This window comes from Chenopodium quinoa, unplaced genomic scaffold, assembly GCF_001683475.1.
Source record: "Chenopodium quinoa cultivar QQ74 unplaced genomic scaffold, ASM168347v1, whole genome shotgun sequence".
Lineage (NCBI taxonomy): Eukaryota > Viridiplantae > Streptophyta > Magnoliopsida > Caryophyllales > Amaranthaceae > Chenopodium > Chenopodium quinoa.
Window position 1 is genome coordinate 750256 of NW_018742810.1, and position 138627 is coordinate 888882.

The 138627-nt window shown below is 36.9% G+C and overlaps 15 protein-coding genes, 1 long non-coding RNA gene and 1 other non-coding gene across 19 annotated transcripts; 5 read left to right on the forward strand and 12 right to left on the reverse strand.

Annotated features, from left to right (window-relative positions):
- Positions 1–2189: 2189 nt before the first annotated feature.
- On the reverse strand, positions 2190–4219 carry LOC110725189 (NDR1/HIN1-like protein 6). Its single transcript, XM_021904670.1, has 2 exons — positions 3195–4219; positions 2190–2541 (listed from the first exon to the last, which is right to left on the reverse strand). Exons 1-2 carry the CDS (start codon positions 3899–3901, stop codon positions 2523–2525), a joined length of 726 nt encoding a protein of 241 aa, XP_021760362.1. The 5' UTR covers positions 3902–4219; the 3' UTR covers positions 2190–2522.
- A 3043-nt stretch (positions 4220–7262) lies between these two features.
- Positions 7263–11080, reverse strand: LOC110725068. The gene is made up of 3 exons (XM_021904540.1): positions 9855–11080; positions 9517–9766; positions 7263–7353 (listed from the first exon to the last, which is right to left on the reverse strand). The coding sequence occupies exons 1-3, from the start codon at positions 11050–11052 to the stop codon at positions 7263–7265; spliced, it is 1539 nt and encodes a 512-aa protein (XP_021760232.1). The 5' UTR covers positions 11053–11080.
- A 2071-nt stretch (positions 11081–13151) lies between these two features.
- LOC110725190 (exosome complex component RRP41 homolog) lies at positions 13152–16827 on the forward strand. Its single transcript, XM_021904672.1, has 10 exons — positions 13152–13501; positions 13581–13641; positions 14009–14047; positions 14136–14203; positions 15017–15095; positions 15190–15226; positions 15758–15874; positions 15963–16048; positions 16335–16424; positions 16562–16827. Exons 1-10 carry the CDS (start codon positions 13401–13403, stop codon positions 16607–16609), a joined length of 726 nt encoding a protein of 241 aa, XP_021760364.1. The 5' UTR covers positions 13152–13400; the 3' UTR covers positions 16610–16827.
- A 577-nt stretch (positions 16828–17404) lies between these two features.
- Positions 17405–17476, forward strand: TRNAM-CAU. Its single transcript has one exon. It is a non-coding gene; the product is annotated as a tRNA-Met (tRNA).
- An 85-nt stretch (positions 17477–17561) lies between these two features.
- LOC110725191 (putative glucose-6-phosphate 1-epimerase) lies at positions 17562–21835 on the reverse strand. The gene is made up of 8 exons (XM_021904673.1): positions 20569–21835; positions 20071–20145; positions 19324–19380; positions 19076–19239; positions 18695–18829; positions 18420–18522; positions 18124–18223; positions 17562–18005 (listed from the first exon to the last, which is right to left on the reverse strand). The coding sequence occupies exons 1-8, from the start codon at positions 20677–20679 to the stop codon at positions 17797–17799; spliced, it is 954 nt and encodes a 317-aa protein (XP_021760365.1). The 5' UTR covers positions 20680–21835; the 3' UTR covers positions 17562–17796.
- A 22051-nt stretch (positions 21836–43886) lies between these two features.
- On the reverse strand, positions 43887–46046 carry LOC110725192 (xyloglucan endotransglucosylase/hydrolase protein 22-like). The gene is made up of 3 exons (XM_021904674.1): positions 45723–46046; positions 45193–45386; positions 43887–44976 (listed from the first exon to the last, which is right to left on the reverse strand). Exons 1-3 carry the CDS (start codon positions 46008–46010, stop codon positions 44574–44576), a joined length of 885 nt encoding a protein of 294 aa, XP_021760366.1. The 5' UTR covers positions 46011–46046; the 3' UTR covers positions 43887–44573.
- A 2543-nt stretch (positions 46047–48589) lies between these two features.
- On the reverse strand, positions 48590–53590 carry LOC110725193 (common plant regulatory factor 1-like). The gene is made up of 13 exons (XM_021904675.1): positions 53242–53590; positions 51682–51796; positions 51414–51458; positions 51187–51282; positions 51001–51084; positions 50790–50843; positions 50540–50700; positions 50382–50430; positions 50231–50282; positions 49798–50051; positions 49559–49636; positions 49333–49458; positions 48590–49241 (listed from the first exon to the last, which is right to left on the reverse strand). Exons 2-13 carry the CDS (start codon positions 51739–51741, stop codon positions 48999–49001), a joined length of 1302 nt encoding a protein of 433 aa, XP_021760367.1. The 5' UTR covers positions 51742–51796; positions 53242–53590; the 3' UTR covers positions 48590–48998.
- Positions 53591–56123: 2533 nt separating this feature from the next.
- Positions 56124–59065, reverse strand: LOC110725194. Its single transcript, XR_002512139.1, has 2 exons — positions 57188–59065; positions 56124–56463 (listed from the first exon to the last, which is right to left on the reverse strand). It is a non-coding gene; the product is annotated as an uncharacterized LOC110725194 (long non-coding RNA).
- Positions 59066–70987: 11922 nt separating this feature from the next.
- Positions 70988–74518, forward strand: LOC110725196 (GDSL esterase/lipase At4g01130-like). The gene is made up of 7 exons (XM_021904678.1): positions 70988–71135; positions 71245–71377; positions 71689–71925; positions 72106–72327; positions 72618–72775; positions 72914–73184; positions 73928–74518. The coding sequence occupies exons 3-7, from the start codon at positions 71697–71699 to the stop codon at positions 74194–74196; spliced, it is 1149 nt and encodes a 382-aa protein (XP_021760370.1). The 5' UTR covers positions 70988–71135; positions 71245–71377; positions 71689–71696; the 3' UTR covers positions 74197–74518.
- A 323-nt stretch (positions 74519–74841) lies between these two features.
- Positions 74842–75888, reverse strand: LOC110725069. Its single transcript, XM_021904541.1, has one exon. It carries the CDS (start codon positions 75886–75888, stop codon positions 74842–74844), a length of 1047 nt encoding a protein of 348 aa, XP_021760233.1.
- Positions 75889–79854: 3966 nt separating this feature from the next.
- Positions 79855–83840, forward strand: LOC110725199 (protein CURVATURE THYLAKOID 1A, chloroplastic-like). The gene is made up of 5 exons (XM_021904681.1): positions 79855–80195; positions 82225–82319; positions 82401–82508; positions 83006–83077; positions 83570–83840. Exons 1-5 carry the CDS (start codon positions 80027–80029, stop codon positions 83633–83635), a joined length of 510 nt encoding a protein of 169 aa, XP_021760373.1. The 5' UTR covers positions 79855–80026; the 3' UTR covers positions 83636–83840.
- A 442-nt stretch (positions 83841–84282) lies between these two features.
- On the forward strand, positions 84283–88937 carry LOC110725198. 2 transcript variants are annotated; one of them, XM_021904680.1, is made up of 3 exons: positions 84283–84570; positions 84779–85615; positions 88566–88937. In XM_021904680.1, the coding sequence occupies exon 2, from the start codon at positions 84855–84857 to the stop codon at positions 85602–85604; it is 750 nt and encodes a 249-aa protein (XP_021760372.1). In that variant the 5' UTR covers positions 84283–84570; positions 84779–84854; the 3' UTR covers positions 85605–85615; positions 88566–88937. The 2 variants fall into 2 exon arrangements, with proteins under 2 accessions (XP_021760372.1, XP_021760371.1); XM_021904679.1 differs by having other exon boundaries at positions 84295–84570; positions 88581–88937.
- Positions 88938–89519: 582 nt separating this feature from the next.
- On the reverse strand, positions 89520–91283 carry LOC110725200 (eukaryotic translation initiation factor 1A). The gene is made up of 2 exons (XM_021904683.1): positions 90830–91283; positions 89520–89972 (listed from the first exon to the last, which is right to left on the reverse strand). The coding sequence occupies exons 1-2, from the start codon at positions 91082–91084 to the stop codon at positions 89790–89792; spliced, it is 438 nt and encodes a 145-aa protein (XP_021760375.1). The 5' UTR covers positions 91085–91283; the 3' UTR covers positions 89520–89789.
- Positions 91284–92217: 934 nt separating this feature from the next.
- Positions 92218–96338, reverse strand: LOC110725195 (BTB/POZ domain-containing protein POB1-like). Of its 2 annotated transcripts, none has more exons than XM_021904676.1 (6): positions 96071–96338; positions 95053–95172; positions 94197–94318; positions 94032–94095; positions 93574–93853; positions 92218–93376 (listed from the first exon to the last, which is right to left on the reverse strand). In XM_021904676.1, exons 1-6 carry the CDS (start codon positions 96336–96338, stop codon positions 92563–92565), a joined length of 1668 nt encoding a protein of 555 aa, XP_021760368.1. In that variant the 3' UTR covers positions 92218–92562. The 2 variants fall into 2 exon arrangements, with proteins under 2 accessions (XP_021760368.1, XP_021760369.1); XM_021904677.1 differs by having other exon boundaries at positions 92563–93376; positions 95053–95166.
- Positions 96339–103275: 6937 nt separating this feature from the next.
- On the reverse strand, positions 103276–105790 carry LOC110725203. Its single transcript, XM_021904686.1, has 3 exons — positions 105546–105790; positions 104372–104504; positions 103276–103705 (listed from the first exon to the last, which is right to left on the reverse strand). Exons 1-3 carry the CDS (start codon positions 105707–105709, stop codon positions 103649–103651), a joined length of 354 nt encoding a protein of 117 aa, XP_021760378.1. The 5' UTR covers positions 105710–105790; the 3' UTR covers positions 103276–103648.
- A 188-nt stretch (positions 105791–105978) lies between these two features.
- On the reverse strand, positions 105979–108237 carry LOC110725202 (probable mannitol dehydrogenase). The gene is made up of 5 exons (XM_021904685.1): positions 107736–108237; positions 107513–107626; positions 106728–107241; positions 106488–106641; positions 105979–106408 (listed from the first exon to the last, which is right to left on the reverse strand). The coding sequence occupies exons 1-5, from the start codon at positions 107840–107842 to the stop codon at positions 106200–106202; spliced, it is 1098 nt and encodes a 365-aa protein (XP_021760377.1). The 5' UTR covers positions 107843–108237; the 3' UTR covers positions 105979–106199.
- Positions 108238–108338: 101 nt separating this feature from the next.
- On the reverse strand, positions 108339–113524 carry LOC110725201 (uncharacterized protein At5g41620-like). The gene is made up of 3 exons (XM_021904684.1): positions 112605–113524; positions 111214–111339; positions 108339–110449 (listed from the first exon to the last, which is right to left on the reverse strand). The coding sequence occupies exons 1-3, from the start codon at positions 113037–113039 to the stop codon at positions 108959–108961; spliced, it is 2052 nt and encodes a 683-aa protein (XP_021760376.1). The 5' UTR covers positions 113040–113524; the 3' UTR covers positions 108339–108958.
- Between the last annotated feature and the right edge of the window lie 25103 nt (positions 113525–138627).

A 138627-nucleotide genomic window follows, 5' to 3' on the forward strand; every position in this document is an offset into this window, starting at 1 on the left:
AGGCGAAGGGTCACTCCCAAATTCAAAATTTGGGCGGGAGAACCTCTCAGCCTTTCACCGAGTGACACCTGTAGCAGGTCGTCGCCTGTTACGGTGTGACACCTGTCACAGGTCACACGTGACCAGTCACGTGCCACCTGTGAGGGGCAAATGATTAGGGGATTTTTATCCACCAATCACCATCTGACAAGTGGACCAGTCAGGTACCGCCATGTGTCCGGCACATGGGCCAATAGGAGCCTGCCACGTGTCAACCATATATTCGTCCTTCGTGGACCAATTGCGACACGACACGTGTCCATTCATGCCAAAAAGATAAATCAGCCAACAAGGCCCAATCTTTGGGAAGCCCAGTCAGCCTTAGGTTTAACCTAAACCTAGTATTGGCACGCATCCCAAGGAATATAAATATGCCCATTAATCCTCATTAAGGGGGAATTTTTTACGCACATTTAACACTCTCACCTAGAGAGACTAAATTACATTTCCGCATTAATTACTCTTTAATCAAGTACTAACTTGACCGTTGGAGGCGGATCTCCAATCATCCGGAGCATCCGTTTGTTTTGCAGGTACAGGCGTCCGGTTCCAGTCTCGAAATTGTAACTCTCCCGCAGGACATCAGGAAACCCCGAAACACCAAGTGTCGCTATCTCGTGGCTTGGCTGCAAGACCGGCTTTATTTATTAGTGATATGATATTAGATTTATAATGTACTAGATGGAAGCCCGTGCGATGCACGGTTTTTTCTTCTAAGATTTTTAATTATTTGATTTATTGTATTTAATAATTTCAGACAAAATTACAAGAGTTTAATATATTTTTTTTTTACTATAATTTATAATGAATTTGTTAAATATAAATAAATTGTAAATATGATATTTTTTCAGTTATATAAAATCTTTAATGTGAAATGATAAATTTTTAATAATTTAAATTGTTTTACCATATCTTTTATTTCGATAGAATCACCAACCTCGTCCACAACCAACCTACTACATCAATTGATAAACTGAACCGTGAAATGTTAGCCAAACTGAAATTGATATAAATTAAATCTTTACATTTATATAAATAAATCAATATATTTACCAATAAATGAAAAATTATTTCGATATAAAATCAAATCTATGCATTGGAATTTTTTCATCATCTCCAAAAATAACCAAAGCCATCCATATATTAAGTATACAACATCTAATTGTATGTCATTACATAAATAAATAATCGTTAAGTATCCTAAATAAATACAATGTAACTAATAATTACAAATATAAATTTTAAAATTTTAAATATATCAAATCTAATTCGTTACTTTTATCTAGGTGGCGGCATGATTATTTAATTCAAAAATAAAATACAAATCTTTCTTCTTATTGGTCGAAATAAGTATATTTCTCACGTGGCGCTCCGAATGCTCTCCAAAAATGCCTATTTTATTTATATATATTAGATTAGATTAGATTAGATTAGATTTAATTTGAAAAAATACAAACAAAAGTCTTAAAAAAGGGAAAAAGTAATAGGGTAATAGTTTTATCTGCATTATTTTTAGGACAAATTGGACGTACATACATAGGACAAATTAGACGTACATACATATTAATGTCAATTGATTTCATAAATAAAGTTTTAAAAAGGCGTTAAGGACTTATACTGTATACCTGTAATCAATATTCATACATATAAATCAACACGAGTACTCTCAGAATATTTTTATAGCAAATTTTAGAAACACTTTATATTCCATGTACTACCTTGTGAATGTTGTAATCTTATTTATTTTCAATAATACGTGCGGTGATATACTACATTATTATACAAGTTTTTTTTCAGCATAATTATTAATTCTATTTCAAGAAGTACCCACTTGATGACAAGGAATCCCACATTATTCTGTAACTCTTGGTGTACATATCTAATGTACGTACTGTACTAATTCAAGCATACCAACACTTTGTTAAATTATGGTGACACGTTGGGAATGTCACATTTACTGATTTATGGCTTTGCCTAAATCTCATAGATGGGAAAAGATAAAGCACAAAGCAAAATAGCAAATAGCCTTTTCCCAAAATCTTGATCTATGTAATTTTATGCAGGAAATAGATAAATCGATTAATATCATATCACATCTAAGTATAGCTAGGAAACGTAAAAAAGGGATCAAAATTGGCTCATTTTGATTTGATATGTTACACGGTGAGCTGTCCAAATATTACTTCGTATTAATATGAAAATGATAATAATATTATTTTGACAGCATAAGTATTTGACTAATAATTGTAGCAAGACCAATCTCATACATTGATTTTCAAAGGATAGATCAATATCATCTCTTAACAAAGTAATAAATCACAAATAATTATGAAAAAATGCTAACCTTTTATGACATATATTAACCAAAAAAAAAAAAAAGATTTAAAAATTTGATCTTGTCAGACGCTATTAATTTGTGTGGATCCAACAATACGAATAATATTTGGGTTTGTGCTATAAAATGTTGTTGAAAAATTGCTACTTTATGACTTTATGTTGATCCTGCAATAATAAAACCAAATCAATGAGTTAGTTGTCTATTTGTATAAGTTCATTCACAATTTCACATGACATATTGAAGGGTGTAAAATTGATCGATATTTTAGAGTTTTTTTTCCTCCTTGTACTTTTTATTTGGTAATACGGAGTATTGGTCTAAGTTCTCCAACATATCATGTCGCAATTAGTACTAATCCATGTTATAAATTTCCAAAAATTCATGACCAAACAAGTTGAGATTTGTCATTTTCTCCTTTTCATATTGCAAGTTCCGAAAAAAGTATATTTAAACCATTGACTTCTAGCTCATGACACAGAATTTTAAAGAGTAATTAGCATTTGATAAAACATAACGAGTTTTATTTGACGTCGGGAAAAAAAATTTAAAATCAACCCGAATTGTAAATGTGCTAAAGACGTTTCATATAAAACATATGCGGAGCATTTTTTTATATTTGCATTCTACGTGACCTTTAATTTCTATTAATTTTTTTGTCAGAATTTTTTTTTCTATTAATTTAATTCTACAATCTCAAATTATTATTAATCCTTGATAAAATGATGATTGTGATTATTTAAATCTATTCAATAATACATACTTATTTATTTAAAAAAAAAAAAACACATTTGCAAAAATAAAATGAATTTATCTTTACCATCTCAAGGTATTGAAAGAACATGTAGGAGAAGTTTTGCCATCATTGAGTTGCTTCAAAGAAACATCACCACAATTAACATTCACCGGAAGCATCCCAATTTTAGTCTTAAACACTCCAATACCAACCTTAGTTTTTACCGCGGCATTTACCACCACCTGCTCACTTTTCACCCTATCTTTCAACTTCTTCCCCGTCGTCGAATCCACCACCCCTTTCGCCACCACCGCGGTGAATTTCAACAACGTAACATTATTCGCAGGCTGTTTAAACGCACCCACGGTCGCAGACCCCAACTCGGTCTCTTGATCAGCCGTCAAACTCACCTCAGTTTCACCATAGTAAATTTTCATTTTACTATTAGGGTTTTTAACCTCAACACGGATAATAATCCGGGAGTCCAACACCGCGGTTCCGTCCGGTTTAACCGATACGTTAAACCGGTCAAATTCAATGGGACGGAACCGGAAGACCGGGAGTTTGGGTTGGTACCACGCGTAAAAGATACCGAAAAAAGCGACGAGGATGAAGAGGACGAGGAGGAGGATGCAAAGGAAGCAACAAAAGCAACGACAACAACAGTTACTTCGTTTTCTCTTAGGTTGGTAGTATGATGGAACGGGAGGTTTTCTTGGAGGAGCGACTCTCGGAGGCGGTGTTGATGAGTCTTTGAATCCAGGTGGTTTCTTTAATGGTACATCTGCCATTTATTGTTTGAATTATTGTAATCAATAATATGTTGTAGATAATTAAGATTAAAATGGATGATGAATTATTGGTTTGTAATTAAGAATGGATGAAGAATGTAGGAAGGAAGAGAGAAAATGGGAATAGAAGGATGTAGGGAGAATAATGAGAAAAAGAGGGGGAACAAAAGAGCGAGGATATCGTAGGGGGATTATAAATTTGAGGGGAATGGAAATCTGTTACTAGCTGGACGAGTTGGCGAGCATGCAATATTTCATTTCAATTTTTTTTTTTTTACAAAATATTTGATTTCATTTTTATGTCAAATATACTTGTAATAATCTTATTTCTGTTTTTATTTTTATTTTTATTTTTATTTTTATTATTTTTATTTATTTTTTTATGCCTTTTGGGATTTTTTTTTATTATGTATAAATATAAATACGTGAATTGGAATATAAATACGTAACTTTTCTTAGGAAAAAAAAAAAAAATTCTCTTTTACCATGAATTGGCTTGTATAATTTTTTTGTTTATTTTACCTAAACTTATCAAAGCTTATTGTAATTTATTTTAGTTGTAAATTGAAGTTAGACAACTTTAACCATCAACTCTTAACCGAACTTATACTTTTGCACCTACTTTACTTGAAATTATTTTTCTTGAAATAAGTGAAAGTAAGGTGAACAAATCAAACCTGTCTTTATTATACATTTATTAATCAACAATAATTGGTGGTATTGAATTAAGCTTAGGCTCTGTTCACTTCACCTTAAATAAATAATATTAAGTAAAAATTATTTCAGTTCAGCAAAAATAATTTAAATTCGGTAAATATAATTTAAATTCAGTAAAAATAAGTTCAGTAAAAATAATTTCAGTTCAGCAAAAATAATTTCAGTTTAGTAAAAATAATTTCAGTTCAGCAAAAATAATATCAGCAAAATTAATTTAAGTTCATGTACATTGATGCTTTTTTTTTTACTAGGATTTTTTTATGTAAATTATTTTTTCATAAATTGCAAAATATTGTCGTACAAGATTTTTTTTTATACTTCACATATATTTTTTTATGCATCACTTTTGTTTACACTTTTATCACATATTGTATCGTTATAAAATAAAATATCTTTTTTTTTTGTTTTTGTCAAGTATAAAATATTATGTCTTATTGATAATATTGTAGTCGGTTATATTTGGTAAATACAACTACTACATTTTATAAAAGGGTAACAAAATTCATCGTGATAGGATACCTAACCATTTACGATAAATTCAATAAGATATTGAAATATGATATTCATATATGATTATATTTACATCAACATGAACCATACAATACTACCAATATGTTGTTATATTTCTTTTGCTTAAACATCATATGCCTTTATATGATCAATCAAACTACCAATATTTGCTATAATTATTTGTAAATTCCACACAGCTAACCAACGTATACGTAGTAAAAAATTGACTGACAATTCAAACCAAAAAATTTAATTAACTAGATTTTTTTCATGCATGTCATAAATTGTGCTAAAGTCTTTGGGTTTGAGATCGTTAACTCCAACTCGCTGCTTTCAAAACTATTTTAACGATCAACTATTTGTAACAAGGTCTATATATTTTAATAGTCATATGCATGCATGTCAAAGTTGATATACTAGTATTTAATTTGACAATCATATACATTATCGTTATAGGCCAACCATTTTTTATATATGATAATTCTTTGCAAAACTCTTAAATTGTCCATATACATTATCGTTATGGGCCAACCATTTTTACATACAATATTATATATGTAAATTTATATGGTTGGCATAATATATTATCGTTATATATGCCAACTATATAAATTACAAAAATAGATTATTTTACCTTATACACACACACACATATATATAGTTCAGTAGAAATAATATTTAAATTAGTAAAAATAAGTTTTGTTCAATTAAAATAAGTTCAATAAAAATAATTTCAATTCGACAAAATTAAGGTAAAGTGAACGGGGCCTTACATATAACTTTGTGAATTAAGTACATAATTATTATTGTCTGTGATAACTGAATGCAATAATTGGAGTATTATTTAAAATGCAAGGGATACATTATTCTTATTTCAAGTTTATTTGAATCTAATGTTATTATATGTTGCGCACATTTGAAAGTTCATTTTAGACTTTTAGTATTGAGTGTTTTTTTTTTTTTTTTTTTTTTTTTTGAATACCAATTTATGGAAAAAGACTAGTGACATTGGTAGCTTCCTTTGAATACGAAATCATACATACTCCAATCAAAATCTCAACCCAATAAATCATGATGTTTCAAATTAAAAAGTACTACATACATCTAATATTATTCAATGAAATCGAAGTTAATCGTTAGTAAAAGAGTACTTTTAAGTTGTAATTCAGTAAAATTAGCAGAACGAAGAGCCTTGAACTGTTGGACATGTCGGTAGGTGACACTTCAACATATGACCAGAGGTGAGTCTACAAATGTTAATAATGAAAATGGCCTGATGTAATTTTGTTAAATTGGGCTCTAAAATCATTTCTTTAAGGAAAAATATTTTATTAAATAATTAACTTTATGATAAAATTGAAGAATAGTTTTTTTTTTTTTTTTTTTTTTTTTTGGTGTTTTGAGAGCCACAAGGGCGGGGGTGAGAATCGATCCTAAGTTCTCCTGGAATCGGGAAGGAAGTTCTAACCAATTGAGTTATCTCTCACTCTCTCTGAAGAATAGATTATTGATTAACAAGTTTTCCCTTTACTTTGTATAAGTAAATTTTAAAAATTTGGGCCTTTTTATATTAGTTTCACTTAAAGGCCCTGTGCGATTGACCACCCCATACATGCTCAGAACCGAAGTAATAAGCGGGCCTCCAAATTAATTAATTATAATTAATCACACGTTATATTCAACTAAATAGCTTATTTTATAGTGTGCTTCTTCCAATAACTCTAAATTAACAAAGCGTATAAAATATGAACGAAAGTAAGAGAATTATTTCAATACGTGGTTAGCATATTTTTGCAGGCTACATTGTAACATATTTATTTACTCCGAAAATAAATTTACATTATTATTTCTTCTAAGTTAATGGAGGCCACATTTTAGATCATCAATCATCGATCATTATCATGAAGGTGATTATTTTATAAGATTATGTGATATTCATATAATGTACTATGTTTATTGAATTAGAACCCGTCAAAAAATTAATAAAGGTGATTGTTAAATTAATTATTATTAAGATATGTTCATAAGGTTATCCTTTCTAGATCAATGGTAAATATTCTTGATATTATGACATTGATTTTTGCAACTTTAATTGTGAATTAAGTAATTGTAGATGGTTGCCGACAAGGTTGGATCAATTGTACTTGTAATTTGGTTTGGATGAAAGCTTCTTCCCATCTTGGGTATTATGATTATTATCTATCTTAAGTCGTTCTAGTCTCCAGCTGAATATTACAGTACTTGACAAAGTAAAATTGAAAAAAAAATGAATGTGTATCCTTTTAATTTAGATATGTATCAATTTTAGATAGATGATAGCAGTGACAAATCCTAAAGCTACGTACCCAATTTCCCGTGAAAGGAAAAAAAAAACTAAAAAAAATAAATAAGAAAATGATATTTTATAATTTGTGAATGTACCCATGCATGGACTCTAATCCTTGATTTTTTAATACGAAGTATGTTTTTTACTAAAAGTATTTTACTAGCCGTCGAATTCCTTATCCCTCTATTATACTCAGTTGCTAATCATCGCCCGCGAATCTCCACATAAAGCCCACAAAATTAGAGTGAATTGTCACTTTTGCCCTCAAAGTAAAAAACACAATTTCTTCTCTCAATTCTCTACTTCCACTTTCTCTCTCTAAAAAACTTTCCGAGCGATGTCGAGGCGGCCCGGCAAGGAAGTGGCGGCACATGCGGCGGGTGGACAGCGGTTTTCCGGCGAGAAGGTATTTTTTATTAATTTTGTGTTTAAAAATTAAAAAAAAAAAAGGTCGGAGGCGGTGGCGGCGCCTAGGCCAGACGCCACCACCACGGCGGCGGCGTCTAGCCCAGACGCCACTACCACGGCGGCGGCGCCTAGGCCAGACGCCGTGACGGTGGCGGTGGCGTCTGGCCCAGGCGCCAGAACCACGGCATCGACGTCTGGCCTAGGCGCCGCCGCCGTGGTAGTGGCGTCTGGGCTAGACGCCGCCGCCACCGTCACGGCGTCTGGCCTAGGCGCCGCCGCCTTTTTATTTTTTTTATTTAATTTTTTTTTGGTTTTAAATTTGAAATTTAATTTTCGAAAATAATTATTTTTTTTTTGATTTTTTTTTAAATTTGTTTTTCTTTTTTTTAATTTTATGTTCTTGTTTATTGTTCTTGTTTTTTTTTTTTTTGAATTAGTTTTTTTACTTAAAAAAAATTTTATGTTCCCTTTTTTTTGTTATAAATTTTTTTTAAAATTTTGATGTTCTTCTTTTTTTAAGTTTTTATAATTTTATATTTTTCACTTTGTTTTTTCCAATTTGTTTTTTTTGGGTAATTTTTTTTTTTGCTTTGTTTTTTCCAATTTTTTATTTATTTATTTATTAGGTTATTAATTTTTTTATTTTTAGGTTGTTAATATTTTGTAATGTTTTTAATTTATTTTCCATCATATGTATATTGTTTTATTTATTTATTTTAATTACTTTTTTTATGTTTATATTACATGTTTATATTGCATATTACATGTGTTGTTATTTTGTGTTAGGCATCGTATTTTCGTTCTGGGGCTGGGAAGAGTATGGACATTATGAGAAGTACGATGAACTCAATGGAGAGCTCGGGGCCCAGACACGTTAGATCCCGTGGTATTTCGGCCTCGGCTCGTAGAGAACGGGTGCACTATTCTGAGGATGATGAAGATGATGATGGTGATGAGGAGGAGGAGGAGGAGGATGCAGATGAGGATGTGGACGATCAGAGTGGACCATATGATGATTACGGTCCATTCAGTCAGAGGCTTGATGATGTGTATGAGACGCGTAGGGTAGACGTGCGTAAGGGTAGAGATGGTAGATTTGTTAGTAGATCTGGCACATCATCTGCGTCCACTGTGTCTGCGGTTAGCAGAAAACGGTCGAGGGCCGTTAATGATTCTTGGGTGGTGAGGGGCGAGGTGGCTGGGGGACCTATAGACGGGAGTGTGATTCCTAGCTTTCTAGGACACATCGCTACCCGTATTTGGGAGGACCAAGAGCGGGCTTTGGATAGCGGCATTTTGAAATGCCAAACCCGGGAGAGGACTTGTAACTTCTTGTGTAGTTGGGCTGAGGCTTGGCCGGAGGAGAGCGAGATGGTCGGCCGATTGAGGGCCACTAGAGTGAGCCACCTTCCTGCCACCATGCATGAGAGGATTGACTCGACGCTGATCACGGCTTTCGTTGAGCGATGGCAGCCGGACACGAACTCTTTCCACCTTCCGTTCGGTGAGATGACGATCATGTTGCATGACGTCGAGGCCATCCTTGGGATTCCCGTAGAGGGAAACCGAGCATCTGTTGTCACAGATGCGGATCAGGCAGATTTATTGGCGGAGCTGTTGGCGGTGGATAGGGCTGCGCTGTACACAGCGGCACTTGGTACACTGCAGAGACCTATCCAAGTCCTGTCCGTACACGTGGCGATAAACAGCTCGGTTTGAGGCGATTTCACTGTACATCAACTGACGCACTAAACCGTAGTTGTCTTCACCCATCTGAAACACATCAGCCACAACCCGAAATCCACAGTTACCATCTGCAACCACATCATTCCACCCGTCCAGGAACGGCATCATGATGTTAGGGATCCTGTCTTTATATGGAAAATGTTCAATGTCCATTCTGCCTGTTGCACACATCAAAAAACACAATTAACAAGTTAGCAGAAAACTAAACAAACACTCTAAAAAGTAAATTAAACTAAAGTACCGTACCGGTGCCGGGCATATTCACCGACGAAGATGTTTGACTACCACTTGATGACGATGTACGACCACGGCCACGACCACGACCACGACCACGAATGTACTCAAACGCACTCCTTTCCCGCCGTGGTTGTCGGCCCCGTGGTCGCTCGACCCCCTCAGGTTCCTCATGATCCAAGCACGACGAGTTGAACATGTCATGAAGTACGTGGGTAGCACTACGAATGACTGAAGGGTGGCTGGAGGACACTTGGTCAAACATCGAACGAAACTGCTCCAACTCCTCCTGTTCACGGTTGACTGTCTGTGGAACAGCATGCTCTCCGATAACGAGCGTCCGCCAGAATGGATGAACCTGATCAACATGTAACGACGCCCTATCTTGCGTAATTACGCGGTGAATGGTGCATGCACAAGGTAGTCCATGAGTCACCGATATAGCACATCCGCACCGAATAGCCACTTCATCACCCAACTCCCTCATCCTGGTGTGCTCGCTCAGAATCAACCCCAAGCAGTAGTGTGACACACGACCATGGAGAATCTTAAATATGAAATGGCTATACATCGTGCCATGTCGCCGTCTGGAGTCCTCGAGAGAGTTCTTGATGCCGTTCCTCTGAGTATCAATAGCCTTGTTTATTCTCTCGAACAGTGTATCCAGAGCAGAGGTGGAAGAATCAATCCAGTCCTTCAGAGCTCTATGAGCGCTCTCAACTCTACATGTAGTAGTGTTTCCAAAATGAAGAACTTGGTTTGTCCAATATTTGACAAACTTTTCCCTCTGAGGCACCCACTGCTGCATCACATAGTCTACGATTGCCGGGCACCATTGGTATGCATCCTTGAAGTTATCCAAGGCTCGGTCGTACTCTGCCTCCGTGGTAGCTTGCAGGATCTTCCGCCACTTACCATTTACCAATCTCTCTGCTGAATCTAAGTTCTTGTTGAAAAGGTTGTAGGCTTTGACTTTCACGCATTTGTTGATGTGCCATGTGCACAGTAAATGGCTCGACTCCGGAAACAGCTCCGCTATAGGGGCAAAGAGACCTCCCTCACAATCGCTGACGATGGCCGATGGCTGAACACTTGGGCCGATGTAATTTCTCAACTTCTCCAACACCCAACGGTAACTCGCAACCGTCTCATCCTTCATAACTGCATAACCAATCAAAAAGTTCTGGTTCGTTGGAGTCATCCCAACCATCTCAACCAGTGGAAACTTATACTTGTTTGTCTTGTACGTTGAATCGATCAGAATCACAGATGGCCAAGACGAAATCATATCAGCACAATCAGGATGCACAAGGAACAAATGAGTCACCTCCGATGTGTCTTCATCAGATTCAAACCAGTACAGGTAACCACGTGCTTGTGCCTGGTGTAGAAGCTGCTGTATAGGGTTCCTTCCCTCTGACCGTTCAAACCTCAATTTATGTCTGACGTTGTAGATGTGTCTTCGGTTTGGCTGGTCTTCAGGAAATTTCTCCAACACAGATGCTAATATTTTAGCAGGCTTCACTTGAGCATCACTCATTTCTTTTACAATTAGTTTCGCAGCAGGACTTAGGCCACTTAACTGTCGATGACCCACTTCATATGCGATCATCTCATGGTTGTGATACCCCCATTTACCGTAACTCTTCACTTCCCAACCGTCACCCCTTTGCTGTTGTCGAACCTTTACTCTGAACTGACACCCACAACCTTTCCGCTTTGTATCAAACCGAATCGCTTGACTGAAATCTCGTTCCTCCCTTTTGCGATAACGGTCGCATCTCAAAATGCGATCCATTCTACCATCCCGTTGAGATTTATGAGTTGCTACTACTAAACAAAAACCTGATCTAATTGCAACCTGTTTCGCCCAATCAACCGCTTGTTGAGCATCTTCGAACAGACCATCGTGTACAAAAATCCCACTATAATCATTTCCGTCTCCACCATAATCCTGCAACAATAACATATAAATATAATCACATAAGAGTAGATTAAATTAATACATTTGACACAACATTAGCACAAAAGCAAAAACAATAATAAATTATAAACAACAAACAAAGAAATAAACAAAAAGTATTCAAAAAAAAAAAAAAAAACAAAACACAAAAATAAAAAACATAAACAAAACTTTAGATTAAATAAATAAAAATAAACCAAAAAAAAAAAACAAAAAAAAAACATAAAACGAAAAAAATTGTAAAAAAAAAAATAAAAAATAAATAAATTAAAAACAAAAACAAATTAAAACAATTAAAAACAAAACAAAAAAAAAAAGAAAAAAAAAAGAAAAAAATTGTAACACAAAAAAAAAAAAATAAACAAATTTTAAATTAAATTAAAAAAAAAAAAAAAAAAATAGTGGTGGCGCCTAGCCAGGACGCCGCCACCGTGGCGGTGGCGTCTAGCCAGGACGCCGCCACCGTGGCGGTGGCGCCTGGCCAGGACGCCGCCACCGTGGCGGCGGCTTCTTGGCCAGACGCCACGGCCACGGTGGCGGCGTCCTGGCCAGGCGCCAGAGTTACGGTGGCGGCGTCCTGGCTAGGCGCCACCACTACGGTCACGGCGTCCCGGCAGGACGCCAGCCGCCAATTCGTGGTTTTAGATGGCATCGTACCTCCTTTTCCGGCGTCAACGGCGTCTCTCCGGTGCATCTACCCGACGTTGAGGGCTCTTCGGTTTCACTCGGCGATCCAGTCCTGCTCCACATTTTTTATGAGTGAAAAATTTTATTTTCGGTAAAAATTAAAACAAGGGCAATAATGTCAACATTTTTAAAAAATGTGGGCTTTATGTAGAAAAACGCGGGCGATGTTTAACAAATCCCCTATTATATAGACATGAGTACATTCACGTCATCCAAATTCCAAATCATTGAGTATAAGAATATTGTCTTTGGTGGGTGTTTCTTTGAGGGTTATTAGTCGATTACAGAACTTTTAGCTTGAGTCAGGTCATATTCTATTATTTTACTCATAAGTTTATTCAGATGAAATAAACGAGTCATATTTTATTATTATATATATTTATTCTAATTTCTAAGGTTAGAGGGGGTTGTATTGAGTACTTGAGTTAAGTCAACTTCAAGTTATGTGATTTGAATAGTGTTCGCGTTTCAATCTGGATCTTTAGGTAAAGTAATTAGGTATAGAAATATATCAGAGGTGTCAAAAAGTGATCCAACCCAACCCGACTCGACCTGATTTGACTTGATCTGAAATTAACTCGAAATTTCGACTTGTACATACACAACATGACAACAATTTAGCATCACTCAAAGGTAAACTAAACTCGAATTGACTTAATCGGACCCAACTGGCCAACCAAGTCATCTAAATTGAGAGTTAGAGATGTGTTCGGCGGTGAAGTAATGGGGACATTGGTGGGCTAATTGGGCCAGTGATGAGTAATTAAGCAAAATTGTTGAACCCTTGCCTTAATTTTCCTTCAATTTTTTTTAGTTCTCTCTCCTCTCTAGTTGAGTAGAGTCTGCAACAGCCAAACAATAATAGTGTAGTACTACTCCTTAGAAAAAAGAGAAGAGTAGCAGCAAAAATGGAGTTCATCAGCCCAGAAGGTCTCCGCTTAGACGGTCGTCGTCCTTTGGAGATGAGGCAACTTCGAGCTCAGATTGGCGTTGTGTCTAAAGCTGACGGGTAATTTTTTTATTTTTACAATTGATTTTTTGGAATTGCTGAAATTTAATGAAATTGTTGAACTTGTAATTGAATTTAGTTCAGCTGTTTTCGAAATGGGCAACACCAAAGTCATTGCTGCCGTTTATGGTCCTAGAGAGGTACTCTTCTCTCCTTTTTTCAAGTTAATTGAATTATAATGTATGTGTTAATTGCAATTTGTATTTCTAGGTATTCAATTTATGATAATTCTCTGCTTAATTATAATTTTTCTTGTTACTCTAAAATTAATTTCGGAAAAATTAAGTTATGATTAGGGTTACCAAGTTGTTGTAGTTGATTTCAATTTTAACCGTAGTTGTTAGCTGATTTTTGAAAGTAATATACATGTTATGGGATCATTTAGCTGCTGTTAGTTTATTGTATTCGTGTTTTTGTGAGTGATTGTGTTATTGATCATTGGAGGTTGGAAGATTGCTGAATTTTGGCCTAATTTATGGATGTTTAATGTAAGTTGATCTCTTTTAGGTTGAAAATAGAGCGCAGCAGATGAATGACCAGGCATTGGTAATAATCTCTTCACACACTTCATCATTGTGTTTATGTTGAATTTGCTGGATTCGAGTGTTTTACTTTTGTTTTATGATATATTCAGGTTCGATGTGAGTACACCATGGCCAATTTCAGTACCGGAGATCGTGTGAGAAAACCAAAGGGAGACAGGTTTGTCTTTTCCTTGCTTCATATTTAGGTGAATCTCGTACATATTGAAAGATACTATTCTTAGATGCATGAGCTTGTGAACTCTATTGTAACTGCAAGTTCCTAGAAACTATACATAGCCATACTAGGATATCCTTGCTTTTTGTTGAAGTTTCAGCATAATTTGTTTTTGAATTTTTTTTCGTTGTTCTTTGTTGTTAAATCCTACTGCAGTCTGCAGATCAATAATCTATTTATTACATATCCCTCTGTCATCTTCCCCTATCTTTTAACATTTTCCGAGGCTTTCAAAGGTAATTGAAAGAGTGGGGGACTCAGAGGAGCTGGACACGATTCTGGCTGACTACTATTACTTTCTGTTCTTAATTCAATTGTCTGAATTAGAATGACTGTCCTTACACAGTTACACTCTTTCAGTATTTCTTAACATTATCCTGTGCTAGTTTTATTTATCTCTTACTCCGTGTTAAATCTTATCGTCCTTCATTTCATTCACTTAAGTTCTTCGGTTCTTGTGCTTCCATGCAAGAAGTAGAATGTGAGCTATTGAATCCAACAAAACTAACTAATACTACGGTTACTTCCCAATCTGACCACAATACAAGTCTTTATAGTGAGCTTTTTGAAATTGTAATTGATAACCACCCTTCGGCGTTACATGAAGTGATTAAATTATGATTTCGGCGATTCGAATCTATCTCTTATACAATCATCAAGAGTGCTATACCATTCTCTTGTAGACACCCATGAATCCTTTTAACGACAATTGCTATTAGTTTTAAAAATGCTTATTTAATATTTACTACTTGTTAGGCGGTCAACTGAAATATCGATGGTTATTCGGCAAACTATGGAGGCTTGCATAATGACAAACCTAATGCCTCGTTCCCAGGTAGCAAATGACTAACAAGCTTATATGAACTTGGTACTGCCTTATATTTTTTCATTTATTGACCTTTTACAATGACCAATTTAAATCGTTGCAGATTGACATTTTTGTCCAAGTTCTCCAAGCTGATGGAGGTAACTATGGTTCCAGCATTTATATAGTTTCTGGATTTCTATTTCTCGCCAACAAAGTGCAAAAGTCATTAGAATGTAAATGTAAAAATAAATTTTAATGGATTGCTTTCCATCTGCTCCTCATTCTCTCCTTTGTCTATCTTGATCCCAAAAAACTCGGTTAAGTATTCAACTCTTTCAAGGACATGATTGTTGAAATCCAATAACATATGCTTCGTGATTGTGAACTCTCTTTGTAAGAAGTATCCAAAAGATGCTACATTATAGTAACTGAACTACAAATGCCCTTACGTTCAGATGTTTTCACTCCCCCCACCCCCCTCTCCAACTAGGAAAAAGGGGGACTTTCTGTAGTCTGTAGCTGATTACCATGAAAGTTAAAATGTTGATAACAGATATGATTTTTTGTGCCCTTGCAATTTCATATTTGCTGAGGTTATGATGCTAATGTGATTTTATGTGAGGATTTGATGTATTCTGATTTCTGTCTGTGAGAATGTATAAACAAGTTTTGAACTTTTTGCTCTGCAGGAACTAGATCTGCATGCATTAATGCAGCTACATTGGCTCTAGCTGATGCTGGCATTCCAATGCGTGATCTGGTTACATCATGCAGTGCTGGGTATCTTAATACAACATCGCTCCTTGGTACTTTCTACCTCTAATATAATATCAAAATGAATCTGCACTCACGTTCGCTTGCGATTATGTTAACTATGAAAGTTTCTGATGGCAGATCTAAATTATGTAGAAGATAGTGCTGGAGGTCCTGATGTTACTGTAGGGTTTCTTCCTAAATTGGACAAAGTTACACTTCTTCAGGTTCTTACCCACATCTTTTGTTTGCTATCAAGATTAATTTCACAGGAGGGGCAGGATTATTCTTGGCCTCTTTGAAGCTACTGTTTTTCATGTGTAGATTATCGTATGATTTCCATATGAACACTTCTGATCTAGACGATGTCTGTGAGCTTTGGGGATTTTTTTTTTTTTCTTTACACCATATGGACCCTATAGCATTTTGGTCTCAGAGAGCTTTTAGTTGTTTAAATGATGTGCTGTTCAAATTCTTAAACATTGTGTTCTGCCTCTTGCTTAATTGATGCAGATGGACTCAAAGTTGCCCTTGGATACATTTGAAACTGTAATGCAGCTTGCGACAGAAGGTTGCAAGGCAGTTGCCAATTACATCCGTGAAGTAAGAACATTACTAGCTTTATTGCCTTATTCAAATATAAACATGGTCATATACAGCTATTCAGCTAATGCTAGGAATAGTTGCTTGTGTATACATGTTATATACCCAGCTAAGCATCATTTGTATTTGGTTGACAGATATTGCTTGAGAACACTAAGCAACTTCAGTATCGACGAGGTTCATAGCTTAAGAGCGGCAAGAACTGAACCACTGGAGATAGTTGAGGCTTGGAGATATGGGTTGGGCTTTTAGTGTAATTCCTAGGCAATTAGAAAGGTGTGAATTCAAAGAACTGCACAGTATTGTTTCAATTGTTCTCCATTGGTTTAATACTTTTAATGATTCATGTGAGTTTTTACTAGTTTTTAAAATTATTCTTAAATCCTCGTATTATTTTGTTTAACAAACTGATAAACTCCACTTGTTCTGAAAAGTTGGTAAACAAATATTATTCCCCAAAAAACTGGGTGAGGTCACCAAAAAAGTACGCCCGCATGCTTATGGTGTACTTAATCTTTAAGGTTTTGAAATAAAACGAGATTATATAAGTTTTTATCAGATGGAGGGTACCATCACGCACAGGCAGATCAACTCGAAAGCGATAACCTGCTGGCTGCTGGTTTTAGGAAGTAGGATTACAATTGTCACATTGAAAACTACTCGTATTTGCTTGCTTTGCTCTTCAGTATCAAAGGCTTGATGAACCCGTTATGTTACGTTGGGATATAAAATCCCATTCCCTCCCCCTTAATCTCACATACCAAACGCCCGTAAGATTATGTTGTACGTTTTTATAAAGTTTAAATGAATAATCTATATATATAGTGTGTTGTTATTTGTTAAATATTCTCAACATAATTAGCTCCGTAATCATGAGATTTGAGCCTAATAAACAATTATATCAGATCTTGATTTGACTTTTCTTTCCAAAAAACAAAGAAAGACTGGTTAAATATTTTAATTTGACAAAACACAACCACATCAGAGTGGCGCAGCGGAAGCGTGGTGGGCCCATAACCCACAGGTCCCAAGATCGAACCTTGGCTCTAATAAAAATTAGAGAAGGCTTCCTGCCAAAATAACAGGATATATTAATATAGTTTTCTGCAGTAATATAAAATTAAGTAAGATATAATATTATAGTAAATCTCAAAGTCATCCTATTTTTTCATACATTTTCTGCTGGAAGTAAAAAATGATTCCAGCATTTTACTATTCTTCTATCTATTTTGTTGCTGACATCAAAATTCCTTACATTATAAACTGAAATACTTCGGTATTAAACTACTACTGTAAACTAGGAATAACTATATTGAGCTGCATCGATTTGCACTTCGGAACTGCCTTATTTATGTATAGGAATTCAACTTTCTTAAAAACGCACTTTATGCAGATCAAGATGATCACTGCAGAAGCTTGAAGGCACCACTACAATCTCTAGCCGGCCTGTCCATTCTTCTCCAGGCTTCAGCGTGATGGGATGCTCGACCACTGCCCCGTCAACACAAAGCATGTGCTTGTACTCTTCGTCCCCAAAATCAGTCATTGCCTTTGATTTTTTATCCCATGGATTCCATACAACTGTGCAAAATTCAGAAAGAAAAAACATTACAAAACAATGATAATAATTCAATCTCAAGTGTTTTTTTCTATGCAAAATATACAACATAATGTAAGCTCTTCTGCCAGTGCATCCTACCAACATCTGGTAAGCCATCCTTTCGGATCACAAACGTCCTCTTTTTTGCATGATCAATGACAGCAATAGCGTTTGGACAACTCAGATATACACGATCCACCTAAAAAGCCACAAGCGGGTATGAAAGGAGTGAGCAAAATATCATCGCAAGAGTGCCATGCAGTCATGTGTTCACAATATAATCTTCGGCAGCACAAGGACTAGTCAAGAAGAGTAGACAGTTTCCCAAGATTTTATCAATAGAGATCTGGGTAAAGAAGCTAGCATATGATTAATGAAATAAGCGCATATAGTACCTCAGATTCAAATGTCAAAGCATCTCCTTGCTCAGTACAGCGTTCTCTGTGAAAGAGGTTGTCAAGGTAGTCTAGTGTTTCCAATCCTTCTATCCTGACCTCACTACAGAGAAAAGTAAGACAGGATAACTGAATAAGAGATCATATGGCAAGTTAAGAAACCAACAGGGCCTAGGAAAGTAATGAGGCAAACAAAAGATGTCACAATTCTGTAAAGAACACAAGACAATTAAGAACGTGTCAGAATATCAATACAAGCAACAAAGTTTCGATACCTGATATCAGAAACTGACATATATGTGTGGTAGGCGAATGAGAAAGTAAATGGCTTTCCATTCACGTTTCTTATGCGAGATATCAATGACAAACGTCCGTCAGCCCCAAGAGCAACCCTCAAACGATACTCAAAACTGCAATAAGCAAATTAATTTAATTATCAATAAGTGGCATAAAAAAAGTCCTGAGAGGCTGAGACACGTGACGGATAATGACAACTAAGATACAGAAAGCAGATCAGTAAAATAAGGAAAAAACGGATTAGTAACCATCTAAAGCTCAATAACTCGTGACACAAAAACGGGTTGCATATGAGCATTATGAGGTCCAACAAGTATAGGAAGAAAAATAAGGCACGTTTCGTGAAAATGTCATGGTACCTGTGTGGCCAGCATTTGAGATCCTCTGCAGATGGTTTCAGAATCAAATCAACAAAGGATTTCCCATTGGAATCATTCGGTGGCAGAGGAGGGGGATTGTTATCGATGGCCCAGACTTTGTTCCTGGCAAATCCATGTTGCTCAAGAGATCCACAATTCCCAAACTTCATTGACATTCAAATTTAAATCAGAAACTGACTCAACACACTAAAAACTTATAAATAATCATGGATGAAATACCAATGTACCTGAGGGAAACAAAGCGGAATTCCTCCTCTCATGGCTTTTGGTGGCTTAAAGACGGCCTATTTATCACCAGAAAGTGAAGTGAGTCAATTATTGACTAGAGAGGGCTCACAGTTGAAAACTTGGAACTTTCATTACCCATGTGAAGGATACACATGAAGTGTGATTCAGAATTTACTCAACTTTCAATTGAAGTTCATAAATATAGTTTTTACAGCCATTTTTTCACCGTTTAATTTTATTAAAAAAGACAGTAGGAATGTAGATGTTTTTTTTTTTTAAAAAAAAGAAAAAAAAAGTATCAAAAAAATGTTAAGACTTGGACAAGTTCAGATTTTTACGGATTGATGCAGGGTGAGATAGTGATTTAATTTACTTCAAATCACAAATGGGGGACAATAAGAGAGACAGAAACTCAGTAAAAATTTTATTGTATAAATCCATTAGTTTACACCAAAACTCTGGCCAAAAATTCGATAGATAAATGATGTTCAAGATCAAAACATGGAACGATAAAAAAATTGATTTATAATCAAATTCATGCTGGATTATATAGTGAAGTAAATCAATTCCACCACTTTCAGATCAAAAATTCACAATCACAAATTAGATGCATAAATTAATATCGTTGATTATATAATTATACGAGTTACATCGAATTGTTTGCACCAAAAGTCCTCAGCAATAAACACTTACAGAAATCATACTGAAGAACAAAGCATCAAATAATTCAAATGTTATTCATTCACCTTACTGCTGGTAAATAAGAGTTCTTCCCCATGTTCATTTTTCCATGACATAACTTGTCCCCCATGCAAACTGATCTGTAAAATTGAAAACCAAACCAATCAATAACCCATTTTATTTTTATTTTTACACTATAAATAAAAAAAATGGAGGTAAAGAAAAAGATGAAACAGAATCGTTTTCAATAGAACAAACAAAAACTAAGATTTTCCTTAAAGCTAAAACAACTCTTGATTTGATTTTAAAATTAGTTTGAACTTGTGTCTTGTGAATGTAAGAATCAATATTATAAAATAATATCCAACAAGAATTTTTGTACTAAAACATCACCATCAACCAAGATTACAAAAATGAATTCCATCAATAAATAAAAAACAAAAAAATGGCACAAATGAAATTCATTCTATCAAAATCAATATCAAAAAACAAATTAATCCAAATTAAAATATAATTAAATTACAAAAATAAAGTAGAAAAATTAAAAAAGATGAAATTTTTACCCTTGCAGAAGCACCTTGAGGATTTCTGAGAATAACATAAGGATTTCCATTCCAGTCAGAAGTGAGTTCATGAGCAGGCCTGTAATCCCAAACTGCAGCAGAGTGTCCCATTTTCTCTCTCTAAACTTTCTCTTTCTAAAAATAATTTAACTTCTATCTATTTTTTCTCTCCAATTTCTCCCCTTTTAAAGACCTAAAAATTGGATTGTGCAAACAACCCAATTGGTCAGGACTCTAAGCACCTTTCTTGTGACTATAACTTATGAATTCTGTGACTTCTAATTCAAAAAATTAAAAAAAATGAATACAATTACTCACAAAAATCCCAACTACCAATCCCTACTTTACTCGACTTTAATTAATAATCTTCAGCAATAAATTAACCCAGATCCAGAAAATAATAACCTCAAAATTTGCTAAAATAATGAATTTTTATTTTCAAAGGTACTCAAAATTATGAACCAAGAAAAATTAATTAAAACCCATAAAAACACAACAAAAACCCAGAAAATAATTTACAGCACTTCTTCGAATTTCTGGTATTAATTTGCCAGATGTTGGCAAAATTGCATACTCCACAACAAGACAATCAAAATTTAATTTTTATTTCATAGGGAATAAAAAATAATATATATTTGATCAATAATGTAACAAAAATTGTACTATCATCTCATTAAATGTGCTAACTCTAACTTTTAATTTACCACTACTAGTATATGAAACTTCCACGCCACATTAATTTAATTTACCCTATTCTTTTTGTTTTCTGCAATTAGCTTAAAAGATTCTTTAAAACTCAGTTGCCAATTTGGATCTTATCTCCCAAAATTAGTAAAATTATACTGAAGAAGAAAAAGAACTAGCAACAAAACTTCCAACAACCCACTACTATAAATGGGAATCCAGAAAAACTAACCTTTCGCCAAATTTGTGCGTCAAAGTAGGAAAAAAAATATAATGTGTATATTATTAAAATTAAATCTATATTTTAAAAACCCAGAAAATTAGTCCCGAAAACTAAGTACAATGCACCAAAAGATAGTAGATGTATAAATCAAGCAACAAACGCAATTCAAGGTGCTAAAACTTGAAGCTGCATTAATGATTAAGTAAGAGGGATTACTGTAATTAACTCCTTAATTATTCACAAATGCAGCTGGATTAAGCGTATTGGAAGAGAGATGAAAGATGTACGTTTTTTTTATTAAAAATGAAATTTTAAATAATATGTGTGTTTATTTATTTATTTGATGTGCTTGAAAAATGAGGAAGTTGTATGAACTAAATATTGAACAAAAACGGTCAAAAATATAAATCTGGATTAAGATGTAATCGGGCCCATATTGTCTTCTTCAGCCTAGATTCACTTTGAACGGTGTCGTTTGTGTACAATTTTAAAAGAATAAGCTCATGGAATATTCATATTTTTTGAGTTTTTTTTATAGTATGAATGGGTGAGATCCATTTATATTATTGATATATAATTTTGTTTGAAGTATGTTTCTCTTGGAGTTTTATGAGTTTGATTGTACTTCTACGTAGTACTGCATATAAGTTTGTAGGTTTGTTTTCGATTAGGGGCAAATTTATGATGTTAGTTTCAAAATAGGGACAATTATTCTTGTTGTAATAAAATTAGTATAGTAGAATTAGGTTTTGTAAATTTAAATTATAGAATGTGGGTGAATGGTTAATTTGAAAGAGTGAGTCTATAAGACGGTATTAGGTAAAACTACTTAAAAAATATTTTATTATTTTAAATATCCACAAACTAAACTATTAACCATTTATCAACTATACTATTGAGTATTTAACATTATTATTTTTTTTAATTTTTTTTATTTTTTTTTGTAATTTATGTAATTTGATGATTGATTCATGGACAAAATAATTAAGAGAAAAAATGAGTTGGAAAGCGGTTGAGGTTTTAATAAAATACAATTTTTAAGGTGTAGATGAGACAAAATATTATGAAATTAGTAAATTTATAATGCTTTCTTTGGAGTAAAATTTGGATTCGAATGGTACTCGTAGCAAAGTCATGTTTATAAGTTTTTTTTCTTGGTAATTTAAAACTAAAAAATTAATACAAAATACAAATATTTGTTTTAACTTGTTTTTAAACTCTTTTTCAATACCTAAGAAAATAAGTTATTGGAATGTGGAGTTAGGCCATGGAGGCCGAGCCTCTACTATATTACTAGTATAAATCTCATGAAAGGATAATTTACTTGATCTAGAATACAACTATGATACACCTATCATTATGGTTTTAAAAAAAGAAAAAAAAAATCGTATTCTCGATGGAACAATAACCTAGCTAAAATCTTATGTTAATTGTTATAGTTTGATCTTAAAAATCAAAAACTTATAAATCCTTTGAAAAGGGGGTATCTTATGTTAATTGTTATAGTTTGATCTTAAAGATCACAAATTTATAAATCCTTTGAAAAGGGGGTAATGACGTAATGTATCAATAGATTATAATGAAACGACAAGCCTCATTAAAAAAACTTTTTTGATTCTCTCTCTAAAAGAGAGCTTCTCTCTCTAGGTTCCTAGAGCCACGCTTCCAGTTTCTTTAATAGCCACGCACTTCAATTCTCACCGCCTAATATTACCAGGACGCCATAGCCACCGCCTTCTTTCAATTCATATCGACGCTGAAGTGATGTCATCAGCACTAGTTGACGAAAGCACCTTTATTTTCAATCAAAAATCCCAGCCTCCATTTAATTTATCAATTATTTAGTGGTAGGGAAATTTGTTGATGTGTTCGCAAGTTTTTCCAGAATCCAAAATTGGGTCTCCGATCATTGGTCAACTTTTGGTACTATTTCTGTTGTTAAGGTTGACGATTGTTTTCTCTTTAACTGTAGGGATGAGAGAGATAAAGTAGCCTTAATTTCCCAAGGCACTGCCTATCAAGCCGCCCTCATCGTTTTCAAGCCGTGGAGATCAGACAACTCACTTAAGGACATCAAGTTCGATCAAGCAAGCTTATGGGTTTGTTTGGATGATTTACCCTTAGACCTCTATGAGGTGAGTCCTGTCAAAATAGCTCTTGAGAAATTAGGAAGGGTTGTATGCTTTGAAGTGACTTCCCCTTTTGCTAGCACAATTTGTTCAGTTAAAGCAAAGCTGATTGATTAGGGGATTTTTCCCTCCAAGTGGACCAATCAGGTTCCGTCACGTGTCCTTTACATGGGCAAATAGGAGTCTGCCACGTGTCAGTCAATGATTCGTCCACCATGGACCAATTGCGACACAACACGTGTCCTCCCCATGACACATGGGATAATCGGCCACCTAGGCCCAATCCTTGGGAAAAGCCCAGTCAGCCTTAGGTTTAACCCAAACCTAGAAATTGGCACGCTTCCTAAGGTTATAAATACCTTCATTAATCCTCATTTAGGGGGATTACGCACATTAACACTCTCACTTAGAGAGACACATTTACATTCTTCCGCATTAATTACTCCTTACACAAGTACTAACTTGACTGTTGGAGGCGGAACTCCAATCACTCGGAGTCTCCGTTTGTTTTGCAGGTACAGGCGTCCGATTCTAGTCTCAGAATTGTAACTCTCCCGCAGGACATCAAAAAACCTCGAAACATTTTGGCGTCGTCTGTGGGGAGAGTACTTTTGAGATGGCATCCACGTCTGTACCGACTTCAGAAGAGAGGCGTCCCCTGGACGACCCTCAAGTTCAGTCGGATCATGATACCGAAGATGAGGTTGAAGTTGAAGCACATACAGCCTCATAAAGGACCCTAAGGGCCCGACGTACCCGTCACACCGAAAGGAGAGAACGGGAAGATCCTCAAACTGGACTCAGTGATCCAGTCGGCACACTGCCTGATCAGCATCAGGTGGCTGAAGGATCTGCTCCCATTACAAGAAACGAACTCATGACCTTCATGAGGGGCTTCAAGGGAGAGATTCACGAACCGATCATCAAAAAGACGCCTGCTCTAATCAAGGAATAGTCGGCTAACAAACCTTCCTCTTCAGGGAAGAGGAAGCCTGTTCAAGGACGAGAGGCGACCCCTCATCCTAACTCTAGGAAGTGGGAGCCGCTTGTGCTTGATTTCACAAAGTACCGCTTTCCTACTCCAGGAAAGAGGAAGCCCGTTCGTCATATACAGGTGGATGGGTCGAAGAAAACATACACAGACGCTCGGCTATTGTTAGAACAGGAGAAGAACGACGGACTGTCAGAGTCGGCCTCTACTTTAGATTTTCAAGATAGTTTGCGCAATACCTCTATGAGGTATACTCAGACAAATCATGAGAGTCAGACAGACGGTACCTCCCGTCGGTCTTGTTTTCATAACGGCCAGGCGGTACCAAACTTACCATTTGTACCGCAACAACAATATTTTCTGCAGCCACCTCTGTTTGGAGGACAGGCGGCAAAAAATGTCCAACCTTTGGACTGACAGCTACGGTTGCTTAGACTTGGAGAACAGCCGTCGGCTTTCTCCAAGGCAATAACTGAAGCCGCTCAGCCGGCCAAAGTTAAAAATGTGTTAGTAGGCGCCTATGACGGTACTACTAACCCTGAAGACCATTTGATGGCATTCACCAACCTAATGTACCTTCAAGGGTTGGATGATCCCACTTGGTGCAAGTGTTTCCCAGCGACTCTTAAAGGAATCGCACAACAATGGTTCGGCAACCTGCCGACTGGTTGTGTGAACAACTTCAGGACGCTTGCTTACTTATTTACCTCCAATTTTTCTATGAACATACCTGCAAAGAAGACGACCCTTGATTTAGGGACGATTCAACAGGGCGAGAAGGAGGGGCTTCGTTCTTACATCATGCGGTTCAACCTGATGAGGATACAGATTCAAGGGCTACCGGATGAGGCGGCCTATACTGACTTTTTCAGAGGTCTCAAGGACGGGTCGACCTTCAAATTTGACTTGGTTCGAAAGAGGGTGGCGACTCTTCAAGAAGCCTTGATCGAAGTAGAAGCCTATATACAGGCGACTAATCTCTGTAGTACTGGAAAGCAGTCGGACGGACGGAGGTCCGACAAAAAAGAAGGGCGACAAAAGCAGTCGTCCAACAAAGATGATAAGAAGAGAAAAGAGGGGGCGGCTGATTCCTCTAAACAGCCGGCCCAGAAGAAGAAGAAATAGTTCAAACCATACTCCCCAAAGTATGCGTTCAACAAGGATAGTCAGGCTATCCTAAAAGAAATCAAGGGACGGATCTCAATTGAGAAGCCGGCCCCCATGAAGGGTTCTGCGAGCAACCAAAACCAAGATAAGTTTTGCCATTATCATGAAGATGTTGGTCATGAAACCAACGAATGTATCAGTCTCATGCGGTACCTAGACCGCCTGGCTGAACAAGGCGATCTTGACTCCTATGTCAAGAAATCTAAGGGGAATACTTCCTCAAAGAATAAGCAGTCGGCCAAAAAGAACCAACAGGCCAACAGTTCTGATACAGATGATGCAGTCGTCTACACAATTGCAGGCGGCTTCTTAGGAGGCGGCCCCACTATTAGGGGCAATAAAAACAATATCAGGCGGCTAGACGTCAATTCTGTTCACGAAGAACGGCCCTCCAAAAATTCATTTCCTGACATTGTCATCACATAAGAAGATTTAGGAGTGGTGAGGGGGCCGCATGACGACCTCATTGTTATTGAATGCAAAGGGGCCAACCAAAGAGTTGGCCGCATCCTCATAGATAACGGTAGTTCCTCCGACCTTATCAGTAGCAAATGTCTGTCAAAGCTCAAATACTAGACTGATTGCATACACCCGGTATCCCACCCTCTAGTAGGGTTTGGAAGAGGAGTCGTCCACCCTGTAGGACGAGTGGATTTACCCATTCGCCTGGGTGAAAAGGGGGAAGGTCGCCACATGGTGGTCCGGCTCCTGGTAGTTGAGGAATTCTCGGCCTACAACATGATTCTGGGACGACCAACCCTGAATAATTCAAAAGTTTTCATAATCCCGTCTCTTATGTTTCTCAAATTTGATAGGGATGATGGAACAGTCGGCTCCCTAAGGGGAGATCAGAATATGGCCCGAGAGTGCTACCTCTCGGATATCAAACCCACTGTCATGGCCGCTGGATCAAGTGGTGAAAAATCAGACCTTGACGTTGTTAAGGAGAATGCGCCTGCTCAGGTAGCAGGCGTCAAGAAAAGAAAGGCTGCCCAGTTGGGGGCCGCAAGAAAAGAGAAAAGATAGCAATCATTGGCAGAGGAGCGGTCAGACGAATTCCGCCCTCAGCCGGCTGGTGAGCATACTGATAGGCCGTCGTCGAGCCTACCAAAGTTAATAAGTCCTATCTTTGTCTCACTAACAATAGTAAGGGTAAGAAAGGGTGGAACCCAAGAGAGGCGTTGAATCAACCACCGAGTACTACCGTTTAAATAAGCTAAATGAATTCTAAATTGGGTTGGTTTTGAGTAACTTCTTCTAATTCAACTCAACTAAAGCTAAGAGGAGATTAACAATATTAAGAGGAATCTAGGGCTCGGGTTATACCACTCAACTTCGTCACAAATCACAATTAGCATGCCACAATCAAGGTAAATTAATGGGACAAATTAGGGGAAGTCATCTAAAGCACCCAACTACTCTCTCAAGCTAGAGGGATTACTTAAATCGTGAATACAACCTACTCTCGTGGTTACATAGCATAAAACAAGTGTTAAAGCATAATCACGATGACATAAACATTCCCTTGACCGGTAATCCCTATTCTCATGGCATTTCGGGTCAATTAAGCATAAGGGAGATAACTCAAGTTCATCTCTCGATCCTTCGTTGAGAAAGCTTGGATAAATAGTTCTAGAAATGGCCATATACTTCCCAAGAAAAGCTCTAGTCACCTCATCCCAAGTACTCAACGATCCCTCTTCAACCGTTCTCAACCAATGCTTTGCTTTGTCTCGAAGGGAGAATTGAAACATGTGCATCCAAATAAACTCTTCCGAAATGTTGTTTTGCTTGATAGTTGTACACAATTCAAGACAGTTGTCCAAATGAGCAAAAGGACACTCATAAGGACTACCCCCAAATTGATCGCTTTGAATCATGCGGATGAGTTGAGGTGAAAGCTCAAAGTTGTTTGCATTCGTGGTGGGAAGACGTATGCCACTCCGAAGTTGGAATGCGTTGGGGTGGTCATAGTCTCTTAAAAATGGTTGAGGAGGATTCTCTCCCATGTTATCTTCTTCGTTAGCTCCAAAAACCTCTTCCGGATCGGAATCCGAATATACAATGGAAAACTCGGGTGTGCCTTGCAAGAGTCTCCTCACGTTTCTCAAAGTGTTATTTAGCTCTGGATCAACGGGAATAAGCGGTGATTGCTTACTCTTTCGTGTCATGCAAAGTCAAACAAAGCTAAGAAAAACGTTAGCAATGACTATCGCAAGTTAAACACACATAAACAAAAATTAAGGTAAGAAAACTACTATACATATACACACATCTAGTCTCATTCAACAATAATACATTCAATGTGACTTTGCCTCCCCGGCAACGGCGCCAAAATTTGATAGGCCGTCGTCGATCCTACCAAAGATAATAACTCCTATCTTGGTCTCACTAACAATAGTAAGGGTAAGAAAGGGTCGAACCCAAGAGAGGCGTTGAATCAACCACCGAGTACTACCGTTTAAATAAGCTAAATGAATTCTAAATTGGGTTGGTTTTGAGTAACTTCTTCTAATTCAACTCAACTAAAGCTAAGAGGAGATTAACAATATTAAGAGGAATCTAGGGCTCGGGTTATACCACTCAACTTCATCACAAATCACAATTAGCATGCTACAATTAAGGTAAATTAATGGGACAAATTAGGGGAAGTCATCTAAAGCACCCAACTACTCTCTCAAGCTAGAGGGATTACTTGAATCGTGAATACAACCTACTCTCGTGGTTACATAGCATAAAACAAGTGTTAAAGCATAATCACGATGACATAAACATTCCCTTGACCGGTAATCCCTATTCTCATGGCATTTCGGGTCAATTAAGCATAAGGGAGCTAACTCAAGTTCATCTCTCGATCCTTCGTTGAGAAAGCTTGGATAAATAGTTCTAGCAATGGCCATATACAAGAACTAAGCAATTAAACCACTTAAGCTCAACTAATCACCATCCCACAACAACCAAATTAGCACATGCAACAAGTAATTAGTGACTACATTGAGGGTTTTACCCAAACCCTAGAATTTAGACTACTCACAATCCATGGAGGTTAAAGCAATTAGAGGTTTCAAGCAATTCATGAACAAGTTCAAACTAAGGATTAAGCTAATTAACAATCTAAGCATGCAAGAATTAAGCAAGTAATCAACAACAAAGTAAAGAGAAGTAGAAAAGATGAGTAAGAAATGGTTACTATGAAGCTTTAAAGTGAGCAACAATGGTGGATTTTGTCTTCTACAATGATTGAATTTGAATGCTTCCAAGCTAAAAATTAAGAACTAACTAATGATTTGAGAATTTAATGTTCTAAGACTACAAACTAAGAGGAAAGCTCTAAAAAACTGCATCCCTGTACAAATGAGCTCTAAAGGGGTATTTATATGAGCCCCAAATAAAAAGGACGAAGAAAACAAGGAAGGAGTTCGACTGCAGGTCTGCACGGACGTGCCAGATTTGGCACGAACGTGCAAGGCTAAGCACGGCCGTGCCAAGTTTGGCACGGACGTGCAGGAGGGCCACTGCCAAGGTCTGCACGGACGTGCAGCTTTTGGCACGGACGTGCAGACTTGCACGGACGTGCTATCATCTTGCACGTCCGTGCAGGATGCCCTGCCTAGACTGCTTAACTTTGGGAAGCTGTAACTTCTACGTTTCTTGTCGGAAATGGATTTGTGACCAGTCGTTGGAAAGATCTTGAGACGAACTTTAATCTCCAATTTGAATCGCTTCAAAAGGTAGATAAGATCAAAAGTTATGGTTGGTTGAAGTTGACGCTTACGCAAACGACCTTTCAAGGTTCTCCAAAAGCTTTTCATTTCCCTTTAAGGCATTCCTCCTTCTTCCTCCATGGCTCTATCAACCAAGCTTGCCCTTATCCTTGCTCACTCATGCTTGATCATGTCCATAGTGCTAAAAATAGCTACATTACATTAAAAACACAAACAACCGGTGAAGCATGGATGGTACAAAATTTGCATAAAAATAGGATAAAAAATGAACTTTGATGTCGATTAATAACGAAAACAAGGTTCAAAAGTACCCTAAAATCATGCCAAATAACAAGTTATCACATACCGACCTGATCCTAGACGACTCGCGCCCTGACCGAACAGTCAAGGTTGGACGATTGCTCTGAGAGTTCTAGGTGAAGATTTCCACCAACTTTTGAAAGAATACAAAGACATTTTTGCATTCGAAGTCCATGAAATGCCAGGCATCAGTCTTGACCTGGCGGTACATAAACTGGTCGTGGATTCAAAAAAGAAGCCGGTAAGGCAGAAGAAGCGGAACCATGGCGAAGAGAGAAGTCAGGCGGCAGCCGCCGAAGTTAAGAAACTACTTGATGCAGGGTTCATTTGGCAATGTTACTTACCAGACTGGGTTGCAAATGTTGTGCTTGTTAAAAAGCCGAATGGTACCTGGAAAATGTGTATAGACTACACAGATCTAAACAAGGCGTGCCCCAAGGACAGTTACCCTCTGCCCAAAATTGATAATCTGGTCGACTCAATAGCCGGCCATGCTTTGATGAGCTTTATGGACGCCTACTCTGGCTTCCATCAAATCCCTTTTTCGAAGAGAGATCAGGAGAAGACGACCTTCGTCACTGATCAAGGGTTATACTGCTACACGGTCATACCGTTTGGTCTGAAGAATGCCCCGGCCACCTTCCAAAGAATGATAAATACTGTATTCTTTGACCAGATTGGGAGGAACGTCGAGGCATACATTGATGATATGATTTTTAAGTCTAAACTTCAGATAGATCATCTGTCGGACCTCCGAGAAACTTTCGCCACACTCAGGCGGCACCATGTCATGCTCAATCCCAAGAAATGTGTATTTGGGGTTGAGTCTGGGAAATTTCTCGGATTCCTCATCAATCAGAGAGGAATAGAGGCGAACCCAGAGAAAGTGCAGGCGGTCATCGACATGCAGTCGCCTCGTACCGTCCGAGAGGTTTAGAAGCTAACAGGTTGTCTGACGGCTTTGGGAATATTTCTAAGTCGATCAGGCGACAAGTGTCTTTACTTTTTCCAGGCCATAAAGAAGAAGGCAAGGTTTGAATGGGGGCTGGATGCTGAGGCGGCCTTCCAAAAATTGAAAGTTCACTTACACTCCTTGCCGAGGCTGGTCAGTCCTTTGCCCAAAGAAGTGCTTTACATGTACCTGGCCGTCTCTGATCATGCTTTAAGCGTTGTCCTTCTTGCTGAAAGAGACGGCTGCCAGCTCCCGGTCTACTTTGTCAGTCATGTACTGAAAAATGCCGAGTTAAGATATCCTTTAGTGGAAAAGTTCGGTCTTGCTCTCTTCATGGCCGTCAAAAAATTGAAGCCCTATTTCTTGGCACATGCAGTTGTTGTATATACAGATCAACCTATCAAGCGGCCACTAACAACCATGGAGTCGTCAGGTCGGATGATCAAATGGGCAATAGAAATTCAGAGCCTCGAAGTCACATTCGAGCCCAGAAAAGCAGTGAAGGGGCAAGCCTTTGCTGATTTTATTGTAGAGTTGACTCGTCCCCCTAATTCTCAAATTCCAGACCAAGTCTGGAAGGTATATGTGGACGGGAGCTCCACCTCTAATGGTTGTGGAGCAGGCGTCATATGTCAGTCGCCAGAGGGCGACAGGTACGAGTATACTCTACGCTTCAATTTTCAAGCTTCGAACAACGAGGCAAAATATGAAGATTTACTAGCCGGAATCCGCATGTGCATGGCGGCTGGGGCAAGAAAGATAGACGCCTGCTCTGATTCACAATTGATAGTGAGTCAGTAAAATGGCGAATACGAAGCAACCCATCCGGCAATGATCAAGTATTTACAGGCGGTACGATAAGCAGTCGGATCCCTTGAAGACTTTCATCTGATTCAAGTACCAAGATCTGAAAACAACCAGGCGGATGCTCTTTCAAAGTTAGCATCCTCGGCCTCTTGTGATACTCCACGAACCGTTTTCTGGGAGGTTATGGAGAAAAGAAGCATTGAGGAAGACCCTATTGGAATTTTAGACAGAAGCTCAACCTGGATGGATCCAATCAGGGCCTATCTAACAGACGGTATTCTGCCGGATGATCATCACCAGGCGGCCACACTGAAAAAACGAGCGTCCAGTTTTGAAATGATAAGGGGAGAGCTTCACAAAAGAGGGTACCTCCAACCCTTCTTGAAGTGTGTTACTCCAAAAAAAGGACGAGAGATCCTAGAAGATCTTCACTCTGGTTACTGCGCTTCCCATGTAGGCGGCAGGGTTATTTTTGGCCTACTTTAGAAGTAGATGCAATGGAGATGGTGAAAAAATGTGACAAGTGTCAAAAGTTTGGCAAGCTAATTCACCGTCCGGCTACTGATCTCACTGTTATCCATAGCCCACTGCCGTTTGCTAAGTGGGGCTTGGATATTCTGGGTCCCTATGCGCCCGCTACAGGCGGCAGGAGTTACATACTTGTGGCAGTCGATTACTTTACTAAGTGGGTAGAGGCAGAGGCTGTCAAGGGAATCAAGACGAAGGATGTGATTTCATTCATCTGGAAAAATATCATCACTCGGTTTGGGGTTCCCATGTCTATGATTTTTGACAATGGTCCCCAATTTGAGACGCCTGTTCTCAAAGGCTGGTTGGGGGACCAAGGTATTTCACATTACTTCGCATCAGTCGACCGTCCACAAACAAACAGCCAAGTAGAAGCTTTCAATAAGACCATCTCAGACGATCTCAAAAAGAAGATTGAACGATCAGGCGGCCTATGGGCAGATGAACTACCACATGTTCTCTGGGCCATTAGGACGACTGAAAAAGGGTCAACGGGAGAGACTCCATTTCTCCTAACCTATGGTGCGGAAGCTGTTCTCCCAATTGAACACTACGAGCCGACTCTTCGAGTAATGTTATACGACGAAGAGGCGAACTGGGAGTCCATGCGTCTGGCTCTGGACTCACTCCCAGAAAAGAGGGCAATGCAGCCTTGCGCCATGAAGTTTACCGCCTGAGAATGACCAGATCATATAACAAAAAAGTACACAGGCGTCCACTCAAAGTGGGGGACTTTGTACTCAGAAAGATGGAAGCAGTCGGTAGGGCTAATGAGTCCGGCAAATTAACTCCCAATTGGGAAGGACCCTACCGAATCTATGACGAAGTCCCGGACGGCACCTACCGTCTGGAAACACCAGACGGGCAGCCCTTGCCTCGAACCTGGAATGTAGATAATCTCAAAAAGTATTATTTTTGAATAATGTAAATAGCCGAGAATTACCTAATAAAAGTTCATTAGTTCACTTCATTTATTTTGTACAAAGAGGGGCATGCCTACTGGTAAAACAGTCGGCTATTCTCCAAGTTTTTATTTACAAGTTTAATTAAGAGGGGCATGCCGCCTGTTCTATACAACCGGCTACTCTCCCATACATAGTTCACCAAGAACTATTTAAGGCCTATGGCCAAAATGATCAGACCAGGCGCCAGGCCAGCTGATCCAACTTTAAAACCAATTCGACCTGTCCCAACATCATAGCAGGCGTCCGGCGGCATCCATCTGGATGAAATTCGTCGCAGAGAGCAGCTCCCTTTTGGGTGGAACATTGTTCTATAAATTAATTACATGACACCTATACGACTGACTAACTAAGACAGCCACGTAGCCGTTTCTAAGACAAGGATAACTCTCACTGGTCCATCAAGTGTTTGCAGATAGCATCTGTGTCAGATAACCGACTGTACTACCTGGGATAAGAACAGCCGGTACCCTTTGAGTTAATAGCCAACTGTTTATTGGCGAATAAAGGGGTCCAATCGGCTTCCGCCGCCTGTACCTCTACTACTCAAACAATAGTGGCAGCGACTAAGTAACATTCATGATACTTATAGTCACTCCTTAAAACTTGGTTTGAAACTAAGAAAGGTGTTCATATATCGCCTGTTCTTACTAAGTTAGCACACTAAAGTTAAAACCCAACAAAATTGGGTTAGGGGACCAGCCGGCCTACGCCGCTTAGTGCCTCTTCTACTTAAACAATAACCGCCTGTCTAAAGGTGAACCAGTCATCAAAATACGTTATAAACTGATTGGATAAATGGCCGACTGATTGCCTAGCCTGGAAATAGCCAATCAGTCGTCCAAGGGGACAGGCAGCTCCTACATTGTACCTGTACCTGTCTACAACTATCGGCCATGCAAAACAGTTGGTATGACATGCAAGCGAATATCAGAGTTTCGACACTTGGCAAAAATAAAATAAGAGCACAATTCGAAATTTGGCAGAAAAAGGCGACCTAAAAAGATGGTCGCCGAAATTCTATTAACAGCCGCCCATAAAGACCGGCACAAATATTCAAGACCCCGGCCCCCTGGCCGGGTAAAGACACAAAAATAAGCCGGCCATAAAAGACCGGAAAAATATTCAGACCCCGGCCCCTTGGTCGGGTAAAACAGAAACAGACGGCACGCAGGCCGAAGAAAAAAGAAGACAAGCTTAAGATGGGGGCAGATCTTCAACAACAACTGCCGCCTGATCATCAAGAGACGCCTGCTTCTGAGAAGCATTCTTGCTGGTCTCGGCATTAGTCGCACCCCTCTTCGGCACCAGGGCCACTACCGGCTCCTCCTCCTCCTCTAGCGCCTCCTCCTCAGTAGCCGCTAGGACTTCTTGGTTGTACGTTTCAGAGCATCGGCGAAATTGTTTTTCCCAAGAAGCAAAGTCGGCGTTTGGAAAGAGGCGAGTCCAGGTTATGCGCTGGATTTGGGCCGAGTCCTCCATCATTTCTCGAACCAAATCATTCTTCTCTTGCTCAGCTTTGGCCGTGAGCTCTTCAGTGAGGCTCTTCTCCTGGGTTACCAGGCGCTCCTTCACACGCTCCAAGGATTTCTCCAAGGTGTCGTAGTGGAGCATCTTTTGCTTAAGAGGCTTCAGCTCGGCTTTGAGGTTCTGGATGGTTGCCTCCAACTCATTATTTCTCTTCTGAGCCGCCTCCAACTGGGTCCTGATAGCAGAAGTGGCCTGCGCCTGATAATAAAGAATATCAGTTGTCAAAATTTCATTTTGGGCAATTTGAAACATTGCCTTATCACAATCAGAGGCGGCCATGGCCTTAGCAGCCTTTACCTCTTTATTCTTCGCACTAATGGGTTTGCGAAGGCCGTTTACTCGAAGCAGGGACTGAATAAAAGAAAACAGGCGTCAGATTTCAAATGAAAAGCAGGCGTCCTGGAATTAAACAACGAAAATATGCCAAGTATACCTCAGCAAGGAGCCCTGCAATGCCATCTAGGTCAAGGGTGCCGACACCCCTGACCGCGTCTCTCTCTGCTGGAGGGATGGCTTTTATCATGGACTTGGCCACTTTGACCAGGTTCGGTTCTTGAGGGCCGGCTGCATCAAGAGTGAACAAGAATTTTAGACAAGTCGAAAGAAAAGTAGGTCAAAGTCTAGAAGAGCATTTTCATACTTCTAGGCGGCCTGCTAAGAGTTTGAGAAGGAGTGGCCGACTGTTTTTCCGCAGCCGCCTGCTTCCTGGAAGAACCAGGCGTACTTGCCACAGTCGTCTTCCGGGCCTTGGAGTCCGGCTGTTGGGAGGAGGAAGTTCTTGGTGTGCCCGTCTAAAAAAAAATCACAAATGGTTAGTATGTGTACAAACACAACTTTTAACAAAAAATGGAAAGGCGAAAGCTGGGAGCTTACTAAGGGCGTCTCCTTGTTGGGAGAGTCAGCTTGAGAGTGTTGTTGCATGATGGATGCACGCAACATAGCAGCCGCTGTCTTGGAGGCGGTAATCTTGCTCATGGCTTCCGCTGCATAAATAAATGCGAAAGTTAGGAAAGTTCATAAAAATAATTTCCACAAAGGCGCGTATTCGACAGGCCGGCTACCTCTTGAGCACCGACTGCTAAGGCCACAAGCGGCCAGTTTGTACTCGTCATAGAGCCATTTAAAGCTCAAGACGCAGTGCATGGGTACTTGCTCTCGTACCCCTGTAGTAGAGTCGGCCCTGTTTTCTACTTTAAAGAGTCCTCGGTCTAGGATCTCTTTTTTAGCTTTTGGGGGAACAGGCGGCATGCTGCGACCGCCTGCAAGAAGAGGCGGGTCTCGGTTCCACCTGTTAAAGCGTTGGTTCAGCTCCTTGTCTGAACTCTCAATGATGAGGAAGGTGCTTCTCCAATCCTTCCATTTGTTTTCTTTACCTCTCGTCATGAGGTAGCCTCTGTGGCTCGTCAATTGGTACCAGCCGGTACTGCCTGCCTTAGGGGTCCGGCTGAGATAGTTCATATGGGCGAAAGCCTCGAAATTTGGCTCAACCCCGTACATTTCGCACCCGGATACATAGCCGAGAACGTTGAACCAGGATCCCCAACTCATAAGCCCAACTCATAAGCGTCCAGGATCCGCTGAACAGCCAGATGTAGGGGGAAGCGCAGCCCAGCTCTGATGGCTGCCTCATAGCAGCCGAAGCAGGCGCTATCGTAACTGGTCCCAACCGGCCAGACGACTGTGTCTTCCGGATCCGGCACAAAAACTAAAAAGCCAGGGCCCATTATATGGTTCGCAATAAAGCTCCCCACTTTCTCTTGCATGGCCTTGATCCGGCCTTTTGGAACCGTGCAGTAGTAAGGGGTGCTTTGCTCTCTATAGGTGGCGGATGGCTCCGCCCAATTGTCCCCTTTCTCTACTGCATGAGAGAGTCTCGCCTCTTGCAGGCGGTTGTGTCCCTCCTCTATGTCTATAGAATGATGGTCGGATGAACTAGAGTCGAACTCGTCCTCTGAAGAGTCCGAAGAGGACGACTCCTCCCCTCTCCTAGAGGGGCCCGCCTCCTCTCCTTCAACAGGAGGGGGAGAATATGTAGACATATCTATGGTAAAATGGGAAGGGACCACCTTGACCCCTCCCTCAGAGCTGTCGGCGGTCAAGCCGCCTTGGTCCACTTCAACATCTGGCGCCTGGTCAGATGTCTCACTAATCGGCACCTGGTAGGAGGAGCCGTCTGAATTTGTGATCCTAGCAGTTCTTTTTGTTCTGGCCATTATGTTCTGCATAGACACAGAGACAGTCGGACTTTGTATAAAGGGCAAAGATTGGTTCGAAAAGGGGCAGGCGGCACTCCTAGCCCTAGACTCAGCCGTCCCCGGTGACCGGCTGATCACTAACCTAGGTCGTGTCGTGTGCTTCCGTGGTGCCATTTCAAAAAGAAAAAATAAAAAGAAAAATAATGAGAGAACAGACGGTTACCTGAACAAGAGAGAAGTTGAAGAAGATCTGAAAAGTAATCTGAGTACCAGTCGACTTGTCAGAGCAGGCGGTAGGCTGGAAATGTCCGAAATGTCAGAGCAGGTTCAGGGGTCCGAGTGTTCTCTTATAAAAGTTCTCAAGTGTGAAAATATCTGAAGTCAACACGCCCTTATATAGGCAAAATGAGAAGATGAAGGGTCACTTCCAAATTCAAAATTTGAGCGGGAAAGACTCTCAGCCTTTCACCAAATGACACATGTAGCAGGCTGTTGCCTGTTACGATCCAACACCTATCACAGGTGACATGTGACCAGTCACGTGCCACCTGTGAGGGGCAAATGATTAGGGGATTTTTCCCTCCAATCACTATATGAAAAGTGGACCAATTAGGTTCCGTCACGTGTCCTTTACATGGGCAAATAGGAGCCTGCCACGTGTCAGTCAATGATTCGTCCACCATGGACCAATTGCGACACAACACGTGTCCTCCCCATGACACATGGGATAATCGGCCACCTAGGCCCAATCCTTGGAAAAGCCCAGTCAGCCTTAGGTTTAACCTAAACCTAGAAATTGGCACGCTTCCCAAGGTTATAAATACCTTCATTAATCCTCATTTAGGGGGATTACGCACATTAACACTCTCACCTAGAGAGACATATTTACATTCTTCCGCATTAATTACTCCTTACACAAGTACTAACTTGACCGTTGGAGGCGAAACTCCAATCACTCGGAGTCTCTGTTTGTTTTGCAGGTACAGGCATCCGGTTCCAGTCTCAGAATTGTAACTCTCCCGCAGGACATCAGAAAACCCCGAAACACTGATTATTCCGATTTCGAAGTCCTTGCCTCCTGGTGTATGTTACGTACTATGCATGCAAGAATTTTTTTTATGAATTATTATAAAACAGAGTTAATAATTGTTAAAGAATTATTATAAAACAGAGTTAATAATTGTTTTGAATTAAAACAAAGTTTAATGGTTTGGTAATTCATGCACAAATAAGAGTAGTATGGTCTTGTTGATTGTTTATTTTGTTAACCTTATATTAATTAAGGTTATTTTAATTGTGTAGGAGGATTCCCCTGATCGTGGTCAAGTGTAGTAGTCGTACCTTAATTGTCATCGCGATCAAGGTACGTATAGGTGGCTAGGTCCCTGATACAAAGTATTGAATGCGTGTTTTATTTCAGTAATTGTTAAATATTACAATGAGTTAAAAAAATATAGTTTTTATGACTTAAAGGTTTGATCTTTAAAAGTGTTTTTTAATTTAATAAAAGTTGTTTATAAACCACTTGATTACATGTTATTGAATTAAAGGAATTTATTTAAAATTTGCAGCTCATTATGGGCCTAAGTATTTAATATTTATTGTCCCTCTACCCGGGACTGGTTAAGTAAGACCATGAGCTTTGTATGATCTGGTCTTTCCTCGAGTACAGTTTAACTTGATTGGGGGGTGTGCACACTTAGGTGAGGAAAGTTGATTTTGGAAACTCGTCTAAAATTGGAATTCTATTGGTTGAGAAAGTTTCTATTAATAGACGTTACCACTTTCGGAAGATTTAAATTTGGAAAGTCTAATTTTGGAAAGTGACTTTTGGCAAGTTTGAATTGGAATAATTCATTCGAAAGCATGTTTGTCTAATAAAAGCATTTACATGCCTTGCACTTATATGTACTATTGTACTTAGCGTTTTTGCTAACCCGTTTTCCTTTTTGTTTTGGTTCGCCCTGTTTACCACTATTGGTAAGCAGTCTTGATTTCAGGTCTGAATTGAAGTTGATCGTGCGCATGCTTGAGTCGGGATTGGGATCACTTAGTTAAGAGTTTGTTCATTCACGAGTCAGACATGTATTATTTGGAGTATTATTTCTTTTTCAAACTATATAATGTAGTTATTACATTATGAATAAAGTCAGTTATTTTTTTTTAAAAGTGCTTCCACCATGAATTTGAAGTAGGATGGCTAACAATAACCTCCATCGAATGTCTGACCAGCAGAGCGTAAGTTGACTTAGAAGAGAACTGTCCATCACGCGTGAACTTCCAGTAAACAAAATCGTCCATTGGTTGCAAAGGGCGTTCCGCCGACAGAATACGAAACGATGTAGGATCATCAATATACTTATGAACCAACGAAGGTTCCCACGCGTAAGAATGCGGATTAAGGATAGAAGAAACATGAGTTGGGATTTCCGACTGTAACACCCCCAAATCTCCCTCTACGTAAATACTATATTTATAGTATAAAATACCGTAGAAATAGACTTGGGCGTATTACCGCCCCGTGAAAATGTAAGGCTTTTTAACTACTAATTGGGGTCTACCTATTCTTCCGAAGTTAAAGATCTTTTGCTGGAAAATTCTTCATAACGCTCTACCTCTTTCAGCCACTCTTTGCATGCGTGGTATTCCGGTTAATCCGGTTTGTGTCTTCTGTCGAATATATTCTGAGATGGCGTCTCACCTTTTTCGAGATTGTGCCTTTATTCGCAATCTTTTTACCTGCAAGTTTCCGGCTTGGGGAAGTGCTTCCTTTTACGGAAGGTCTTTTGAGTTGTGGTTTACTGATGTGGTTTCTAAGTTCAGACTTCTTAAGAATTGGAAGGGTTTACGTTCTTTCCTGTGTCTTTTATGGGCTATTTGGTTGACTCGTAATCACATTATTTTTAGATAGGCCTTGTATTCTCCTACTACAATTTTTTAATCTTGTAGATGAGTGGATCTCTCGTGGTGATCAAGCTGGGTTGTTTTCTCTTCAGTATTCCTCTAGGCAACAGGTTCGGGCTTCACGCGTCGTGTTTCCTTCAGTCAGTTGTCTTCGTGGTGTTCTAGGCGATTCTTTGGATGTATGTCTTGTTTTGGACGGTGCTTGGAATGTTCATGACAATTCTGCGGGTGCGGGATGGATTTTCCGTAGGATTGATTCAGTTGAGGTATTTGGTGGCGGTTCCAAAGCTTGTAGGACAATGTCTGCTCTCCAAGCAGAACTTCGGGATTGCTTATGGGGTCTTCAAGCAGCTATCTGTAGCGGGTTTTGTCGCCTTCTGATATTTACAGACTGTGCTACCTTGGTGTCTTTCCTTCGTCGTGATTGTTTGGAGGATATTTCTTGCTTGTGGTTGATGAGCGACATTAGGCATACTCTTTTAGGTGTTTCTGCATGCAGGGTTACTATAGTCCTTCGTGGTTGGGTGACTTCAGCGCACTGGTTGGCTAGGAAAGCTAGACAGCACGACCTTTTGTTTTGGTCCTTTTGAATTGTTGTTGTTATTTTTTTTATTAGTCACTCTTGTCAAAAAAATAAATAAATAAATAAATAAAATAAATAAATAATAAATAAATTATATTGAAACGATATTGTAGCAATTGAGCAACATCATAATTCTTTAAAGGCTCCCAAAGTGAATGTGTTGTACATTATTGGAAACTAAGAAGAAAGAATAACCACGTTACAAATTATCATTATCAGGTCAGACTTAATAAGGCAACCAAAATCATGCAGCAAAAAATAAAAAGAATTGGCATGTAAAGAGATACGAAGTATTTCTAAAGTTTGCCGAGGCAAAAGAAAACAAGCAACAAAAAAAATGCAGTGATTTATGAACATATATAGCTAGAGCCATTTAGAGGCATGTGTATAGCAATTATGCACATCGCTTGTTCCACGGTGCTACCCTCCATATGTACAAAGGGTACTTCCTACTTGTACTTAGCTCAACAAAGCGAGATTTCGTTTTATAGATATACATTACTTTTTATTTTCTTTTATATTAGCTAGTTTAGTATTATACTAAGTATCATTTAAGATATGAGATTAAATTTCATTTACATCCTTATTTGTCATTTGTAACGCTTTGTAAATAAATAAATATAATGAAGTACCACAGACAAATGATCAAAAGAAATTTGATTCCAAGTGTTACAATTGTCTTTTGTACAATTAATAAGCTATGCTGTTACACTCTTAACAATCCTGTTATTAAAATCTAAAGATCTCATATTTTTATAGCATCATGTTTATCTCATTTCGGTTATTAATAAGGAAAATGAAATATTAGTTTCCTCAACTAATGCCGGTTTGTTAATCACAGATTCACAATAGAATTCTAAGCACATATGTAGCCTAATCATATTTGAGTCATACTTCTTGATTGGTCCCGATATGTGTTATCAATTTCCATTATTTTTTAAAAAGTCCCTAAAAGCAAATTTTATTTACTTAATAGGACTTATAGGAAAATTCTCAACGGTAACCCCCAACTTCTGCTACGCACCAATGGTGACCTCCTTTTTTTTTATTATACAAAATGATCTTAATTAAAAATTTCATCCCACTCATAACTTTATTTCATTAAATATTAACTATGGTTATATTAATATTTTTTTTAAAAAAGAAAAATTAAAAAAATTAATCCCAACCACCACCGGCCGAGCCACCATCTCCCTTCCGGCGACACTACCCAGGTTCCTCCGATCGTCGACGACACTACCCAGCCTCCCCTGAGCGCTGGTGACCCTGCGCCAACTCCACCTCGACCACCGCCAAGCCCTAGATTCCCAAATCCCCGCCCACAACCCTCCCTCCCTCTCCTCCTTCTAACCGTCACCGCCACTAGATCGTCGAACTCGGAAACCCCGACCACCCCCAGACCACCGAACCCAAACCACGACCAACCCTAGACCACCAAACCACCTCTCTCTCTCTCTCTCTCTTTCTTCTCCGCCCTCTCCTTCACCCTCTCTCGATCTCTTTATCTTCTTCGATCTCCGCCCAGAAATCAAAACCTCAAACCCTAAACCCACCACCCCTCCTCGAGACCGAGACCAAAACCTACCCACGGCGAGGCGGCGAGAACTGAAGGTTAGAGGAGAGAGAGTTGTGTGGTTAGGGTTCGGGTCTAGGCAGAGGAAAGGATGGAGGGATGGTTCGACGGTTTAGATGGGAGGTGTCGACGTTTCAGATGAGGGGGTTTGGTGGCTCCGGTGAGGGTGGAGGTGGTACTGGTTAGATCTGGTGGGGATACGGGTAGAGGTGGTGGTTGGGTTGGTGGTTTTTCTTTTTAGTTTTTTTTTTTTCTTCTTTCAAAGCTAACCATAGTTAGTTTTTTTTTTTAATTAATTAACTCTTACTAATGTCATAAGTGAGATAAATTTTTTAATTGGAGTCATTTTGTATAATAAAAAAAAGGAGAGGTCATTGTTGGTGCGTAGCAAAATTAAGGGGTCACTGTTAAGGATTTCCCTCTCATTATCTTAATATACCAATAGCAACATGTGCTCCAATTATTCAACCTTTTTTTAACCAACTCTAGTCAACCAAATATTATAAAAGCTGTGTAAATTGTACTTAGAGACTTAGAGTGTACAATTACCCATTTAGGTACAAATGTATTAATGAATTATGTAAACATAAAAGAAGAAAATATATATATATATATATATATATATATATATATATATATATATATATATATATATATATATATATATATATATAATCTACTTCGTTTTCGTATAATATTATGAGCTTCTGACAACCATAAATCATATACTTGTATAAGGTATGATTTAAAATTTAAACATACTTTATACTTCGTATAATTTACTACTCCGTACAATTAGTTAAATCTTCAATTTGATGACATTATATTATTTGAATTTTTTGGACATCTCAATTTAGAATGGGAGGTGTATCTCATTATTATGACATAAAGTTAAGAAGAAGATAGTATAGTGGGCCGCTTTGTTCACGATTATAACGAGGTTTGCCAATTAAAAAAAAAAAAAAAAAAAAAAATTAGTACCACATAAAATAAATCAAAATTTATTATATTTTTTTTCTTAATTTTGGAGTTTTGTAAGAGCTTTTTCTCTCATTGGGTTTGATTTGATAATTTGAATCGCAAGTAGAACGGGCTTTGTCTTTATAAAGTGAGACGACGTGACACCAGTCACACCACCGGCGGGCCCGTTATTAAGAAGAATCTTGTCTCTATTCTTTAAAAGGCCGAGAACATTAGTGGGCCTAACGTTACTCAGATAACTCTTTCTGTTTTCCAACTCACTTTACTCTCTTCATGTCATAATAACAACTATTTAAATAATCATTAATATTTACATAGTATAACTGTGTATTGATAAAAAATATATATATAAATATTGATATTATGAAAATATAAATTAATACAAATACTACTTTAATATTTTATATGATTATATTTGTTCTATATATAAATAATAAACTGCAATCAAAATTTCTGGAGTAGAATCATTTTATACATTTAATGACTTAAATACTTAAATGAGATAAATTGTCTATGGTTCCTGTATCAGCTATCATGACGAGTTTGAAATACGTTAAATATGTGTCATAAAGTTACTTATAAGAGTTTTAACTTTGACAATGAAAATTTTAAATATTTTTCAAGTAAAGAAAGAGAGAGAGAGAGTCGTACATGTAAGACAAGCCCTCCCCATTATGTATTTAATTTCAGAACGATTTGTCAAATTGTTATTCAAAAATAAAGAAATTAATGAAATAGTGTTCACTTAAAAATATTTTTTAAAGTAGGGTCCTTGTAATTTCAGAAAACCCAAGCCTATAATTTTTTATCACTTCATTTTAAAAGTCTAAATAAAAAAAAATTAATAATAATAAATAAATAAATAAACATTTGTACCTGAAGGTTGTTTATCATCTCCATATTCATTAAAAACGGTGCTAAAAAAATTAGTCGTGTTTAGAGATTGAGTTTTTGACTTAGTATGTGTAATACAATATCCAGATTAATATTACTCTGTAGAACTAGATAGTAGGTTTCAAGAACACTATGGTGATTGATAAGTGCCCTTTGATGATTTAAGTTCGACTAAATAATGTATTATGTATCATGTTACATATATGTTATTTGACAAGTTATATCCATATCAAAAATGCTAGAAAATTTTTAAACACGTACATTACTTCGTATTCATAATCCATACTCTGGTTAGTGCTTATTGTATTCATTTTTACTATTAAAATATAGAAGCATTAATGATTAAGACTCAACTACAAGAGGATCAAGACATCGTTAGCATTAAAGATAAAGAATCTGATGGTATCATATTTTTTAGGATTTTATTAGAAAAAAACAAAAAAAAAAAAAACAAAATATCTCTTCAATGATGTTTCTAGCCATTATATTTTAACTCCTAGCTTCGTAATTTCCAAACCTACACGGACACTACTTTAAGAAATATTTTCAAGGAACACTATTTTAGTAATTTATTTATTTTTTATCACCAATTTGGCAATTCATTCTTAATTTCAATTTGAAACATCCAAAGTCTCAATAATTAGAGAGAATATTAGTATTTATTGATGTAAAATATATAGATGTGGACATATTTGTCTTACCATAAAACAACATATCTAGCTAATTATTCCCTTCCTCCCCTCCCTCCCAAAAAAATGTATAATGAATAAAAGATGTTCTTTGACCCTGTTTTTTTGAGCTTCTGAGCAGAGCAAAACGGAACAGAATAAAACAGAGCATATCACATCATCTCAAAAGAACAGGGCCAAATGTTATGTTAAGATAAATTGCACTCAACAGGCAAACCTTTAGGAAACCTATTTTTATCAGTACAATAATTGTAAACCATGTAGTGTCTTTGCACCATTTTCATCCACTTTTTTTCAGAAGAGTTGACTTGTTGATTTTTCCATTCATCTTTTTCTCCATTTGTGTTTGACTTAAGGCAATTTGTTGACTTCGTTGACCGGGCCCACTTACAAGCTGTTATCCTGAAGCCACCATATGAAGCAACAAAAGGGGCTTCTTTCCAATTAGTCTTGACTCTCCCACCCATTGTAGCCCAATCATCTGCATTCCATAAACTTGCATATATCTTCATTGGTTTGCTTATTGGGTATGGTACTCCTATTGATCCCCTATTCTTGAATTCCCTTATGGGTAGTCCATCTATCGAGAATCTGCAACACGTGTTTTCGAAACTGTTACTTCCTTTATTTCACAAGAATTATTTTTTCCAACGACAAATTTCAGACAAAAAATTTATGTATAGATTGTTACAATTAAAAAATAATGAAGGAAGAGTCTATACTTACATGAATAATTATTTTTTCCAACGATAAATTTCACACAGAAAATTTATGCATAGATTGTTACAATTAAAAAATAATACTTACATGATGTTGTGAGGATTCCACGTGATAGAATAAGTGTGAAAATCGGTGGTGGGATCAAACCATAGTTTGAATTGTTGCTCTCTGTTTCCTTTTCCTTGACTAAATACATTGGTGTGAATTGTATAGGGCTCACCCGTTACATTTCCCAAGAACTCAAAATCTATCTCATCATGAACAGGTCCATTTGATGCTAACTGCATGTACAACAATCAATAATCCACAATTAGTTTGTACGAGTCAAGGTACATTATGACATTAGTACTTTTAGTAGGCCAGGTTATTAGTTGTGTAATTTGAACAAAGAGAAGAACCATTATTTAATTAATACCGTTAATCCGAACTTTAATCACATTATTGGTCCTACTCTTCTAGACTAATTCAAGGTAAAACCAAATTTAGGGATCATGTATATTCCTTATTTTCATGATCATAAGAATATGACCTATAAGTTTGCTTTGTTCAACTATGCATGTTATTTACATACATAATTTAAAGAAAGGGAAACGCTAAGGTAAGAAATTTAAGCTTACAAAAAAAAAAGTTGTGACAGTGCCAGCAGAGTTGCGAGGAACAAGTTTGATCTTCATATCAAACTTCCCAAATAGATATCGACTCTTGGATTCGAACCCTGAACCCGAATATTTGTCAAGCGTAAGGGTGAGGAGCTTTCCATCATCAAGCATTCCAACACGGTCATGACCCCATGTAGAATGGAAATTCTTCTTAAAGTTACCAGCATGGGCCACCAAGGGTAGGATCCATAGCATTAGCGTTACGATTAATGCTCTAATACTAGAATTAATACAAAAAAATGCCATAGAGTTAACTAGCTAACCTTAATTAGTGGATAACAATTTTCAGGTGGCTATATTTGTTGATTATTAACTAATGCTTAAAAGGGTATTTATACCCTAAAAAAGCCAGTTAATGAGGAAGGTAAGGGCTTAATTAAGGAAGGTGGAGAGGATGGTTCACATCTTGAGATGTACGTTTACAGTTGGTGCATCAAAATTGCTTGGTTAATGGTGTACTAATAAAGTTTTGGTTTCATTTTGAGTGTATTTGTAGTTTATTTTGGGTATATGGTTGACTTTCTTACTGATAATACCATATAATATGCATCTCAAAATGCATCAATTTATTACACAAATTAGGTTTAGCTAGGGATTAACATTGGGAAATAGAAGAATCTGATATATACCAGCTAATTTAGCTAAACAAAGAAGCAAAGCCATATATGGCCCATGCCCATGCATGCATGCTCAATGAAATTCGATTAACTCCTCAAAGTTACCAATGTACTCCGTATAGTATGATCGATCCTAGCTATGAGGTGCATACATTAAGGGGGGGAAACGGGTTGGTGGATGAGTACGGGGCTAACTTTATAAAGAAAATAGAGTTTTTTTTTTTTTAACCTAATAAATTAGAATATTAATCAACTTAGAATTAAAACTGTCATGAACTTTTGATAGGAAACTTTGAATTGAAACGTACAAAATAAATAGTTAGACGCATTATGACGCAGTAATGTACTCTAACTTAGCAGTACTCCATGTCTCTCTATGTACGTATATTTAATATACGTAAATTATTGGCGTTTAGCAATGGTTACTAATCCCCGTTGTTACTTATATGCAATGGAAAGGTGCGCACGGCTCAACCTATCTATCAAGCAACTTAGCTTCTTGTTACGGCATATATGATCCACCATATACCACCTTCTTACCACAGGCCGGAATATGAGCGAGTGAGGATAATGAGTGGTAGGTGCACACTTGTGTACACTCTTATCTTATATACACAACACGCAAATATGTATGACATACATACATATTGAATTTTTGATAGTACACATGACAAAGATACATGATCTGATTTCTCGTGTTGATAATGCATTTATCATGGGCATTATTTCATATAACATTGACACTTTTGTCATACACTATATATTACCACTATCTAGTTTGTAGTTTAACAGCCACTAATTGATAGAAATAGTCCTAGAAAGTATTCAGCTTGTATTTCAAGTTTTGGTACCCGATAGTTATAACTATAATAAGCTGGCTAGTAATCAATTCAGAAATAGCACATGGAGCATATTACTGCAATTACGTTTAAGATGTTCGTTGTTTTTCCCCTAAATGAAGCCCTCACTAGATAATCCAAGTTCTTAATTTCTTTTATTGCTACAAGTACAGCAAGAACCTTCCCCCTTACCTCCTTGGTTATTATCTAACGTGGAAAAAAAATGTACTTGGTACATAGTACTCGATTACTCGTATAATGATATGTACTCTCGTTTAATACATATTGAACGATATTGATGGTTAAATTTGTGTCTTACGAGACAGAGATATCGTGGCTATGTAACGTACTGACTGCAGCGAGGACTCAAGTGAGTCAAGTCTCACCTCAAAATAGAGAAGAGACGGAGAAATGGGGGTTAACGAAGAATAACAAGGTTTGGGTGTATCAAGTGAGACTTTCTGGTATAGTCAACTACGGAGTAATATTTAGTAATGTTTGCCCTGTATTATTTATGGTCTGTTACAAACCTAGGTGACAGGACATCCTACTTATGTTAACAGCCTAACATACAATTAAAAACTTTTTTTTTAAGTCAAGAAAGATATCTAGATTACAAGCTTACAAAGCTAAAGAAGTCGTATAACTGATGTTCTTATCAAAGCTTTTGAAGATTCCTCCCAATACAAATTAGTATAAAAAACTACCCAAGAATTTTATAATGGGATTGCTTTGTTTACAAATAATGCGAATTATATTCTTGCAAAACCCTCAATCTTAGCTTATCTAGGCTATCTTCTTGTGCATAAAAGAGGATTGATTATTGGCAATCCTGATTAGCAAGGCATGATTGGGCCAGGCCGGCTTAGGGCACACACGACTCAACATGACAAAATCACGACAAGATATGAAAATAGGAAAGGTATGGTACGTTATTGTACTTGTAGGGTTATGCAAGGAGTTCAGATACCACATTATTGCTAGAAGCTTGGAAAAGCACAATAAGACATGACAAAATAAGTGAAATTCGACTAGGCATTTAAGCACCATGGTCTAACACAATTGTCAATGGATACGGACCAAGCGACCTCTCTCTTTGAAAATTGTGGCACAACACGTAGCTATTGAGCTGAGCCTAGACAATATATATATATATATATATATATATTCTGGTTTCAAGTGATCACCGTAAGTTATTATATCTAGTTTCATATTCTGGTTATCCTGCAATATGTAAGGCCATCCTACTAACAGAATGTTGCTGCCATAATCAAGGTAGCTGGAAATAAGAAATATACGGCCACTTCAGAAACAAGAATCATACATTACTTTAGCTGAAAACAAATATGGTATAAGATTGTTAAACAAAAAAAAGAAAAATATGTAATTAAACCAGAGATAAAATGTTGATACACCACTCAAGTAATTCAACATTTCAACTTATACATAAACAAACACAGGTCTATAGGTGTGTATAAGCGTCCAGCCAAATATCCGACCCAACTGGAACCCTCTTCTAAATCTCTAAAACTCTTCAATATACAATTTCTTTAATGGTCAAATCTCGGCACCCTGAATTCTAAATAAAAACACATCAGTTCTGCCATTGAGAAAACCTTCAGCTAACAATTACAGATTTTGTTTTGAAAATTATATCTATCTGCCTAACTCCAACTTATGACATAGTTAGCAGTAATTTTGGGCTTTCAATTAGATGCCAAAATTACATGATCATCCTGTATCTTTACGACTAACAGGTTTCTTGATCTGTCTGCAGCTCAGCCAGCTGCCACAGCGTCAGCCCTTCGGTTATCCAGTAGTTGATGGAACTTGGCACCCGACTTAGCGCTTTTCCCAAACATGTCAGCACCTTCATCTGAGCTTCTACCAACAGAGCCAGAGGCTGAATTATTGACCCTTGATAATAAATTTTCGGTGCTGTCCGATGGGTTACGTTTGGCATCAATAGTAGCCAAGTCATTCTCTTCTCCTTGTGCAGACTGCAAATTTTTTAATTTACCCTGCAAATGCAATGACCAATGACTAAGCAACAATGCAATGACTTGATGGATTGAGGGATGAAGAAGAGTAGTTGATATGATTTAATTTTACCATTAATGCAGCATTTTCAAGACGGAGTTTCTGGGAGTTCTCCACCAGCTGATTGATTTCTGACTTAAGAGCCAAGTTTTCAGCGTTGAGGGATTCAACTCTTCTGGCAAGTTCCTCAGTCTCAGCCTGCAATATAATAAGCAAGGCAATAAGAAAACAAAGTTTATCTCAAGTGATGCTCACGATTGGTTTTATCAAAAACTAGCAACTATAAATATCACATTACCTGTTTCCTCAACCTTGATCTTCTCGCAGATTCTCGATTGGATTGTTTTCTCCTCTCCCGCTTCAACTCCCTCTCGTTCTGTAGAAAAGAAGAACATATATTACAGAGCACATAATTGACAACTCTTGACCCAAAGCATCTGCTCTGATATGCTCACTCCAACAGGTTGATTACTTGGTTGTTGCCCAAAGAGAACTTGGAAAACAAAAAAAGAACTACCAAATTAAAAGGGCAATTACCTGAATGGGTTGTTGTGCCTGTAAGGGCTGTAACCAAGCTTCAGAAGACACAACTCCATTACGAGGAGAAACAGTAGGTGAACTCCCTTTCACACTGACCCCGGGATTCCTCAGCTCCAATGTGGTGGCCACAGCAGGTGAAATAACAGTTCCCACTAATTGTCCTGCTGCTGCGCTTGCAGGAGTGACAGGAACTCCCAGCACCTTATCAGCAGGAGGAAGAACAGCCTTGGTCTCGGTTTTTTCAACTTCAACTGGTAGTACAATATTCAGAGATTGATGTTAGGTTTCAAAACAAAATAGATCATACTTTTATTCCTCTCTTCCTAGACCACTCTTGCACGTCCTAACATACCAACTGATACACTCTTTGACTCTGGTTTGTAAACAAATAAATGCTAAAAAGGTAATGGAATACTTGACTATATCATACCACTAGTCGGGGTTCCTTCACGGCTTCGCTTCTTTTTATTTTTTTGATCATCCTGCATAAGTGTACGAAATCAGAATTCAAGCAATCACAGAAATTCATGCATGTAAACAGCAGGAATAACAACAAGCTAGAATGTGGCTAGGCCCCTTACTTCTTCCGTGTTTCCATCACTTCCATTACTGGAACCCTCAGTCTCAGCACTGTCAATCATCATATATATAAATATTAGTCCAATATGTCCATGTTATAATACCCAAATGAACTCCTGAATTTACATCAATGCAAACAAGAACATTAGCAGTAATGTACCTTTGTGAAAGTTTATTCTCAACATCAGCCTCCGTCTTCTCGGCATTGGCATTCCCAATTGACATTGCAAGACCGTCAAACCCCTTAAATTTTTTTATTAAACTTTTGTCACCATTTTCAGAGGATTTAGCAGGAGTATCCATGCTCAAAGGAGTAGCAACCTGCATCATCCACAAATATTCAAGTTGCTGTCAGAGCCATTTCATTTCGTCACACAGGAATAAGATCTTTGAAACTTAAATTTCCATACCAATGGTTCACCCACAGCAGGGGTCACAACTCCTTGACCATGTGCCTGAGAACCCTACACACAGGAAAAGGCAAGGATACCCTTGTTAAAGCCTTTTTCATCTATGCTAGAGGAGCAACATGAGAATTTGAATATTGGGCCAACCTTCCAGTTACAAAGTACTTGCTAAACCAGAAATGTTATTTTTTCTAAAGGGGGAGGGGACCCTTACAAGAGGGATTGCAGCTGGGTGCGCATAGACTCCTCCTGGTGCATAAATTGCAGCATAAGGTGCTCCATATGGTGGTACCATAGGCTGAAAAATATGAACATTTTGGTCAATAAAAAATACGAAAGTTACAGATAACTGAATTTATCCAAGATGAATAAGATGCATACATATCCTTGTGAAAATTACCTGTGGAGGTCCCCACATATATGGGGGAGGTGGGTGTCCAGGTGCAACAGCTGAGTTGAAATATGGTGGCAAAGCAACTCTGTGGCCATAATATGCCTATAGAATCATCAAACATTATCAATAATTGTTGAACTTTAATATCAATCCACAATCATGAATTATTCAAGATGTGCATGCAGGATATAGTTTAAGAATTGACTTTAACATTCATCCATGAAGCAACTAACCTGCATGGCTGCCCAATCAGGATACATATGAACACTATTCTGTTCCTGTAAAAACACGAGATAGACAAATAAACAAACATGAATCTCAAGTTTCGGTAATTTAAAGAAAGACAAACTGACTGCAACTTTTGCAACACATCAAAAATATTCTTTCTAGTTTATACATCCTTCTATGAATATTTTCAAAACAAGAAATTAAAAAAATAAATAAATAGACAAAAATATACGGTTCATCAGAATATTTATGATCCATGAATTCTCATCTTACAGTTGCAGGTGGAGATGATTTTTCTGGCTTGGAAGACTTCCCATCATCACTGCTTCCCATGATCACTCACGAAAGTCAAATTTCAAGCCTAATATTTGGCACAGCAGCTGATTATCTGGACCAAGTCAATTAATTAGAACTAAAGATGATCCATGAGTGCAAAAATTCCGCAATATAAACATCAGTCACCCCCTCTCTTCGTTCAAAAAATAAAGTAGCTCAAAAGCAAAAATGTTAACAAAGATGTAGATTCAAATCATGACTTGTCAAACATTTTTGTGTGGATAAATCCTTTTAAGACACATGATAGACAAAATCACGTCATTTACTCAGCGCCTCCTCAACGCAAATTAATCACAAGATGAACATACTTCTCTGGTGTTCCATATAAATAGTTTGACTTAAATCCTATTCTTCTAATATATTTAGGCAAAGGGTTAACCAGTTCAATTTACGACTAGAATAAGTTCAGATACGTCAAATTAGGGTGAAAAGAACATCTTCCGAGCTACGATCAAACATCAAACCATAAACTTTTAAATAAAATCCCAAAGCAAAAAGCTTATAATTTCATCATAAATTTTGATTCCCATTCATTGAAAATTCCACTACTGAAAACTCTACAATCATCCAATCAACTTGATGATTTGCATTTCTTGGATTAAAATCTATATACCCCAATTTTCCGTAGCAGGATTAAAATCAATACCAATACCAAGCTTCAAAATTTAGGTACTAAACCTTAAAAAGGAACAATTTTAATCAGTTAATATACAACACATAGAACTTTCCATTATTGGTATTTTCATCATTGAATTTATTTTCCGAATTATATCTCATATCTGTAATAAAGTAACAATCATCCAATTGGAAAAATAAAAATCAAAACTTTACAAAGTAGCCATCTTAAACAGAATCTACCATTAAAATTCCTTTCTGTTTTTTACAATGAAATACAGATCATGATGTCACCATGAATGGGTTAGATCTGCATGCAAACAATTCCTATTATTAAAATCACTATTGATTTAATTCTTGATTTAGCTTAATTAATTAGGATTATATCATACATAATTCCTTTTTTTTTTTTTACCAACAATTAAAAAAAATAATGAAAATAGGATAAAAGCAGAGGGGCAAAATTGTCTATTTAGAAGTAGACCGAACACACAAAAGTAATGGACCCTTGAAAAGCAGGAATGACACGGCAGTTACACCTCCACGTTACAATGACTAAACTACCCTTCTCTTTCCACACCTCATCACTACTTTGTCTTCGTTATTAAACAATTAAAATTTAAAAAAAAAAAAAACACTGCACTACTATGCGCAGGTTGTATCAAAATTCAATTGTAAGATGAACTTAGCTATACCCATAATTCAACTACCTATCAACAACAAATACGACGTCATTTAACTTAAATCACTAAATTATCGAATTCAGAAATAGAAACTTCGAAAAACTCGAATTAAAATTAGAAGCAGAAGAATTTTATTTTTTTATTGGAAAATATAAAATCAATTTAAAAAATAGAAGGAAAAAAAAAAAAAAAAACATACCTTGGAATAGAAATAAAAAATCTAAAATGGTGATGAAGAAGGAGATTGTTTTGTTGAGCGCTTGAAGATTGGCTAAATTGACAGCATTGTGAAATGGATTAAAACGATGAGTTTGGAGGAGAGAGAAAATATAAAGGGAGAGTAGAGAGAGAGAGGAGAAAAGCTGAAGAAGAAAAAATGGGGAAGTTGAGGGGAGAGAGAGAGGGAGATTATGGAGGCGCCAAGCTAACATTCCACGTCATTATACACGTGTTAGTAGGTGTGGGCTCAGTAACGGGCTACTTCCGTATTTTGTTACGCCGTATTCTATGTGTCACTAATCTGTATTCTTTTTTTAAAAAAAATATTTTTTTTAGAGGAAAATTCTGTAGTCACATTTTGTTTACCCTAGTACTGGAATTTGGAATGGAATTGGTTGTAAAACAGACAGCGAATGTGACAATCTCGTGTCTGGTTTACTTAGTAGTGCTGTTTTGTACATGTTTAATTAAACGGATCGGGTTAAATTTTGCTAATTCTGCTCATTGACACTTGTCGAGAAAAAAATCTCGACTTGATTACTAGTTTATAGAATGGGTTGTAACGTTATATCGTGAATTTGTTACCCGTTTTGTTTTTAAAAACTGAGTTGCTCAAATTATTTAATTAACATGTTTATCAAACTTGCTAGAAAAAAAAGGTAACTAATCAAATTGTAACTTGATCGGCCCACTTTATGACTATCTCTACTATGAATTAAAGTTTAAAACTTTTATGGATGAACATGATCGAAACAAACAAATAACAAATTAACAACCCTTTTATAAACCGACTATTATATACTCTGTAAATCTTAACTATACAGAGTATATAATAGTCGATTTATAAAAAGGTTGTTAATTTGTTATTTGATTATATTGTTTCATGTTCATCCATAGTTTTTCAACCTCAGCCCGACTGATATGTAATGGAAGTGTGGAACTATAAGTCATGTCTCATATATTGCGTTATATCAACCTAACTGTAATAAGACGAGTTTAAGAAAAAAAAACTTGATTCAAACTCACTAGTATTATAAGTTCATCAATATTCAAATTCTATTAGATTTTGGATACACTGTACTTGTGACATAAATTAAATGAAAATTATTAAGATTATAAATACGTGCCAAGTATAGGTGTTTAATTCATTTAAATGCTCTCATATCAGAGAGTGTCAGGACGGGTAATGTAATTGTACATCTCACTGTAACTTTTTTTTTTTTTTTTTAACGGGCATCTTATTGTAACTTTGTAAGATGGGACGTTGATGTTAACTTGAATGTTATTCTCACTAATCAATTTCCCCAAAGTTTTTTTAACTTTGATAGAAATGGATCTCATTTAATAATGTTTCCGCTAACCTTCTTTTTAAAAAAAAAAATTAAAGTTGGATAGTTCATTAGCTTGTTCACTTGTAACTTGTTGGCTCTTAAGTCTTAACTCAACTTATTTGAGATTTAATTGGCACTAAACTTTATTAATTTGAGTTTTTTTTTTTTTCTTTTCTTTCTAGACTTGTGAAATAGATGTATACTTATTAGCACTGTCAAAAACCGAACCGAACCGGTGAAACCGAACCGATTCAAACCGAACCGAATGAGAACCGAACCGATTAAAAACCGATTTTTTGAAACCGAAAACCGACCCGAACCGCATTTTAGTAAACCCGAAACCGAACCGATCCGAATAACGTTAAACCGTTTTAGAACCGAACCAAATCTAAACCGAACCGGAAAGGAAACCGAACCGAAAATAAACCGAACCGTTTACAAACCGAAACCGTTTAAACCGTCATAAAAACCGTTATAAACCGAACCGTTTACAAACCGAACCGTTTATAAACCGAACCGCTTATAAACCGAACTGTTTATGAACCGAATTCTTATAAATCGAACCGTTTACAAACTACTTACTACTAAGAGTGGTTATTGGGCGTGTCAGTGTGGGTCGATGCAAATCATTTAAGGGGCGAGTCGGTTGCAGGTCAAGATGAATATTTAGCGGGACAGAAATAATAACCAATAATTCGAGACAAATAAGGAACAACATATCAATATGTAATGTGACTAAAACTATTAATACTTGTTCTATGAAATTAAAACATTTTAACAATGAAGCAACACAATATATATTAAACATCACTAGTTCACTACAATACAACATCACGTCTTCTTAATTAGATGCAATACTTTCATCTATCACTTGTTTACCAATTTCAAGGACGTCTTCTTCAATATCACAATCATAACCACGTAACCAGTTTTGTGTGGTCACCAACGCCTCGACATTCTTAGGCAAAAGCGCACTCCTATACTTGTTTAAAACACGACCACCCATGCTAAAAGAAGACTGTGAGGCTACCGATGTAATAGGAATGGCCAAAACATCCCTAGCCATAACAGCTAATATGGGGTACACAGTAATTTGAGATTCCCAATACTTAAGAACATTGTACTTCTGCCCTTCATAAATTGGTTGCCGAGGAGTACACAAATAAGAATCAATCTCCATCGATGGCCGATTTGATGAGTCATCCTCATCATCATCATCATTATCAACATACTAGAAAAGTTCAAACAAAATGCTTTTATTAAATAATAAAATTAAAACATACAAAATGCTGTCCACAAGTCACAAGTAAAGCTAACTCTACCTTCAACTCCAGAAAAAGTTTGCAACAACATCGACTTAAACTTATCATGCTCAACAATACAATGTTTCAAAATAGTGTTTCTACACACATGATTCACGTTGGGATTCAAATTCGTAAAAACTTCCCTAAGGCCATGATGCTCCACAATACTTAAAGGATAGGAATGCAAAATTATAGCTCTAGCAAGCAATTGTAAATGACGAGTTTGATTAAACGGGAGCTCAACACCACTTTCATTATTTCCAGGATGGTGTGGATTTTTACTCATGCATGTCTTAGTATGAGCTTTACAAGTTGAAGTACCAGCATTACCTGGTGTTTTATATTCATTACCACAAACATTGCATCGAGCATATTTTATCGGAGCAAGACCAACCATCTTATCAAAAAAGGTGTAATACCTCCAAACATCTGATGTTCGTCCACGCTTACTGCCACTAGTGGTATATTGAGTAGAATCTTGATTCTGAACAGTAGAATGCTCATCAAAACCATTAAACTCTTGCTCCATTACTGGAATAATTTATGGCCTTTACTTGGGATAAAATCCTGGATATATGTCAATTTTCATATGTTTCAGTCAATTAAAAAAAATAAAAAATGGATTGTAGATTTATTGATCTTTCAAAACTTTGGATGGATACTAAAATAATAAATCATCTTTGATCGTGATAGCTGACTTGGCTAATTTTGAAAGAGAGAATTTTTTTTTTTTTTTTGACAAAGAAAGAGAGAATTTGATTACATTGGTTAGATCTTGGACAACTACTATGTTTGGTAGTTGAATTTGCACTTTATATAACTTCAAATATTGTGAGGCTTACCACTTTTTGCACTCTTATTATGAGTTCCTTCATATCATCTTATGAATGTATCTATTTATTTACCTATTATTACAAAGTACTCCGTATATTACAAGAGTTGTTCTTTGCTCAGAGTACAAATTAGTTTGCTATGGCTAATAGCCTAATAGCAAACTTTGTTCATACTCTTTAATCTTTATAGAGGAAACAACCCTCTGAGGACTCCTCATTATTGAACATGAATTCGTAAAAAAAGGACTTAACTTTATTACTAGTATTATATTAGTCCCACCATTAAACATTTAAACATGAATTTAACCTTTGTCCGACCCATTCTCCACTTCCGCTCAAGCTAACATAGATTACCTCTATTCAATTTAAGATGATTGATCATGTTTTTCAATGGACCCATTCCTATTACACTAGTCAAAGGTACAATATGATTGATGGAGATGTAGCAATCAACTCACCAGAGGTGGAAAAGGCAATAGAACATGCACAGCCAAACGTACAAATTTGGCACTGAGAGCTTCAAAATCCTTTCAATTGCATACAATAAGTTTGCTTTCAGAGGATGCTGTGAATTTTGTACAATTGGATTGATATACTACAAAAATAGCAACAACAAAAAACAAAAAACAAAATGTCAAGATAACGTCTGGGATAGGAAAGCAGGGGGAAAAGATGAAATTTAATAGATAAAAGGAACAGACATTGGTGTAAACCACTCAAACAGCAAGAATTCAGAAATATATGACCCCCAACCAAGATCCCAAAACAAGACTGCTAACCTCACATAACCATAACCTCACATAACCAAAGCCAGCAGTGGAATTCACATCTGAGTTTAAAATGAATGACCATCTGAATAATAGGGTGGTCTTTCTATTTTACATCTGAATTTTACATTTCAGTAAGTGGTCTTTCGTTCTAGCTAAGAGTTTCCTAATCTATAAGTCTAAATGCAGCAGAAGATTGTTAAAAATAAAATTCTAACAAGGATCAATCTCACATCTTGTATTATTCACAAATACTTCTTCAGATGATTAAACTTGAGGAAATCTTTAACACATTACTACCAATAAGATTCCAGTAACACCACTAATCTCAGCTATTAAACAATTTTAGAATACAGATAATGTATAAGAAATTAATTAGTGAAAAAATACATGTAATTGATTAATACGAAGTATAGTATATCACATAATCATATAGCTGGGATGGTATGGTTGTAAAATCGTATAAATTGCTAAAAAAAAAAAAAAAAAAAAAAACAGAAAAAAAATCGGAAACAATCAAAATCATGAACAATCGGAAAAAAAATCGAGATTAGCTTGAGTAAGTATAAATTTACCTTCAACTTAGCTTGAGAGTAGCTAGAGAGAGATTGAAAGAAGGTGCTGAGCTTGGAGATTGGAAGAAAGAACTGGAAGAAAGAACTGGAAGAAAGAAGCTAAGAACGAAAGAAGAAAGAAAGATGGGAAAAAAAAAAACTTATATATGACGGCTGAGAATCAAGGAAGAGAAGGAAGCTAGGGTTTTTTTCTTATTTTTGGAGGGAAATTCTAACTCAAAATATCTAAATTCTAAATCTAAAATTTGTTTTTCCTTTTGGTTTTTGGAGGGAAATTTCCCACCATTCATATTTTGAAGAAATTGTCAACCAAAAAATAAAATCAATTTTCCACTTTGTAATAATCAAAATTTTTAATTTTTGTTTAACAACATTAAACAAACTTTTATACAATTGATTAATTACATGGTTTCAAAAAAAAACTAATTACATTTCTCGAATCCCGATAAAACGATATACACCTACATAATATCAGTTTTTAATTTTTTATAAATTTTTTTAACACACACATTAAAATATTAAGTTCTTTAGATTATAAAATGTGAATCAGTTAGCGTGTAAATGTCTAGCGTTGCAATTAATAAAAAAATCGAAGACCGTTTAATAATATAATGACGTCATATCTTAGAGAGCTAGTAATATTACGGATTTGTACGTATAAGCAATACACTTGTAATCGTGTAAACTTATAAATGATATAATTGACTAGTAGATTAGTACATAAATACAAATTACTTAATTAGAAATGTGTTATGACTACATGAGTGATTGACTAATATCGTAATATGACTATATAGTATATAAGCAATTGTCAATTTAGCATAGCTGCATAATAGAATAATAGTGTACTAGACTATCCTACTCGGTAATATACTAATACCATTTCAGTATTTGATATGTTAGACTTAAGTTAAAAGTTAGTCTTTCTTATTAACTTGTTAGTCTAATTAAATAATTACTAATTACTAATTAGTGACTTAAGCCTTAGGGGTAAACCAGTAAAGGATATAGAATCAATATTACCTTCTTCTTCATTAATGTGTTCTTTCATTATATTGTATAAATCAAACTACTTTGTAATATCTTCATATATAACTTTATGCAAATATATAATGATAAACGAGCCTTAATTATCAATCTTGTTGACTAATTAAGAATCGAATACCAAATTGCAAATTTCGATGTTACAACAACTCATCAAATCATGATTATGACACTGTTAACTAAATGATCAAATCAGAAGCAGATAATAATCTGATAGTAAAACAATAATACATTAATGCACTAAACTTTTATAATCTACTTCGTAATAAACTAGTAAGATCAGTATGGCTAAACTTGAATCATAACATGATATGTATTTATAAAAATAATGAGAATTTGCATATAATATGATGCCTCAATATGAAGTGATGAAGTCTCGGCTTGATATAAAACTTGTTAACTAGCAAAAAGTTAGAAAGTAGTACAAAATTTTTTGAAATCAAAAACAGATCTAGACTCGAACCGTAATTTAGTAAATCTGAAATAAAATCGATCTAAATAATGTTAAATCATAGAAGAACCAAACCCGTGAACGAACCGAACCAGTTATAACCGAACTAAAATAAAACTACACCAAAAAAGAACCGAACCGTTTCCAACCTGAAACTGTTTGAACCGGTATAATCACCATTTACACCGAACCATTAATAAACCGCAACCCGTTTGCACCAAACCGTTTACTACCGGGACTATTTACAACCCGTACCGTTTACAACCCGAACCGAATTTAAACCGAATTAAAAACCGTTTACACCAAACCGTTAACAAACCGCAACCCGTCTGCATCGAACCGTTTACAACCCGGACTGTTTACATCCCGGACCATTTACAACCCGAACCAAATTTAAACCGGGTTAAAAACCGTTTACACCAAACCGTTAACAAACCGCAACCCGTCTGCACCGAACCGTTTACTACCCGGACCGTTTACAACCCGAACCGAATTTAAACCGGGTTAAAGACCGTTTACACCGAACCGTTAACAAACCGCAACCCGTTTGCACCGAACCATTTACAAACCGAACCGTTTAGAACCCGAACCGAATTTAAACCGTTCAAGAATAAACCGAAACCGAACCGAATCGATAATTATTTAAACCGAACCGAAACCGACCCGTTAGACATTTAAACCGATTTCAAACCGACCCGTTCAAACCGAACCGATTTCAAACCGAACCGAAACCGAACTGTCAAACCGTTTTGACAGTGCTAATACTTATGATGCAAGGAGGATAGAGTATGGATAGCAACCTTATGATCATAGGTACGTAGCCTTTTGCTATTTTGCAAGATCTAATTACTCCGTAGCTTGTAGGCAGTGCTTTTCTAAGGTCGTCGAAAATAGGATAATAGCTTACATGTTTTTTTTTTTTGTTTTTTTTTTATAATTTTTTTTTTATTTATTTTTTTGTTAGAGGTTGGGGTTCTTAAGAACACTTCTAACAAAAATAGGAAAACATGTTGAGGTTATTTTGAAGAAGGACCTTATTAGATTGGAGTCTCTTACGAGTTACTCGTAATTCTTCACGTGTTAACAGGTTAAATAGTTTAGGAGTGGATGTATAAATGTGTTTAAACTTCCTTAGTGGGGATTGAACCTCTAACAATCTTTTTTCAATGAATTTAATTTAGTGTGGAATTGAGTAAGGATTAATTTAATACAAAGTATATTAGTACTTCATAGTATTTTTCAATTTCCTATTACGGCGTACGGTCTATGGACCTTTTTTTTTTTTTACTTGTACGGATATAAACACAAATTCTTATATGTAGGGTTACTTAGTTAGTGTTATAGCTATAGAGGTTACTTAGTCAATGTAGTGAAGGTTACTTATGCAGTATTACATAGATAACTCAATCAGTGTTATAGGGATTAATTCGTTCTTTTACAACCGAATACATGGTACGGCCGGTTGTACACAAAACTTGCTGGAATATAACATACTAAGGAAAAAAATTAAAAAATGAAATGAACTTATGGTGTGGTGTATGGGTTAGATGAGTTGGCGTTATGGTGGGGCAAGGGGTGTCTGGATATATGAGAAGTGGTATTAGTTAATTTGAAACCCACGTTCACCGTACACGTGGTGTCTTCTTACTCGATCTACGCGTCGATCTTCTTGGTTTTTGTGGGAAGGTGGTGATGCTGAGGGGCCAACGCAACAAAGTCCACCCATGCACCCATGTCATGTGGCTTACTTGGATTTTTTTATTTTTATTTTTCCTCTCTTTCTTGGCTAATTAGTTCTTCTCTACTCTTTTTATTTTTTAGAAAGTGATTACTCCTTTCGTCCCATAATATAGTTCCTGTTTGTATTTTTTTACGGTATTTAAAAAATCAGAGGAGAAAGTGGATGAAGTACATTAATAAAAGTGAAAAGTACAATCATAGACAAAAGTTATAGAAAGAAAGGGGAAAAAAGTACAAGACATGTGCAAAATTTAAGGATAATTTAGGAACTACAATGAATAAAGTTAAAAAGTGAAGGTATAACAGTCTTTAAATACTATCCAAAAAAAAGAGGAACAACATTTTGGATGTCCAAAAATAGAAAAACAAGAACTATATTATGGAACGGAGGGAGCAGAAAAGATATCGAATTGAAAGCATAAACGGTATCGTCAGGTACCAACAACACTTTTGTCTTATTGTTGGTGTAAATTTATTTCGATTAATCTATTTGTTGATCTATTACAGGTGTAATATTTATCTTAAGAAAGAGTAAGGGTTAACTCAAGTGGTTATAGCTTTTCTCGGTTTTATGAGATCCTAGGATCGATTCTCATCATCGTCCAAGTGGCTCTTTAAACACTAAAAATAAATATGTCTCTTGAGAGCATGTTAGAATTTGTGTTGCAATTAAATAAAATAAAAAATATAGAAAAAATATAATTTTAATAATGAAGACATTTTAGGACAGAGAAAAGAAAAAAAGAGAAAGAAAAAAAAAAATAAATAAAAGATAAAGAATATGAGGAAAAAGGTTAGATTTAACTAAATTGAAATGGGTCCTTTGACATCCGGGATTGGCCGCTTACCAAACCGGCTTTCCTTGCAATTCATTTGCGTTTTCTTTATTTGTTATGGGTTACAAAGCTAACGGCGCTTGTTGATTCTTGCAAAAGTTTTCTTTCTTTCTTTCACCACTTCCATTTTCAACCCAAAAAAAATCTTCTTTCTACTATTATTTTGTAACTAAAGTTGGCTGAGAGAAAAACTAGAGTGTACGTTGTACTAATTGTACTAGGTTTTTGCCCCTCTTAGCCTCTTAGGCTCCTACCCCCCCCCCCCCCCAAAAAAAAAAAAAAAATTTGTCCTATTGAAGAATATAATGAAAAGTAACAACGTACGTGGTATAAATTTGATGGATCACAGTGATTAGAATTGTATATTAGTCTAAAATTACATCTAAATCAATTGAAAACTTGGTTTGATACAATTCAAATGATGAAGAACAAATGTGATCAATTAAGATCTATAGTTACTTATAGTTTGTGTTAATAATTGTTGATATTCAAATTCATATTGGCAATTCACGAACACGATAAGAAATATTTTTCTTAAAACACATACGAGTAAAATATTATTTGTCCATGAAAGCATTAAGGGGCTGTTTGGTTTAACTTTGTGGAATGGGTTGGAATGGATTTAGAACCATTCCAAGGCTTTATTTGTTTGGTTGGGCTATTTAAGTATGAAATCTCATACTTGGGGGGTTCATACTCCACCTTATTCCCTTGGAATCTCATACCCACCTCCTCCCAAGTATTCATAATCCATACTCTTACTTAAGTATGAGAATTCATTCAATGATTAAACCAAACAACTTTAAATTGGTATGAGATATAAAATCCACACCACCCAAGTATAAGAATCTACACCACATTCTAGCCTAGTGAACCAAACGACCCATAAAACTTCATATTTATTGTCTATTACTTTAGAGACTCAATGTCAAATCATACTCATACCATAACTACAGGACCTTCTTGTTTACTTATGCCACTATCCATACTTGCCTTATACTTTTTAAGCGTTAATTATATTAAACACTAATAAAATTTATTAGATCTAATTAAATTTTTCTTTGAATCATCTTATTTATAGTTCTACAAATAACTAGAACAAAAACTAGAAAGGAATTCTAAAAATGACGCTCTTTGCATTCTATAATTTCAGTTTTTATGGTCAAAATTCAAAAACACTATCAATAAATCCTCATTACTAAATACAAAAAGAAAAAGAAAAAAAAAACAAAAACAAAAAAACAGTGAGATATTGTTGAATATGCCTCTACGGCTCTATGTATAATTTTATATCATCAACATTTTTTCATTTTAGAAATGGTGTGATAAAAAATATTATTGGCCAAAACAAGTCTTAAAATTATATAAAATATAATAGACATTATATTATGAGGCGATATGATATAATATTCAATATAAAAATTGTTAAGGGTATTTAGTCAAGGTTACGGAGTGTCCACCCCTGGGTACCAGATTTTGCAGATTATACTGGATGCCAGATCGGACGGTTGACACGTATCCATAAGTACGTGTAAACAATAAAGAGTGAAGTCGGAAAATCTAGACCGGTGATTGAGCTGAAGATAAAGGTCTGAGAAAATGCCGCGTCATGCGGTCTGTTGTCCCACGTGTAATGTAAATGGTGTGGACCGTGTGGTGACCCACCACCGCATTAAAAAAATAAAAATGCATCATCACCATCATAACACTAATTGGGCTTAGTAATAGGCCCACATCTGACGCATGTTTCAAACTCCTACCAATCACCACTTTCATCGGACGGGAATGCAGCACGCCACGTCTGTCCATTTTTATTGCACTTAATTTTATTTTAGGCCTTTTTGTTTTTTTATTTTTTATTTTTTTAATTTATTTGGTTTTATTTTATTCCTACCAGGATCTTGCTAACAAGCGTCCTGAGACATTAGATAACTACTTAATATATTACTTAAAGTAGTACGGAGTATTGAGTTTGGAATGCATGACAAACGCGTCAACCGGTGTAATTAATGTTGATTTTACTTTAATATTTCCACATTTAGTTCTCTTATCTAACGTTCTGAGGACGCACGTTAGCTTTTGCAATTTTATAAAGCATTTGTTCTAATCTGTTGGGGAAGATGCGGAATAGCAAAAACAAATAAACAAAAATTTATATTTCGATGATAAAGTTATAATATTTGTAAAAAAATTTAAAATAGTAATTGTTGTAATTAAAGGTATAAAAAAAGTATGACAATATAGCTAATTGTAAGTCATGGCAAAGTCAAAATCAGGTTTTCTTCTCCTTATTTTCATCTATCTTAGGGGAAGTACTGTATCTCTTTTCTTTTAGGGAAATTTGTAAAAAAAAACCTTTTAAATGCACCATTTTGCGAAAGAGAACTTTTAAAAGTGTTTTAGCAAAAGAAAACTTGATTTTTAACATTTTGGCAAAAGAAAACCGGATTGTGAATTTTTTTTGTTGAAGACAAACTAATGTCTCTAATTAGCTTAATTAACCTCTAATTTCTTCTAATTTACATCCAACTCTCAATTAACCATTTAATAATTACATTAATTACAAGTAAAAACAAAAAAAATAAAAAACCACCACCCCTGCCACCCGCCAGCCACCCCCTTCCTTTCCTTCTCCCATGGCAGCAGCCGCTCTCCCCCAACCGAGTCGCCGCTTTGAATCCTCGGAGACCCACCCATCGGCCGACCCCCCTCGCTCCTTTTCCCATCATCGAAAACAGGTGAGTTGTTGAGCTTGACGCCATTAATGGCGACGTTGTCATCCAAGTTAGAGGAAGTAATGGAGTGAGAATTGTTAGGGAGGAGAGTAGGGATCAGATTTGGGCACCATAGGAAAGAGATTGAAGGTCAACGAAGGAGTGGAAGAGAGGGCAAAAATGGAATTAGAGGAGATAAGGGGTTGAGAGACGAAAGGGAGGGTGAGAGACATGGAATTGAAGCCGTAGTTTGAGAGGATTTCGGCGGCGTTGTTAATGGTTTCGTCGAAAATGGAGGTGGGTTGAGGAATGACGAGAGTGAAAGAGAGCATAAAGAGGCAAGAGAAAATGTTGGTGGAAGTGGACGCCATTGTTGGGTGTTTTTGAGGTCTCTGATTTTTGGGAAATGGAGGTCTCGGTCGGCGGTGGAGGTGAGTCGTCGGTGTTGGCGAGTTCAAAGCGGCGGCTCAATCGGGTTGTTGGGGGTTGCTGTCAAGGGAGGGTGAAAGGGATAGGGTGGCCGGCTGGTGGTGGAGGTGGTGGTTTTTGCTTTTTTTAAAAAAAAAATTAATTTAATTATTAAAAGGTTAAGTGATAATTAGTAGGCAATTAAAAGTAATTAGAGGTTAATTAAGTGAATTAGTGGGACTGGGTTGTTTTAAAAAAAAAAAAATTAGCTTCGGGTTTTTTTTTACAATAAAGCTTTTAAAAGGTTTTCTTTCGCAAAATTGTGCATTTAAAAGGTTTTTTTTTTACAAATTTTCCTTTCTTTTATTTGTTGGTGTTAAAGTAAATGAAAAACAATAAGAAACACGAGTACATACTTGTATATAAATTTTGAGAAGGTATTGGGTGCGGCAAGCCGCACCAAACAATTCATATGTTAAGTATATATGATATGTAGTATTTGGTATAGGATATGTATCATTTGATGGAGGATATGTACAACTTGTTGGAGAATATGTGTTATTTGATAAAGGATACGTACAATTTGTTATAGGATATGTAGTATTTGATAGATGATATGTACAATTTATCTTTGATAGAGAATACATGCAGTTTGTTAGAGGATATGATGTAGTATTTGGTGGAGGATATGTGTTAGTTGATAGAGTATACATACAGTTTATTAAAGGATATGTAGTATTTGATGGAGGATATGTAGTATTTGATAGAAGATATGTACAATTTGTTGGAGGATATGTGTTACTTAATAGAGGATACGTAAAGTTTGTTGGAGGATATATATTATTTGATAGAGAATATGTACAATATGTTGGCTTTTGCTTTTGTTTGTTGATTTCATCCTTTTGTTGGCTGATATGTTCAATCTGTTAGCTGATATGTTCAATCTGTTAGCTGATATGCTTCATTTGTTGGCTGATATGTTCAATCTGTTATCTGATATCTATCTTTTGTTGGCTGATATGTTTCTTTTGTTGGCTGATATGCTTCATTTGTTATCTAATATGTTCCTTTTGTTGGCTGATATGCATAATATCACATCATGTATGTTATAGAGGATATCATCCAACTTTTAGAGGACATCATCCAACTTATAAATGATATTATCCAACTTATTATAGATGATATAATCTAGACAATAAAATTTATTTTATAAAAATAATTAAATGGTCAACAATGATGGAACCACCATTGAAGGTCCCGTGTTAAGCTCATGGGTATAACATAACATGCTCATTTCTCAAGCAAAATACATGCATTTGTTATCAAAACACTCATAATTCAACATACAATCATATAGGACAATAAATTTCAACAATTATACATCACACAAGAAAGCCCCAAATCGATTTTTTTGGGCATTTTAACCAATTCAAGCATAAATTATGGACAAATATAATCAACGAGTTTCTCGCCGTCGACGATACCACCGCCAATAATAACGCCGCCAATGGGAGCGATCATTGGTATAAAGCAAAAACACGCTGGACTGACGAAACATATGGTCAGGCTAGATTGACGCAGTAGTTTGTGATAAATTTTATTTTGTTTATTTTACAAAAGTTAAACAAAATATTTATTTGTAATCTAGATTTAGTCCACTAAAGTAATTAAGTAGAAATTTGTTTTGTTTAGTGAAATATATTTTAATAGTTAAACGCCAACAACTCTAAGATAAATATAAGTCAATTGATAAATAAGTTTGATAAGTTAAATTAGTTTTATTAGTTACAAGTAAACATCAATAAATATCAATCTTGATTAGTTCATTCAAGAAAAACAAGTTGAGTAAAACAAGGTCTTAGTCTCTCACAACCACAAGCTAGAAGTCAATAGCGTAGTCAATTTTTATAAATATGCCTTTTTCATGAAAAAAAAATCCAGATATATATAATGAGTTCGAGGTATTGCATAGACAAAGTTAATAGTTCGTAGTTTTTGTTTTATCAATATCATATGTAGCAAGAGTCAATGCGCAGTAAATAAATTGTACAATACTCGTACTATATTGTACAATACTACCCTTGACAGATCAGCTCTTAAAAATAAAGTTATTACAATTTATAGAGATACTTCAATAAATATTTGTCACAGATTAACGTTTTAAACCGACTTAGATTATGGAATCATACTTGACATACATTTTTAGAGCTTTTCTTTGTTATTGTTGTCAATTGATCATTAATCATTATATACTACCTGAATGGTTAATATGTTATATTCCTTACAGTACTCTATATTTAGGGTGTATTCAGCAGTAGTTTTTGACTAGATTTAGTGGTTTTACTAAATTAAATAACTACTTAATAAAAAATAAGAGTGTTTGACAATGTAGTGGTTAGGATAATTTTTAGTGGTGGAAGTAACTTTTATCAAAAGTTAGAAATATTAGTTTTTAAAGTTAGAGGTAGTTGTTAAAAATTTAATTTATAATTTTAGAAAAAAATATTGATTTTTATATGTAACAACTAGTCAACTACTACTCATATGATGATACCTAAATTATCTGTCTTCATAGCTAACAACTACTTACACAACCAACCGCTACCTTCATAGCTATATTTTGCTGAACACCTCCTGTATAAATTTGAGTACGGACTACCCCAACAATTTTAATTTACCCGCAAAAAAAGAAAAAAGAAAAAAGAAAAAGAAAGCCCAAAAATGCGAAATTAGTTAGCTGATGTAGCAGCTTTAAATAAAAAAGTAATAAAAGACGCGGCGGTTCAAACAGACAGGGTGACGTGTGTGCAGATGCAGGGTCTTATACGCAACTAATTATGGGGCCCAGTATGACGTGGACCCTAAGCATTTTGAAAAAGCAAGGGGTGCCATTTTTCCTCATCAGATCTCACAGATCTGCATATTGGGGAATCTTCTTCAATTTTTTTTTTTACGGTATTATATTTATTTATTTTTGTTAGAAAATTTGTAAATGGTTGAATATTCAAACCTATTTTACACAATTGTCCTTAACTTTTAGCGTATTTATACTTATACCCCTATGGAAAAAAGTACAGTAGAATTTAAATCGTATTGATACACTCACTTCGTTCAGCCGTCGACCCGTCGTATATGGATTAGGTGGGCTGCATGGATGTCTATTGGCCCATTAGATAGCTTTGGACCTTAGAATATGTTAATCTTGGCCCAAAAAACCCATTTTTTCTCTCCACCAATAAGGTGCTATACTTTTATTTTTTCCCTTTTTTTTTTTTTTTTTTTTTTTTTAAGAATTGATATGTTCTCTTTACTCTTTAGCATGTACTAGGGGTGAGCAAAGACCCAGGGTATCCGGTATCGGACCCGAAACTGTTTCGGACCCGGCGGGTCCAGACCCGGAACCGACCTCACCGGTTTTGGGACCGGGTCCAAAAATTCGGACCCGGGTCCCGAAAATTTAGACCCGGTACTCGTTTGTTTGATATCTTTAATTTTTTTATTTAATTTTAAGTTATTAATTTCTTATTTTCCTCTTACTCCACTCTGAATCTCTGATCTTAAACCCAGACATCCACTCTCTTTCTCTCTCCTCCCTTTCCTCTTCCTCCAGATCCTCATCTTCTTCGTTGTCTCGCTGGCCAAAGCTCCAAAATCAAATCCCCCAAATTCCCCCTCCCCGGAAAAACTTTTCTCCAATCTCCATTGAAACAGGAAAAGCTTGAGCAACCCATTAATGGCGGGATTCAGTGGATTCGATCGTCTTCACCAACACTTCTTCAACCTCCTCCTCCTCTTCTTCCTATTCCTCCCCATATTCTCTCTCCCCTTCTCCCTTTCCCATCTCCCTTCACCGCTAACCCTACCTTCTCCACCGCACACTTCGTCCCCTTCCCCGCTGAAACTCACATCCCCACCCCCTCGCCTAGTCGCCTGAAAGAGCATCGCCGAGCTGCACTCGAAGAACTCGCATCGAGCACCGTACATCTGGTTGTATCTCCGTTGAAGAACCGGGTACCCGGTCTTGGAACCGGTTCCGAACGGTTCCGGGACCAGTTCTGAAATTTGGCTACCCGGTGCAACCGGTTCCGGGACCGGGTCTAAGATTTGGCTACCCGGTACAACCGGTTTCGGGACTGGGTCCTCTAAAATGTACCAGGTACCCGGTAATGCTCACCCCTAGCATGTACTAGTATTCTTTAGCTGTTTAATGAAAACTAAAGTCAGTGAGTTTATGTGAGATAAATACATTTTTATAATTGTGGTCTCTTTTTATTTATGCTAGTGTGTCAATTATTCTTGAACAATCAAAAGAGAAAAGTATGTCAAATATTCTGAAAGTGGAATGCATGTAAATTCTAATTTCTAACTAGCACATTCTATATTTCTATAAGATAAAGGAGAGAGAACGTTAAAAACGTGACACAACCCTTCTAAGTGTTTGGAGAGAGAAGGGAGTAGGGTCATGAAAGGACAATTTGAGGGACAATATAGTATTTTGTCATAATATATTTACTAATAAGGGCGGAAACAATGTAATCCTTCTATTTCTTTCTTTATTTTTTTTAATTTTTTTATATTCATCACTTTAATCGGCATTTTTGCCAATGATAGTCGACTATCAATATATTTAATTATTAATGTGTACACTCCCTGTTTTTTTTTTTTTAAATATAAGTGCAACATTTTAACCAGCTGATTTGCTAATGCATAACTTTGACTATCAATATTTTTTATTATCCATAAGTATAAATTATAAAAAGTTGATACATAAAAATTATACATTTAGACGATTCTAATAAGTATTAACATGTTACATGACTATATTTAATTGTAAGTACTTCTTCCATTTTTTATTAGATGCATCACTTTCTATATATGGAAGTTTTAATTTAAATGCATAACTTTCTCTTTTAGTCAATAAATTTTCTCTATCTCTCTCTACTCCAAATTTGCCTAAGAGTCCGTTAATTCAAAAGTGATGCATCTAATATAAAACGGATGAAAGTATAAACAAAAACATTGGTTATAGCAGTGCATGTGAATATTGCCAAAGTCAAATTGAGACACTTAAATAAAAACGGAGGGAGTGTAAATTGTAATAAATTTATTCGAAAATTATACATTGAAACGATTTTAACAAGTTTACTCTTATATATAAAGCATAAATATCTATTAAAGTGTTATATGTAAATGGTACAAAAGCCAATTTTGAATGCTTAAATAAAAATAAAAAGAGTTCTTTTTATGATATTTTCATAAACGGAATACGACAATAATATTTTTGTTCAATTGAGAAAAGTCTACAAAAACATAACCAACAAACAAATTTTATCGCAAAACCAATTATATGCTCGGTAAAAACTAAAAAGGCATGGAAAAAAAACTTTGATGGTATTGCTAAATGGTTCATATCTTGTGTTAGCATGATGTCACATCTACGGGAGCATTGCTTTAGTGTGTTTTTATGAAGCTCATAAAATAATTTGCGGTGAAAAACACACTATCATAGTCTCGTAAACACTCATCGGTCATCCATCACAAGTGGCTAGATATAGAGTTATAGACAAGACCTAGATCGAATATTAATTAATGTTGGGCCCAAGCCCAACTATTACAAAATTAGTAATTAAACACAAAGTTAGGTCTTCTAAAAGTCCTAATTAAAGAGAGAATAAATTTTCAGTTCCTATTCCTAATTCTTACGTAACCTTTTTATTTTTTTAAAATCTTCAAAAAAACCCCTTCAAAATTGTATGAATTGCAATATTGCATAGACATCAATACTTTGTCATATTATTCAAAATCGATCTGTACACATAGACCAATTATAATAATTTGTTACTTTTATCATCTCAATCTTCACTAATCCGAGTAAGGATATATATTCAATTACGAGCACAAATTAAACCATTGTTGTTTTAAGATATGTATCAATTATTTTTGAACAATTTACAACTGCATTAACAGCTATTAATTTCAGGCGGAGAGAACACACGCAATTTATAAGCTCATGATGATTAAATTTTCGAATTTGAGATGATTGGCAATGCAACTTGAATGATGCATAAAATCCAAGAGTTTAGGATCCATAAACTCGGAGAAAAAATCTAGAGGTAAACTCAAAAACATGTCCAAGATTACCATTCACCTATCAATTATCATCCACCAGGAGACCAAAATTCATGGTACCAAACTACCAGTATGTTTTTGTGGTGGTCCACAGATTAAAAGTTTCATAAAAATAAATTGCAGGCATGCTAGCAGAAATAGTATCAAAATTTCAATTGATCACAAAGCATGCATATATGTAGAAGTGCTTCTATGGTCCTTACCATCATTATTTTCCTAGGGGTAACATAAATTGTTAAAGCTAGATATATAGTTGGTTGTTTGTCACATAACATTAGTCTTTGGTCTGTTTTAGGCACAATAATGGGTCGCGTGTTGGTGGTTGTGGTGGTGGTAGTGGTGGCGGTGTTGAGGGCCGGTTTTTGTGAAGGTAAATGTGACATAGAGGGAATTTTCAACTTTGGGGATTCGAATACCGATACTGGAGGTTTCTTTGCTGCATTTCCATCTCAAAGAGGGCCGTCTGGGATGACTTTTTTCAAGAAACCTGTTGGTAGAGCTTCTGATGGAAGGGTCATTATTGACTTCCTAGGTAAGTTCACTAGATTTAATTTGTTTCATGATACACATTATTAGAATGTGGATTTAAATTTAGCGACTTCATGTTGTAAAAGGTATATGAGAATTCTATAACTTAATGTGTCAGTGTAAGTATTTTTAGGTACACTCGAGTGTATAATAGACATGTTTTCTATATGTTTTTTCTTTTCAGCACAAGCTATCGGGATACCATTTGTAAGCCCATACTTGAAGTCAATTGGAGCTGATTACAGACATGGAGCAAACTTTGCAACAGCGGCATCTACAGTAAGGTTGCCAAACACTTCCTTGTTCGTCACTGGTGTCAGCCCTTTCTCTTTGGCCATTCAACTCAACCAAATGAAAGAGCTACAATCCAGAGTTCATGAAATTTCCCACTCTACTTCCACTAATGGTAGGAATATAATTATTTGACACTTTCTCATGACTCATTATATTTCTTTTTCCCAATATAACAACTATATTCTAACAGTAGTAGTATACTAGTATAGTATACACGTAAATATGTGGCCATTTTTTTTTTCCTCAAAAAAGTGGCGTATTATTTTGATATGGGCTAATTTATACTAGAAAGCTAGCTTGTTAAGAAGGGACAAAGGGAGTAACAACTTTTGATATTAATGTATTAGTAGAATTTTACGTGTCGTATGTTATATTGAGTGCTAATTGAAACTTTTCTGCTAGTATCAACACCTCTTCCTTCAATAAGCATATTTAGCAAAGCAGTTTACACATTCTATATTGGTCAAAATGACTTCACTGGAAATTTAGCAAACCTTGGCATCAGTGGAGTGAAGCAGTTTTTACCTCAAGTGATTTCCCAGATTGCTTCTACTATCAAGGTCAGCCCATTATCTAATCTCTCTTTGGGTTATTGGGCCTTGGCGTCATTTTGATTATTAAGACTTAGGCCCATATATAAGGCCCAATTATCAATTTTTTTGAGTTTTAATTCTGAAGTATATGAAATAAAATTCCAGGAACTATATGGTATAGGAGGAAGAACATTTTGGGTGCTTAATCTAGCACCAATTGGTTGTTACCCAGCATTCTTGGTGGAGCTCCCACACGAAAGCTCGGATATCGACGAATTCGGTTGCATGATCTCTTACAACAACGCAGTGAAAGATTACAATGACATGCTCAAGAATGCAATCCAACAAACCAGGGCAGTTCTTCCTAATGCTTCCATTATCTATGTGGATACTCACTCTGTATTGCTTGACCTCTTCCAGCACCCTTTAACTTATGGTATTACTCATTTATGCCATGTTAAGTTATTAAGAAGTGATTAGAGAGATATTATGGATTAAAATGATTAATTAAATCATTACTTTATATATAGATTATGATTAGGTGTCATGACAAGTCATAATATGATGGCTAATTAGATAATGAGTTAGATTATGAATTATGATGATTAAGGCAGCTAGCAATGATCAGTATATAATTAATTATTGAGTAATATAACCTGATAAGTTTATGGGAATAAAGTAAGCTTGCATCAGCTATAATGGCATTAATCTGGTTGATCTCAATCACGAGCATGACTTCATAACTACCAAATATATAATCACCTGTCTATTTTAAGAATCGAACAATATTGGTCAATCATGTAGGATATATGATGTTATAGACGGGATTCGATCTTTAGCTTAGGTACCACTTCCAAGACCGACTTTATCAAGTAACTAGCTAATAGTCTAACTTTCACCAAATTCACCTTGATGTAACTACTTTACAAATTGACTGATACTCTGTATATTACTATCACTTTGTAAGAAATGCTTGTAAATGTCTAATCATTATAATCACATTATTAATTAGCATCTATTCTTAAATCAAACTACTTTGTAGATAACCCTACCTTGAGAGAAAAAAAGGAGCTTTTCTTTTTCTTTCTTACTTTGAACTTTGGTTAATAGAATAATTTAATTAAAGAAATAATGATTTTTTATGGCAATAATGTCTTTATTTGTCATGTGTAACAACAGGCCTGAAGTATGGAACTAAAGCATGTTGTGGTCAAGGGGGTGGACCTTACAATTTCAACCCTCAGGTATTTTGTGGGAATACCAAAAACATAAATGGAAGCACATTAACAGCAACAGCTTGTGAAGATCCTAGCAAGTATGTAAGTTGGGATGGCATACATGCTACTGAAGTCGCGAATAGGATTGTCACCTTATCTATTCTTAATGGCTCTATATTCGATCCTCCTTTCCCTCTAAATCGCGTTTGTGACCTCCACCCCATCGGATAAATTGCAGTAGCTAAGCTGGCCATTTCTTAGATTAGTATTAGTAGTAGTACTAGTTATGTTTGGCCAGATAAATTGGTGCATAATAGATAGCATCAAATTGAATTAGCAATGATGAATTTGGGTAGTACAAATAATCTTTCCAAGATTTGTCCTTGGAAGTTGTTGAAGGATTTAAATATTTTTTGTCAACATGACTAGTTTATTTCACCATAATTATTCAAAGTCATCATAGACTAAGTGGACAATAATATGCTTGTCTCCTTTTGAAATTTCCAGATAACTTCTTTGGTGCATATGCTGTAAATGATGGGTGTATTCCACCAAACTGATTATTTTTGTTTTTGCTAAGCTGCCGGTTTCGGTTCGATTAATATACTTATCATGAACATAATGAATGATGGATTGTTAAAGAATCTAGTCTCTTTTGATAATGCAAGAAGATCAAGGGAATTTCACAAGCTAAGTATGAAAGTAAGCAGATATAGGTAAAATAAAAGTAACCCTCCTTTAATACATATGAATAATTTACAGTTTCACATGCTAAAAAAATTGTACATGTATTTAAATTAAACTAATATATAGAAGAAACAAATGAAATAAAATTGAGAAAAATATGAAAATTAATTAAACTTACTACTATCATTCTCAAGGAGCAAAGTCATTTTCAAGGACTGCTTGAGTTCTAGACACCGGAGCCAAAGGAAACTTACTATTGCCAATCCATTTTGTATTAAGAGACTCACTCTTCTCCGATGTTCTTTCCATACTTTGAATCTTTCGCGAACAATATGTTTTGTAACCAAGTACTAAACACGAAGCTAACAACATCAAACCAACTAGACCACCCGCGAATCCAACCACCCACCACACCCACAACGCGATGATTTTCTTCCTTTCTCTTCTTTTGTGGCCTAGAGAGGTTGGGAACAATGGCGAAAGTCTAGGTAAAGGCGGAGATAGAGGTGAAGGTGATATCGAGTCATTAACTTTAGGCATTGCTATAGCAAAATGCCCTACACCTTGTGACAAGCAAACATTAGGCCTTAACATATCTCGCAACTCAACTAAACCACTCAATGGATCAAATCTAACGCACTTTTTAAGCTTATTTTTTACATCACTACTATTTCTCCCTTGTAATAAAACTTCCCCTTGAGAAAACTTCACCTTAATTGACTCCCCTACTAATAAGGTGATATTAAGCCTTTTCGAGCTCGTTCCTTCACTAGAATCCGATGCATTATACACCGCGAGTCCAATGACTTTTGTAAGAAATGTATAACCAGGTAATTCGTAGTAATGAGATGATAAATTCCCCAAGTTTTCATACATGATTTCCAATCTTTTCACATAAGGTATAGTGGTTATTTTTGGTGGTATATCAAAATTACTTGAATTTACACCTTTACTCCATAAAGCACTTCTCCTTAACCTTAAAACTGAAACTTTCATATCAGAAAAATTAGCAGGAAGAGAAATATTGTACAGAACACCTGTGTGAGGCTTTTTGGGTAATGATTTTGTGGAGTAATTATAAAGATAATCATCTAAATAAGTAGGATTATTATCACTAATGTGTGTAATATTATTTATGGCTAAGGAAAATGAAGAAAAAATTGATAAATTTAAGATCATGATCACCCATATAGTAGAGATTGCATACCAGTTTATGTTGAAATTATCTGCCCACATTGCTTCTGATCTTACATTATGATTAATTACTCCATAATTAATCTAAAAAGATCATAAAGTTTCAATCTTTTTCAGAAAATCCTCTGATTTTGTGAATAAAGATGGAAAAAGATTGGATTTTTGATGGTTTATGATCTGAATCAGAAAAAAGATGAGAACTTTGAGAAGTGAGATTTATAATGATACAAGTTTAAGAGTTTCTATTAGAGAAAATAAGATGAAAATGGAAATTTATATGCTAGAAAAAAGGAAAAAGGGAATGGTTGATGAAAAATGTGATAATTAAGGAAATAAAAATGGAAGTAAAATGATACTCTAATAAGTATAATTACGTAGAAGAAGGGCCATGCTAGACTGTCAGCACCAGAGAAGAAAAAGGGGTGCTTTTTGAGTTGTTCAAAATAAAGGTTTTGGTTTTTATTTCTTGACACTTAGTCAGCGAAGAATACGGACGTAATTTACCAACTAAATAACATTTTTTTCAATAAAAATATGGTAAATTGGTAATGGTTTGGTTTTGGGTGAATATAGTTTATATATATGGATTTGTATAAGTAGGTTGGTACATTTTATAAGTTTGTTTGGTAGACGATGAGGAATAAGAGAATATTGATGATTTACTAATTGTAGTTTTAATCATTGGTGGATGTGTTAGCATTTTGGACTGATAGTTTATTAGTGCTACGTACTGGGTCTACAAACTACGTATGCACGTTTGAGTGGACAACTCCAAATACATTCTCACGAGGCATTATGATATTATGGAATATGGAGTAATAATGTATGAATGTGATAAGAGTATTTGTATTGGATTATAATTATATTTTTCAATATGTCGATATTTAAATCAAGTGATGAGTAGTATAAAGAATGTTTTACGAGAAGTATGTAGTTTGTTATTTGGATACTCATGACCATAATGATAATGTAATATGTCGATATTTGATGCTCAGCCTCTTTGTAGATGGATTTCAACATTGCAGCCCTAGTTCCTATTCAAACTCTTGTCGTTGTTCTAAAAACACCTTCTTTGAACAACGAAATTTCTATTACTTCTTAATTCATTAATCTACTATATATTTTATCAAATACTACTATTATTTATGGAATATATTGGAATTTTGACATTTTCTTTCTATTTTATATTTTGTATCTAATTCTATTAAAAAAAAAACTACTCCAATTTATAGTGGGACAATTTCAAATTTATTGATATGAAATCTAATAAAACTACTCCAATGTTATTTTGATATAAAATTACCATAAATTAAAATATACTTCAATCATCCATCACAAGTTGATATGAAATTTTAAAGCTTGATAACCGTGTTATAGAAAAACTTGAATCTTATATTAATACAATATTAGATTTTAGAGCTTAATAACCATGATGATAGGGGAGATAGGTTTTAGTACACACATGGGAATAAAGGTTGTTTGAATGAGAGATGTTTGAGCCAAAAAGAGAAATTTGACTAAGTACAAACCTCATGTGAAAGTCTTTAATTAAGAATGGATTGAAACATTAGTTTGACTGTTTGAGTCGAAAAATTAATTGTAAGAGCTTTTTGGAAAAGAGGTGTGTAAATGATGTTGCAAACTAGTGTAGTATTCTATGTGGTCAATACAACACTTAACAATTATAATACTTCCTCCGTTCTATTAATATTGCAACAATGGACTTTTTGTACTATTCATCACTCTTGTTTGACCATATAATATGATTTATACGTTAAGCAAAATATAGTCATGTGGGATGTTGTTGGATTCGTCTCATAAAATACTTTCACAATATCAACTTTTTATAATTTTTACTCTTACACGATTATAGATATTTAGCATATAAAATGTGTTTTGGGATGCGTAATTTCATTCTTGTTGCAATATTAATAGAACGGAGGAAGTAATAAGGAAAAATTAGAAAATAGCACCACAAATTTCACAAAAAATGGATTATAACACCACAAAATCTCAAACTTTTATTATAACACCACAAAAAAAAAAAAAAATTGATTTCACCACCATCTAACCCATCCCATCCCCACCGTTGGCACCCCAAGCCAACGAATAACCCACCCGAGTTAACCTTGAAACACCTGAGCCACCAAAAAACCCACCTAACTGAACCTTGAAACTGTTGATAATTTAGAGTGTCGGAGTGGAGCGTTCGCTCTACGGAATCGTGCTCGCGCCAGCTAGGCGCGACCTGCGACAAAACCGCGCATAAACCGCGAAGAGTTTCTGGAAATCTGGCAATTCTTTAGAGGATCGCCCGCTCCTCCAGGTGGCGCGCCCACGCCACAATTAGGCGCGGCCCGCGCCTAAATCGCGACAAAATCGCGTCAACTTTCTGGAAAATCAGAAAGTTGAGATTCCAGAAGAGGAGCGCCTGCTCCTCTCGGTGGAGCGCCCGCGCCTCTTGCCGTTTTGCGGTTTTATGCGACGGTTGATTCTATTTTATATAGAATGGGTTTTTTCGTAAGGTAATATACATAACGTTATTCTCTGATCTTCTCCCTAAGAATTCTCCATATTTTCTCTAAATTTTCTTGCAAATTATTTTGAGAAAACCTCTTGATTTTAGCCTTCTTTGTGATTTATCCATCGGTTTTCGATTCTTTGTGCTAAGAACGGAAAGAGCTATCAATTGTATCTCAAAGAGAATTTCCAGATTAACCCAAGCACCGTGTGGGGGAAATTAATCCCTTTAGGAAAGTATTCATACGCCTTTGACAGTGTATCAAGATCATAGTCTCTAGGACGTTGCGATTCTCATGTTCATGTGTGCGTTGATCGGCTTGGAGTTTAGGCAAGTGTTTAAGTCTTCATATTAGTGTTTCTTTTAGAAATTTTCTGTAATTTCTTTGATATTCTAATACTTGATTGTAACACCTTGGTTGTGTTTGTTTGTATTACATTACATTGTTATTGTAATCACATTACTTAGGTTTTGTCCCACACAATTTATTAAGTGTTTTCTAGTTTGAATTCACTGTAAATCTAACAGAAACACCCAGCCACCGAAAATCGGCCACCATTAATCCTAACAACTGGAATTTTAACGGCCAAAAACCACCTCTCCTTTACCCTTTCACCCTCAAAATGGCCGGAATCGACCATGGAAACCCATAATGGTAACTTTCGATGGTCGATTTGGCCGTTTCAAGGGTGGGGCAAAAGGGGGTGGTTTTTCGCAGTGGTTTTGCGCGATGGTTTGAAGAAGTTGGGCTGTTTTCAGGGAGGGGGAAGGGGTGAACGGGTAGAGCCGCCGGTGTAAGGGTGGTGGTCACTCAGTTTCGTGGTCAAGGTGGGGGCAGTGGTGGTTTTTGGCTGGAGTTGGGTTTTCGGCGGTAGGGTCGTGATGGAGTTGGCGCTGGGTTAGAGTTTAAAATTTTTTGTTTTTTTTATTATTCTTTTTTAAAAAGAACTAATCAATGCGTGACACCTGTACTTGGTGGATCCCTCTAACGGATTTCATCCAAAAAACCGTTAGATGGTGGTGAAATCCAATTTTTGTGTTTTTTTGTGGTGTTATAGTAAAAGTATGAGATTTTGTGGTGTTATAATCCAATAATTGTAAAATTTGTGGTGTTATTTTCTAATTTTTCCTAATAATAATTTATAATCATGTATATAATATTGACGTGTTGAAGGTACTAACTTTAGTTGATTAAAGACTTTTAAAGTATATAGAAATTAAATCTCGTCTACATCTTTACCTCGGTGTCACATATTGTCAACTTAATCTATATTACAATACAAACCCACAAAACTATTTAGCTAAAAATTTTATATTTTGGAATGTTGTTTAAAAACTTTTAAGAAAGTAATTTAATCAAGTGAAGGAGAAGTCAAACGTGGATTTTAAGATAGGGAGTCACCCAATCAGGAGTCCTCATCACTCCACGTGTCACTCAACAAAATCACTTTCTTCAATAAACAAAAAATAAATAAAAATCTCATGGATATGCTACGAATGGTGGAAAACCAAACTGAACAAAACCCCAATTTCAAATAACCAAATTTCAGCAAAATTCAACAATTTTCTCTCCCATTTTCAAGCACCCACCTTTTATTTTTTCTGGAGAGAGAAAATTAGCCTGAAAAAGGGCTTTTTTTGGGTGATAGAGGTTATACAATGGCAGCATCAGCTTATGCAGGAACTTCATCTTCAATGGCGGCTGCAACTACTGGGTTGCTTCCACGTGTCCACGCTAACCACTCTTCCCGCCTTTTAGCGTTACCTTATCTCCCTCCTCCCAGTTCCTCTACTTCATCGTTGAGGATCTTCTCCAACAATTTGTCTGGTATTTTTCTTTGCGGCATTTCGTCGAACACCTGGTCTGTCTTGTGCAAGTTTTGCCTTTTTAACTCATGGTTGTTGTTGTATTAGTTTATTTGGGTTTGATTATTAGTGTGTAAGTATAAGGTTAGTCCGATTGAATGAGTTGAATTTCAAAGTCATTGTCTTTGAACTACAAATGTTGACTGTTAAGATAGTTACTAATAGTAGAACAATGTAATTTGCATTTTGCAACCCTGAAAGGAAAAGAATTGGGCGGTTTTGTCGTGTTTCTTCTTATTTCCTTTGAATTAACTATATTTTTCCAGAATTAATCGAAGAATTATTTGCGGGAATTGAGTGATAAGGAAAGCTTGGCAATTTGTAATAATTTCTTAGACTTGCCTTAGTTTTGAGGACTTTAAAAATCCCATATTATTGAACTAATGAAGGGCTCTTATATCATTGAAAGGTAGATGAAACTTTTTTTTTTTTTTTTTTTTTGAGGAAAGGTTTTTGTGGAAATTAATACAAGACCACAAAATGAGTTGTAACCTTATCCCCATGAGTAAAGAGATTCAAAGCTATATAAGAACTTCATGTTCGCTTAGCTGTGATTCAAATGGGGAATCTCAATTCTGGTCAAAGGGCGTGCCCATAGGGTTATCCTTCATCAATAGAAGGGTTGGGTCCTTGCATCCTTATGCGATGGTGCGTGAAGCAAAAACGAAAAATAGAAAGGAATTTTAGTTGAGGTTACCTATTAATTGTCCGTTGTTGAGAAGATCTAAAATTAGTCTCTTAGCCAAGCCTAGTTTTGTTGAAAATGGTGGCGAATGCAATTTTTACGAACAATTATAAAATGTCTTAGTTGTTATGCTGCCACTACCATTTTCAAGCTGTAGGATGTTTAAACATGTGTGGTTTTACCTCTAGCCTGCACGCTGCCATGAATTTTTTGTGACAAAAATTATTAATTATAGTAATGAACTCAAGGTGAGGACCTATAAACATACTCTGTATGAATTAATAATTATCAACTAATACTTAACATGATGGTCTAATAGTGATAATATACTAAAATATGTATTAATATGTGGCTTAGAAGCAGGGGATGGTAAACATCCACGCTTTCTAGTGCAATGTATTATACCTCCAATGTGAGCTTTATCTGGATGATTTTTCTTGTTATTGTCTTTCCACTGTCCACTACTCCACTTATTAGTGTCCGAGTTCTTTGTTCTTGTAGTTGTGCAATGTGTATTTCCTGAATTGGAATGTCTAGCAATTGATTTTTTGTCAGGAATGTTGATACTTACATGACCCCCCCCCCCCTTTTTTTTTTTTTTTGTGTGTGTGTGTGTGTCTGAGAAATATCCTTTGCTTGCTTTTCTAATCTATCCATGTTTGGTGCATCTATAAGCTATATTGGTTTCTTGGTTGAACCACTGAAGGATTTTCGCTCACTGTCTAGGTTTAGGCTTTGATAATTTACATTTGGTGCCACTGATAATTTAACTATCGTTAGACCTTAGACTTCCAAGAGCCTGGCGTTGATGATTGCCGCCCTAAAATTCTTGTTAATTTTGGTGGTTAATTTATAACCCCACTTATGGGATTAAGGCTTTGATTGATTGAAAGTATTTTTAGAATGAGTGGTGTACGCCTAAACGATCGCAAGTGTCCATTTTCAATATATAACTATTTTACTTTCCTCTTCATTTGATAATAAGCATACCCTACCTATCAGTTTTCCTTATTCCTGTAATACTAATGCAACGTTTGTTAAAATTCACTTTTAAGCTATAAAACTCCTTAATATATGTAAAGAGTTCCCTTGGACATTGTCTTGGGGACTTAGTGAGGACTCTAAGGTCAAATAGAACTAGTGATGTTAATATTGGACAGATTTCTAAAAATTTGAACCTTTTTGTTAGTTGTGTTTCTAAATTCATTGTTGTGGTTGTATAATGTTTAAACTCTGGCAGTCTGGCATTTTTTTTGCTGCTTCTTCGCTTTGCTGGTGCTTAGCCAGTTTTGTTTTATTTCTGCAGAGTCAAGGAGGTTTTCTTCCCTTCAGGTCAAGGCTTCCTCAACAGAAGATACCTCAGTTGATAGCACTGAACTACTTAGTGACCTGAAAGAGAAGGTAAGTGTGACTAACGACCTAAAATGAGATACCCACTGCTTTTGTTTTGTCATGGCTTAGTTTTTTATTTAACTTTTGCAGTGGGATAAACTTGAGAATAAGTCCACAGTAATTATATATGGTGGTGGGGCGTTAGTTGCAGTTTGGATATCTTCCATTCTTGTTGGTGCTATCAACTCTGTCCCTCTGGTATGTGATCTTTTCTGTTCTACTATACCTTTTCTTGGATCTGTCTTCTTGATACCTAATTATGTTTTGCAGTATTTGGATTGTGTCAAACATCAAAGTATATCTCCGTTCCGAATATATATCTTGAACATTATTCTCCCTCTCTAGTATCTGAATTATATTGCACCCTTTCTATTTGACGAACCAAAAGAAAAATTCCCTTTAAGAGTGATTGATTTGAGAAACAGTGTGCCTCTATCTGATGCTTTCTCTTGAGCTGGCTGAACTCTGCCATGTATTTACCTAGTTATTGATCCAGCTGATTATTACCAAAGAAAAATTCAGGTCCCCTTAATATGAGGTGCTCTGTGTATAGACGGTTAAGTTTATTTTTGGGTTTTATTAAGATAAATTGAATCATAAGGTTCATTTGTTTAACAAATTTGACAACTATTTTCTGTTAATTAGCATTTTTCAAAGCATGTTTGATCCATTATTTATATGTTTGATATCATCAGCTTCCTAAGATCATGGAGTTGGTTGGGCTCGGATACAGTGGATGGTTTGTTTACCGATACCTTCTTTTCAAGGTAAAGTTCCTGTTTAATCTTCCCTGTGCAGCAAATTTGAGCTGCTTAGTTTTGCCATCTTTCTGAACTGTTTGAAAGCAATTCTCCTATATTTGCATGTCCAATGTTCAGCTGCAACCCCGATACCCTTCTTCCCTGTTCAGCTAAAGAAAAATAAAGAAAAGCCTAATATCTTTAGTTAACATCATCCCATATGAACCTTATCACTTGATCCTGCTTCTCTCGCACTTAGTTAATGTAAAGAACTTTTGCTCTACTTATCACTTGATCCCTTGTGGCTTGTGCTGTATTCAATTTTTGTCTCTGTCAAAATCGGTGCATATCTTTCTTAAGATTATTTTCTACTTCGTATGTAATAAACAGAGGAGGTCTTTAGGATGATAAAAGCTGATTTCAGTGTTTATCTGTTAAAAGTCGTTTGATGATCTTACACATTGCTTGATTATTATACTAAAAGCTAAATGACACTGACCTTTCTCTTGTCTTGTTCAGTCTAGTAGAAAGGAATTAGCAGAAGACATCGAATCATTGAAGAAGAAAATTGCTGGAACGGAGTAGAATTACACGTAGCTACATCTGACTAGCAAAATTCAAAATGAGAGGATTTGGTTCCTATCCATGTTGTATTATAGGCCATAGAGCTACTATGTATTCCAATTGCTTCTGTCTCCAGTTTTAGTATTGGAATGTTGTTGATATGGATAAATCATAAATCTACATGCTATTTATATATAATTCAAGTGGCTTTTTGTTGCTCTGTGTATGTTGCCCTCTGGCTTCCACATTGCGAAACTTGATAATATTAGTTGAATCTATTGAGGACAATTGTTCTTGACGATGGGTTAACGCTTGCAAGATTAAGTGAAACCATGTCGTACAATTGTAAGAAAGGACAATGTAACTTGAGCTTGAGTTTTACACCATTTGAGAACTTGACAGTATGAAAATTTAAAGCCCTATTTAAAATCAAAAACTCATACTCAAGTCTTGAAAGAGGATTGAAATGACAATTGTTTATTTGTTAGAATAATTCAAATTCACTATAGAAAGCTAAAATAAGTTTAAAATAATAATTAAACTGTGTTAGAAAAATAAAAACAATTTTTTAAAAATAAATTAAAATTACGAAGTTTAGTATCGCATTATGAGTTGCTCGGTTCAACTCGTTAAACGTTAATGTCTTGTACCTTAACAAAGATGCTCAAAATTTATACTTGTATATAGCTTGTGAGTTGTGAATTAGTACTGCTTTTGGAAAATATAAAGGCCACCTATTTTAGAAAGGAAAAAAAAAAAAAAAAAAACCAGATATTTCGTTGTCCGGAACCAAATTCGGGTAGTTCCAACCCGAAAACACAATCCCAAAGTCCGAATTTCCCAAACTCAACTTCAATTTCAACTTCAGTCTCTCTAGAAAGAAAGCTTAAGGGGTGCGACTGTGAATGCAGAGGTTTTGCTGGGGTTTAACCATTCAAGCTCTACTGCCGACGAAGGTAAGCTGCTCTATCTTTCTCTCTTTTCTTATCTATCAATGCCCGTCTTTAATTTTTTTTATCCTCTTCTAATTATTCAATGAAATGGATGGTATATAGAAGACAATATTTTCTTTGTGGGTATTTTAGATTATAGAGAAAGTTAGAATTTTTGTGAGATTTTACATCATATTTGGTGATGTAAATTGAATTTTTGTTGTATAATCAGGTCTCTCTTTAACACCCACCTTTGAAATCAAAGGAATTGCATATCTTCAGCTTAGGGTATATAGTAGTTGGGAAAGATGTTTAGGGTTTATGTTAGTAAAAGATTAACCAGCTCTGATACTACTATTGGGAACTTAAGCCACCAATTTATGCAACGATGTTCTGTGAGTGGAACTGCAAAAGGTAAAGGAAAGGTCAAGGCTGCGCAGGAATTGAAGAAGAAATCTAAGAAGGCGCCGAAGAAAGGAGCAGTAGCAGACACTGGAGGGGGCCGTAAGTCCGGGTTGGCTGCTGAACTTGAAGAGATGGCCAAAAAGTGCTTGAATTCTCCAACTCCAATAAGGTTTTTGAAGCCTAAAGAGAGGGCGCGTGAGGCGGCTCGTGAGAAATTAGGGCTTATTAGTAAGGAGCGCCAAAGGGAGATGGAGATATTGAAGAAACAAGCCAAAGAAGGAACTGGTTTTGAGAAGCCATCAATGATGGGTACCCCGGGTTTGGATTTGATTTCCTTGGGTATAGTTGATGCTGATGCTATTCCAAAGTATGAGCTGACAGTTGAAGATGGTCGTCGACTTGCTAAAGAGTATAGTAGGGTTTTGATGAGAAGGCATCGTGCGAGGCAGAAGGCAGAGACTACGCTTCTGAGATTGAAGAAAGAGGCGATTGAGGCTTTGCCTGAACCTTTGAAAGCAGCAGCTTTGGTCCCTGATATGGCTCCATTCCCTGCAAATCGGTTTATGGCTACACTGACACCACCAATTGAAGGGTATATTGACAAAATTAGGGAGGCGGCTGAAAGGACATCTGGGAAGGCAAAGCTCAGATGATTTTTGTTCAGGTATTACATTACCAAAATTTTATTCTGTTTTTCATTTCTTTGACAGCAAACTGGTGACATGGACATTCTAGCTAATGTCTGTGTTTTATTAAGCAGTTTGCTATGCTGGTAATCCGTTACTGCTCCGTGTTATTGAGCGTGTGTTCTTAACTGAATTTCTTCAGTTTTGGAATACATGGTTAGAAATGAATTGCTCTATCGAAATATTTGTTACTTAACTTTTCACTAAAGAAGCTAATGAGTTTTTGAAATCTGTGATGAATATGTTTTAGGCATTATGTTTTAGAAACCTATGCATATTACCATAATTATATATGGTAGATCTCTTTTGTTTGCATTTTTCACTATGTCTGGCTATCTTTGTACTTCACTTTTTCTAGCAACCAAAATGGGTAGTTGCTGCTCCTTACAGACTTCATTTCATAAATTAGCAAAGTTTTTTATGAGCAGGGATGTAAAGCTGCGCTTAAAGTCTAATTTAATAAAACAGTGATTCATTATCACACTTTACCCTTCATGTTAAAATCATATTTACTTTAAAACTGGTAAAGTTATGCAAACTGACTACATATTGGAGATAATAATAGGTTTTGCAGGCACTTAGCTGAAGTTGAACCATGAATGTGAGTTGGGAAAGATATAGTTTCATAAACCTATGTAACAAGCATCATTTTCCTTTTAGGCTTAAAATGAAGAAAGAAATTGTTCTGAAACTCAGAAAATAGATGGTGATAGTAAGGAATGGAAATTAAAGGCTCCATTTTTCTGTCCTCACACGGCATGCTTGGACTATAGGGAAAAAAGAAATGATGATGAGAATGATGGGATTAAATAGTAGTAGAAGGGATGTAATTATAATGCTAGGGAAAGAGGGATTTATGACCCTCAAACAGGGGTAATACATTATTCTAGCAGGGTAATGGCCTGATGGGTAACTATTACAGTATTACCCCATTCCTCCCTTTTCATGTATCAACACTACAGCACTACCCATTGTACAAATCTCCTTATCTGAGTACACCCTCAAAATAGATGGATGATCCTTTTTCCTGGAGCTATACTTAACACGCATTTCAAACAGCTTATGAGTTTAACAGGAAACAGTTTAAAAGTGGGATGATACACAACTGTGATATTGCATAATATTGTTATTAGAGACTGAAATAGTGTATACTGTTGCGAACCTTCCTCTGCATTTACAGCACTATATCCCGCACTCCGTTATGTAATTAGAGGGTTGTAGAAAGGTTCCCGAGATGAAATGCTTTCTTTATGTCTATGCATTAGATATTGATTACACAAGTGGACTGTACTTGTTGTTTTTAATACTTATGCTTGACATGTGCTTTTAAGGTAGGAATGGTTATGCCTCAACTCTCTAAGTACTTAGGTGAACCTTGTCATAAAGACCTGCCTATTGAGATCCCCTCTTGAAGGTTACCTCATACTCAAGAGACAAATAGCAGCTGACAATTTTTTCCGTGAATTAGAGGGAACTTCTATCACATTACATTGTTGTTTTCTAAGGACGTCAACAAATTATCCAACATTACTTGAGTGTCACTAAAGTCATGAGCCATGTTGTGGTCATTGTGGAACTTACTTTGGGGTTGGAATACCTGGGAGAAAATCTGAGAATAAACCTAGAGGTTCCTGGTCCCCTGGTAGCATTCCAAGATCTACCATATTGCTCATTTATTATTTATGACACCAATCCTGAAATAACATCAGGATTCCCAATTATGACATTAAACTCGCTGTCAAGAGACTCTTACATGCTCAATGTTTAATTTAAAGCTGAAATAGGAAGAATGTCTCAATATATTGGCCTAATGACCTTAAAGAATGAAGATGACACAAGATCCAAGACCAGTAAAGTCATAGGTCCCACTGAAAGAACCTTTTAGAACTCTGTTTGAGGAGATAGGGAACCACAGGTGCTGGTTTTAGGCAGGTTCATGATAGGCAAATCGAACCATAGTTTGGACCTGGGTTGCCCTTAAAAATCTCATTCATTCTTGGGACTCTTGTAAGGGTTGTGAATCTTTATGCTGAACAACAGTTTTAAGATTTTGAGATTTTCCTCTCTATAGTTTCTCTAAAGCTTGAGCCACACACCCACCTTCCCACTTTTTTTCTTCATACTTTTCATCCACCTTCACTCCCTCACCCATCTTCGTGCTATATCTCTGTTTAACACTATATTAAGGGGTGAGGGAGTGAAGGCCATATATGGTCTGAAAAACCTTCCAGGGACACTACAAATCTCAAGATTGAGTCATTAGAAAGTTGGAAATGTTGAATGATGTCTAGTATCATAAATAATGCCTAATCCAACTTTTTATGTCCTTGACAAATGGTACAAGAACACCTGTAGAAAATTGGTCTCTCAAGCAAGCATTCCAGGGCCACAAATGGATTTTCAATGCTAGTCCTAACTACGTGTCTATGTATGACGTAGAAGGTTAAAACTTTGGTATTGACCTAGGGAATGCTCATGCCCCAGAGATCCTATCCTTTTGTGGGGACGACTGCCTATACTTGGGAGGAATTTGAGTGAAGCTGCATCTTGATCTCGAACCATGGTCAACACTTAAGTCCATGGTAAGAACCATGAGTCAGTAAGAGACATATCATCATGTATAGTTTGGTCATACAGAGTGATATTATAAATTGGCTGATGTTATGACTTGTAGGTTGTTCTCCAGGGTAAATAACTTCCTACAGATTTAATGCCATCTTCTTTGTCATGCTGATTAAGTCATTTGAGTAAAGTTGCGGACAGTTGAGTCTGCTGAGTTGTCATTATACTGCTGGAGTTGTAGGTGATGTAAACCCAAAATAACAAAGATAAACTGTACTGGACGGGATTTCTATCAACATTAATGCTTTCAATGTAATTTTATGCCTCCAAAATTCTAGCTTTTTTATTTTAACTGACATTTTGCAGATCTTTGTATTTCAGATTCCGACAAAATGGAGCCTCAGACTATTGCTTGAGGCGAGCATAAAGAGTGTATCTGGCTTACAACAACGGAGTTTCAAATTGAATAACTTGGTTCTTATTAGGGATAGACCATTCATCCTTTCATTTAGATAATATTGTTCTATCACACAGCTTTTGTGGTGCTCAGCATGCTGCGTTTTCATCGCAAACCTTTGTTTCCCTTGCCTTTATTTGTTACTAGTATACTAGAGTAAGATTATTTATTTTTCAATTATTTTTTCTATAAGAGGTAAGAACAACATTTGATGGTTACTTGTCAAAGTAGTACCTCAGCTAATACTCCCTATTAATTTGAATTTTGCAGTCCCCTCTCCACATATTAGTTCAGCCATTCTCTGTACAATAATCATCTGCTCGAGCGATTGTGGGAGATTTTGCAAAACCGACTGATTTAATTTCACAATTTGATTTCGCACCAAGTATAACTGTACAAGTAAGCCAGCAATTGTTGACTGCGGATAACCATACCCCTATACATAAATTTCAAACTACTTCGAGTTGTTTTCTGTATTAGCGTCTCTCAAGGATTCCAAATAACATACTGAATCCCTTGTTACTTTACTACGGACAAAATTCACTAACCAAAACTCACATTGTGTTGATCGAGGTTAATAAACTCGTATTGTATTCTAAACTCGTTGATATGACCAATGTGACTCAAATTATTTAAATTCGTATTGTGTTGATCGAGTTAATCTAAACTCGATGATATGACCAATGTGACTCGAATTATTTATACTAATATTCATAATTTGCCTAACGTTGAGAACCGATTATTTCTCAACTATCCTCCATTTTGAATTCAACATCTCACTTTCACCTGTATACCAAATTAGAGATACAAATTTGTATTTTAATTGTCAATTGACTCAATTCAACATATAAAGTGTACATTCTTGGCAAAGAAATTCTTTAAATCAATTGAAGATAGGAGCAAGATTTCGATACATACAACTACACAAGGAAGATAATTTAGAGATGGCCTGAATTTATTGAGCCACCAAATGCCTTGAGCTTCAATATCAAACAATTACCACTCGAATAGTAATTCACGCATGTAAAGAGATTAGTACATCAATTTCTTATAATCAAACTCAGAAAATGTAGTTGACAATAAAGGTTCGGCATAAGTAAAATTGCATTTCAAGCAGAACAAACTTAAATTGCTCATATCTTATCAATATCTTCATCCTCAAACTCAATGTAGTCTTCACCATCACCCTCTTCGTCCTCATCCATGGTATTACTGATACCTTCATTAAGCCTGATGTTGTCGGGCAACTCACCATAAGCCTTCAGCAACCTGGCTTCATCGGGCATGTACTTAAGGATAACGTCGGCCTTGTCATCCTATGTAGACAAACAAAAACAAAGTTTAGTCTCAATTGCACAACCAAGCAAACAATCAATCCATTCTCACAAGTATGTATTACAACGTATTACTTAAAGCAGACAGAACTAACTACACATCTACACTCCAGTCATTGCGACAAAAACACAATCAATAACCATGTTTAGTCTCAATTACACAACCGAGCAATCAACCAATTCATTCGCAATTTCTCATATGTATGATTACTTGCATCAAAGCCAGACAAAACTCTACATCAGCACTCTAGTCAGTATTGATGGTCATTGCAACGAATATACAATCAAAAACAGAGTTTAGTCTCAATTGCACAACCAATTTAACCTCAAAAGTATGACTAATTACATAAAAGCACTCATTAACATAGTCAATATTGATGGCCATAAAACACAATTAAAATAATCCTCTTTTTGCCTCAATTATTGAATAGAAGATTACATACTAATCTAATACTAACACAATCATCGTCAATTACAAGCAGACTACCGTTCAATGGATTGAATTATACCATAAACACAGCTAATTCCGTGTTAAATTGGCAAAAGCTTTCTTATTTTCCAGTATTTCACCTCTATAGGTTAATAAATTTATATCATAACGAACAGATATATAAATCAAAGCATAAAATACGTTAAAATTCAACAATAATCTAGCTCGTAATAAAATTTAAAAAAAAAATTCAAACACAATTTCGTCTTCTCTTTCAAATTCTTAAATCCAATCAAAATTCAAAACCACAGCAGAAAATCAATCAATTCAAAAACAACAACAACAACAAACCCTAGCCACAAAAAAAAAAAAAAAAAATCAATTAATCGAAGAAAAAAGAAGTAAAAACCTGATAATCGCGGAGACCAACGAGGATGATATCACCAGCAGCGATCCAGACTTTCTTATGCATCTTACCACGAATATGACAAAGACGCTTAGCATTATCAATACACATAGCTTCACATCGGCCATTACCAAGCATACGAAGAACTTGAGCGTATTCTTGTCCATCTTCTTTGAATACAAGTTCTCTCTTTTCATCATCAGCTTCATTCTTACCTCTCTTCCTGTTCTTTCCTCCCTTTCCCTTGTTCTTCGGCATCTTCGACTCTTTCTCTCTCTTCTCTTTCGCTTTCTCTCTCTAACAGCAAACCCTAGAATGGACGGTTCTGATTGATTTGGGTGTTTCTAGGTTTTCCTTCCCCTTTTTCTTCTTTCTTTCAATTCGGAATTCAGAATAGAAATAATAATAGTAGATGAGGTCGATTTTATTCTTACTTATATTGTTTTTTTAATTTGTGTTGAAATAGGAAATTTGGGGCTTTATATAGATAGCGTGGAGGCCACGGAGTGGAGTATCTCAGCTTGGATCGGTTAGTTGGTTACTCGGTTATGCTTTTTTCAATGGGCTAGTGAATGGCGGTTTCGTTTGTGGGCTTTTGGGTCCAATCAGATTCCGGATCTATGAATACTTAAGTCCGGTTTATTTTACCTTATTTTCACTTAAAAATTAAGTCAGATTAATAAGTTAGGAAAACAATAAGTTCAAATAAGCTTTTATAAGGGTTAAATAAGTTTTTTTTTTTTTTTTTACAACTAAAATACGTTCTAATCAAGTATACAAGTAAAAATTAAGTGAATATGATACATTTTTAATACAGTTAATTTAATATATAATTTAAAAATTAGTAAATTACTCATAATGAAATGTAAAGTTTAAATACTATGTACAATAACAAATTCTGATAAGTTTAATTGAGTTTATCTATATAAGTGAAAATTAGGCGAATAGAACATACGGTAACTCTTTATGTTTGAAAGTGACAAGGCTCATAAAAGGGTGACCATTGATAAAGAATCAATTCCGAACGACAATGCTAGAAAGGTGGTAAGCATAAGCAATCAGTACTTGAGTGTAAAATACACTTCTCTTCTCGAATATTATGATAAGTACTCGTATGGAAGATAAGCCTTCAATTCAAAGGAAATAGAACTTCCATCAATTATAGTATACTTGAGCCTAGGACCTTACGAAACCATACTGCATACAGTTGAATCTTGTGCCTAGAGTAGCCCAATTTCCAGGAGAATTAGACGAGGATTTTGAAATAAAATTTCTATTTCTGTTATTTTCAAACAACTTAACTAAGAGCAACAGCATCGACAAGTGGTAACAGATTAGAATGCTATATTATCGACTTTATCGTATATGCCATATAATCCTCCGTAAACTAAGAATAAGGCAAGGCATTCATACTTTATAGGCATTTCATGTAGAAATGAAGAATGAGTAACCCCATACTGGAGCAGCAGAACAAGTTGGTGGTTAATACAACATCTCAAGCACATTTACATTGAGTCCCTCTGCTTTACAGGTCTATCGGCAAGGACAACATTGTGAGATCCTATTAATTTTGATCTCTCACATACTAAACGATAAGTTACATGTTAGCTCTTCTATATTGCCCTAAAATGTATGGTTCCTGTGAAGCCCTAAGAACGGGAAAGTTACAATAACACAAAAGTTTTCAAGGATAGCAAAGATTGCCAAAAGTTTTCTGAGGAAGACACAAATTCAAGTCAATGCCTAATGGTGAGCTCAGCTCTAAGATGCAGGATGCCATTGATGAAATAAAGGCTATCGTCTGCCATAAACGAGGTCCATGGAATCCCAAACAGATTTCTGTAACCAACTGCTTTACCCCCCATGAATGTGTAGTTTCCTTTGTATTTGCTCTGAAAGTCTTCTGTGGGCTTCGACCTTGCAGCAAACTCGTAGGCAACTGCAAATGTTACTGACCCTTTCTCCTGCATTCCCAGGAACAACCCAAAGCAATGAAAAGAGCTCTGCTGATCCATGTTGCAATGGGCTGAAAGGAAGAATCCTTGCCCACCTAAATGAAACGCTTGAGAATATACTCGACCAGATGGGAATAGATTTGCACACTCCTCCCTCTTCAAATCCAAGTACACAACACACTGCTGGCCGGGAAGTTCAAACTCAACCACCTTAACAGGGCGATACTTGTAAGCACGTTCCAAAAAGCGACGGTTTGTGGAAGCTGATTCTTCTGCAGCCAATATTCGTTGCCGATGTGGAGCCTCAGCCTTGAAGAAGAGTGCCTCAAGAACAAGCTTTGATGACACCTCATGATCAAAGTCTGGACAGCTTAGAACCTTTCTCAATTTCCGGCAGGTCATGTATGGAAAGCGAATGAATCGACCAAGACGGGTGGCCAAAATTTCGCGGCGCTCTTCTAGTTTAGGGAATTGAGCCCTGGCCCACTTCAAGACAAAGTCATAAACTGCGTCCTCAGATGCCACCTGAAGATCATCACTGCAAAGAATAGCCTCAATTCCAGCAATGGGTAAAGCCATGACCTCTTCTTGGAACCTTCAAAGAATAAAACTCACATTAAGACATTTCATCAAAAAAAAAAAAAAAAGAAGTAATTACTCATGCAAGAAAGGCATGCTCAAAATAAAAAAGGAAATAACATATTTGGAATTACAGCAATAACGGAGCTCTTATTTGGTGCTGAACAGTGAAGCCTAGATTCTACATTCTACGGAAGCGAGAAAAAAACATACTTGGAAATATCCTTGTAACGATCAGCAAGGTATTGCTTTACTGCATCGGTCAATGGCTGAACTGCCTCGGCCATTAAAACACTGGACGGAAGCTCAAGATAAAGTAGAGCAGACTCGGGGGTCATAGGCAAATTCCGCAACAAACGACTACAATATCTCATACACGAAGCGACCTCAAATTTATCCGCAGCCATTAATACGTCAAGCAAAGCTGGGGCTGTATTTGCAGACAAGGTGTTGCTGTACATGAAGTTCAGAAGCTCCATTAGAGCAGCTTCCTCTGCCATAAAAAAAAAAAAAAAAAGAAAATCAAAATCAAAATCTTTCACTTCAAAGCAAGATGGCCAGCCGACCAGTTTCTCACAGAGGATGGGTAAAGAAGATGTCACTGACAAGTATCTAAACAAAACTTAAAAGGAGCTGGATAATAAATCAGCAAGTAAAGTTTAAGAGCATACCGGATGCATTAATGCGTAAAGTCACATGCCTCTGTTCAGACTCCCTCATACCATTCGAGAATAGCTGCACCAAAGTAAACAATAAGAAATATAAGTATCACCAACTAGAACTTGTATAAGTAGATTTGATGGGGTGTGCCTAGTAAAGGAGAAAGTTTAAGCTACCTTGTAGAAAAAAGGACTTTTGGCTGCTAAGATAGGAGAACTGATATGCAAGGTTTGCACGCTCACAATTGTTGAACATTCCATGCTCCACGATGAATCATTGCTATTGGCCCCTTCATCTCCTACAGTCACAAAAGGAAACTATGAATATAACAACCTACACTGAGGATAGGGCCAAAAAAAAAGTATGATGTCTAATTAAATATAGGTTTTTCAGAAAGATTAACATTCTAGGAACTGAGTTACAGCTTCAGCTCCTTCCCCCAGAGGCAAGTTTGTGGACCTTGGATGAAAGGAATTGTGCAAGAAGATCTTATTAAAGTTCCTAGAGCACGGTAAAAATAAGGATCAAATGGGAAAATTCCTTCCACCGCATTTAATTTGGTTCTCATAAGAAAAGCAGTACAATGATAAAACAACAATTAAGACCGTTGCTATTGGAATAGTTGATCATTATATAATGGCAACACCAACATATCTTTCATGTTATTATGTTTATGGTTCAAGTGCTCGTTCAAAGGGTGATAACAACTTCATCGATTGTATCTACACTAAACATACATTTATCAGGTATTCAGGTGTCTACAATTCAGAGTCTAATGGAGACTTCAGAAAAAGAAGAACAAGATGTATAGATGCTCGAGAACTAATCACGAAGCCAGCAGTTTTATAATCAATACTTTTCATCAGTACTGACAAGACAATATTTGATCTTGATGCAAACAAATCTGCAATTCTCCTCGGATATAGAAATCAAACATCTTTAAAAAGATCAGCAGTATAGTAAACTAAATTTGAAAATGAATTTAAATTCAGAGCTGAAATTGTGCAAATAAGAGTTGAAATATTCAACCACCTGAAGGTACTTCTTCAACCATCACAACAGCTTCCTCATCATCATTTTCACATGCTAAAACATCATCGCCATCATATTGATTCAAAACCTGCTCCTCAGGACACACAGTAACTTCTGTACCTGATGAGATTAATAAGTTAACAATGATCACATAGATACCCTTAGTTGAGCACATGAAGCCGAGCATACAATTCACAAAACTAAAAGCACTAATCCATCAATTGTTATACACTGTCAAGGTCCGTTCTTAATAAAGGTTTTTTGAACAAGGTTCAGCTAGATATACAGAAGAAAACTACCACAAGCATTCCCAACCTATGATCCTTACTCAATTCTCTTTATTTTCAATATTCCTTAAAGTAAATTTAACTAAAGCACACACATTGTAAATATGAGAAGCCCTTTGCCACAATAATCTCATACACAGGGGGGCAACAAACACACGTACAGGTTAAATGATGATTAACTGCGTAAATTGGAAGATACGGAACAGCATTTCATACTTGCAAGACAAAACACAAATACAATGTCAGCATTTCCAGAACAAGGACGAAACTACATTCAAAAGGGGCTGCACATTACTAATACGCGGAACCTAAATTCCTCAGCCCTTCAGTCAATTAAACATTTCGCACCCGAAACAAGAGCAATTTCCAGTTACCCACGCCAATTAAAGAGAAATTCAACATATGAGCAAACCGCGGACTAAGTAGCAGCTTATGTAAACTTCCCACTTCATAATCTTAACAATGCTTCTCCATAAATCAAATTCAAGCCTCATCCTTCCAAAAACACTCAAATTCTTCCCTCATTTCTGTTAATTTCATTCATTATTCATGCAATTGTTTTGTAAATCAATAACCACTCTAATTCACCCAATTTCATCTCCACCAAATCAAAAAGGACCCGAAAATCATTACACCTAACGTACACAAAAATCAAATGAACAACCAATTTCATCAAAACCCAGTTCAATTCCAAAGCAACAAATTGAAAAAAAAATCTGAAAAAATCATACCATCAATGTTATGATTATCAATGAGAACATCCTTCTTAAAATCCTCACGCCTACGCTTGCGATGACGAGCCCAATCAAAGAGACTACAACAACCATCAGCGTCGGATTTAGAATCGGAGGGTCCGGCCATAACCTCGATCCGAAGAACACGGTCCGAAAAATTGCTATCATTAAAAGCAAACCCAAAATTCCCCTCTTTCGGTGACCTATCATATTCTGATTCCATCACCGTTCTTGGATCGAACAAATCCCTGTTCATATTCTTCATTTTTCTGCACCAATTTTTCTGGGATTTTTCAAATTTTGAATTCCTGTAAAAACCCTAAAGGGCTAGGTTTTTAATTGATTTTTTTTTTTTTTTTTTGAGAGGTAGAAGAAAAGGAAGAAGAAGAAGATTCTTGTCTATCTATCTTCTTCTGTCTCCTCTCTTCTAAACTCTGTCCAATTTCTTACAATATTTCGTAAAAATTAAAAAAAAAATGGATTTTTCTTTTTTATAATAATTTAATTAAGAGTAGGAAGATGAGGAGAAGAAAATGAAGTGTTCAACCTAAAAATAAATAATTGAGGGGTAGTTGTGCACCTAAGATTAACAACATTTTAATTTAAGCTGAGTAGGAAGGTTAAAGTTACTAGTTGTTTAAATTTTAAGAGATGACAGCGCAGGAGATTCACTACGTGGCTGCAGATAATTGGTCTGTGGTTTGAGTAGAATGAGAATGGGAGGTGGTTTGACACTTTTGACTCTGGTATATGTCAAATTTAATAACGTGTTTTAGGGGAAAAATCAATTACTGCTTTTTTTTACGAGAATTACCGCGTTAATTTGTAAGGCGAAATACGAAGTATGTACGGTATAACTTTTTCTTATGTATAGCGGTATAGGAAATGGACTAGAAATAGAACTGGTTTGGGTAGTTAGGTTAGCCCAAGTACCAAACTAAGCTTGGTTTAGTGGTAAGGATTACCTTTCAATATTGAGATTTGGGGTTTAATTTTCACTAGAGACACTTTGAGGGTCAGGGTCCCATATTTCGGATATCAGAAATCCGATAATCCGATCCGAATTTTTGGATATCCGATCCAAATTTCATTTCGGATCGGATGCGGATTTGGATATTGATTTTCAAATTTTCGGATATCTGATATCCGAAATATAAAGCCTAAAATAGTGAAATATATATAAAAATTTTAAATTTTTGTATAAAACTGACTTGTATTATTAACTTATTATAATATTCTTAATATATTTGATGATAATATTTATTGCAAAAGGACTACTATTTTGTTAAAATATGTTGTACAACTTAGCCGTAAAATTAGTGAAATTTAGAAAGTAATCATAATCAATTTTACTTAATATTGGATAATGGATATCCGAAGCATCCAATCTGAAAAAAAATTTGGATATCCGAATATCAAATATCCAAAATTTTCAAATCGGATTTGGATATCAATTTCTGATAATTGAATCTGATATCCGAGTATTCGGATATCCGATTCAAAATCACATTTTTCGGATTGGATATCCGATCGGTGAACAGGTCTACCTTCCCCCATTACGCTCAAAGTGTCTGAACCACAAATATCGAATAAAATAAATAAATAAATAAAAACTGTGAGGGTTAAGGTACAATAATCTTTCTCCTTACCTTAAAAAAAAATTGTTGGGTTAGCCCAAAGATAAACTTGGCTACCAAGCATGGCACAAAAATGAGATCTAAACTGAAACTTATGGTTGAAGCTCGGAAATATGTTTTATACTCTATCACGCCTCCTCACACGAGAGTCTTTTGGGCTTGAAGTGTGGATGCAGCATGAGTCCTCCACATACCCAGTGCATGGGGGTGGATTTGAACCTGTGACTTTTGTGTCACGTTGGCTACGATACCATGTTAACGAATATGTTTTATACTCTATCAGTGACACATGTCATACATGAGATGGTAATCTGGTCTTTTGATTCGGATTGGGACATAGTCAGGTAAGTGTTGTTCGATTCGGGTAAAATTTAGATTAAATCAATTCAAATTGAGTACTTCTTTAGTATACGTTTGTAATAGTAATTAGTTTATACTGTACAAAGTAGCTTATTATGAATGTACAAGACCCAATTCTTTTGAGTTTTTGGGCAAGTAGAGCAGATTGAGTCAGCGAAGCAGAACAGAGCAAATTTCAGCAGAACAAACTAGCTCGAAAAAATAGGGCCTAAATCAATTTCACACACCCTCTAGTCATATGATGCTAGTTTGGTACAGTCAAGTTTCAAATCATCTAATTACAAGTCGGAATTGAGTTTTACATATTTTGATTTCCCCCCCCCCCCCCCCCTATGTGTTCAACATATTGACCAACTTACCAAGCTGCCAACGAAAAACAATGCATGATCAGCATATGATTTGTGTCAAGACTGAATTAAGTTTCTAGTGTACGTCATGTCGTGTTAGGTTATACACTCCTAATAGTGTGTGTGACCTATTTTTTTAGGCCATGCTCGACCTTTTTACCTTGTTTGTTTGGGTTGAATCTTTCCTCAAGAACCAAAGATGTGACCCATGCACACAACGTGGACCATCACATAATTAACTTCAAGGTCTTCTACCATGCATTTGATGTCCGAGAGTGAGCCGTCAAGTTAGCCTATTGAATAGTCAAGCCAACCTAAAGCTTGTTATGTACGAAGTAACACTAATATATGTTGACTATATCACTATAACATAGTCATGTACGAAGTAGCACTAGTATATGATGTATGTTTTAAGTATAACATTCCCTATATGACTACTTTTACAAAATTCGATATACTATTTATACCACCTACATATATAATGCAGGATACTTTTAGCAAACCATATGGTAGAATGCCATATATATATCACTATACAATTAAATGTACTTGGTTGGATAAATATATACTCTCCCATGTACGCTAAAATACTTCACAACCACACGTTATTGGGTGTATACTCCTCACAACAAAATATAACACAAGCCCAAATATTGCAAGTAAAGTAATCAAACACTATCTAAAATGTTTTTGTACGGAGTATTACAAAATTTATTACGGTGTATAGAGTACTCCATAATCCGTATCATTTTTATAAAACATACGTAAATTTTTACAAGGATTTACTATTTTCCATGATAAACCACATTTAAAATATTGAAAAAATATTTAATATATTCTAGAATTTTTTGACAATTACGTAGTAAAAAACAACCTAATAGTGAAAATGATGATATATACCGTATTCATTATTCAATATTCTTACAAACGTATACTTCGTACGGAGTACTGATTTACCCTCCAATTATGAACATATAAAAAATTAACCCACCAAGTTACCATACATGCAAAGATTGTCTAGTGTCGAAAGCATTCTATCCAAAGCATCCTTGATTCTCCTCCTGTCTAAATTAGCCTTGAAATCTGGATTTTATTCCCCCAAAATATTCCGTATTTTCATTTCCCCTTCTGACATCTACTGTCCATCTACAATTATTATCTCATTTAATCCCTTTCATTTTCAATTTACTCATAAAGATTCCAATCATTCCATTACATCCATGATATTATCAATAATTATTTTTTCTATTACATCAATCGGAGTACATAAAATAAATTACGTTTGTTGAGAACATACAAATGTTCTAGTTGGTTTTTAAAAAAAAAAAAAAAGTTCTAGTTAAATAACATCGACAACGTTCAATATTTATATACCATACAAGGATTATCATTAAGAAAACGTCTGAAATGTAAAGAGATCATTGACAATTGAATGTAAAAATCAAATAATTAATTCAATGAACCGTTCATCTTATTCATTTTATTGAACAAATACACATTATTCCATCTACAATAATACGAAGTATTTACTGGCGATATAATTAAAAAATCAATAAGAAAACTAGGGTGGCCTTTAAGCTCTTCATTCTTGAATCCACAAGCTTGACCATACGTAGTACCTCCAAAATCCCACAACCTGAAATTAAATTAAGGGTAGAAAAACCTACACAAACATACCAATTAACCATTAAATTAAAAATCATGCAATTATATATGTATATATAAAAAAACTAAAAATGATAAAATAATTATAAGAAAAATGTCTAGATGAGATCCAACATTTATTTTCTTATAAAATTGTAAAAATTAAGCCAATAACCTTGTAAGAAATTAATAAAAAAAATTAATGATGAATCATATAATTAAAATATGGATAAAAGGAGCTCCCTTCAATCCAAATAAGAAAAGGAGAAGGCAAAAGAACATCTCCAAGGTCATGCAAAGCCATTGGAGTTGACCCAAGTAATCAAGTGTAATCAACTCCATAGGTTATCCATGAACTAGCAGATGTTTCTACCTTTCTCTTTCTTTCCTGTTTTTGGACCAAAAGGAGCTCCCACCTACCATTCTTATCTCACCTAGTATTCTCTCGAATACTACTTTTAAAGATGGAGAGAGTATATATATTTTATTTATTTAACAACAAACTAATTATTCTCTTTGAAAGAAATAATATAATGATGCTCTCTTACTAGAGAGAAATAATATAAAGTTAAAATGATGATGTTATAAAAAAATTAGTAGGAAGTGGTGGGTTTATATAGAGAGGAAGAGATTAGTGAGTGGGAAAACCCTAGCCACCCTTTGCGGCTTTGCTAATGTATGTAATAGAAGACAAATGGTCGAATAATTAGGTGGGCTTGATTAGTTTAAACGTTACTTTCTTTGTCTCTTTATTTTCATTTTTTCATACCTATTTTTATTTTGGCACGATCATTTAGAGTAATTACAGAGTATTAATTATGGTAAATGAATAAGATAAAGAGTATTATATTAATAATTACGGCAAATTAATAAGATAGATGTGGAAAGAGAATAATAGAATATGTAAAGTGTCATAATTAATGAAGATATATATACTGATACTAATAAAAAATATTCGATGTGATGGAGTGACACAAGGATGATTTTTTTTTTCAAACTTATTTTTTAATTATATAGATAGGAGTCATAGATTCGTATTTACATTCGTGTGATGCATGAGATATTTTATGTAAGACAATTAACTATATGTGTATATGTTATGACTATTATGAATAATATTTCATTGACTGGTTATTGTTTCTTAAAAAAAATTATTACTCTTATTATTGGATCGGGAGTATCTAACGCTTTTACATAAATTGAAATAAAATTACTGGTTCAAAATTTTGATTATATAAGATTGGTTAATATACAACTGGTAAATTAATTAAGGTATAGTAATTAGTTGTAGGTAGGTTATACAAGGTATAAAAAATGAATAATACTCCTTTCAATTCAACTTATTAAATTACAAGTATTATTACGGAGTTATTTCGATTTGCCTTTTACTCGGTCTTTATTTTTAATTGACAAATTGAATTAAAATACTCCTTTCGTTTGTCTTAAGTACGGTTCATAAGGTCGTAATTATCTGGCTTCTTGTTGTTGTCCATCCTTTCTTTTTCTCCCTCTTTTCAGAAAGAATTTCATTCAAATGGACATTATTGGACAAATCCGGAAGAAGTAATGTCACGAATGAGACACATGCCAAACATAGAAAGCATACATGTAGTCTCCCACTCCACCCTCCCAACGGTTGGATTTCATTTGAATCTATTGGTGTAATACTCTACTTTTTAACAGTGTATAGATACTTTTTAAGAGTGTATACTCTAGTTGTTTTTTTTTTTTTTTTTTTTTTTTTTTTTTTTTTTTTTTTTTTTTTTTTTTTTTTAAGAGCATCAATTTAGACAACACGTAATTATAGAAATTTAAATTAGTACTCCCTCCGGTCCTTTTATTTTTGCCTCACTTGCTATTTTTTGGGTCAAATTTTGAAAATTTTGATTATAAATCACCGTTAATCTATAAAAGATAATATAGTTATGAGTGGTCTTGTTAGATTCGTCTCATTGTATACTTTATTTTTTATGTTTTTATAATTTTTACGTGTATGAAAATAAAAATATAGACATTTTAAAATGCGTTTTAGAGATCATGCACAATCAAATAAGGTAAAAAAAATAAGAACAGAGAAAGTAGTACATAGAATAATGAAGGATATGAGCGGAGAAAAATAATATACTTAGTAGTACTCAAGAAAGTATATGGTTGTTTACCACGAGAAGAGAGAATTGTAATTCACAAAAACCAATAATTATTGACACACCACTAAACAACAATGGAATATCAAATAATCTTGAATTATCTATATGCTCCAAAACTCTAGTTATCGGAAATCTTCTTTTAAATTCTAATCGTCCTTTTCTTTTTGTCAAGAAATGTTAATCATCCTTGAGTGAACGATTGGAAAAAAAAAAAAGCAGTTTAATAATTAGAAGTTGTTAGCCAAAAAAAAAAAAAAAAAAAAAAAAAAAAAAAGTTGATGATTGAAGAACACAAGAGGTCCCTTCACTCCAAGAACCAAAAAGATGATGGTAAACCTCAGCTCCTAGTTCATGCTCACCCTCTAATGGTTGCAAACTTTTGTGCACCTTCAATGGGTATTCATGAACTAGCAGCTGTAGCATGTTACCTCCATTCATTCTTTTCAGTTTTGGAGGAAGAGGGCTCTTATACAGACCATCAGATCATTCCATCTCCAAATATAGAAGAATCATACGACAAATACATATACATGAGATGTTTTCTTTTTGAATCTTTATTTTTCTTTATCAAGACCATGTATCGAAAGTATATATACTCGTAATTTATGAAGATTTTCATTAAGTGCTATGTATCACTTTGAGATATGGTCATCATATCCATTACTTTTTGGTAGACAAAAGAAGAATCCTCTATTACGATAGGAAATCCCGGGTGATAAATGATCCTAAATACGTATACTTCACTACAACAGTTTAATACAATTAGTAGGTATTAGGGTGGTTTGATATACTGTTGAGACACGAGAGGTGGTTTTTATTTATCGACGGATGACTTGTTACAAAATCAAGGGGGGAAATGTTGCACATCTCACACACTTTTGTCTATTGAGTGATGAAATAGTGCTGATTATCCTCCTTGGCAATTTGGCATTACCCTGACTGCCTGACATATCAAAGAAATGATTTTTGGTCATCCAAAAAAGAAAAAAAAAATGATACTCTGTTAACATGTAGCTGGATTGCAAGAGAAATTAGCAGCTGTACTTCGGAAAATTAAAAGAATGTCATGTTTCAAGATCATACATAAACTGATCTTTACAGCAACAGAGAGATAATCATCGTTCATAACAAATAATTTCACATATTGTTAGCACTGTCTCAATACAATAATCGAATTTGGAACAGTATCCTGCACACCGTTATCAACAAAAGATATATCCATTCTGAACACTAATGCTGAGTGCCTGAGCATGGGTGGAATGTAGTGAGAATTGATGAAGGTACCAAGTTATGCTACTTGAGTTCTTTCGACATGATGCACACACACGGGCTCAAGAATGCATATTCCTTATCGTCTGATACCCAAATTGATACATAGAACACTCCATGAAGCCTCTTAGAAAGAATGTGAAATTGAAGTTAACTGAGTTTTGCTTGATCTCATGCAGGTTCATGAAGTCCCACCATGTGTCCATCGAGACAACGTAATGCTGCAATCTGCATAAGACACCAGATTAAGAAATAAAAAAACATGTTGAAGATAAATGAGGATAATTTATTGCATTGACAAGCACACAGTACAGCCAACAATAGGGAACATATATCTTTTCTGGATTTTAGCAGTTGGGGATTTGCACGATAAAGCAACTGAGGCTTATAATCCATGGCATTATGCTGGTAAAGAAGAGAATTGAAAGTAAATTATTAACAGCATTTCATCAGTATCAAGTTCTGGCTAACACGCCCAATGTTACTCTTGGACTCCTCAACTATTGTTGGTAGACACTGGTACGTATCCAAGTATAAGACTTTGTAATATATAAAATATCCTATGATTTTAGTCTAACATTAAAGTGTAACATGAGAGTTATGTGACAAATTTATGTCAAAATTCAAAATTTTGAGAATTCGACATGATTACATGAGGTAGAGGAATCAGAGTAACATAAAGCAGTGCAGTCAGTTCTTGGTCAGTTACTATCGCAACAAGCTGATATCTAAAGCAGATCATCACACATCTGACATAAAATAGAACTAAATACTCCAATAGTGTGATATTTGGTTGATGTAGCATTTAGCACACAGAAACCAGATATCAAACGAGTAATCATATATATTCAGAAAGCTAGAAAGAGCAATGGTTCTAAGGAAATAAGTACTAACCTTTCCATGGATTTCATGTTTGATTGGGCCATCTAGCTCTGCTCCCAGTTCCATTAATTTCATGACTGTACTGTTAATGTCTGTCACTGTAAAGGACAGGAGCGAAGAGTATTGCTTCTGGACGACATGGTCACTGCAAACACAGAAAAGTTAAGACATGGATTACGAGTTACAAACTTTACCACATGTCACATTCAGAATTTGTTTTTATCGGAAGGATTCTCTTCATTGAGAAATGTTCTTAATGACATGGAACACTAAAGAAGAATTTCAACTAAATTACTATCATATATTGGATGTGTAACAACTAATGATGCTCTGATCAGTTATCACATCTATAAATCCATTCAACCACAGTTCTCCATCGAAGATAATGCATTGATGAATGATAACTGCCTATAAGGGAATGATGATTGTTTCATTAATAAATTCTGACCTCGTGTTATTGTGTTACCTAATTTGTGGTATGAGAATGGGTATGGGAAAGCAATTCGTCCCCTAGTTTTGTTAAATTAGTCCAAAAGTGTGATTTAGTTAACACTACTCTGAACTTAATCAAACATTTGAAGCATAAAATTTACAGCAACATCTAGTGATTTAGTGTTTGTTGCTCAAGAACCAAACAATCTGCCTCTCATATGCTAATACAAATTACACAATTCTGATATCAAACATTGGAGACAATCTAACTGCATACATCTCAAATAATCGAATTCTTCAACGCAGGCTTAGCAAAGTCGAAAACCCCAGTCAATCTAACTGAATCACACCCTAGTCCAATAAGGCAATAAAAAGAAGGCAACTTCATCAATAAATTTTACCAAATTTTGAAAATTGAAACAAGAGAACTAACAATATTGACTTTCTTGCTGCAAATCGTTTATTGGGGTTCTTCTCATTTAATCTAATTGAAACCTTATCAAGAACAAATAATATAAATTACAATGATCAAATTGAACGTAATTAAGCCATTAGAACAAAGAAGAAAGCCCTTAATAATCACCCAAATGCAATCAATCAAAAACCCAATAAATTTAGTCTGAATTCTGATGCAATTTCACAGCAAAATTGAGGGAAATCAGTCAAAGTTCTAAACTTTCTGGGTAATGACGTTATAACCATTGAAATTCAATCAAAAACAGCAAAAATTAAGGAAGAAAAGAAAGAAGGAAACCTGGAAGAGTGTAAGAGAGCAAGCTTGAAGGAGTCAGAGCTAAGTTCGGCCCAACGAGGAGTGCAGACATTAATGGTGAAACCCAAACCATCGGAGTAGAATTTGGCAGCTCTGGGTACATCCTTGTGCATCTGCATCACCCATTTGAACACCGCTCCTCCCATCTTTCCCACCGAACGAACCAATTATATTTGAGAGATTTCAAGGGTTTTGCATTGTTTTTTAAGACTCGGTTTCTTGTCAACTTATTTCGTCTAATTTTAATAGGTCTAGTACGGGTTTTGGACTAGTTTTTTCGGTCTTGTCTTGTTTCCGAGTCTAATTATCAAATTTTCGGTTTTTGGTTTGATTACGTTTTTGACCCGTGAACAACCCTATTTAGTGATATGGTTAGAACTAGAGAAGAGCATACATTCATAATTGATCGATTTTATCTTTCATTACACGTATTTATTTACAAACATTAGATAATTTCATTTTTTACAATGAGAATATGAAGAAAAAAAACACTAGAACTTTTATTCAAATCCAACAACCACATTGCATCAAACTGTGATGAGGCAGATTAATGGTTCTACACAGAAAAATACTAGCCAAGACTTGAATTTCATCACAGCTTATTATAGCCTCTTAATATCAGTATGTATAATGGATTTATCCTTGTGCAGCTTTCAGTGTGTTGCCAATGTCGATGACAAAACGATACCTAACATCTGCTTTGAGTAGACGATCCATGGCCATGTTAACATATTCCACTGGAACAACCTCAATGTCTGCTTTAATATCATGCTTAGCAGCAAAATCGATCATTTCCTGTGTCTCTTTCATGCTTCCGGCACAACTTCCAGCTACGATCTTCCTACCTGTCAAATACAACCACAAAAACCAATCATGTATTTCTGTTACATAACAATTCATTAGCTGAAACTTGATCATGCATACCCATAAGCAGAGGGATGATTGGCAACTCAAGAGGTTTGCCTGGAGCCCCAACCATGATCAACTTTCCCTGAGTCTTCAGCAGACCAATCAATGGTAAGAGAGGATGAGTTGCCGAAACTGTATCAATTATGCCATCCATTGTCCCCACAGAAGCCTATACAAATACAACGTACAAGTAACTCAGGTAAATATTGACACAAAAAAGTTGAATCAAGTATGCATACATGTGATGAAAGTTACCTGCAGTTGCTGAGGGTCGTGGCTAACCAGAAATGAATCAGCGCCAAGACGATTGGTAGCTTCCTCCTTTTTGTTAGGTGAGGTGCTAATGACCGTGACCTTAGCACCAAATGCCTTGGCGAATTTCACAGCCATGTGTCCTAGACCACCAAGGCCAACAACGCCAACATGGAGTCCAGGAATGTCAAGCCCAAAGTACTTTAAAGGGCTGTAGACAGTGATGCCAGCACATAGAAGAGGGGCAGTGGCATCGAGTGCCATGTTCTCAGGAATGCGAACAGCAAAATGCTCATCTACCACTATTATATCAGAGTAGCCTCCATATGTAGGGGTGCCATCGAAGTAAGTGGATCCATATGTTAAGATCATTTCGGGACAGTAATTCTCAAGATGATCGCCACAACTATCACACGAACGACAGGAACCAACCATGGTTCCTACCCCAACTTTGTCCCCTACTTTGAATTTTGTTACCTTGCTTCCAGTAGTAATAACTGTTCCTACCATCTCATGTCTACAATCAATGAAAGCAGGATCCAGTTAGATGCCTTGTCTTGTTATCAACCTGTTCTTTAGTGTATAGTGGTGTAGTTCCCGGTTTCTTCCAAAAGAATAAGAAAGAACTATGATATGCTTGTATCAAATTACTACAAATAGGAAATGCATAACTAGATCATATTCATCATAATTACAGCTATATGCATTCATATCTAAATAAATCTGCAACTATCCCTCATGGAGCAAAAGTTAGATTTAGAGATCGTATAAGAATGCAACAATCATACCCGGGGATAAGTGGATACTTGGACATTCCATGATCATTTTTAACAAAGTGAAGATCAGTGTGACAAATACCACAATACAATATTTTGACAGTGATATCAATTTCTCCATTGGCCCTGAACCAAATATTAATCTTACATTAGTTACGTAAGCTCAACAGATTATAAGAAGTTCAATCTAAAATGAAAAAGGGTAAACACGCAAAAAAAACCAAAATATTACAACCTTCTAGAAAAATCAAAGGGAGAAAGGATGCCTGATGAATCACGAGCTGCCCATCCATAAGCCTGTTGTTGTTGCTGATCAACTACAGATTCATATATGCTAGACATTATATATACTTGTACAAAGTATAATACTCCGTAAAATTAGTAAAATCTCAAAATTATTGAAAATTTCAAGTCACAATGTAGCATCTCAGGCGAAGTTCCCCTATTATAAGAGGAATACCTTGTGATTGATTGATGAACAAGTAAAACTTTCAATAGCAGTAGTACCAGCACTAGTCAAAAACCAAAAAAGCCTTCATAAGTGAGTAAGTGATAACGTTATCATCAAGGATATAATATGTCATACATGACGGAGTCTTTATACCTAAACACAGGCAATATAATATGTCATACATGACGGAGTCTTTATACCTAAACACAGGCAATACCGCCATAGCCCATGGTATGAAGGTGTGCTTGTCTAACATATGGACATAACACAAAACAATCAGTCAAAAGTGGATTCATTAGGCTAACTTTTGGCTGTTAACAAATATACAGTAGACACACATTCAACTAGTAGAATTGAGTATTTAATTAGTCTTTGTTTTGGAGTATATAAAAATCAAAAAGTTAGAATAATTGCTTGTAAAATTAACAGTGTACATAACATACACAGAACAGAACTTTAGTCTTATAATCATAACTAAAGAAAAACCTCATTGGCATCTAGTTGACCCAGTTCAAAGATCCCTGCCAATTGATGCAGAGAAGACGCTTTGTGTTGGATCAAAGGACATTCCTTGAAACACAAAGTCGTAGCTATATTTTTTTCCAATGCTTCAGCTGCAACACTTGTTCAGCTTTTAAGAAGTGATAGCAAAAGACAGTTCAATGAAATTCAGACTCAAATTCATCTCAAATTCTCTCTATTTTCCATCAATATTGTTACAACTACGTTGATTGTTTATTTTTGAGTCTTACTCAGGCCAACTAACAAAGAAAAGACAGGTGGTGCCTTGCCCGAATCTTTTCTCCTTTGTAGTTTGTTCACAGGATGAAGATTTGTGTTATAACTTTCTTGCCAAAGTGTTACACATTCTTCTGCCAGTATCCTCCCAAATATTCACAATGCAGACTTTCCTCCAGAGAATTATAATCATTTGTCGTCAATCTGAATTTCATTAACCCGATCATCAGCCAGCAGAGAGGAAGAAGATGATAACAGAACCTTGCTTGTTAAGTTGCACCTTTGGAAACCTTTGATTGTATGTTTCGCCCTTCCACCCTTGCTTCTAGAAGCCTAGCCTTCAACGTGTTTTGCTTACTGCTCCTAGGCCATATTGAAGAAGACTCAGAGATTTCATGGTCTTGTGAAAGGATTTTGGATTCCCAATTCTTCACAGGACTAGCAAGATCTGCTAACAAGAAATGATTATCTGGTAATTCACTCTCTGGATGAATTCTCTCTCCCTCTATTGATGAAGAGTTATTCCTCAATAAATTATCAGGCATACGATTTGAATTCCCTGCCCGATTTCCAAATCGTTTACTCCTCCTTTCAAGTAAACCTTCTTCTGTTACAGCCTCTTGGTTATCGTTCAGGGTGTGTCCATTACTAAACGTCATCCGAGCCATGTGTTTCTCAAACCGTGCTTGCAAGCTAGATAAACTACGGCCATTATTACTTAACTCTTGACATTCACCATTTCTCTTTGTTGCATCTTTCTTCTGTATTTCTTCAAGACCCCTTTCTTCAGAAGAATTACCAACAGTTTTTGTGTGAACCCCATTGGAATACACTCCGCCAAAAGTTTTCGTCAATTCAAAACAATTTGACTCACTATCAGTAGAGTCATTTTCATCCTCTTCGTCAACATTTTGAGGAGCACTTGTAGCCTCATTCAATGGGAATGACTCCAATGACTGACGGCGAAAACCACTACTCTTGGAACTTTTGTTATGAAAGTCAACATCTTCTCTTGATTCCAAAGTTCGCCTAGCTTTTAAGAAGGTTTCTATTTCAGGCCTAAGCTTGTCCACGATCATGCACTTTTCTTCCATATCCTTGCGCATTTCTTCTGTTAGCTTCATCTGTACCCGTTCATCCAACCAAGCCTCTGAAATATGGAGAACAAGGCTATCAACATGTCCTCTGTGAACCTGCTCCTTCTCACTCCTGAATTTCTGAGACCTAAGCTCTTGCTCATAGTCTCTTATTCCCATAGTAAACTCATCGCATAAGTCCTCCAGGAGGATACGTGCTCTTCTCTCCTTTTCTAGTTCTTTCAAAGCCTTAGAGAAGGAAGATTTCAAGTCAGAAACCTCTCTGGCCATCTTGCGATGCAAACTCTCAGAACGCTTTCTAAGTTTTCTCTCATCTTCTAGTTCTTGTCTCACTGATTGCAATGCAGACTGCATTCTGTCTTGCTCCATGTTTCTTTTGACATGTTTATGCTCCGTAACTTGCTTCATCAGCTCATCTATCACCTGCCTGTCCTTTTGTTTCTCACGCAGCAGGTCTTTCATTCTTGTTCGTGCATTGTCCAACTCTGTTTTCATAGCCTTCAATAGTGACACGTTCGATGTGTGCTGCTCTTCAAGGCACCAGATGCGGTTGAGAACTTTGAGCAACTCAGTAGATGTTTTAAGGCTGTTACTGGGATCACCCATTCTCCCCTTGAAATCTAGAGAACTGCTAGGAGTAGCAGCAGGATTGTATTGCGTTACCTGTTCAATAAACAAGACAGTGTATTTAAGAAAAATTGACTTACCTAAAAAACTAGTACTACAAAAGATATCCAGTACTTGGGTAATCAGGCGGGGGAATTAAAAAAAACAAAAACAGAAACAAAACAAAAAAACAAAATCTGAAGAACATCTCAATCTTGCAGAAACAACACTTCAGCAACAGATCAAGAGTGCTATGAAGGGCATATTATCTTCAGCTTATATTTACTTGAGTAAACATCAGTTCAATACTCAGGAGGGTTCAGCTTCAACCCAATCGAAAATCAGTCCAATTCGGTGTACATTCACTACTTCAGTTAGGTCAGTTTAGATCAGAAAATGTCATTTCATATGAAGAAACCATACAGTTTATGGTAGAGAGCTGGAGATAATATTAGTATTAAAATTGGAAGATTGTCACAGGAAACTTGATCAGACAGCTAGCTTGATATAAACACTAACAACAGTTCCTACCATGCTTTTTGATCATCTACATGTTTTTTGCTCTTGTATATGTATGAACAGCATCAAGATGCCATGTTTTTCTCAAACTATTAATGTTAGGATAGAGAAAATAATACAGGTATGTATACCAGTGTTATGTGAGCACTGATTGCTCTCAAGCTTAGTTATAACCAAATTGTCCTTGTCTTTGCACAAATGCAAATCAGATCATACAATTGGATAATAAGCAAAATTCTTAGTAGCATAAGAATATAAAAATGCCAATTTCTTCGCACACACCAAGGGACGAGCGTATTTACCTCCATAGAACTGCTATAACTTGGAGGAGACACTGGTTGAATTTCACGGCCATTCCTGTTCACTGCTCGATGGTTTCGCAAAAGCGATGCTGCTATATTCCTGTGGAAGCTTCCAGCACTTACAGGCTGAAATAAGCACGAAAAGAAACTCATGAGCCGGTCAATTAAACAGACTGGCAGAAACCTCCCAAAAATATACAGGCATCTAGGCCATGATGTAATTGGAAACTTGGATTTAGGAATTCATTTAATGTCACGAGTTGATCATGGTAAAAAAACTGCAAGGCAAGTCATATGCATTGTCCTGATGACTCAATCTGCAAACTCAATGCAACCATGATGGGCCAAATCAATTTTGAGATTTATTCTTACCAAGCTTCGTACTTCCAAGGATAAGGCGATTAAGCAACCAAGAAGAAGGTAGAGATTCTAAGGCAAGGTACAAAAGAAATCTTCACACCAGAAAAGGCTATAGATGATCTTTATTTAGAGAGAAAAGGGTGCTTCTTGATGATAAAGGGAATGAGTCATGAGTTTACAAAAAAGTCATGATGATTCTCTACACAACACATATCCCTTATCACCTTGTGTATCTTCATGTAAAATCCCTCTAATTATATCTAGCAAGAGATAATATAAGTCACTGAATGACAAATTAATAAGTCAAAACTTAGATTGATGTGAAACAAAGCGTGCGGGTCAAGTCTAGGTAGAGGCAATGCATGTGCTCGAGCAAGCGTTTGGGCCGTTTGGCTGTACTTCTTTCTGTCTCCAGAAACATGCCTGCAGCATACAGCCATACAGAAATACAAGATGCAACACCCTATCTAGGAAGAAGCACAGCCATTCCCAGATACAAGCTTGCAGCATACAGCCATACAAGATACAGTTCCCTATCTCAGCAGAAGCACAGCCGGCTATTAATGCTTCTTCCTGTCTCAAAAAACATAGTTGCAGCACACAAGATACAGTCCCTACAATGTTTCCTTTTATCCTAACTTTATACAGGAAATTGTTCCCTTCTTTTTACTAGCATCTTTGCAGCATTTAACTCTCATTCTCCCAAATTCTTACACATAAGAAGCTGAAATTTCAGTGACATAGATGTTGCAACAATTTTTTTAAAACTTTTTTTTTTTAAATTGATTTGGTTGATCTAGAATGAAATTGATTAAACCACTTGCATTGACATCTCAACAGAATTTCCAATAACAGATGAACTGGCTTACAGTACAGAAAAGATTGAAGTTAAGGAAGCATATATGCAAAAGGGTTTAAACATCAAACAAGAAAATTCACAAAAACAACCAAACCCAGAAAAATCAGCAAGAAACAACAGAAACCCAGAAAACAAAAAATTAAAAAAATAATAATAATGAAGCAAAAATTACCTGTTCATGAGAAGCATCATCAGGTGGGTCCTCCAAAACAGTATGAATCTGCAAACCCTTATTTTTCAGAGCTTTATTATGATTATGATGATGGCGGCTCATTTTAGCAAGAGAATTAAGATGTGGTAAAACTTCCCACAAATTTGCACCCAATTGTCTTGCCGTAACAGATGAACTACTCCCACAATTATAATTATTATTATTATTAGTATGAACAATATTAGAAAGATTTGATTTTTCTTCTTGTTCTACTACTACTTCTTGTTGTTCTTCTTCTTCTAATTGTTGTTTAAGTTGAAAATTGGGCTCAAATTTCCAAGTAGGAGGTGGAGTAGTATTCCCCCCTCCTCTGCTTTTCCCCACCAATCTTCCGCGTTGTTTCAACTTTAATCCCAGGAATTCCTCCTTTTCTTTACCCCCTTTTTCTCTCTCCATTTTCTTCTTCTTTTTATTCTTAAACTTGCAATTTTTCAAACTTCTGTTTCTCTTTCTTCTTCCATTTTTTTTACACTGTCAAGAACAAATAAAAAAGCGATCTTGATTCAATCTCAATTTTTCATACTACTTGAAGCTTTAATTGTAGTGTACTGAAGTAGGCAAGTAGTGTCTAGTTTGTAGAGAGTAGAATAATAGGAAGAGGCTAAAAAAGCTAACTTTAACTTTATAATTTCTACCATGGGTGAAAAAACTTGCGTGCCGTGAAATGTTTGAAGTTTGAACTCTACAAATGTAGGTAATGTTTTGGTGTAGATTGGTTATTGGATTTGGGATTATTCTTTCTCGTACAATGGAAAGAGGGTGATTCCACAATTCGATAACATTAATCATGATTTCATAATCTTTAATACGGAGTAGTACAAAATATGAGTAATATGTATCCCTCCAACTTAAAATGGTACTCGTATATTGTAAACTAACATAGCAATGTTATTTCTTCCTGTTAAAAAAAAAAATTCTATGATATGAATTTTTATAATACAAAGTAACAAATTTACTTGGCACATAAGTTTAAATAGGTACTCCGTACTTTGTAATATTACAACTTTAAACGCATAGATATAAATATAAAATTTATAAGGATGATTTTATGAGAGATATGGTAAGAATAGTTTCAAACAAGATCTTGTAAAAGGTGGATGATTTTCAATTTTGTTACAAACCAGCAGTTATAGTAGTGTGTGTAATTTATCATATTATGACTCCAAATTTTGCAATAATTTCCTATTTCAAATCAATATACAATGTATTTATTTTCCTATGTAACATTACAAATTGTATATGATATCGTGAACATTTAGCTTATATTAGAATTTTTTGTGTATAAGAAGATATACAAGTATATGATCTTGTGAACTGTTTAGTATTTAAAATTATTTGTATTTATTGTTTTAGGTCAAGGGTTTAGGGGTAAGATGTCTTGTAAATAAGACTACAAAGTAATATGATGTGTAAAATGTAAACTATTATATTTTGCTATATACTGTATTGTTAAAATATTTTGTGTATAATAAGAAATATATATGATATTGTGAATGGTTTTATTTTTTGAAAGTTATATATTTATACTTCTTGTTTTAGGTCAAGGGTTTAGGGGTAAGATGTCTCTATAAAAACGATGTGTAAAATGTAAAAATTATTTGTGTGACATACCTCTTAATTTTATCTCACAAAGGGGAAATTTGTTTTCAATATTTAGAGGTTATAAGTCTTATAACTGTGAAAAATGTCCGAATATGTATTTTTGTTAGCCATAGTGCTCGTATGTCTAGTGCTTCTACCAATGATTTTGCCACCACTGCCGTCGCCGCCGGTGATATTCCTCTTAGTTCCTATTGTTATCTTTGGATTGCTATTGTTTGTGGCTTTCTCTACATGAAATATTACTATCCAAGACTCTATGCCTAAGTTCAAGTATACCCAAACTTGAACTAATGTTTCTTTGGAAATAACTAGTTGGTGTATATTATGCCAATTTATTGAATAATATATAAAATTTGCATTTATTTGTAATTCTTTTGTTATTACTTTTCGTATTGCGTGTTTAAATGTGTTTTCTTCGTATCATTCTTAATTAATATATTTTGACACTTTAAAGACACTCCATTATATTATTATGGAATGAAAACCCTCCCAAACTTAATACCTCAAACGCTACACAATCACTTAGGGAAATAATCTTAGATAAATCGTATTATATTATTCGCATATAAGTCCAAGGCTTACAATTTTTAATGGATTTATCTAAATATGTTACTCCATATATATAGTCCATACTCTATTAACCATTATAGCTTTATAAAGCTTCCAAAATAAAAGGCCAGTGCAACATTGTATGCATTTCTCTCAATAAATCCTTATATGCGACATTTTAATAGATAATTGACATCAATTTCCACAAATCGATACTATGAAGATTTGCATATACAAAGAAAGCTAGATAATCATATCGATATGATTCTCTAAAATATAATTTACCCAATGTAGAAGATTTTATTTATTTATTCCGTATTTAGTTTAATTGTATTGCTGATTCCAAATCGCAATTATGATGGTATAGTAAAAATCTCCAACTAGCATTATTTGTAATCAGCAGGTTTATAGATTATAGTTTGAATTATGGGATTTCATTGGAATACTTGTAACCTTTAGGGGCCCTAGCCATCAACTTCAGTTTAGAACTTCTTTCGAATTATTATGATTATTATTTATTTTGCATGGGATAAGACATATCATGTACGGAGTAGTTTCAAAAATATAAAATAATGTGAATCGGATCTAGTCATAGACAACTCATAAATAATTGTATTATGTTTATTCATGGACAAGTTATATATGCCAGTATTTAAACAAAAAGGGAATTATGACTTAGTACATTACGGTTTAACATATAACGAACTACTATTAGTAATTACTCCGTAAACTAAAAGGGAAAAGGAGGATGAAGTTACTTATTTAGATATACTTCGTATACTCTCTCAAATCTATTAGTCGTCCTTTTGATCAAAATCATAGGAGTACCTTCTTTGTTTCTAAAATATTGTTCAATTTAACTCTGATTAGAAAAGCCAAGACTTTATGTGCAATCCATGTCACTGAAACATGTGATAAACAATTGGAATGTAAAAAGGTAAAACTCAAATGTAACATCCTCACCGAAATTTTTACTGCTTGTTCTGTTGTTCATAATTCAGAAACTCACACATGCATCACAGGTACTCCGTAATAAGGTTGAGTCATCTATAAGTGATTGTACATAAGTGGGCCCCAATCGTTGGTACAGCTGTAAGTTCAGGGGAAAAAACAATTAATTTCACCACATTTTAATGTCAGAAAAGACAACACTTTGGACTCCATTAATATACACTACAACGTCTACAAAGTATACTACAAGATGAATGTTTGTGGTCCAAAATTTCTTTACTCGTAATTTGTTGATGGGTTTATAGTACTCTTTTGCAGTTTCCTATAAAGAACAAACATAAAGATTATGAAGTTATTTTGATGACTAAGTTAGGCTCACATAAATACTCTTAACAATAGATTAATATTCATATAGCTCTTGATATTATAGGTCAAGAATAATCAATACGATGACCTAATGCATGCTAACATCCATCCTCCATCTTCATTTCGTTCTTCTAAACTATCTCCTACTTGTACGGATATATTGGTGAATGTAATTATACTCATTACTATACACGTGCCATCACGCATGCCTACAATTATATTACTAAAAATGTATTACCTGATTAATTAATCTAGCATGCATGCATTGTCTTTATAATAGTAAATACAATATACTCCCTCCGTTCCATAATATTTGGAACGTTGGGATAGACACATAGTTTAAAAAAACTACAAGTTACAAGTAAATCCATCTAAAACATTTGTTTATTATATAAAAGATTTTCTTTTGTATTTTTATATTGTAAGAAAAAAACAAGTGGGGGTGGAAGTGGAGTAGGTGAGGTGAGAGAAAATGTGGAAAAATATTTTTTTATAGGGTCCCATTTCATATTTAGTAACTTGTCAATTATTGTGGGACAGACAAAAATGAGAATTGTATCAAATATTTTGGAACGGAGGGAGTAATATGTTTTATAATGATTATAACACTTCCTATATGTAGTAATTAAGTTTATTTTAGTTTATGTTAAAGTTATTGTTTCAACTATCTGACCCTTTCGACAAATATACAAGTTTCAGAGATTTATTTATTAGGAAGCTAACAATGCAACTAATTGGATCCTTATAAAATTATACCGTTTTTTTTTTCTTTTCTTTCTTGAGTGGCCAATTTAATGTCTTAATCGATCACCCATCTCGTCAAGAGTTTTCCATGTATTTAAACTTGCATTTGGGAACTAGTAGTGTCTCTCATTTTAGTGGTTGCCTTGTCTTGTGTTTTCAATAGACTCGCATTAAATTGTGAATCACTTCTCTTCACTAATATCACAGCATGTATGATAGCATAAGTTGTACTGTGGGCCATTGGGCCCACAAAATGAAAACCCATATACTTACAGTTAGGCAGGCTGGCATCATGGACCGTTGGTATCTCTTACCGTTGAGAGGAGAAGCGGGGCCCACAAATAAATTATACGTAGCCCATATATTTGGGCAACCCATCCTTTCCCGGTTTCACCTATAAACTGCATGATGTTCATGTTGTACGTACCAGTAAAAGCATACCGTAATAAATTCCATTTTTTAAACAACGTTTTTTAAGTGTAGCCAATCATAACCCTTGACTGATCGGGTAACTCCTGACCAACCGAGTAACCTCTGACCAATCAAGTAACTCCTGATTGATTAAATAATCTTTGCCAAGTTATCTTGAGCACATATGACTTTTTTTTTTTTTTTTGGGAAAAAATTGTTTTTTTAATTAAATGTGTGAACTCAATTTAAAAAATAATAATAAATAATAGTGTTATTCTTTTATTTATTTATTTATTTATTTATTTTTTTGGTATTTCTACATTTCTTAAATATTCCAATTTGATTTGTATCATATATATCCTGTCAATAAAAAAGATTTGTATCATATATACTCCGTTTATTATTGCTATTAAAGTATAAACATAAGCACGGCAGCCGCAGCTTCTGAGTCTGAATTATTTACTCTCTAGGTCTTCCAAACACATTTATGTTAGAATTTGTTATATACACCCGGATGTACCGTATACCTAAGTAACCTAAGGTTAGTGTTTGCTCTTCATTTGATGATTAAATAAAAAGCAATCATCAAAATGAGAACAAAATACTCATGGGTGTATATAACACCCGGGTGTATATAACAAGCTCTCCATTTATGGTGTGTTCTATTCACCTGATTTTCACTTATTTGAAGTGAACTTAACTTATCTGAACTTATTTGGATTTAACTTAACTTATACTCATATATCTTAACTTATTAAAACTTATTTTAGCTGTAATTTAAACTTTGACAACCCTTATCAGAACTTATTTTTTCCACTAAACTAAATTGAACTTATCTTAACTTATTAAACCTGTGAAAATAAGGTAAATAGAACAACCCTTAGAGAAAGAGAATATGGAGGAAAACTCATCATCATCAATATCATCATCATCAACAACAATTAATGATCTTGTTGATGTGTTATTGATTGAGATATTTGTTAGACTTGAGTTTTATGGAACAGTGATTAGATGCAAATTAGTAACAAAGCATTGGTTATCTCTACTCTCGAACAATACATATGTTATAGAATACCTAAACCATAAGAATAATCTTCCCTTACACAAGAAGTTTCAACAACCATGAACGTTTTTTCAACGATGAGGATGACTAGACCGATGAATTCTCACAAAAAAAATCCCAACTCATACGGTATTTAATTCTTCAAACTTCACCCTCAATTTTCTTCCTTGTTCGTCATCATCGTTGAGAGTTGTGGCGACTTGCAAAGACCTAGTTTTGTGTTTAGATTTGAGTAATGAAAAGGATCATTATTGATAGAGTATAAAATATATTCCTGGACCTCAACCACCAGCTTAACCTTTTGGTTAAGATGGTCCTTTAACAAGGTATTAGAGCCAACATGACACAAAAGTCACGGGTTCGAATTTCATCCACACCCCACTTTCAAGTGAAATATTTCACGCAAGGTATGAGGCCAACAGGCTCTTATGTGAGGGGGCGTGATAGAGTATAAAATATATTCATGGACCTCAACCACCAACTTAAACTTTTGGTTAAGATAGTCCTTTAACAATCATAACCATCAGTATTACTGCATATGCAATCCATTAACAAAGCAATGGGTTGCTCTCCCTCCTATTCCAATTATCACACTTGTACCATCAACTTTATTCCAACTTATTAAAATAAATAAATAACTTTTAATAATTTAGCACTCCGTATAATATTATCTTTTGTAATCGAAGGGGGCAAAGATTAACAAATAAAAGTAACTACTATATATCAATATATGGAGTTGGTTAAAGTGTAGTATGTTTTTATATCAACTGTACACTTCTCAATCTTATGTGCTCTTATTCAAACCCTAATCAATCTCGATATGTATTCTTGTACTAAAATTAATAATCTTTCCAAGAATTTTTAAAAAAAAAAAATCATAGTTAAATTCTGAATTCGTATTTCATAGTATCATCTAGCTTGGGAGTAGCTCTTTGTAGCACATGATATTCAAGTTGGATCGATCGTCAATACAAATTATACAGTGCTTACTACCTAATCAAACTCATACGTTCCATTAACAAAATGCAAATAGTTTATTTAGTAGAGGCAAAGCACAATAACCAAACGTTGTCTATGTTGTCAAAGAAAAAGAAAGAAAGCAATATTAGGTTAACAAAATAAAAATGGTGGGTAGTACAAAAGATAGAAATGGGTAATGCTACTGTCGTATAGATTGAGTGTACTTGCATTCAATTAAAAACCAACTATAATATCGAGAATGCACCTTTTATCATTTTTTGTTGCACTTGGATGATCCTTCTTTTTATACCCTTTAAGTTGATTTTGGATGTTGACACTTCAAAATTTTGTTGGTGGGTCTATTTTTATTATTTGTAAAATAGTAAGTATACTGGTAAATTATACATTATGACTGTACTCCCAGCTTAATTGCCATGCAATTTGGCTCATCCACTTTTGATGATCGGAAAGATTTTGAATGGCACCCACTAATGATAGATATAAATTCAACTGATGGAAAATTAAACTCTGTACTTAGACTTACTTTTAGGACCATAGCTTTATTATTTATTATTGTATGAGACTATACTATAAAATATAAGTCACATATCACTTTATCAGTTGTCCTGGAAGTTCAATTTGTAAAAAAAATTAAGAGGACGGGTGACTAATACGGGTATACAAGTTTTACGAGCTACTCATATATATTGACTCATATTTTATTGGTAGGATCATAGGATTATCACCGTACAACATCAAATTTAATTCAAAAACTATTTATCATACATAATAAATTTCAAAAAAATTAAGTGGGGCATAACTTTGACCTTAGATCCACCCTTGGTTGAGAGCTAAACATTGGAGAAAGGGTATGGTGGTGTTCCACTCCATATCTTACGTAAATATGTATGAGTTCCAGATCTTCATCATCTTCCTCCCCCCCCCCCCCCCCCCACTTCACCCCCCTCATCCTCCTCCATTGGTTCATTCTCCTCTTCCTCTTTCCCTTCTTCATCATCATCATCTTCCTCTCCCCCAACTTCACCCCCCTCATCCTCCTTCATTGGTTCATTCTCCTCTTTCCATTCATCATCATCATCATCATCATCATTGTCAGAAGCACCACCATCACCCCCATCTCCTCCATATTGTTGCAAGTTTGTATTGACTGGAACATAATAGGAAGGCAGCAGAGCCTTTGCAAGTTGTTTTGATTACCAGTCCATGACTTTGCATTAAGAATCCCTGTAAAGTGGTTTAAATCATTATACAGTGTTTGGGTCCAATTTAGTCCAATTGGGCCTAGGCATTAAATGATCCAATTAAATGCCCAAGGTCAAGGTTCAACTCTCAACTTGTGCTAAAGTCAAAGGTCAGCCCTCAAAGCAAGCCAATTGGGCTAAGGCCCAACCTCTCCATGTATGAAGAGGTATAAAAGCCATCAATATTCATACATTCATATTGATGGATAGATTCATATATTCTGATATATTCAAGCAAAGCCTCAAGCAACTAATTCTCTTGCATAGTGTTCTCTTTCTACACATTGTACTGACTTTAGCATCGGAGGGGCCTTCCTCGGCAACACCCCCGAGGCTAGTTTACGTGTGTTTACTGTGCAGGAAACCTTCGGCCCAACATAACTTGGACCGAATCCAGTCTTCTCCGTTTCAGCGGACCTTCGGCAAGGTCCCATTGTTTTCACCCGAAACAATTTGGCGCCGTCTGTGGGGACCACTTTCAAAAATCTTTAAGCCAAATTTCTAACCAAGATCATCTTGCAATTATCTTAGTAGCAATGGCTAAGAACCGCAAGAGCAAAAGCCTCCGTCAAGGAGCGGGCGAAAAGCCTAAAACCCCTACACCATCATCACATTCGCCGGACCGGGACTCTCCCAAGGGTGCCGGCTCGGGGGGAGGATCATACAAGGAGGATTCCCTTTCTCCCGTAATTCATGACTCTCATTATAGGCCGAGTCACTCTCGGTCTAGCAGGGGTGAGTCCGATCATAGGACACATTCAGTGCCCCAAAGCCAACCATCGGCTGCGCGCCCTCATTCCCATACTCGGCCGAGGATCCCTTTGACGGGGCCCAGCTCGGAAGAGGTGGCAAGAGCGCTGGCAGTGCTCATGGAGGCGATGAGGGCACAAAATATGCCACCACCTCGTGATCGAACTCCTCCGCATACCCGGCATCAGCGGAGGAAGTTAGACCATGATGGTGGGAAGCTTCCTTCCTTCCGGGAACTGGAAGAGTGGGAAGAGGATTCCAGGAAAAATGAAAAAGAGAGGAAAAAGAACCCTCAATTTTTAAAAGGATCCTCATCCTCAAGACCAGAAGCGCATAAGAGCAGCAGCTCAGCTTCTCGGCCAGAATCTACTCACCGAGAACCTGAGACTGCTCGCCGAAGCGTCCTTGACCGACTTGGCGGCAAGGAACCGAGCGTGCGCAGTCGCCTCTCGTTCCCTGCAGCCGAGGCCCAGACTTCCCAGCCAGGGACGAAAACCACTCCTACCTCTCTAAGAGGGCGGAGCGCGGTCCCTTCGGCCAGGAACAAGGGCAAGGCCGTTATGCTACCCGCCAGTTCACCATTCGAGCAATGGATACTGGAAGAGCGCGTACCCACGGTTAAAATACCGTCGCACATCACATATGACGGGACCTCGGATCCGAAGGATCACGTGGCCTCGTATGAGACTCATATGCATCTTTGCCCCAGATCCGAGGCGACTTGGTGCAAATATTTCCCAACCACTCTCAAGGGGGTCGCGCAAGCGTGGATCTCCAAGGGAGTAAGGCAAGGCTCCATAACAGGGTGGGATGATCTGTCCTCCAAGTTCAGGAGCAAGTTTTCCACGGCAAACCGCCGAGAGAAGACTACTGCAGAGCTCATGAGTCTACAACAGGGGGAAACCGAAAGCCTCCGAGACTATCTGACCCGTTTCAGTAACGAGTCATCCAGCGTCTCTCAGCTGGACCAGGGGCTAGCCGTTTTTGCAATGCAGAATGGCCTTCAGCCCGGAAAGTTCCTAGATTTCATGGTCATGCATACCCCGCAGACCTTGGAGGAAGCTCTGAATGCCTCGGACAAGTTCATCCGAGCCGAAGAATGGAACAAAGCGAAAACCCAACCTCAATTTGGGGGAGGGAAACAAAGGCAAATACCCTTGTCTGAAGGCCAAGGCCATAAGGCAAAGGGAAAGTCAAAGGCCTCGGAGCAATCTTTGGCCAGCGACCCAAAGAAGGAAAGATTTGCCTCATACACAGGCAGATACGAGTCCTACACTCCGCTCTCTCTTCCACGTGCCAAAATTTACAGCGTGACGAAGGAGGAGCAGAGTTACCGAAAGCCGAGACCACTCCCAGAGTGGTATCAGCGAAAAAATAAAAATCAGTGGTGCGAATTCCACGAGTCTTCGGGACACAACACTGAGGAGTGTATCCAAATGAAGGACCAGATAGAGGACATGGTCCGGAAGGGATACTTGAAAAAATATATCGCGGATCACCGCGAGAAAAAAGAGTCCGAGAAGTCAGCAAAGGACTCTCGACAAGACCTTGACTTCCCCCGGAAAAACAGTAAAAAGCCGGAGGGGAAATTCCCTCCGATCAATGTTATCTCGGGAGGAATATACTCTCGGAGGGAGCACAAGCGACACCTTAGAGCTTTGACTCACCAGGTGAACAACGCTGACATTCAATCTCCCCAGTCGCCGGTGCCGAACATGACGTTCGCAGCCGCCGACTGCCGGGGGATTACGTTCCCTCACGAGGATCCGTTGGTGATCATCGCCACGGTGGCCAACCACGACGTCAGTAAGGTCCTTGTTGACGGTGGCAGCGGAGCAAACATTCTGTTCCGAAAGGCCTACAATCAAATCAAGCTGAAGCCCAAGCATCTTACGCCGGTACCCTACCCGGTATCCGGGTTCAACGGGGCTTCAACTTATCCAGATGGGAAGGTGACACTTCCTGTCACCATCGGCTGCGATGAGGCAGCCAGGAACGTCATGATTGAATTTTTGGTCATCGACGCTCCTTCAGTGTACAACGTGATTTTGGGGAGACCCATAATTCATGAGATCCAAGGGGTCGTATCAACTTATCATTAGCTGATGATTTATGTCTCAGACGCCGGCTTCCCCGAAAGGATACAGGGCAACCAAAAAGACGCCCGAAGGTGCAACTACCTCAAACCATCCAATAGTCGCCCAGATGACAAGGATGAGGAGGAGAAAGAAAAAGAAAGAGAGCCGAGCACAAAAAAGCCGAAAGGCCTAAGTGCTTCGGCCCAAGGATCTGTACCCAGAGATGAAGGGCCCGAAAGGGAAAAGGCTAGCTCTTCAGCTGAGCCGCAAGACTCAGAGAGCCAGCCGAAGAACAAAAAGACTGGGACACCTGCTGACATTGGCAGCAGGCCAGATTATGAAGAGTCCAGTCCATCAGCAATGGACATGGACCAACAGACTGAAACAGTTGAGTTGGCCGAAGGAGACGGTGAGAAATGTGTAACAATCGGGATGGACCTTGATCCGAACACCCGTTGTGAACTTATTCAGCTCCTTCGGGACAACAGAGATGTGTTTGCTTTCTCGGCAGCTGATATGCCCGGGATAAGTTCAGACCTCATCTCCCATAAGCTTAATGTTGACCCGACGTGTCGACCAGTTAAGCAAAAGAAGCGGAATTACTCCGCCAATAAGAACCGAGACATCGCAGCCGAGGTCGAAAAATTGCTGGAGGCAGGATTCATCGAACCTTGCCAATATCCAGAATGGCTGGCAAATGTGGTGATGGTTCAGAAGCCCAATGGTACCTGGAGGATGTGCGTTGACTTCACGGACCTAAATAAGGCTTGTCCAAAGGATTTCTATCCCTTGCCGAGGATCGATCAGCTAGTCGATTCGACAAGTGGCCATGCCTTGCTTAGTTTCATGGACGCATTCTCGGGGTATCATCAGATCTTTATGCACCCCGACGATCGAGCAAAGACAGCATTCGTCACGAACGCTGGGGTGTACAATTACAAAATGATGCCCTTCGGATTGAAAAATGCGGGGGCAACCTATCAAAGGCTGGTGGATCAAGTTTTTGCCGATCAAAAGGGCCGAAACATGGAAGTCTATGTTGGCGATTCGATCGTCAAAAGCAAAAAACCAGAGGACCATGTAAAGGACCTGGCTGAAACTTTCGCCACCTTGAGAAAGCATCAAATGAAGCTGAATCCGAAGAAGTGTGTCTTCGGCGTGAAGTCAGGGAAATTCCTTGGGTTCATAGTCAGCAAAAGGGGGATTGATGCCAATCCCTCTAAAGTCAAAGCGGCGCTCGACCTTCCTGAGCCGAAAACGAAGCGGGATGTTAAGCGGCTCACCGGAAGAATGGCAGCCCTCTCGAGGTTCATTTCCAGAGCTTCGGATAAGGGGTTACCTTTCTTCAAAGCCCTGAAACTCCCGAAAACAAAAGAGCTCGTTTGGGAGGAAGAGCAAAAAGACGCCTTTAAACAGCTTCGGGAGCATCTGGCTCAACTCCCAACGCTGGCTAGCCCAGCTGAAGGAGAAACTTTGTACCTATATGTGGCCGTTAGCCCAGCCACCATCAGCGCAGTATTGCTGAAGGAAGAAAGTAAAAGTCAGCAACCGATCTACTTCGTCAGTCATACACTGACGGATGCCGAGACTCGCTATCCTCTACTCGAGAAAGTTGCTTTCGCGGTAGTAGTAGCTGCTTGGAAGCTGAGGCCCTATTTTGATTGTCATCAGATAGTGGTCTTAACTGATCAGCCGTTGGAAAAATTTCTCGGCAAGGTTGAAAAATCTGGTAGGCTAGCCAAGTGGGCTTTTGAGCTCACCGAATTCAGCATCAGCTACCGTCCGAGGGCTGCCATTAAGTCTCAAGCTCTAGCGGATTTCTTGGCCGAATGCTCATACCAAGAAGCGCTAGACAGTGAAAAGAAAGTCTGGACCGTGTTTACGGATGGATCTTCCACCGAAAACGGTTCAGGGGTAGGAGTAGTGATAACTTCTCCCGAAGGCAAATCCTTTGAGTATGCACTAAAGTTTTCTTTTAAGGCCTCGAACAATGAAGCCGAGGATGAGGCAGCAATCGCCGGCCTAGAATTGTGCATCTCCCTGGAAGCCGATCATGTCTGCCTAAAAACAGACTCTCAGCTAGTTGCATATCAGATCAGTGGCAGCTACAAGGCCAAAGAGCCCTCCATGATAGCTTATCTTGCCAAGATCAAATCAGTCATTGCAGAGCTGAAAACTTTTGAGGTTCAGCTGATCCCAAGGGGTCAGAATACTCAAGCCGATGCACTCTCCAAACTTGCCAGTTCATCTCTTACCGAGCTGAACAGATCTGTATATGTAGAAGTGCGTCGAGAGAGAAGTGTCGACGAAGCACCTGAAGTGTGCTGCGCTGACCCAGAGCCTAGTTGGATGGACCCCATCCTAGCTTTCAAGCTTCGGGGAGAAACTCCCGAAGATAAAGCTTTGGCCTCCAAGATGAAGAGAACCAGCTCTAGGTTCATTGTCTTCAGGGGGGAACTTCTGAAAAAGTCCTTCTCAGCCCCATTGCTGAAATGCGTGGGACCAACAGATGCAGATTATATCCTACGGGAGATTCACCTCGGCATCTGTGGGAACCACATTGGGGGAAGAACCTTAGCCCACAAGGCATTGAGGGCTGGATATTACTGGCCCACCATGATCGCAGATGCTAAGGAGCTGGTCCGGAAATGCGAAAAATGTCAAAAATACGCTCCAGTTATCCATCAGCCAGCAAGGGATCTTCAGCCGATCCTTAATCCACTCCCGTTTGCCCAATGGGGACTGGATATACTGGGACCATTTCCAGAGGCTGTGTACAAGAAAAAATGGCTGATAGTTGGAGTTGACTACTTCAGTAAATGGATCGAGGCCGAAGCAGCCTCGAACATTACAGAGCAAACTGTCAGAAAATTTATCTGGCAGAATATCATCACTCGCTTTGGCATCCCGAGAGTATTTGTCTTCGATCATGGGAGGCAATTTGATAACTTACCGCTGAAGCGGTATACAGATCAGTTCGGCATCAAACTGGCATATTCAGCGGTATGCCACCCGCAAAGTAACGGACAAGTCGAAGCTGCAAATAAACAGATCTTAAATGCCCTCAAGAAGAGGGTGGAAGATCAAAAGTCCAAGTGGCTGGAGGAGCTCCCTAGAACCCTTTGGTCCCTTCGGACAACTGAAAAAGAGGCAACGGGCCACTCACCTTTTGAACTGGTGTATGGTGCCGAAGCCGTCCTTCCAGTGGAAATTGGCTCTGAGAGCCTTCGAGTGCACCACTTCTCGGCTGAGAATGAGCGACTGATGAGGGAATCTCTCGATTTCCTCGACGAAGTAAGAGACTCAGCCCGAGACAGAATGGCCGCCTATAAGCAGAGAATCAGCAAATTTTATAACCGAAGGGTCCATGCAAGGCCTCTCAAAATTGGAGACCTTGTCCTTCGGAATGCTGCTGCAGTTCAGAAAGGCCGAATCCATGGGAAACTCTCAGCTGCATGGGAAGGACCTTATGAAATCTATGATGAGCTTCAGCCAGGGACATACCGACTTCGGCAGTTGGATGGAACTGAGTTGAAAAATCACTGGAACGCTGATGTACTGAAAAAATACCATGTGTAAACCCTTCGGGGCAGAACAATCTTTGTAAGTACATTTTCAATTAATGAAAGGCCTTGGAGCCGCCATTTATATAAATGTTTACAACTTTTTATCCTTTCAAAATTTTCTTTGTTCTATCTACTCTTTAAGGGTTTTTTATTCAGCCTCGTCTGAAACCTTCGCCTTCGGGTAACTGGGTTTCAGATTGCTGACAAAACTCGTCTTTTTAAAGAACACTGGTCTTTCAGCTGAAGTCCAACTTCAGTAAGACTTGTTCTCCAAAGACATGAGTCCATGGACAATTCTGGGATATTGCCTTAACTGAGCCTTGTATCCCAGAGAGCCATTATCCGAAACATTGCCTTAAGTTGGCCCTGTGTTTCGGGTATCCATTTTTCAAAGATAGACAGAAAATCAAGGATAACAGCAACAGTTGAAAATTGTTTAATCAGCCTCGTCTGAAACCTTCGCCTTCGGGTAACTGGGTTTCAGATTGCTGACAAAACTCGTCTTTTTAAAGAACACTGGTCTTTCAGCTGAAGTCAAACTTCAGTAAGACTTGTTCTCCAAAGACGAGTCCATGGACAATTCTGGGATATTGCCTTAACTGAGCCTTGTATCCCAGAAAGCCATTATCCGAAACATTGCCTTCAGTTGGCCCTGTGTTTTGGATATGCATCTTTTTAAAGAACACAGGTCTTTCAGCTGAAGTCCAACTTTAGTAAGATTTGTTCTCCAAAGTCATGAGTCCGTGGACAATTCTGGGATATTGCCTTAACTGAGCCTTGTATCCCAGAAAGCTAATATCCGAAGCATTGCCTTCAGTTGGCCCTGTGTTTCGGATATCCACCTTTCAGCTGAAGTCAATCTTCAGTAAGACTTGTATTCCAGAAGCACTGCCTTCAGTTGGCCCTGTGTTTCGGATACCCATTTTAAAGAGGTGAAGAAATTGTTTATTCAGCTGAAGCCATACTTCAATTTCTGGGGGGGCAAGAGGTTGTATCAGTGCAAGTTTATGTTCGGCAGAATGAAAGAAACAGTAAAGCATTCAAAAACAAAGCAGCTGAAGAAAAGAGCATCAAATTAATAATTCATGCTCAGAAATTGAGCTACAAGTTCAATTAAACTGTATCGGCAGCCGCCCACAAGCGGAAAATAACAGCTGCCGAAATACGTACATAAGCAAAAAAAAATATAAACTGTTGTACGACAAGGCAAGCTGAAGCAAAAAAAAGGCAAAAAAATTCAGAAAGCGGCAAGTCTAAAGTTGAGCGCATGATGAACCGCAAGATTCTGAAGACGACTGCCCGAGTTCCTATGCTTCAACCCGAGGATCAGACTGATCAGCGTTGTTGAGCCCCATGGTGGCCTCAGCCCCAGCAGCAGAAGAAGCAGGCTTTGCACTCTGCCGAGCCTCCCTTTCCCTCTGTTCAGCCTCCAACTCCATTCTCTCAGCTTCCTCTTCGGCTTCCTCAGCCTTAAGAATTTCAGCTTCGACTGGAGTTGCATACTTCATATGAGGGTCTTCGGGATTCTGGACCCATTCAGCACATTTGGACCAGTCCAGCTTCGGCTCAGCATGAAGGCAGACTCTTCGGCATACTCTGAACCCGTTTCTGAAACCCATTTCATATTCTTCCTGGGTATAGACACGGACTTTGAGTAGAGCCTCAGCATCAGCCAGCTTCTTCTGGGTCTCCTCCAAGTCTTCCTTGGATTTCTTCAGCTCATCTGCGAGCTTGGAGGAGGAACCTTTCAGCTCATTCAGCTCCTGCTGAACTTGGGAAGCCTTTGTCTAAGCCTGGGCCACTTCAACTTTTTTGGCCATCAGTTGATCCTCAGCCTCATGGAGTTTAGCTCTCTGAGCTTCAGCAGCAGCAGCAGCCTCTGAGAGTTGGACGTCCCTGGCCTGGAGCAGCTCTTCAGCAGCCATTCGGCTGGCTTCAAGAGCTTCTATTCGTTGCTGCACTTCAGCTTGTGCAGCAGCTCCTTCCTGAATACGGCTCTCAACGGCAGCCTTGAATTTGGAGACGTCCACTCCCATGTGCTCCTGGAGGAATTTTTCCCCTTCCATCAGTGGGGGAAAAACTTCTTTCTCCATAGCGTCGCAGAAGGTCTTGAGGGCTTCAGCAGCTTTTTTCTCGTACTCCTCACCCTTCTGCTGCTTCTCTTCAGCTGCTGCTTGCTTCAGCTTAACAAGCTTTAATTCCTCTTCAGCTACCTTCTTGTCGTGCTCAGCAGAGTCTACCCTATCTTGTAGGGTATCTATCAGCTCTACAGTGAGAGTCTGATTGTGCACGAACTGAAAACAGGAAGACAAGTTAAAAAAAATAAATAATAATAATAATAAAAATAGAGCTGAATTTTAGAGGAAATAAAGGCAAGGAAAATCACCTGCATCATCAGCAGTTGGTTAGACCTGGCTGGGTCAGGAACTGACTGCTGGATTCGCCCATCCCAGCAGTGGCCTTCAGCGACCAGATCCTTGCCCTATCTACTTCGGACATGCCAGCAAAATCGCCGAAGTAGGCTGCAGCTCCTTCTCGGTTCTGACCCCATATGAGGTCCCAGATGTGGTCTGGGATTGGAATTCGGGGGGCCGAGAAACCCATTTCTCCAGATTGCAGAGTCTGGAAGGAGGGAAAGGATGAAGATGGAGCTTGTTTAGCTTTGGATGGCTCAACATCATCCTTCTCAGAGGAGTCAATTACTATGACCTCCTCTTCTTCAGGGGTGAGGACGAAAGCCTCAACCTCTCTTGCGATGTCTGCCGTGAAACCCTCAGCACTGGGCATCACGGCATCCTTATTTTTGTGCTCAGCAGCACTCTCCTTAATTGCTTCTTGGACCCCTCCCTTAGATTCGGGAGTTCTCTGATCCACCTCCATCTCAGGAGGTGGCGGAGGGGTCTTTGGAGGTGATTGGGGTGGTGGCCGGGGAACCCTCGGCGATCCATTGCCTTCCTCGAGTTCCCTTATTGCAACGCCGATGGTCATCGGCCTCCGCTGAAAGTCATGCGGCCCAATGATGGCCATCCTTCGGCGCCTTTTCTGAAGGGGTTGCTCGTCCATATCTGAGTCTGAAGACTCTTCTTGTATTTGGTCTTCGGGACGAACAGGGGCTTTCCCTTCTCTGTGTCTGTTACTCTCTTCAGACTGTAACAGACAGGGGGGAGGAAGAATGTGAGTAAAAAAAAAAAAAAAAAAAAAAGAAAGAAAGACAGTTAAGTCTGAAAGCTCACCGAGGTCTTCAGCAAAGCCTCGTCTTCTTCAGCTGCCCTAGCTGCAGCTTCTTCTTCAGCAGCTCTGGAGGACCCTTCTCCTCCTTCGCAAGCTTTGAGAACCCGTGCAACCTCTTCGGCTGTACGGGCAGCTTCAGCTTCTTCGTCCAGCAGCTGAAACCAGGGGTCTCTCTTCTTCCACCAAGGCTTCTGCCTCTGATACAGAGCAACAACCTCAATTTGGAAGTGGGAAGAGTCTAGATGAACTTCCCTATGCCTCGGTTCAGTGATAGACGGGGCCCGTTCAGTTACAACTCATTCTCGGTTGACACCAAGACGAGCATAGTTAATGCCAACGTTGGTCTCGTCCCGCTCTGAAAAAGAAAAGGGGAAAGGTCAGTTCAGATAGGTTGGCACAGCATAAAAAAGCGAAGCGAGAGAAGAAAAAGAGATAATTAAAAAGCCTCGGCCCCAGCCGAAGAAGCTTACCATCCTTAAACTTTCGGCTGAGGCCAACAGCAGCTAGCATGTTCTCTTGGAAAACATAATGCGTATCGGGGAGCCAAGTCTCCGAGATATGCTGCATTCGGCCGCTGCCCCCCCGGTTCGGCAGCTTGCCGAAGATATGTTGTTGATCAAGGTTCGGATCTGGCCCGTTATCTGCGGGGGGACCTAGACTTCCCATCTCGGGATCAGGCTCAGCAAGGTACCGGGGAGCGCTGAAGACGCAAGGGTGGCCCGGATCTGTGGGTGCCCTAACCCAAATCCATTGACCTCTCCAGTCCTTGTCTGAAGAGTCGTTCGGCCACATGGTTAGGTACTGGGGCCGGGACTCAATCCGGTACCACCCAGAACCATGGCTTCCGTGCCCACTTTGAATATTTGGCACTAGCCGATGAAGCTTTTTGAAGCAGTGCAGGTTCGGCACATACTTGAAGAACTTGCAGACCCATAAATATGTCATCACCCTTCAGATGCTGGTGGGAGTTAACTGGCATAGGGAGATATTGTAATGGATCAGCAAGTCTCGGACGAATACGTCCAAAGGGAACCTCAGCCCGTACTGAAGCTGTCTTGTGTACACCCCCACATACCCCGGGGGTGGACGATGGATTCTATCAGATGCCGCGGGCATTCGGCACCAATACCCATCAGCTTCAAAAATGCCGTAATGCAACTCAATTTGCTCGGCAAACCGATATTGTTCGGCATTCTCCACCCACCATGAGTAGGGGCGGTTCTTTATCATGGCCGAAGCTACTTCGGCATTCTCCCACTCTGAAAACCCGGGGAGGATATCCCAAAGGACAGCGGGAACTTCATCGTCCCGTCCAGAAGCGCTCGGCCCCTCCGTTCTCTGAGGAGGAGCCGAGGAAATTGGAGTCGCCCTAATCCCTTCAGCAGTGTCAGACTCTGGCCTTTGTCCATTCCAGGTCCCAATCCTGTTCCTAGGATCGGGAATTGGCCTTGCTCTTCTTGGAGCACGGGCTCTACCTCTAACTCCTCTTGCCATTGATTATTTCGAAGAAAAAAGTCGAAAAAAAAGGGGAAGGAGTTCGAATTCGAAGAAAAATAAACTGAAATCAAAGGAATTTACCTTAATCTGAAGCGAAAGTTGCCGATTTACGAGTTGGTAGTGGCAAGTCTCAGTTTCTAAGCTTAATGCTCGGGGAATTTGCGAAGTTTTGATGCGGGCTCTTGGTTTCTCTCGAGAATTTTGGGTTTGTGTTGGTGAATAAGTGAGGAGAGAGGACGCGTCTCTGTTTATATCTCCTGGAATGGGATACGGGGAGTCCGCGTTTCAATTTCTCTTAAATACCCCACTAAGTAACCGTTAAACACACGACCTTACGATTAAACTGCCCATTATCCGTCCAACTTCCACAATCATCCGCCTTAACCGTTGTTATCTCATTAATTACGGTTTAAATTCAATTTTTTGGATTAATTAAATCATTTACTTCCCTCCTTTTCTGAATTAAATCAAACCCGACCCGCCATCCTTCCAAATCGGGTCTGGGGGGCAAGTTGTTTGGGTCCAATTTAGTCCAATTGGGCCTAGGCATTAAATGATCTAATTAAAAGCCCAAGGTCAAGGTTCAACTCTCAACTTGTGCTAAAGTCAAAGGTCAGCCCTCAAAGCAAGCCAATTGGGCTAAGGCCCAACCTCTCCATGTATGAAGAGGTATAAAAGCCATCAATATTCAACATTCATATTGATGGATAGATTCATATATTCTGATATATTCAAGCAAAGCCTCAAGCAACTAATTCTCTTGCATAATGTTCTCTTTCTACACATTGTACTGACTTTAGCATCGGAGGGGCCTTCCTCGGCAACACCCCCGAGGCTAGTTTACGTGTGTTTACTGTGCAGGAAACCTTCGGCCCAACATAACTTGGACCGAATCCAGTCTTCTCCGTTACAGCGGACCTTCGGCAAGGTCCCATTGTTTTCACCCGAAACATACAGTATGAATTCCAAATATTGTTTAAAGAAATGCTCAATGCTGCAGTGATTTATATGGTTTGATTCAGATTCAATATGAGACAATTATGCAAACTTGTCTGAAACATGTAAATAAATAACCATGTCCTCACCAGTATCATTGAGGTACTTCATGTCTAATATGGCACCAAAAGCTCCATCTTCATGTTTTTTACAACTTACCACCACTAGTAGAAAACGCAAATTAGCACCGACAAAATAGCACCGGTTCTTGAAAACCGGTGGGCAAAAATACAATGGCACCGGTTAACCGGTGCCTTTTGTTTTAGAAAATGAAAACCAAAAAAAAAAAAAGAAATGGCACTGGTTAACCGGTGCCAATGGTATTTTATAAACCCTTAAATTAACCGTACGTACCCCTCTCTCATCCGCCTCTCTGTTTCTTTAATTTCATGCTCTCCTTCTCTCTCATCTCTGTTCTTCTCTTTTCTCTCATCTCTAGATCTCTCGTTCTTCTCTCTCATCTCTTATCTGATCTTTCTCTTCTCTTCCTCCTGATCTCTCGTTCTTCTCTCTTCCTTCTAATCTCTCGTTCATCTCTCGTTCTTTTCTGATCTCTTTGTTCTTCTCTGATCTCTGGTTCTTCATCCTCTTCTCAACAACCACCGACATCAAGCACAACAACCACCGTCGTCGCCATCAATTATTCGAACCATGCAAGCATCAGCCACCGCTGCCTCCGTCGATAATCAGATCAAGATATGAGGTTAGGGTTATTTGAGGTTAGGGTTTCGGTTTTTGGGTTCTGGGTTTTTTCTGGGTTTCTGGGTCCTGGGTTTTTCTTGGTTTTTTCTCGGTTTTTTCTTGGTTTATTGGTTTTTAGGTTTTTCTTGGTTTCGATTTCTAGATTGTTAATTTTTCTTGGTTTTTTCTTAGTTTTTTCTCGGTTTATTGTGGGTAATTTTATTTATTTTGGTGTTTTACACTACAAGAAAACATCTGAATTCCGACGGAATTTTTCCGTCGAAAACAGGGTAAAATTCGTCGGAAACGGCCTTCTGACGGAATTCCGTCGAAAACTGTCTCTCGGAACAACCCTTGTCGGAAATTCGACGTTTTCCGAGGGAAATTCCGTCGGAAGCCACTTTTCCGACGGAATACATTCTGTCGAAGCTGGTTTTGACTTTAAGGGAAATTCCGTCGCAAAGTTTCGACGGAATTTTCCGTCAGAGCTGAAGTGGATTCCGACGGAAAATTCCGTCGGAAATGGTATATTCCGACGGAAATTTCCGTCGGAAAATTCAATAAAAAAAAAAAAAAAACGCCAGCCCACACCACCCACTTTCCCCACCCAGATCCACCCCGCCACCAGGCCACACCACCCACCACCCATTTTCCCACACCCAGATACCTAACCCCACCTAGACACCCTACCCACCCAGACCCAGGCCCACCAAACCAGACCCACACCCATCTCCCCACCCAGACACCCCACCCAACCCAAACACCCCACCCAGACACCCCACCCCACCCACACCCCATGAACCCTACACCACCCAGACCCCCCTTCCAAACCTCCCACATCCACCATGTTGGAAGATTTAGAGTGTTGATGGTTGCGCGCTCGCGAACCATGAGAAGCGCCCGCGCTGGGTAAGCGCGGCCGCGCTGAGGTCGCGCCTAAACTGCGGACCTCTCTGGAATCTGAAGGTTTGGAAGGAGAAAGTTGGCGCGCCCGCGCTTGGGTCGCGCCTAAACCGCGCCCCCTTCTGCCTTCCTCAGTGAATTTCGGAAGTACAGGAGAGGAGCGCCCGCTCCACTCTGAGGCGCGCCCGCGCCTGCCAGTTTTTCGCGAAATTCTGACGGTTAAGTCTTTAATAAAAGGCTTGTTTTTTTTGGATTCGATATATGAACAGAATTATTCTTCTTCTCTCCCTAAGTATTCTTCACAATTCCTCACAAACTTCTTGCAAACTTTTGTGAGAAATCTCTTCCAATTAATCCTCCTTAGTGTTTTGATCATCTTTCATCGATTCTTAGTGCAAAGAACGTTGGGCTGACTTTTGTATCTCAAAGAGTATTTCCGGATCAAACCCAAGCACCATTGTGGGGGAAATTAAACTCTTTAGGAATGTATTCATACGCCTAATTCAGTGTATCAAGGATTGAGACTCAAGTGGTCACCGATTTCTCATGTTCATGTTGATTGTTAAAGCTTGGAGTAGAGGCAAGTACATTATCTTTCACAACTAGTGTTTTTCATTGTATTTTCTGTAATTCTTTAGTAATTTGGTGTTTGGTTGTAATACATTGAATTGTATTTGGATTTTTGTATAATTCATTATATATTATACATAGTTAGGTTTTGTTCCCACAATTGTTAAAGTAGTTCTTGTTCTAGAATTACTTGTAAACCTAACAATCTAAAGAGTTTAACCTTTTAGAAGTAATCAAGCATGTCTAGTGTGAAAGAATTGACCACAAACTTTGTCAAACTCAAGAAGTTTGACGGTGTGGAGTTTCGGAGATGGAAGAAGAAGATGTACTTTCTTCTTACATCTTTGAAAGTAGCCTATGTTATTAGTACTCCAAGGCCTAGTGAACATGAGAAAGAATCCTTGGAAAATGTTCGGGAAATGTCAAAATGGGACAACGATGACTTTATTTGTCGTGGTCATATTTTGAATGGTATGGAAGATGATCTTTTTGATGTGTATCAAAATGTGGAGTCGGCTAAGGATCTTTGGGAGTCCTTAGAAGGCAAATATATGGCTGAAGATGCATCAAGTAAGAAGTTTTTAGTAAGTAATTTTAATAATTTTATGTTTGTTGATGGTCGGTCCATAATGGACCAATTTCATGAATTACAACGAATCTATGGGAACTTGAAACAACATGGTATTTCTATGGATGAATTGTTTGTTGTTTCAAGTATAATTGACAAGTTGCCTGCTAGTTGGAAAAGTGTTAAGCATGAGCTTAAACACAAGAAAGAAGACATGTCTTTGTCCGAGTTGGCCACCCATCTTCAAGTTGAAGAAGGGATAAGAGCCATGGAAAGTGCTAAGGATGGGAATCCTAGCTCATCTACCATTAATTTGGTAGAGGAAGGAAAAACTGGTGCTTCCACTAGTAGAAAGAGGAAGAATAATACCTCTTTCAAGGGAAAGTCCAAGAAGCAAGCAAACAATAACAAGTTTGCTTGTTGGGAATGCGGTAAAGTTGGTCACCGCAAGAAGGACTGCTTTTCTTACAAGAAAAGGATGGAGAAAGCCAAGGAGGGACATGCTAGCACTAGCAAGGAACAACCCACCAAAGGTAATCCAATTCATGAGGTTGAATTTAATTCCGGTTTGGATTTAAATGCAACGGATCCTAACATTTTTATGGTGCAGGATGATGACTCATGGTGGATTGATTCGGGGGCTTCAAGGCATGTATGCAAGATGAGGCATTGGTTCAAAACCTTTCACAAGGTTGGTGATGGAGAAAATCTCTTTATGGGAAACAATTCAACCATCAAGGTCCTTGGTAGAGGACAAGTAGAACTAATGTTTAGTTCGGGGAATGCAATCATTCTTAGGGATGTGTTGTATGCTCTGGATATTAGTAGGAATCTTGTATCAGGGCCTTCCCTGAATAGTCTTGGCTATAAACTAGTGTTTGAAGCTAATAGGTGTATTATTACTAGAGGAACAAATTTCATAGGTCGTTGTTATTTATGTAATGGATTATTTAAGCTTTCTTTGAAATACATGTATGGATTTGATGATGTTTGTTTGAACGTTGATGCAAGTGTTAATCATGTTGATTTAAATTTGTTTGATTTGTGGCATTCTAGATTAGGACATGTTAATTATAATAAAATGCTTTTTATGTCCAAACAAGAATTGATTCCATGTTGTGATATTTCTCCTAATAAGTGTTCTACTTGCATGTTGAACAAGATCACTAGAACTCCATTTAAGAAAGTTGAGAGAAGTTCTAACATTTTAGAACTAATCCATAGTGACTTGTGTGATTTTCATAGTACGCCTTCTTTGGGGAACAAAAGATACATGGTAACTTTTATAGATGATTATTCTAGGTTTTGTTATGTGTATCTTTTGCATTCCAAAGATGAAGCTTTAACCAAGTTTGATATTTATAAAAAGGAAGTAGAATTGCAAGTAGATTCATTTATTAAGAGAATTATAACTGATAAGGGAGGGGAATACTATGATCCAAGTTATTTCCAATCTTTGGGTATAATTCATGAGACTACAGCTGGTTATGCACCACAATCAAATGGTGTAGCTGAAAGGAAAAACAGAATCCTAGAAGAAATGGTTAATTCCATGTTATCTTACTCAGGTTTGAGTGAAGGGTTCTGGGGTGAAGCAATGTTGACAGCATGTCACATTCTTAACTGGGTTCCCACAAAGGGAAAAGAATCTACTCCTTATGAACTTTGGTATAAAAGAAAGCCAAACTTGAAGTATCTCAAGGTTTGGGGTTGTAGGGCAGTCGTAAGAGTGCCCGGCAACAAGAAGAGAAAGCTCGGTGAAAGGGGCTTGGATTGCATATTTATAGGGTATGCTGAGCATAGCAAAACCTATAGGTTCTATGTAATAGAACAAAATGACTATATATCTGTTCATTCAGTTATAGAGTCAAGATATGCAATTTTTGATGAAAACCGATTTTCATCAATAAGTAGACCGAAAGATCTACAAATTAGTGCCAATGATAGGGAGATAGTAGAGTTGAATGATCAACTTGAAACTCATGAAAGTACATTCGATAATGAGAATGTTGAAACTCCTCAATTGAGGAGAAGTACTAGAGAAAGGAAAATTAGGAATCCTCTAGATGACTTCATAATTTATTTGGTTGAAGGATCTAGGGATGTCCTTAGTTCCACTACTCCATATTGCTTCAATGTGAATAGTGACCCAAAAACTTACAGTGAAGCAATTTTTTCCCAAGATAGTGCATTTTGGAAAGAGGCTATAAATGATGAGATGGATTCCATCATGGGAAATAACACTTGGGTCTTAGAGGATTTACCTTCCGGTTGCAAACCTCTTGGTTGCAAGTGGATTTTCACTAGGAAAAAGAGACCGGATGGCTCCATAGTGAAATTTAAAGCCAGATTGGTTATCCAAGGCTTTAGGCAAAAGCAAGGTGTTGATTATTTTGACACCTATACACCGGTTGCAAGAATAACCTCGATAAGGTTGTTAATTGCAATGGCTTCGGTATATAATCTAGTAATCCATCAAATGGATGTCAATACGGCATTCCTTTATGGAGACCTGAGGAAGAAGTGTATATGAAACAACCCGAAGGGTTTGTTTTGGAAGGACAAGAAGATAAGGTGTGTAAATTGGTTAAGTCATTGTATGGACTTAAACAAGCACCAAAACATTGGCATCGAAAATTTGATGACACAATTTTGTCTTTTGGATTCAAGGTGAATCAAGCTAATAAGTGTATATATAGCAAATTTGATGACAAAGGTCATGGTGTCATCATTTGTCTATATGTTGATGATATGCTTATCTTTGGTACAAGTCTACAACAAGTAGAATTGACCAAGGAATTCTTATCCTCATCTTTTCAGATGAAGGATTTGGGGGAGGCGGATGTCATTTTAGGCATCAAGATAATTCGGGACAATGGAAGACTTATTCTAAGTCAATCTCACTATGTTGAGAAAATGATCAAACGGTTTAATATGTTTGATAAGTGTCCCGTGAACACTCCCATGGAACCAAATGTCAAATTGGTTAAGAATTCGGGTAAAACAATTTCCCAATTGGAATACTCAAGGATAATTGGATCCTTGATGTATGCCATGACTAGTACATGACCAGATATTGCATTGGCTGTGGGAAAACTAAGTAGATTTACTAGTAACCCGGGTGCACAGCATTGGTTTGCAATAAGGAGGGTCTTGAGGTACCTTAAGGGTACATTAGACTATGGTCTATCTTATAGTGGATTTCCTTCGATTTTAGAAGGATTTTCGGATGCTAG

Coding starts and splice junctions, on each gene's coding strand:
- LOC110725189 (XM_021904670.1), bottom strand. CDS start 3,901: ATGGCAGATGTACCATTAAAGAAACCACCTGGATTCAAAGACTCATCA.
- LOC110725068 (XM_021904540.1), bottom strand. CDS start 11,052: ATGGTTGGGATGACTCCAACGAACCAGAACTTTTTGATTGGTTATGCA. Junction 9,767..9,854: donor GGTGAATATGCCCGGCACCG/GTACGGTACTTT, acceptor TGTGTGCAACAG/GCAGAATGGACATTGAACAT. Junction 7,354..9,516: donor AGGTCTCTGCAGTGTACCAA/GTGCCGCTGTGT, acceptor TGTAATATTCAG/CTGGAGACTAGAACGACTTA.
- LOC110725190 (XM_021904672.1), top strand. CDS start 13,401: ATGGAGTTCATCAGCCCAGAAGGTCTCCGCTTAGACGGTCGTCGTCCT. Junction 16,049..16,334: donor ACAAAGTTACACTTCTTCAG/GTTCTTACCCAC, acceptor TAATTGATGCAG/ATGGACTCAAAGTTGCCCTT. Junction 16,425..16,561: donor TTGCCAATTACATCCGTGAA/GTAAGAACATTA, acceptor TTTGGTTGACAG/ATATTGCTTGAGAACACTAA.
- LOC110725191 (XM_021904673.1), bottom strand. CDS start 20,679: ATGGGACACTCTGCTGCAGTTTGGGATTACAGGCCTGCTCATGAACTC. Junction 19,240..19,323: donor TTCCGCTTTGTTTCCCTCAG/GTACATTGGTAT, acceptor ATGTCAATGAAG/TTTGGGAATTGTGGATCTCT. Junction 18,006..18,123: donor GGATGGCTTACCAGATGTTG/GTAGGATGCACT, acceptor AATTTTGCACAG/TTGTATGGAATCCATGGGAT.
- LOC110725192 (XM_021904674.1), bottom strand. CDS start 46,010: ATGGCATTTTTTTGTATTAATTCTAGTATTAGAGCATTAATCGTAACG. Junction 45,387..45,722: donor CTGTCACAACTTTTTTTTTT/GTAAGCTTAAAT, acceptor TTGTACATGCAG/TTAGCATCAAATGGACCTGT. Junction 44,977..45,192: donor TGGAATCCTCACAACATCAT/GTAAGTATTATT, acceptor CACGTGTTGCAG/ATTCTCGATAGATGGACTAC.
- LOC110725193 (XM_021904675.1), bottom strand. CDS start 51,741: ATGGGAAGCAGTGATGATGGGAAGTCTTCCAAGCCAGAAAAATCATCT. Junction 51,085..51,186: donor ATATGTGGGGACCTCCACAG/GTAATTTTCACA, acceptor CATATTTTTCAG/CCTATGGTACCACCATATGG. Junction 49,637..49,797: donor AGGCACAACAACCCATTCAG/GTAATTGCCCTT, acceptor TCTTTTCTACAG/AACGAGAGGGAGTTGAAGCG.
- LOC110725196 (XM_021904678.1), top strand. CDS start 71,697: ATGGGTCGCGTGTTGGTGGTTGTGGTGGTGGTAGTGGTGGCGGTGTTG. Junction 72,776..72,913: donor AGATTGCTTCTACTATCAAG/GTCAGCCCATTA, acceptor ATAAAATTCCAG/GAACTATATGGTATAGGAGG. Junction 73,185..73,927: donor CCAGCACCCTTTAACTTATG/GTATTACTCATT, acceptor GTGTAACAACAG/GCCTGAAGTATGGAACTAAA.
- LOC110725069 (XM_021904541.1), bottom strand. CDS start 75,888: ATGTGGGCAGATAATTTCAACATAAACTGGTATGCAATCTCTACTATA.
- LOC110725199 (XM_021904681.1), top strand. CDS start 80,027: ATGGCAGCATCAGCTTATGCAGGAACTTCATCTTCAATGGCGGCTGCA. Junction 82,320..82,400: donor TTAGTGACCTGAAAGAGAAG/GTAAGTGTGACT, acceptor TAACTTTTGCAG/TGGGATAAACTTGAGAATAA. Junction 83,078..83,569: donor ACCGATACCTTCTTTTCAAG/GTAAAGTTCCTG, acceptor TGTCTTGTTCAG/TCTAGTAGAAAGGAATTAGC.
- LOC110725198 (XM_021904680.1), top strand. CDS start 84,855: ATGTTTAGGGTTTATGTTAGTAAAAGATTAACCAGCTCTGATACTACT.
- LOC110725200 (XM_021904683.1), bottom strand. CDS start 91,084: ATGCCGAAGAACAAGGGAAAGGGAGGAAAGAACAGGAAGAGAGGTAAG. Junction 89,973..90,829: donor TTGGTCTCCGCGATTATCAG/GTTTTTACTTCT, acceptor TTGTCTACATAG/GATGACAAGGCCGACGTTAT.
- LOC110725195 (XM_021904676.1), bottom strand. CDS start 96,338: ATGAAGAATATGAACAGGGATTTGTTCGATCCAAGAACGGTGATGGAA. Junction 95,173..96,070: donor TGATAATCATAACATTGATG/GTATGATTTTTT, acceptor TAATCTCATCAG/GTACAGAAGTTACTGTGTGT. Junction 94,319..95,052: donor GGTTGAAGAAGTACCTTCAG/GTGGTTGAATAT, acceptor TTGTGACTGTAG/GAGATGAAGGGGCCAATAGC.
- LOC110725203 (XM_021904686.1), bottom strand. CDS start 105,709: ATGGGAGGAGCGGTGTTCAAATGGGTGATGCAGATGCACAAGGATGTA. Junction 104,505..105,545: donor GCTCTCTTACACTCTTCCAG/GTTTCCTTCTTT, acceptor CTGTGTTTGCAG/TGACCATGTCGTCCAGAAGC. Junction 103,706..104,371: donor AACATGAAATCCATGGAAAG/GTTAGTACTTAT, acceptor TGTCTTATGCAG/ATTGCAGCATTACGTTGTCT.
- LOC110725202 (XM_021904685.1), bottom strand. CDS start 107,842: ATGTCTAGCATATATGAATCTGTAGTTGATCAGCAACAACAACAGGCT. Junction 107,242..107,512: donor AAGTATCCACTTATCCCCGG/GTATGATTGTTG, acceptor CATTGATTGTAG/ACATGAGATGGTAGGAACAG. Junction 106,409..106,487: donor AATCATCCCTCTGCTTATGG/GTATGCATGATC, acceptor TGTATTTGACAG/GTAGGAAGATCGTAGCTGGA.
- LOC110725201 (XM_021904684.1), bottom strand. CDS start 113,039: ATGGAGAGAGAAAAAGGGGGTAAAGAAAAGGAGGAATTCCTGGGATTA. Junction 111,340..112,604: donor ATGATGCTTCTCATGAACAG/GTAATTTTTGCT, acceptor TGCTTATTTCAG/CCTGTAAGTGCTGGAAGCTT. Junction 110,450..111,213: donor GTTATAGCAGTTCTATGGAG/GTAAATACGCTC, acceptor TTTATTGAACAG/GTAACGCAATACAATCCTGC.